General features: G+C 38.2%; 1 protein-coding gene across 1 annotated transcript; it reads right to left on the reverse strand.

Annotated features, from left to right (window-relative positions):
• Positions 1-19,080: 19,080 nt before the first annotated feature.
• On the reverse strand, positions 19,081-110,548 carry IL15 (interleukin 15). Its single transcript, XM_089912421.1, has 8 exons — positions 110,060-110,548; positions 78,058-78,179; positions 39,442-39,540; positions 37,985-38,082; positions 36,571-36,655; positions 31,422-31,466; positions 29,374-29,511; positions 19,081-19,493 (listed from the first exon to the last, which is right to left on the reverse strand). The coding sequence occupies exons 3-8, from the start codon at positions 39,451-39,453 to the stop codon at positions 19,383-19,385; spliced, it is 489 nt and encodes a 162-aa protein (XP_089768547.1). The 5' UTR covers positions 39,454-39,540; positions 78,058-78,179; positions 110,060-110,548; the 3' UTR covers positions 19,081-19,382.
• Positions 110,549-144,179: the final 33,631 nt, after the last annotated feature.

The following is a 144,179-nucleotide window of genomic DNA, read 5'->3' on the forward strand; positions in this document are numbered from 1 at the left end:
CTCTGGGTAGGGCAATGTCCTCTGTGAGTCTTAGTAAATATATGTTGCCTAAATATTTTAGAATTATCCATTGTTTAAGGCATCACAGCAAAATAGAAATTGTCTCCTGGCTTGAAAAGTCTAACATGTTTGAAACACTATAAAATCATGCTCTGTGTGATAATTAATCCATTAGTCACGGTTCTTGTAATGTTCAGACACTTCCCCACTGTACAGCTGCTTTACACTTGCTGGTGAATGATCTTCTCTCATTAAGTATGCTTAGTTCAATTTAAAATTGGGTTCGTATCTGTGAACATGAATTATTTAAATCCCTAAAACCTTTGGGGCAGTGGGAGTACGTTTTATTTGTTTGTTTATTTATTTATTTAAATGAGGTTAAACAACTATTTATTTTTCCTGCTTAAATAACCATCTATTGTGAGTGCTATCAAGCTGTGGTCGACTTTGATAATGGCATAAAGCCTGATACAAAATTAAATGCTAATATGAGACTATTGATATTATGCTTTATTTCTGATGAAGAAAGGTGCCAGTCTTATGATTGAATTTCTTCTCTTATTTTATGTCTCTCTGGATCCAAGCACCACACACCCTCTATACATATAATATAAATGACGCTGCATTTTGGTCATATTACAGAAATCCTATGGACTTTTTTTTTTTTTTTTTTTTTTTTTGCGGTACGCGGGCCTCTCACTGTTGTGGCCTCTCCCGTTGCGGAGCACAGGCTCTGGACGCGCAGGCTCAGTGGCCATGGCTCACGGGCCCAGCCGCTCCCCGGCATGTGGGATCTTCCCGGACCAGGGCATGAACCCGTGTCCCCTGCATCGGCAGGCGGACTCTCAACCGCTGCGCCACCAGGGAAGCCCCTAATTAAATTTTAATAAAACAGAAACATCTGCAAAAGAGACAATTTAGACAGCAAATAAATCAAACCACAGATGGAGCATTTTATTTTCTTCACTTTTTCTTTATTTTTAAATCAAATAATTAACAACTCAAAAAGAGAACATTTCAAAGTTAAGATATTAGTCACATTCAGTAAAGTTTCATGAATGAACTAAAACCTGAATTTGCTAAACTATTACATCTCATGGTTTGCTCTCTTTTTTAGTTTTAAATGTTAGACACAAATCAAAATTGAGTTAAGATACGGTTTCTTAATCTTTCCAATCACTGTGTTATCATTATTTATTTCAATCTATTTAAAGAATATGCATGCAAGCCCAGAGCAGTGAAAACACCAACTGTGTGAAAAAGGCTGAACTCTTTAGAAGTCAGGGTCAACTGAATCCACTAGGGTTGGCGGCCAGCCATGTAACTGAGGTCTTCAAACTAACTTCCATGTAAAATACAATGCTTATTAAAGGATAAGTGGTAAATACGAGCTAATTTGCAGATTACATACATAGTATTAAAAATTATAACCTAATCAATTGTTTAAGACATAGACTTCCAAAAAACAGTTTTCTCAGGGAAGGGTATTCTACCACTGGCACTGTTTAGAATCACTTGCACATCGTGATCATAAAGGCAGGCAGACTTTCAGTTTTATTACTGTTTTTCAGTTCTCTAAAGACAATGCACCCACTTGAGGTCTACACCTCGGGCTTCTATATGTGGTCCTCGGTACACTGCTTGCAAATATTCATTCCTTTGAGCACAGTTTATGTTTGTTGTTGAAGATAAAACAAAGGTGACTAAGAAATGAAATGAATCCTTAGGGACAAGTTGGCTCTGCTGAGAAAAAAGTATGGCCTCCCGGGAAAGCAGGTTCCTTCAAATAGGGAAATTCTAAAGCCCAGTCAGATGCCTTGGAGAGTTATGATCTCATTGTGGCGATAAAGGGTTATACTTTGTCTTATCTTTTCTGGCATAGAACTCAGAAGACCTGTGAGGATAAAGGGTTCTTATGCTTTGCAAACCTACTCAGTCTTACTGAGTAGAAGGGAAAAATTGTAAATGGTCACTGTAGAAGGGAAAGATCCTTTCTATAATGACCATATCACCCATCAAAAACCCAGTCAACTGAAAAGCAGGAAATAGCATCATTGTGACCATTTAAATGAAGTCTGGGGCAGCTGTTAACTTTCTGTTTCCAAGGAGAACCACTTTGGTGATCCCCACACTCTTAACCTGTGAAGCACTGAAAAATCAGGCCCAAGTGACCAGCAAAGACAATAACCACTTAAAAGAGTACTGCCTTATGTCTGCAGTTTGAATTGAGTGCCTCTTTCATAGAAAGTATGATATTTTTCTTATTATGCTGTGGTGTGGATAACAGGTCTGTGGTTTTCACTCTTTAATAAACTCTGGAACACCAAGAGCTTACATTATGTTGAAGAGTGGATTTCTTTTCTGATGAGATGTTTAAAGCAATGCTATTAATAATGCTGCGTATGACAGCTGCCTCTATTCATAAATACAGCACAAACATCTTACTTGTCAAAAGGAGGGGATTTTCTTTTACTATAAAAAGGTAATTAATTCAGGCGGAATAATCTTAATGGCACATTTGTCATCTGGGCAAAGCAAACAAAACACGAGAATAGAATTGTGTGAAGAAAAAATAATCAAAATATGGAATAAAAATATCTGCTTAAACTCTGTTTTGATTTCCTTAACAACAGATAATTTCCCACCCCAAGTATTATGCTCATGATTTTTTGAAAAGAAATCTAAAGACAATAGGGCATAGAAAAAACACAGCTGAATGTGGACAACATTTTCAGCTGATTTCTTGGTTTCTTACATATCAGAAACATAAGCAAATAGGTTCTGCCTCTCTTCATCTATACCCATGAGGGATGGAAACATTTATCAAAAAAAAAAAATATAGATAAAAGTGCTTTGTGAACGTTTAAGAACCATGAAAGTGTAAGAGGATCATTATTACTTGCATCAGCCTCCATGTGCCCTTAAGAGAGCAGAATCCATTGACACACTGTGGGGGGCTTTGACTGTATTAAATCAACTCAGGAATCTGAACCTGGCTGATGACCATGATCTTTAAAACCCTTGTGAAGATGGTACTTGTCACTGTACTGATGTTCTTGTCTCACCTTTAGGATCTTAGTTGTCACTAAGATCCAGAAATGTTGCTTCTTTCTTATCATCTCCTTACAAAAAGTCAGCTTTTATCTCTTCTAAGCCATTGTATAGCCTGATCCCATGAGTCCCTTATTCCGTTAGTGAAATTGTGCTTTTGAAGCTTTCTCTCTCTCCACCTGGTCATGCCTATCTTGCTTCTTTCCACTTCCCGTTTTAACTGTGCCCTGTCGCACTATCATTATATCCTGGTGCTTTCCTCTACCCCATTTTTCTTAATGAGAATGAAGGGCCTCCCTTTTATCAAATAGTTCTCATTAAAGAGTGATTTAGAAAGTCCTTCCCGCTGTTCAAATTTGGACTACAGGTCAGTTCTGACTGTCCTCAGATTCCAATTCTGGACATATATGTTAATCCTCATGACGTTAGCCTCTCAAGTCATAGGTACTGCAAACAGGTTTCTTGTTTTTGACAGTGAACCAATAATTACTTGCTAAAGTTTATTTCTATTAGGTGTTGTAAGGAATTCATTAAATGACTGCAATCATTAGGCCCATGTAAGATGATGTTATTAGAAATAATTTTATTATGCTGGCATTTAGTGGTAAGGAGATGTTGACTACAACTCTTGTCTCAACGGCAGAAGCAATGCCACCTATATTTTTTTATACATGTCAGAATAAGAGTCCCTTTTTTTGGGCGTATAAAGAAAAATCTTTATCAGAGCCTGTGAGACCAGTTGATGCTTACCTTACCAACTTCTTTCAGGGCTTTCTCCAACTTTAGACACTGGCTTTCCTTCTGCTCTTTGAACTTGCTGTCAACCTTCCTGACTGAAGGTTTGTCAGGCTATCTATCTGATTGACTCTTTATAATTCATAGCAGAGCTCAGATATCAACAGTTCTTCTCTTCATGTGCTTGCCTGGTACCCTTCATAGAACTGAAAATACCTGAATAAGCACTCGAGTGATTAATTTGATAATATGACTTTCCTGCTGGAATGTAAACTCCAAGAGGGCTGAGCAGCACTTAGCATAATGTTCACATACAGTAGGTTTTCAACAAATGGGGTTACAATATGATTGATGGAGGGAATTCCCTAATGATAATGATGAGGACAAGCCAGCTGGAGGGTGACCCTAGATTCTCTGATGATAACATTCTGGGAATGTTGACACAGTTTGTAAAACCTAAAGGTATAATTTTCAATTCTGCTTCTGTGTAACAATTTCCTCTTTAATTTTTCTAATAGTTAACTTACTTTGAAATCCAGGATTAAAGAAATAAAATATAGGACAAAATCAGGACTCATTAGTGATTCATTAACTTTTCTTCTATGTTGCCTCAGGTAGATCATACAATTAGGGGACTTTTCAATAAAGCTAAAGTTTACCTTGCATAATAAATTATTCAGTGAAGATGAACTTTAGTCATCAGACACATTCAGAAGCATTGAACCAAATCTCTATGGAAATGGGATTTCTTCTGGGCAAAGTATTTATACATGACATGCATACGTTAACCATGACTCACATATGAATGCAGAAAGCTTACACTAAGCCTGATATAACACAGATGAAAGAGAAAAAATGCATTCTCAGTATTTGTGTGGGTGGGAGGAGGAGAGGGATCAACCACATTCCTTGATTTGTATATCATATGTCAGTATGAACTTAGGGAACATTGACTTTGATGGATAGAAACAGTAACACATCAAAACATATAAGGCGCCTCTCACAACAACAGCAACAGCAGCAAAATAAAATAATCTCAATGATTCTCTGTTCTAAGATAAAGAATGAGAGTCTATAAAACTAGGCTTGTGATTGGGTTTTAAAATCTCTGGGCTCACAAATTATGTATTGGTTCTCTTGTATTTCCATGTCCTCTGCCCTCTAGTCCTTTCTGCTTATTGCCAGGGAGAGTGTACAAATAATAGTCTCTCATACATCTTCTTCTTTATCTGAAATTAAGAAAAGGTAAGAATATAATTCATCAGTATAACTTTGGGCTATAAACCTGATTTTTATTAGGTTTGCTTTTACTATTTGAGGTCTTAGGTCTATGAATTTGTGCTTTCTTTATTATACGTAATATAAGACAAATACCTTCAGCATTTAGGGCAGGTGAGACATAAACACAGCATACCAGTCTAGGCAAATAACACTGAGCTGGTTAATTAAGAACAGTTCAAGATGGGAAAATTTTGAAACGCAAATGAAAGACTAATTTGTTAAGAATACAAGCATAAAAAATAAAATTTAGATTGTTTTGTGTGATTACTTTTTTTCTTAAGTTAGCTAAGAATGCTTTAAGAAGTTGCACATCTATGCCTTGAGTTTCTTAAGATCAACTGAAGTTATCCATATTAAGTAACTAATGTGGGAGGAATTCTGAGCATTGGAAAATACCAAATTTTAAACCCACTCTGTGCTTATATAACCAGAATAGATTACCAGTCACTATAAATGGTTCTTGGTAATGTGATAATATTGGTTATGTAAGGTGATAATTATGGTTATTGATAATGTGACAATATTGGTTATATAATGTGATAATTACGGTTCTTGGTAATGTGACAGCCATTATGGTTTTCCTTCCTCCATCCCAACAAGCACTGCTTGGAGGCTAACTGTTGTCTAAGGACTGGATTGGAAACTTCCAGTTAAAAATGGTGCATTTTTCATTAGCGTATAGTAATGCAAGAGATTTCTGTGCATTAATTTGGTATCTTGCTACTTCACCAGTGGCCCTGCTCTGTCAGGAAACTTGGGGTGTTGGTTGGCTTGAGTTAAGACAACAAATGAAGAGCTTTACTAGCTTTAGAGCTGCTTCTCCCACTGCGTCCTGGCAAGGAATCGAATTCATGGTCCTTCAGCCTGTCCTACCAGGGAACCTAACCAGCGCATATAGGAAGGTGAAGAGCCCTTTCAGTAGCCTATGTACAGTGGCACTTGAACAGACAGCACAGCTGTTGGCTCTCCCCATCTGCAGAGCAAAGCTAGTGGCCTCACCTGACTAGGTAGTTCAGTGCACATTTTGGCCTGATTTGGGTCCCTAAACAATGAGCTATACATGCCCTGGGTCCCATCCTGCTGCCCTACCTGGGCAGTGAAGCTAATTCATAGCCCCATCAATTATTGAAAATCGTACCCATTCCTGACCTTCTAGTAAGACTGACCAGAGAATTCAGGCGACTGCAGAGTCCATCCTACAGCCTCACCTGGGTAGGAAACCAGTGAGTCGTCCTATCCAACTGTTCTCAGCCAGTGGCACCTCCCATCAAGCCCCATCCTCAAAGCTCAGTTGCCTTGCCCCAAAATAGACCATAATAACAGGTCCCACTTGCTTAAGGACATTACCAGCAGACACACCCAGAAACCCAAACTGAGATGAGTGGTGAAGCACTGTCTCTGCCAAAGCAACCTGTACAATCTGGAAAAGGAGTCAGATTACTCAAATGCACAGATGCTAAATTAAGGAATCAAAGACCATGAAAAATCAGGTAAATATGACACCTCCGAAGGAAACCACTGAAGCTCCAATAAAGCCTAAAGAAATGAAGATCTATGAACTATCAGACAAAGAATTCAGAATAATCCACTTAAGGACGTTTAGAGACAGGCAAATAAATGAAAGCAGGAAAACGGTGCAGGAACAAAACATTTCTCGTTTACACAAGGAAATAGTGATGGGTGGGAGGATGGGAGGGAGGTCCAAGGGGGAGGGATATATGTATACTTATAGCTGATTCACTTCATTGTACAGCAGAAACTAACACAACATTGAAAAGCAATTTTACTCCAATAAAAAAAAAAATACAGACCGAAATCCTAAGTTGAAAAATATAAAAACTAAATTGTGGGTTCAATATTATTATGTAACAACCTAAAGGGGAAAAGACTTTGAAAAGAACAGATACATGTATAACTGAATCAATGAATTCAGTAAAGTTGCAGGGTACAAAATTAACAAATGAAAAGCACTGTTGTGCTTTAAGAAATTCTTGACTCTCAGAAGTAAAATAATTAATAGTTGAGAGAAATAAGATTATAATATTTAGTTTGGTTGAAACAGAGAAGCACATTTGGCAAACATTTACTGGAATTCAAAGAAGATGGATAAAAATCAATTTTGCCTATTGTCTACATTGCTGTTTCATTCTCCAGTTGCCAACACAGCATAAATTGGTACCAGAAATAGAATTTGGATATATCATTAACTATAACAATAAGTATGAAACAGCTTGATGAACGCTAGCATAAGAAAAAATTCAGAGGGAGCTTCAAGATGGCGGAGGAGTAAGACGTGGAGATCACCTTCCTTCCCACAAATACATCAGAAATACATATACATGTGGAACAACTCCTACAGCACACCTACTGAATGCTGGCAGAAGACCTCAGACCTCCCAAAAGGCAAGAAACTCCCCCACGTACCTGGTAGGGCAACAGAAAAAAGAATAAACAGAGACAAAAGAATAGGGATGGGACCTGCACCTCTGAGAGGGAGCTGTGAAGGAGGAAAAGTTTCCACACACTAGGAAGCCCCTTCACTGGTGGAGACGGGGGGTGGCAGTGGGGGAAGCTTCACAGCCAAGGAGGAGAGCGCAGCAAGAGGAGTGCAGAGGGCAAAGCGGAGAGATTCCCACACGAAGTATCGGTGCCAACCAGCACTCACCAGCCTAAGTGGCTTGTCTGCTCACCGGCTGGGGCAGGTGCGGGCTGGGAGCTGAGGCTCTGGCTTCGGAGGTCAGATCCCATGGAGAGGACGGGGTTGGCTGTGTGAACACAGCCTGAAGGTGGCTAGTGTGCCACAGCTGGCCGGGAAGGAGTCCTGGAAAAAGTCTGGAGCTGCCAAAGAGGCACCAGACTTTTTCTTGCCTCCTTGTTTCCTGGTGCACCAGGAGAGGGAATTAAGAGCTCCGCTTCAAGTAGCTCCAGAGACAGGCGCAAGCCGTGGTATCAGCGTGGACAACAGATACGGGCATGAGATGCTAAGGCTGCTGCTGCAGCCACCAAGAAGCCTGTGTGCAAGCACAGGTCACTATCCCACCTCCCCTCCCCGGAGCCTGTGCAGCCTGCCACTGCCAGGGTCCCATGATCCAGGGACAACTTCCCCGGGAGAACGCACGGCACGCCTCAGGCTGTTACAACGTTATGCTGGCCTCTGCTGATGCAGGCTCCCCCACGTTCCAGATCCCTCCCTCCCCCCGGCTTGAGTGAGCCAGAGCCCCCGAATCAGCTGCTCCTTTAACCCCGTCCTGTCTGAGCGAAGAACAGACGCCCTCAGGCGACTTACACGCAGAGGCGGGGCCAAATCCAAAGCTAAACCCCAGGAACTGTGCGAACAAAAAAGAGAAAGGGAAATCTCTAAATGCAGCCTCAGGAGCAGTGGATTAAATCTGCACAATCAACCTGAGGTACCCTGCATCTATGGAATACTTGAAGACACAATGAATCACCCTAAATTGAGGAGGAGGACTTTGGGGGCGATATATATGTATTTTTCCCTTTTTCTCTTTTTGTGACTGTGTTGTGCATGCTTCTGTGTGTGATTTTGTCTGTATAGCTTTGCTTTAACATTTGTCCAAGGGTTGTCTGCCCATTATTTTTTCCTTTTTTTTTTTTTTAGTATAGTTTTTAGTGCTTGTTATCATTGGTGGATTTGTTTTTTGGTTTGGTTGCTCTCTACTTTCTTTTGTTCTTCTTTTCATTTTTTTAAATTACATTTCAAAAATTTTTTAATAATTATTTTTTATTTTAATAACATTTAATTTAATTTAACTTTATCTTCTTCTTTCTTTTTTCCCCTTTTATTCTGAGCCACGTGTATGACAGGCTCTTGGTGCTCCAGCCAGGCATCAGGGCTGTGCCTCTAAGGTGGGAGAGCCAAGTTCAGGACACTGGTCCACAAGAGACCTCCCAGCTCCACATAATAACACACAGTGAAAATCTCCCAGAGATGTCCATCTCAATGCCAAGATCCAGCTCCACTCAACGACCAGCAAGCTACAGTGCTGGACACCCTATACCAAACAACTAGCAAGACAGGAACACAACACCACCCATTAGCAAAGAGGCTGCCTAAAATCATAATACAGTGACAGACACCCCAAAACACACCAGACATGGACCTACCCACCAGAAAGACAAGATCCAGCCTCATCCACCATAATACAGGCACTAGTCTCCTCCACCAGGAAGCCTACACAACCCACTGAACCAACCTTAGCCACTAGGGACAGACACCAAAAACAATGGGAACTACGAACCTGAAGCCTGCAAAAAGGAGACCCCAAACACAGTAAATTAAGCAAAATGAGAAGACAGAGAAGCACACAGCAGATGAAGGAGCAAGGTAAAAACCCACCAGACCAAACAAATAAAGAGGAAATAGGCAGTCTACCTGAAAAAGAATTCAGAGTAATGAGAGTAAAGATGATCCAAAATCTTGGAAATAGAATGGAGAAAATACAAGAAATGTTTAACAAGGACCTAGAAGAACTAAGGAGCAAACAATGATGAATAACACAATACATGAAATTAAAAATTCTCTAGAAGGGATCCATAGCAGAATAACAGAGGCAGAAGAACGGATAAGTGACCTGGAAGATAAAATAATGGAAATAATTACTGCAGAGCAGAATAAAGAAAAAAGAATGAAAAGAATTGAGGACAGTCTCAGAGACAGCTGGGACAACATTAACTGCACCAACATTCGATTTATAGGGGTCCCAGAAGAAGAAGAGAAAAAGAAAGTGACTGAGAAAATATTTAAAGAGATTATAGTTGAAAACTTCCCTAATATGGGAAAGGAAATAGTTAATCAAGTCCAGGAAGCACAGAGAGTCCCATACAGGAAACATCCAAGGAGAAACACGCCAAGACACATATTAATCAAATGATCAAAAACTAAATACAAAGAAAAAATATTAAAAGCAGCCAGGGAAAAACAACAAATAACACACAAGGGAATCCCTATAAGGTTAACAGCTGATCTTTCAACAGAAACTCTGAAAGCCAGAAGGGAGTGGCAGGACATATTTAAAGTGATGAAGGGGAAAAAATCTACAACCAAGATTACTCTACCAAGCAAGGAACTCATTCAGGTTTCACAGAGAAATTAAAACCTTTACAGACAAGCAAAAGCTAAGGGAATTCAGCACCATCAAAACAGCTTTACAACAAATGCTAAAGGAACTTCTCTAGGCAGGAAACACAAGAGAAGGAAAAGACCTACAATAACAAACCCAAAACAATTAAGAAAATGGTAATAGGAACATAGATGTAGATAATTACCTTAAATGTATATGGATTAAATACTCGAAGCGAAAGACATAGACTGGCTGAATGGATACAAAAGTAAGATCCGTATATATGTTGTCTACTAGAGACCCACTTCAAACCTATGGACACACACAGACTGAAAGTGAGGGGATGGAAAAAGACATTTCATGCAAATGGAAATCAAAAGAAAGCTGGAGTAGCAATTCTCATATCAGACAAAATAGACTTTAAAACAAAGACTATTACAAGAGACAGAAAAGGACACTACATAATGCTCAAGAGATCAATCCAAGAAGAAGACATAACAATTGTAAATATTTATGCACCTAACATAGAAGCACCTCAATATATAATGCAAAAACTAACGGCCATAAAAGGGGAAATGGACACAATCATAGTAGGGGACTTTAACACCCCACTTTCACCATTGGACAGATCATCCAAAATGAAAATAAATAAGGAAACACGAGCTTTAAATGATACATTAAACAAGATGGACTTAATTGATATTTATAGGACATTCCATCCAAAAACAGCAGAATACACTTTCTTGGGACATTGCTCATGGAACATTCTCCAGGATAGATCATATCTTGGGTCACAAATCAAGCTTTCGTAAATTTAAGAAAATGGAAATCGTATCAAGTTTCTTTTCCGACCACAATGCTATGAGACTAGATATCAATTTCAGAATAAAATCTGTAAAAAAATACAAACATATGGAGGCTAAACAATACACCACCTAATCACTGAAGAAATCAAAGAGGAAATCAAAAAATACCTAGAAAAAAATGACAATGAAAACACAAAGACCCGAAACCTATGGGATGCAGCAAAAGCAGTTCTAAGAGGGAAGTTTATAGCAATACAATCCTACCTTAAGAAATAAGAAACATCTCAAATAAACAACCTAACCTTACACTTAAGCAATCAGAGAAAGAAGAACAAAAAACCCCAAAGTTATCAGAAGGAAAGAAATCATAAAAATACGATCAGAAATAAATGAAAAAGAAATGAAGGAAACAATAGCAAAGATCAATAAAACTAAAAGCTGGTTCTTTGAGAAGATAAACAAAATTGACATACCTTTAGCCAGACTCATTAAGAAAAAAAGCGAGAAGACTCAAATCAATAGAATTAGAAATGAAAAAGGAGAAGTATCAACTGACACTCCAGAAATACAAAGGATCATGAGAGATTACTACAAGCAACTATATGCCAGTAAACTGGATAATCTGGAACAAATGGACAAATTCTTAGAAAAGCACAACGTTCCGAGACTAATCCAGGAAGAAATAGAATATATAAACAGACCAATCACAAGCATTGTAATTGAAACTGTGATTAAAAATCTTCCAAAAAACAAAACCTCAGGACCAGATGGCTTTACAGGTGAATTCTATCAAACATTTAGAGAAGAGCTAACACCTATACTTCTCAAACTCTTCAAAAATATAGCAGAGGGAGGAACACTCCCAAACACATCCTATGGAGCCACCATCACCCTGATACCAAAACCAGACAAAGATGTCACAAAGAAAGAAACTACAGGCCAATATCCCTGATGAACATAGATGCAAAAATCCTCAACCAGATACTAGCAAACAGAATCCAACACACATTAAAAGGATCATACACCATGATCGAGTGGGGTTTATCCCAGGAATGCAAGGATTCTTCAATATACGCAAATCAATCAACGTGATACACCATATTAACAAATTGAAGGAGAAAAACCATATGATCATCTCAATAGATGCAGAGAAAGCTTTAGACAAAATTCAACACCCTTTTATGATAATAACGCTCCAGAAAGTAGTCATAGAGGGAACTTTCCTCAACATAATAAAGGCCATATATGACAAATCCACAGCCAACATCATCCTCAATGGTGAATAACTGAACCCATTTCCACTAAGATCAGAGACAAGGTTGCCCACTCTCACCACTATTATTCAACATAGTTTTGGAAGTTTTTGCCACAGCAATCAGAGAAAAAAAAGAAATAAAGGAATCCAAATGGAAAAGAAGAAGTAAAACTCACTGTTTGCAGAAGACATGATACTATACATAGAGAATCCTAAAGATGCTACCAGAAAACTACTAGAGCTAATAAATGAATTTGGTATAGTAGCAGGATACAAAATTAATGCACAGAAATCTCTTGCATTCCTATACACTAATGATGAAAAATCTGAAAGTGAAATTAAGAAAACACTCCCATTTACCATTGCAACAAAAAGAATAAAATATCTAGTAATAAATCCACCTAAGGAGACAAAAGACCTGTATGCAGAAAATTATAAGACACTGATGAAAGTAATTAAAGATGACACCAACAGATGGAGAGATATACTGTGTTCTTGGATTGGAAGAATCAACATTGTGAAAATGACTATACTACCCAAAGCAATCTACAGATTCAATGCAATCCCTATCAAACTACCAATGGCATTTTTCACAGAACTAGAACAAAAAAATTCACAATTTGTATGGAAACACAAAAGACCCCAAATAGCAAAAGCAATCTAGAGAAAGAAAAACGGAGCTGGAGGAATCAGGCTCCCTGACATCAGACTATACTACAAAGCTACTTTAATCAAGACAGTATGATACTGGCACAAAAACAGAAATATAGATCAATGGATCAGGATAGAAAGCCCAGAGATAAACCCACACACCTATGGCAGCTTATCTTTGATAAAGGAGGCAAGAATATACAGTGGAGAAAAGGCAACCTCTTCAATAAGTGGTGCTGGGAAAACTGGACAGGTACATGTAAAAGAATGAAATTAGAACACTCCCTAACATCATACACAAAAATAAACTCAAAATGGATTAAAGACCTAAATGTAAGGCCAGACACTATCAAACTCTTAGAGGAAAACATAGGAAGAACATTCTATGACATAAATCACAGCAAGGTCCTTTTTGACCCACCTCCTAGAGAAATGGAAATAAAAACAAAAATAAACAAATGGGACCTAATGAAACTTAAAAGCTTTTGCACAGCAAAGGAAACCATAAACAAGATGAAAAGACAACCCTCAGAATGGGAGAAAATATTGACAAATGAAGCAACTGACAAAGGATTAATCTCCAAAATTTACAAGCAGCTCATGCAGCTGAATATCAAAAAACAAACAACCCAATCCAGAAATGGGCAGAAGACGTAAATAGACGTCTCTCCAAAGAAGATATACAGATTGCCAACAAACACATGAAGGAATGCTCAACATCATTAATCATTAGAAGAATTCAAATCAAAACTACAATGAGATACCATCTCACACCTATCAGAATGGCCATCATCAAAAACTCTGCAAACAATAAATGCTGGAGAGGGTGTGGAGAAAAGGGAACCCTCTTGCACTGTTGGTGGGAGTGTAAATTGATACAGCCACTATGGAGAACAGTATGGAGGTTCCTTAAAAAACTAAAAATAGAACTACCATATGACCCAGCAATCCCACTATGGGGCATATACTCTGAGAAAAACAAAATTCAAAAAGAGTCATGTATCACAATGTTCATTGCAGCTCTATTTACAATAGCCAGGACATGGAAGCAACCTAAGTGTCCATCAACAGATGAATGGATAAAAAAGATGTGGCACATATATACAATGGAATATTACTCAGCCATAAAAAGAAATGAAATTGAGTTATTTGTAGTGAGGTGGATGGACCTAGAGTCTGTCATACAGAGTGAGGTAAGTCAGAAAGAGAAAAACAAATACCGTATGCTAACACATATATATGGAATCTAGACAACAACAACAAATGGTCATGTAAAACCTAGGAGCAAGACAGGAATAAAGACGCAGACCTACTAGACAATGGACTTGAGGATATGGAGAGGGGAAAGTGTAAGGTGGCACAAAGTGAGAGAGTGGCATGGACATATATACACTACCAAATGTAAAATAGATAGCTAGTGGGAAGCAATCACATAGCACAGGGAGATCAGCTCAGTGCTTTGTGACCACCTAGAGGGGTGGGATAGGGAGGATGGGAGGGAGGTAGATGCAAGAGGGAAGAGATATGGGGATATATGTACATGTATAACTGATTCACTTTGTTATAAAGCAGAAACTAACACACTGTTGTAAACCAGTTATACTCCAATAAAGATATTAAAAAAAATGAAAAAATTCAAATAAAAAGTCATCTCATACATGTCATTTCTTGCAGGAGCTTAATATAATTTAATAAATCATATAATAAGTTTCTACAAAAGACACAAGCTCACCCTTCCTTATTTTCAATGGTAATTTTTGAAGAGAAAACATTAGTTTAATATCATAAAAATGGTTTTTCACATATTTTTGGTACCATTTCTCTTCATGTTCATATCTAAATTCTACTTAATTTTAATTTTAGGATAGTAGTTTATATCTGAATTGAAAATTTTTCTTTTTCTGTATGTAGAGAATTCTTTTAAAACTGTTTGGGAAATATAACCAATCCAATTTATTAAGCTGAACAGCATACATTGAACTTAGACTTAATAAGTCAGTAGCATTTCTATATACTAAATTTCTGAAAAAGTAATAAGGAAATCAGTCTCATTTACAATAGCAGCAAAAACAGTAAAACACTTAGGAATAAATTCAACTAAAGAGGTTAAAGTACTCTATATACTATTAGATATTGATGAAAGAAAATGAAGTAAAAACAAATAATGGAAAAGTATCCCATATTCATGGATTGGAAGAATAAATATTGTTAAAATGTCAATACTACCAAAAGCCATCTACAGATTCAATACAATCCCTATCAAGATTTCAATGGCCTTTTTTACAGAGGTGGAAAAAGCACTCCTGAAATTTATATAGAACCACAAAATACCCCAAACAGCCAATGAAATACAGAGAAAGAAGAACAAATAAGGTGGCAAGCTAAACTATAAAGCTATAGTAATCAAAATAGTATAGTACTGACATAACACCAAGCATATATAGCCAACTAATATTTGACAAGGGAGCTGAGAATACTTAATGGAGAAAAGAAGTTCTTTTCAATAAATTGTGCTGGGATAGCTGGATACTCACATGTAAAAGAATGAAACTGGACCCATATCTTAACACCACACACAAAAATTAAATAAAATGAATTAAGGACTTAAATGTAAGATCTGAAATCATGAAACTTCTAGAAGGAAACATAGTAATAAAAATCCTTTACATGGGTCTTGATAATGGTTTTTTGGACATGACATCTAATGCACAAGCAACAAAAATCAAAAATAAATAAGTGGGACTACATCAAACTAAAAAACATCTGCACAGCAAAAGAATCCACAAACAAACTGAAAAGGCAACCTATAGAATGGGAAAAAATATTTGCAAACTATATATCTGAAACAGGGTGGATATCCAAAATAAAGAAAGAACTCATACAACTCAATTTAAAAAAATTTAATAAATGTTCAATGGACCTGATAAACATTTCTCCAAAGAAGATGTACAAAGCCAACGGATACATGGAAAGATGCTCAACATCACTAACCGTCAGGGATACGCAAATCAAAACCATGAGAAGTTATCCCACACCTATTAGAATGACTAGTGTCAAAAAGACAACAAATATCAAGTGCTAGTGAGGATATGGAGAAAAGGGGACCCTGTGCACAGATGATGGGATTGTAAGACGGTGCAGCCACTATGGAGAACACTATGGAAGCTCCTCAAAAAATTAAAAATAGAACTACCATATATATGATCCAACAATTCTGCTTCTGGGAATATATACAAAGGAAACAAAAAAACAAAAAAAACCAAAAAAACAAAAAAACAAAAAAAAAATATATACAAAGGAAACAAAAACTTGTAAATATATCTGTACCCCTAGGTTCACAGAAGTATTATTTACAACAGCCAAGATATGGAAACAACCTAAGTGTTCATCTATGGATTAATGGATAAAGAAGTTGAGGCATATATATGTATGTGTATATATATATACATACACACACACACACACACACAATGTATCCCATGGAATATTATTTAGCCATAAAAAATGAAGATATTTCACCACTTGTGACCACATGGATGGAACCTAAAGGCATTATGCTAAGTGAAATAAGTCAGAGAAAGACAAATACTGTATGATCTCACTTTTATGTGAAATATTAAAAACAACCCATTTTAAAAAAAGAGAGGAAGATGGTCAAAAGGTACAAACTTCTAGTGACGAGATAAATAAGTGCTAGGGATGTAATGTACAACATGATGACTCTAGCTAACACTGACCTATGATTTATAGGAAAGTTGTTTAGAGAGTAAATTCCTTTTTTTTTTTTTTGCGGTATGCTGGCTTCTCACTGTTGTGGCCTCTCCCGTTGCGGAGCACAGGCTCCAGACACACAAGCTCAGCAGCCATGGCTCACGGGCCCAGCCGCTCCACGGCATGTGGGATCTTCCCGGACCAGGGCAGGAACCCGTGTCCCCTGCATCGGCAGGCGGACCGTCAACCACTGTGCCACCAGGGAAGCCCAATTCTTTTTTTAAAAAAATTAATTAATTAATTAATTTTTGGCTGCATTTGGTCTTCGTTGCTGCGCACGGGCTTTCTCTAGTTGCGGTGAGTGTGGGTGACTTTGTTGCAGTGTGCAGGCTTCTCATTGTGGTGGCTTCTCTTGTTGCAGAGCACAGGCTCTAGGCACGCAGGCTCAGTAGTTGTGGCTCACGGGCTCTACAGCGCAGGCTCAGTAGTTGCGGTGCATGGGCTTAGTTGCTGCGTGGCATGTGGGATTTTCCTGGACCAGGGCTCAAACCCGTGTCCCCTGCGTTGGCAGGCGGATTCTTAACCACTGTACCACCAGGGAAGTCCCAGCGAGTAAATTCTTTAAGTTCTCATCTCAAGGAGAATTTTTTTTTCCTGTTTTCTTTTTTCTTTCTTTTCTTTATATTGTATCTATATGAGAAGATGACGTTAGCCAAGCCTATTTTGTTAATCATTTCACAATATATGTAAATCAAACCTCATGCTCTACATCTTAAACGTATATAGTGATGTATGCCAATTATTTCTCAATACTGTAAAAGACAAAAAACAAACAAACATAAAAGCTTCCAGGTGATTTTGATGCCATTGGTCACACTTTAAAAATACTGACCTAAGTAATATATTTATATGAAAGTAGCCAACAATTGCAATTGCCTTTTTAATAGTCATATCAAACTGTCAACTTACACTGAGTTACTAGTGCATAAAAACCCTAAAATCTTTTTTTGCTGAATCCAGCTGCATCTTCCTTATTCCTTCTCTTGCAGTTCATTATTGTGGCCAAGTACAGAACTCTTTGTATATCCTTGTTTCATCTTGTTACACTGGCACTTCTTTCTAGTCTGAGGCAATTGTAAATTTTTATTCTGTTACATAATTTACATATTCCATAAATTTGATAAGCACCCCTTCTATCTTTATCCAAGTCACAGACCAAAATGTTGTACCACAAGAACCAAAATGTTGTACCACAAGAACTAAAATAAAAGAGTAGAAGCATGATCATGACTGTGGTTTACAAATGCCATCATTCCATCTAGACTATTTTTATCTCAGAGAAATATATTGTCATGTTTTAGACATTATTATTCGCATCTAGAAAGATTAAACTAAAAACAGAATTCCTGTAATGTATTTGGGTTTAATGCACATAGTAAAATTTTCTTGACTTATTACAATAATTTGACCTCTAATTGAATAATTATCAAAAAATCTGTATTTTAACTTTTAAAATTTCTGCTTAGTACCTTCTGATACGATAAACAAAACAATTGCATTATCAAAAATTCCATTTCAAATGAAATTTAATAAACTGGTACAATCCCAATGGCTGCCAAATACTATTTGTCTGGACTGAGATCAGGGAATGAACTGAGAGCAAACACAGGACTCTTTGGAAGTGAAATGGAATACAGATTTCTCTAAAACTATCTTGAAAGAAAATTTTAAGCATACATTGACTAAAAGAATGAGATACGTGAACCTGGATGGGGCACTGGACTCCAAAAGAATGTTTCAATAGAGAAATGGTTTGTACTGTGAAATGGAAAGAAATCCAGTTCTTAGGAGATCAATTCCTGCCATTTAGTCTCTCAGTAAAGACTGCCAGAAGTGAACCGGGGGAAAGAAATTTGTGATGAAATGAGAATATTTCATTTCAGTCAGTTCCATTTGAAAAGAGTTTGAAAATTTTAGACAGTATACTAAAAAATAATAGAAACAATTATTTTATGCCAGATCATGTTGACTTTAACTCATCAGCAGTTTTTTATTATACAAACATGGCAAATACAATGTGGAAAAATAAAATACCTGTACTTGGGGAAGCATGAAATATAAACACCGGTGCAATCATTAGTTTTTGATACACAGTCCCACCTATCAGTGAAGGTTTATTATCGCCATCCCCACCTGAGATGGACTGGTGCACATTCCATGCCGGGTACTTGCAAATTCTCTCTCTCATAACAAGCGCTTTATATATCAATAACAATACTGGTCTCACATCTAGTTCCTCCTTTCTCGTTGGTAGTCAATTCTCCCTCCAAGTGCTACACCTAAAGGAGAAGTAAAGGAAGGCTGGTAGTCAATTTCCACATTGGTTGGTGCATCCTCTTTACCTACAGCAGTGGTGCCCAGCCCCAGTGGTTGTTAAATAATTTGACTATCACCCTTGAACCAAACACCCTCTATTTTCTTATGACATAAAATACCAGTGCAATTTCAAAAGATAAAATATATACACAATTTTATTCAACATTTTACATTATGCTACAAATATGTACAATCTCAATAATAAATTAAAAATAAATGAATAAAATAAGTCCTTCGTTCATAGACACCATGGTACTCAATGCCATTGTTCGGCCTTCATTTCTGTGAGTTCATCCGATCAAAGATCCTGATCATCCTCTTGCCAGAAGAATTTATTTTGGCAGCATATTTGAAATGCTGAGTGTTTCGTTGTTGCCTCTAAGCAGTGGGGAGATGTTTGTTAATAACAGAAATGCTGAAAAGGATTAGCTGCAATCAAGAAGGGTTGATGAACATTTGCACAATATGTACAAAACTCTTCAAAAATTCTTTAATATTTTTTTCCTCCAGCTCCTCACATTCTTTGCATCCCGATTCAGTTTTATACTGCAAATAAAAAGAAAGGATTAGATTGGAAAGTCTAAAATATGCCTTTCCTGCAAATATCATATCATTTGAACCATATGGTGAAGTCTTGAGACATAAATTTGTTGGTAGATTAATTATCATATTAGGAAGAACTATGGGTGATTTGATAAGGGCTGATTTTTCCTAGAGTGAATTAAGGACAATGAAAAAAAAATTGAAAAAAAAATAATCTATTGAGTCATGAACTTCTGTTTAGAGTCCTTCAATAGTTTCTGGTCATCTATACCAGCATGAAGTCCATGCTTCACTGCATAGCATGCAGGCTCTCCTTGAGCGGTTCCTTACCTATTTCTTTCACGTTTTCCACAGCTCAAAGATATGCCCTAGGAACACTGGGCTCATGCCTTTAGCTCCCATACATACATCAGGCTATTAGGTGCCTCGCTGTCTTTGCGTTTCTCTCTGCCTGTTCCACACTTCTATTTTAGCTACTACCACTCACACTTAAGATCTTTCAGGCGCTGTTTTCCATTAGGAAGGCTTTTCTGAACCTGGGAGCTCCTGGGGCTGCACTAAATGTCCCTTCTCTACATTCTCAGAACCTCTTGTTTAGACTCTGTCTTATATCACTTCATGTATTATATTGATATTATGGAGCTTTATGCTTCTCATACCACTATTCTCTAGGCTTTTCCAGGAAGGCAAGGCTATGTATTTTTGCTCCCCTAGCATTTAGCATAGGGCCTGGCACATAATATTCACCCAATTATTATTGGTTGAATTCAACTATTTCGATGAATACCACAAATTATAGTAATTTAAACAGTTTCAGAGAGACCTTCAAGATGGCGGAGGAGTAAGATGTGGAGATCACCTTCCTCCCCACAAATACATCAGAAATACGTCTACATGTGGAACAGCTCCTACAGAACACCTACTGAATGCTGGCAGAAGACCTCAGACTTCACAAAAGGCAAGAAACTCCCCACGTACCTGGGTAGGGCAAAAGAAAAAACAGAGACAAAAGAATAGGGATGGGACCTGCACCTCTGGGAAGGAGCTCTGAAGGAGGAAAAGTTTCCAAACACTAGGAAGTCCCTTACTGGCGGAAATGGGGGGAGGCAGGGGGGAAGCATCGGAGCCAAGGAGGAGAGCACAGCAAAAGAGGTGCAGAGGGCAAAGTGGAGAGATTCCCGCACAGAGGATCGGTGCTGACCAGCACTCACCAGCCCGAGAGGCTTGTCTGCTCACCTGCCGGGGTGGGTGGGGGCTGGGAGCTGAGGCTCCAGCATCGGAGGTCAGACCCCAGGGAGAGGACTGGGGTTGGCTGCGTGAACACAGCCTGAAGGGGGCTAGTGCACCACAGCTAACTGGGAGGGAGTCCAGGAAAATGTCTGGAACTGCCTAAGAGGCAAGAGACCATTGTTTTGGGGTGCACGAGGAGAGGGGATTCAGAGCACTGCCTAAACAAGCTCCAGAGATGGGTGCAAGCCGTGGCTATCAGTGCAGACACCAGAGACAGGCATGAGACGTTAAGGCTGCTACTGCAGCCACCAAGAAGCCTGTGTGCAAGCACAGGTCACTATCCACACCTCCCTTCCCGGGAGCCTGTGCAGTCCGCCACCGCCAGGGTCCCGTCATCCAGGGACAACTTCCCCGGGAGAACACATGGCCCACCTCAGGCTGTTACAACGTTACACTGGCCTCTGCCACTGCAGGCTCGCCCCGCATTCCGTACCCCTCCCTCCCTTCGGCCTGAGTGAGCCAGAGCCCACTAATCAGCGGCTCCTTTAACCCCACCCTGTCTGAGCAAAGAGCTGACACCCTCAGGTGACCTACAGGAAGGGGCGGGGCCAAATCCAAAGCTGAACCCCGGGAGCTGTGAGAACAAAGAAGAGAAAGGGAAATCTCTCCCAGCAGCCTCAGGAGCAGCGGATTAAACCTCCACATTCACCTTGATGTACCTGCATCTCTGGAATACCTGAATAGACAATGAATCATCCCAAAATTGAGGTGGTGGACGTTGGGCAACTGTAGACTTGTGGTTTGCTTTCTGCATCTAATTTGTTTCTAGTTTTACATTTATCTTAGTTTAGTATTTAGAGTTTATTATCATTGGTAGATTTATTTATTGATTTGGTTGCTCTCTTCCTTCTTTTTAATATATATATATATATATTTTTCGTTTTTCTCTTTTTGTGAGTGTGTATGTGTATGTTTCTTTGTGTGATTTTGTCTGTATACTTTTGCTTTTACCATATGTCCTAGGGTTCTGTCTCTCCATTTTCTTTTGGTTTTGGGGTTTTTTTAGTATAGTTTTTAGTGCTTGTTATCATTGGTGGATTTGTTTTTTGGTTTGGAGCCACTCTTCTTTCTTTCTTTCTTTTTTAAATTAGTTTTCAACTTTTTTATTTAAATTTTTTAAAATAACTTTTTAGTTTATTTTACTTTTTCTTTCTTTCTTTCTTTTTTTCTCCCTCTCCTTCTGAGCCATGTGGCTGACAGGGTTTTCATGCTCCAGCCAGGTGTCAGGCCTGTGCCTCTGAGGTGGGAGGGACGAGTTCAGGACACTGGTCCACCAAAGACCTCCTAGCTCCATGTAATATCAAACAGCGAAAGCTCTCTAAGAGATCTCCATCTCAACAATAAGACCCAACTCCACTCAATGACCGCAAACTACAGTGCTGGACACCCTATGCCAAACAAGTAGCAAGACAGGAACACAAACTGACCCATTAGCAGAGAGACTGCCTAAAATAATAATAAGGTCACAGACACCCCAAAACACACCACCAGGTGATGTCCCACCCACCAGAAAGACAAGATTCAGCCTCATCCACCAGAACACAGGCATCAGTCCCCTCCACCGGGAAGCCTACAAAAACCACTGAATCAACCTTATGCACTGGGAGCAGACACCAAAAACAATGGGAACTACAAACCTGGAGCCTGTAAAAAAGAGACCATAAACACAGTAAGTTAAGCAAAATGAGAAGAAAGAGAAACACACAGCAGATGAAGGAGCAAGATAAAAACCCACCAGACCAAACAAATGAAGAGGAAAGAAGCAGTCTACCTGAAAAATAATTTAGAGTAATGATAGTAAAGATGATCCAAAATCTTGGAAATAGAATGGAGAAAATACAAGAAATGTTTAACAAGGACCTAGAAGAACTAAAGAGCAAACAATGATGAACAACACAATAAATGAAATTAAAAATTCTCTAGAAGGAATCAATAGCAGAATAGCTGAGGCAGAAGAATAGATAAGTGACCTGGAAGATAAAATAGTGAAAATAACTACCACAGAGCAGACTAAAGAAAAAAGAATGAAAAGAATTGAGGACAGTGTCAGAGACCTCTGGAACAGCATAAAATGCATCAACATTTGAATTACAGGGGTCCCAGAAGAAGAAGAGAAAAAGACAGGGAAAAATATTTGAAGAGATTATAGTTGAAAACTTCCCTAATATGGGAAAGGAAATAGTTAATCAAGTCCAAGAAGCACAGAGAGTCCCATACAGGATAAATCGAAGGAGAAACATGCCAAGACACATATTAATCAAACTTTCAAAAATTAAATACAAAGAAAAAATATTAAAAGCAGCAAGGGAAAAACAGCAAATAACATACAAGGGAATCCCCATAGGTTCACAGCTGATGTTTCAGCAGAAACTCTGCAAGCTAGGAGGGAGTGGAAGGACATATATAAAGTGATGAAAGGGAAAAATTTATAACCAAGATTAATCTATGAAGCAAGGATCTCATTCAGATTCGATGGAGAAATTAAAACCTTTAGAGAGAAGCAAAAGCTAAGAGGATTCAGCACCACCAAACCAGCTTTACAACAAATGCTAAAAGAACCTCTCTAGGCAGGAAACACAAAAGAAGGAAAAGACCTACAATAACAAACCCGAAACAATTAAGAAAATGGTAATAGGAACACAGATATCGATAACTACCTTAAATGTAAATGGATTAAATGCTCCATCCAAAAAACACAGACTGGCTGAATGAATACAAAAGCAAGACCCATATATAGGTTGTCTATAAGAGACCCACTTCAGACCTAGGGACACATACAGACTGAAAGTGAGGGGATGGAAAAAGATATTCCATGCAAATGGAAATCAAAAGAAAGAGAGAGTAGCAATTCTCATATCAGACAAAATAGACTTTAAAATAAAATTATTACAAAAGACAAAGAAGGACACTACATAATGATGAAGGGATCAATCCAAGAAGAATATATGACAATTGTAAATATTTATGCACCCAACACAGGAGCACCTCAATACATAAGGCAAATGCTAACAGCCATAAAAGGGGAAACCGACAGTAACACAATCATAGTAGGGGACGTTAACACCCCACTTTCACTAATGGACAGATTATCCAAAATGAAAATAAATAAGGAAACACAAGCTTTAAATGATACATTAAACAAGATGGACTTAATTGATATTTATAGGACATTCCATCCAAAAACAGCAGAATACACTTTCTTCTCAAGTGCTCATGGAATATTCTCCAGGATAGATCATATCTTGGGTCATAAATCAAGCCTTGGTAAATTTAAGAAAATGGAAATCGTATCAAGTATCTTTTCCAACCACAGCACTGTGAGACTTGATGTCAACTACAGGAAAAAAACTGTAAAAAATACAAACAAATGCAGGCTAAACAATACACTACTAAATAACCAAAAGATCACTGTAGAACTCAATGAGGAAATCAAAAAATACCTAGAAACAAATGACAATGAAAACACAATGGCTGAAAACTGATGGGATGCAGCAAAAGCAGCTCTAAGAGGGAGGTTTATAGCAATACAATCCTACCCCAAAGAACAAGAAAAATCTCAAGTAAACAACCTAACCTTACACCTAAAGCAATTAGAAAGAAGAACAAAAAAACCCAAAGTTAGCAGAAGGAAAGAAATCATAAAGATCAAATCAGAAATAAATGATAAAGAAATGAAGGAAACAATAGCAAAGATCAATAAAACTAAAAGCTGGTTCTTTGAGAAGATAAACAAAATTGATAAATCATTAGCCTGACTCATCAAGAAAGAAAGGGATAAGACTCAAACCAATAGAATTAGAAATGAAAAAGGAGAAGTAACAGCTGACACTGCAGAAATACGAAGGGTCATGAGAGATTACTACTAGCAACTATGTGCCAACAAAATGGACAAGGTGGAAGAAATTGACAAATTCTTAGAAAAGCACAACCTTCTGAGACTGAATCAGTAAGAAATAGAAAACATAAACAGATCAATCCCAAGCACTGAAATTGAAACTATAATTAAAAATCTTCCAACAAACAAAAGCTCAGGACCAGATGGCTTCATAGGCGAATTCTGTCAAACATTTAGAGAAGAGCTAACACCTATCCATCTCAAACTCCTCCAAAATATAGCAGAGGGAGGAACACTCCCAAACTCATTCTACGAGGCCACCATCACTCTGATACCAAAACCAGACAAAGATGTCACAAAGAAAGAAAACTACAGGCTAATATCACTGATGAACATAGATGCAAAAATCCTCAACCAGATACTAGCAAACAGATTCCAACAGCACATTAAAAGGATCATACACCATGATCAACTGGGGTTTATCCCAGGAATGCAAGCATTCTTCAACAAACGCAAATCAATCAATGTGATAAACCATAACAAATTGAAGGAGAAAAACCATATGATCATCCCAATAGATGCAGAAAAAGCTTTCGACAAAATTCAGCACCCATTTATGATAAAAATCCTCCATAAAGTAGGAATAGAGCAAAGTTACCTCAACATAATAAAGGCCATATATGACAAACCCACAGCCAACATTGTTCTTAATGGTGAAAAACTGAAACCACTTCCTCTAAGATCAGGAACAAGACAAGGCTCTCCACTCTCACCACTATTATTCAACATAGTTTTGGAAGTTTTAGCCACAGCAATCAGAGTAGAAAAAGAAATAAAAGGAATCCAAATAAGAAAAGAAGAAGTAAAGCTGTCACTGTTTGCAGATGGCATGATACTATACATAGAGAATCCTAAAGATGCTACCAGAAAACTACTAGAGCTAATCAATGAATCTGGTAAAGTAGCAGGATACAAAATTAATGCACAGAAATCTCTTGCATTCCTATACAGTAATGGTGAAAAATCTGAAAGAGAAATTAAGGAAACACGCCCATTTACCATTGAAACAGAAAGAATAAAACACCTAGTAATAAACCTACCTAAGGAGACAAAAGACCTGTACCCAGAAAACTATGAGGAAAGAAATTAAACATGATACAAACAGATGGAGAGATATACCATGTCCTTGTACTGGAAGAATCAACATTGATAAAATGACTATATTACCCAAAGCAATCTACAGATTCAATGCCATCCCTCTCAAACTACCAATGGCATTTTTCACAGAACTACAACAAAAATTTCCCAATTTATTTGGAAACACAAAAGATCCCGAATAGCCAAAGCAATCTAGAGAAAGAATAACAGAGCTGGAGGAATCAGGCTCCTGGACTTCAGACTATACTACAAAGCTACAGTAATCAAGACAGTATGGTACTTGCACAAAAACAGAAATATAGATCAATGGAACAGGATAGAAAGCCCAGAGATAAACCCACACACATATGGTCACCCTATTTTTCATAAAGGAGGCAAGAATATACAAATGGAGAAAAGACATTATCTTCAATAAGTGGTGCTGGGAAAACTGGACAGCTAGAGGAAAGCATAGGCATAATACTCTATGACATAAATCACAGCAAGATCCTTTTTGACCCACCTCCTAGAGAAATGCAAATAAAAACAAAAATAAACAAACGGGATCTAATGAAACTTAAAAGCTTTTGCACAGCAAAGAAAACCATAAACAAGATGAAAAGACAACCTTCAGAATGGGAAAAATATTTGCAGATGAAACAACTGACAAAGGATTTATCTCCAAAATTTACAAGCAGCTGATGCTGTTCAATATCAAAAAGACAATCAATCCAATCCAAAAATGGACAGAAGGCCTAAATAGATATTTCTCCAAAGAAAATGTACAGATTGGCAACAAACACATGAAAGGATGCTCAGTATCACTAATCATTAGAGAAATGCAAACCAAAACTGCAATGAGGTGTCACCTCACACCAGTCATTATGGCCATCATCAAAAAATCTACAAACAATAAATGCTGGAGAGGGTGTGGCGAAACGGAACCCTCTTGCACTGTTGGTGGGGATTTAAACAGCCGCTATGGAGAACAGTATGGAAGTTCCTTAAAGAACAGAACTACCATATGACCCAGCAATCCCACTACTGGGCATATACCCTGAGAAAGCCATAATTCAAAAGGAGTCATGTACTACAATGTTCATTGCAGCTCTATTTACAATAGCCGGGACATGGAAGCAACCTAAGTGTCCATCGACAGATGAATGGATAAAGAAGATGTGGCACTCATATACAATGCAATATTACTCAGCCATAAAAAGAAACGAAACAGAGTTATTTGCAGCGAGGTAGATGGACCTAGAGTCTGTCATACAGAGTGAAGTAAGTCAGAAAGAGAAAAACAAATACCATATGCTAACACATATACATGGAATCTAAAAAAAAAAAAAATGGTTCTGAAGAACCTAGGGGCAGGGCAGGAATAAAGACACAGATGTAGAGAATGGACTTGAGGACACGTGGCATGGGAAGGGTAAGCTGGGATGAAGTGAGAGAGTGGCCAAATGTAAAATAGATAGCTGTGGGAAGCAGCTGCATAGCACAGGGAGATCAGCTCGGTACTTTGTGACCACCTAGAGGGGTGGGATAGGGAGAATGGGAGGGAGATGCAAGAGGGAGGGGATACGGAGATATATGTTTATGTATAGCTGATTCACTTTGTTATAAAGCAGAAACTAACACACCATTGTAAAGCAATTATACTCCAATAAAGATGTTGAAAAAAATAAGAAATAAAAATAATAAACATTTTCATGAATAACTAGAATATTGCAAATGTAACAATTAAAGTTAAACTTTTCAGGGATCATCTGAACCATGAAAGCTGTACCAGCAAAATTCAAAATTCGATTTTCCACCCATTAAGCATTTAAAATTCAGATTCACCAGTGTTTATCAAGCACATACTCTATGCTAGGCGCTTTCGTATTCCATATAATGCTGTCCTATATGATCCTGAAAATAATTATGTCAGATAGAAAGGTAGAGATATTAAATGACTCATCTCATTTGACATAATCAATGAAATGCTCTGCGTTTAGGTCTTCTGACTGTGCAGTCCAGCCACACTATGTCATGATGAGAGTGACTATAAAAATGCACATTGAAGTGTTCCCCATTGACACTGCTGTGAGTTATCTGTTGCATGGGTCAGTCTTTCGACCAATAACAGAGAGATAACATATCACAGGAGTATTTTAAACATTAATATATTCATTTCAGAAATAGATCGAGAATCTAGTACATGCCAAGCATTGTTCTGGGAGTTGGGATATAGCACGAAAACAAACAAACAAAAAACCCTGCCCCTCTGAAGCTGCCATTCTAGTAGGAAGAAACAGACAATATCCATCAAGTAAGATATGTAGTATATAAGATAGAGGGACATACAGAGAAGGGGGTGGGGCGTGCTGAGGTGGGGGAGTGGCTGTGGTTATAAAGAGGTAACATCACTGACACAGTGACACTGAAGCACCTGGCACTTTTAGGGAAAATCCAAGGTGTCCAGCCACACTAGCTCGGGGCGTCTGCTCTTCCAGTTGCCTCTGCATGAACATACTTTCCCCGGCATCCTTAAAGCTCTTTCCCTCTCACGTCTTTGCCAAATGTCAGCTGAGTAGGTAAACCTTCTCTAGATTAGATTCCCAGTCGCCTTACCTGCCTCTTTTTTTTTTCCCTTCCACTTAATAAACACCTGACTTATTATTCATTTGCTTATTGATTGATTTCTGTATGCGTCTTCCTTCCGTAAGAGCAGGAACTATGTGTGTTCTTTCACTTCTGTTATCTTGAGGGCCTACAATGGGGCCCAAAAAGTATTTGTGAAACGAACAAATTATGATTGTACTTTTTTGGTTTATAAAACTTTTTCTAATCACTTTGCTTTGGCCACTAGTGTTTTGCCCTGAAAGCTATAATCCTTTGTAGGGCCTTTGCATAGCCAGTGTCCCAGGGGGTCCCTGCTATTTGCTCTCCTGGAGGCCTATATTGCTCCTGTTGCCTGTGATGGCCCAAATTATACTCCAATTATTAATATTTTTATTATTAACCTTTTGCAGCATTTATTCTTTGAGTAGATAAGAAGGGAGACTCTAAACTGCTCAGGGACTCCTGGCTCCCCATTTTACTAGCTGTGTGAATTGGAGGAAGAGATTCAAGCCCCCAGAGCCCCAATTCCTTCAACCTTAAACAGAAATAGTGATAACTATCTCACAGATTGATTGCGAGAATTCAACGAATTACCATCTAACCCTTGAAGAACAGTATCTGGCACACAGTAATAACCCAAGTAAATGTGGATTACTACTGTGGATGCTCATCAATTATGTAATTAGACTAATGTCTATCCACTGCACCAAGTGATCAACACCTTGAGGTCAGTGACCTGACTGTCTGGTTCACCCTTGTCATTCCAGCACTAAAGCACACGGCCTAGAGCACGCAGTCAATGTTTGTTGAATGAATAAATCAATAAACAGTTTAGGAGTGTGTGCACGCTAGCGATGGTGCTGCTTCTAGATGCCACTTCACTGGAATTAACTCACTTTCCCAAGTGCCCCTTCAGAGGGTCTCCTTGTCCATGACATCCCATCCAGCTAATGATTTCTCCCAATCAAGCCAAGAGCATCTGATGTAGCTCTGCATAACTATTGGATAACTCACCTCAATGGAAGATAAACTGCTGTTTGCTAGGATGATAAGGTTTTCTACTGTATCGTTAATGTCTGAATTTCTGGACTCATGCAAAATCACATGTAACTCCAGGAGAAAGCATTTCATCGCTGTTACTTTGCAAGTGGGCTAAAAGAGATACAAAGAACCATTTTGAAAAAGAAAAAGAAAGAATTATTTCCCCATTATTCAGTTTCACACAGATGTAATTTTGATTTTTTAGAAAGTCAATCCAGCTATTTTATAAAGAAACACAATACCCCTAAAAAGTTTTACACAGGAAGCAGCTTGATTTTTTTCTTCTCTTTTGGCTTTGATATCAAAACCAAAACAAACTGAGAACAAAACAGGAAGGATGGTGATACTGTATAGAAGAAAGAACATAAAGCTAGAAAACGTGGAAATAATAGGCCACTTTTTCCTCACTAAGCACATTTCCTCTGTGTAAAGGACAGATAATACTGACCTGAGACTCTCAGAACATTAATAGAGATGGTGCATATGGAAGAATTTCTTAGAATCAGATCGTATTGTTAACATTTTAAACAGTGGTGGCTGCTAATCATACTATTCCTGCAAGTTCCAAAGTTCCAGAGGCAGACGTGATTCCAAGAAATTTCTTAGAAAAATCAAAGCAGGTGTATGGTCTATTCACAGGCTGGCCATATCAGAAAGGTACCTTTCAGGTCCCACAAAAATACATTTCCCAAGAGGATTACTTTAACAAAAACTTAAACTTCAAACAAAAGAAGCATTTAATGAGCATGTGGGAATTTGACCACGACGTGTCTGATTTCCTGTTCTCAATGTCATGCACAGTGCCTGGGACTCTGCAGGCACTTAACAGGTGCTTACGGAAGGAAGGAAGCAAGGAAGGAAGAAGGAAGGATGACAGCCATGTGCCTGGGACTAGCAATGTTCCTTATTCCCCCACAGCAGCTTCTCTGGATTGAAAGGGTAATAAATGCTGTCACCATGTCGATAATAAACTAAATAATAAATAAAATAAATAATAAAACTGAGGTTCAGAAATATTTAGTGTCTTCCAAGGTAACAAAGCTTGGAAGTGGCTGAGTCAGGGTTTAAATCTAAATTTCAATCTCAACTACTTTCGACAACCCACGGGTTGCGAGGTTATTGTCTTACAAAAAAAGCAATCTCAGGATTCGGAGTGCTGGTGGTTAGCTGACTGCTTTCTACTTTGAAGAAAATGCAAAGAAAAGTGGAAAACATGCTGGAGCCAAAAGAGGGAAGCAATTTCTAGCATGGCAGCACTATCTAAGTGAATGATGGGTATCTGTTCTTTCCAGTTTCTGGCTGTGGCTTCTTTCCAATGCTTAGAAAGTCTTGATAGTGCAAAACCTTCTATTGCAGAGAAATTCTACTTAAGGAATAATAGAGAGAGGGCTCACTGTTCTGAATGCACACAACACAGTTTGTTTTTCACGAAGTGAAGATTTCAGGGATTTGTTTCTTGGTTTTTTGTAGCCAATTCAGAGGGAAAGGAATAGCAACTCAACTGAAATCCTATATGACTAAGGCAACGTCAGCAGCATATTAATGAAACAAGTTCGAGATCAGTTTTGAATTCTGATAGACTTTGTGGGTTGTGTTTGGTTTTTTTCTCACATGGAGAGTAACCAGTCAGAATCCCTTTTTGACAACGGTAGAGATTCAGGCAAAATGTAGAGCATGAATGTATTTAAACAATTTGTAAAAAATATGATGAAAAGTGATAATATGCTACAGCACTGGAAACAACTGATATATTGGATACTTTTAAATTGCCTGAGTTAACTCGATTCTTGTATTTAACTGCATCATGATTTAATTGCATCACAGAAATATATACTATATTTTGTTTGACATTGATGGGAAAAGTTTATGTTTTGATTTGGCAATGATGCTACAATGAAAACAGCATCTATGTAAAAGTTAGATTTTAAAACTATACACAGTCCAGTAAACTTATGAAAATATACTTCTTAGACCTTTGAAAATTGGAAAATATAGCAATATTAAAAACAAGCTATACTCACATGAGCATTGCTTTCAGTATATAAAGTAGCATCCATATGTATAGACTGAAATGGAAACAAAATTCGGTAATATGAAAAACTATTCCCGCTTTAGATATAATGAGAACAACCTACTGAAAACACTAAAACTTTTCAGTGAAATTCTTTATTTTGAGATAATCTTAGATTCATATGAAGTTGTAAGAGAAAATACAGGCAAATCCTGTGTGCGCCTTCACCGTTTCCTCCAGTGTTGAGGTCCTGCATAACACAGTACAATAGCACAACCAGGAAACTGACATGGATGCAATCCACCCACTTTGTTCAGATTTCACCAGTTTTATGTGCACTAGTGTGTGTGTGCGTGTGTGTGTAGTTCCATGCCATTTTATCAGAGGTGTAAATTCACGTAACCACTATCACAGTTAAGATACAGAATCCTCCTGCTACTGTTGTATAGCCACAATCAACTTCCTCCAGATATGCTCCTCCCACCTCCTACCATCCATCGAATCCCCAGCAACCACTTCTCTGCTCTCCATTCCTATGATATCATTTCAAGAATGTTATATAAATGGAATCATACAGCATATAACCCTCTGAAATAGGCTTATTGAAAAACTTAATAGACTTTATTTTTTAAGCAGTCGTAGGTTTACAGAACATGAGCAGGAAGTACAGAAAGTTCCCATATGGCCCCTTGGCCCCCTCCCAAGTTTCCCCTATTATTAACATCTCACATTAGCGTGGTACATTTATTACAGTTGATGAGTCAATATTGATACATTTTCAACTAAAGTCCATAGATTCCATCAGGGTTCACTCTTGGTGGTGCACACCTATAGTTCTTGACAAATGTATAATGACATGCGTTGATCATTACAGTATCATACAAAATAGTTCCGCTGCCCTAAAAATCACCTGTGCCCCACTTTTTTATCCTTCCCTTTCCCTTATCCCCTGTTGTATTGTATCCAACCTTTTCCAGAGTGTCATATAGTTGGAGTCATATAGTATCATATCATATAGTATGTAGCCTGTTTTGATTGGCTTCTTTCATTAGCAATATGCTCTTAAGGTTCCTCCATTCCTTTTCATGGCTAAACAGCTTATTTCTTTTTATCACTGAGTAATATTCCATTGTATGGACGAACTACAGTTTGTTTACCCCACTGGCTTTTTTTCACACAGCATAATACTCTGGAGATCCACACAACTTGCTGTATCAGTAATTTGTTCCTTATTACTGCTCACTATTATTGTTCGATATAATGTACCGAAGCTTAACTGTTGACCTGTTGAAGGACATTTGGGTTCTTTCCAGTTTTTAGCTATCATAAATAAAGTTCTATTAACATTCATATGCATGTTTTTGTGTGAATGCAAGTTTTCATGTCTCTGATATAAATGTTTGAGTGTAACTGTTGGATCATATGGCAAATGCGTGTTTTGTTTTATAAGAAACAGCCAAACTATTTTAGAGTGGCTGTACAATTTTACATTCTCACCAGCAATATATAAATGATCCAGTTTCTCCACATCCTTGCCAGCATTTGGTATTATCAATATTTTTAATTTTAGATATTCATATAGGTGACATGTCATTGAGGCTTTAATTTGCATTCCCTAAATAAAATACAGCCATTTATTGGTACTTTCTCTCCAAAAGAGACTTAGGGTGATTTATGATTTCTTCCTTTCTAATATTCATACTTATTATTTATTTTTCTTGCCTTAGCCTTTTATTTCTTTTTTTCTTGCCTTGCCAACTGAGCTAAAGTTTCAATACTATGTTGAATAAGAGTGGTAAGAAAAGGCATCCTTGCCTTGTTCCCAATTTTAGGGGAAAAGCAGTCAGTCCCCATTAAGTCTAATGTCGGCTCTAGGTTTTCTGTACATGCTCTGTAACAAACTGAAGGAGCTTCTCTTTTATTCCTTGTTTGCTGAGAAATGTTTATCATGTTTATCATTGAAGAGGTGCTGCAGTTTTAAAATGTCTTTTCTGCATCAATTGATATGATCATATGATTTCCTACTTTAGTCTACTCATATAGTGGATTACATTGATTGATTTTCGAATGCTGAACAGGTCTTGCGTTTGTTACATTTTGGTAGTTTGTGGTTTTTGAGGAAATTGTCCATTTCCTCCAAATTATCAAATTTACGAGAATAAAGTTGTTCATAGTTTTTCTTTCGTATCCTTTTAATGGTTGTAGGTTCTGTAGTAAGACCCCAATTTCAGTCCTGATACTAATGGTATGTGTCATCTCTTTTATCTTTGTCAGGCTTTCTAAAGGTTTATCGACTTTATTGATTTATTTTCCCAAAGTAAAGAGCTTTATGTTTTGTTGATTTTTGTCTAATTGTTTTCCTGATTTCAATTTCCTTCCTTCCTTCCTTCCTTCCTTTTTATTCCTTCCTTCCTTCTGCATGTGTTGGGCTTATTTTGCTCTTTTCCCAGTTTCTTGAGACAGTAACTTAGATTTGGTAAACTGAGATCTTTCCTCTTTTCTAAGGTAATCATTTAGTTTTATCAATTTCCCACTAAGTAAAGCTTTAGCTAAATCCCACAAAACTTCCTATGTTGCATATTTGTCTCCATTCAGTTCTATATTTTTAAATATCCTTTGAGACCTGCTCTTTGACCCATGGAATGTTTATAAGTGTCTCATTTAATTTCCAAGTGTTTGGAGATTTTCCGGTTGTATTTATGTAATTGACTTCTACTTGATTGCACTGTGGTTGGGTAACATATTCTGCATGATTTCAGTTCTGATAAATGTGCTAAAGTTTGTTTTATGGCCCAGGGTATGTTCAGTCTTGGTGAGTGTTGCCTGAAAAAAACGTTTATTCACTGTTGTTGGATGAAGTATTTTTCTATGGAAATGAGATATTGTTGGTTGACTGTGTCATCCAGTTCTTCTATATCCTGTCTGATTTTCTGTCTAGTAGTTCTATTTGTCACTGAGGAGGTACTAAAGTCAACTATTAATATATTTATGGATTCATCTGCTTCACCTGTCGGTTCTATTATTAGTTTTTGCTTCTTACATTTTGAGGCTCTGCTGTTTGGTAGGTACACATTTAAGATCATTATGTTTTCCTGGTGGGCTCATCTTTTACCATGATGTAATGTCTCTCGTGACTCTAGTAACTTTATTTGCTGTGAAGTCTACATTATCTGATCTGAATATAGCCACTTCTGATTTTTAAAATTACTGTGTGAATTATTATGTGCATGTGCCTCAGTTTCCTAGAGCTGCTGTAGCAAGGTATCACAAAGTAAGTGTCTTCAAACAACAATTCATTCACTTACAGTTCAAAGCCAAGGAGTCAATTGGGCCTGTTCCCTCTGAAGGCTCTAGAGAACTGTCCTTCCTTATGGCTCCCAAACCCTTTGCAGCTCCAGGGGATCCTTGGCCTTCCTTGGCTAGTAGCTGTATCATTCCAATCTCCTTTGGCTTGTAGCTGCCTCGGTTTTCATACGGCCTTCTTCCCTGTGTCTATGTATCCTGTCCTCTTCTTATAAGGACACTAGTCATTAGATTTGGGACCACCCCACTCAACTATAACCTCACCTTAACTAATTATATTTGCAAAGACCCCATTTCCAAATAAGGATACATTCTGAGGTTCTAGGTGGACATGAATTTTGGAGGGACATTATTCAACCCACTACAGCATGGGTTTCTCTTCTTTTAATTTCAACCTACTTATGTCATTATATATATATATATATATAATATATATACATATTATATATGTATATATTTGTGTATATATTATGTATACATATTATATATGTATATATTTGTATATATATTATATATACACATTATATGTGTATGTTTGTATACATATTATATATGTATATATTATATATACATATTATATATGTGTGTATATAATATATACATATTATATATGCATATATTATATACACACATATATAATATGTATATATATTTGTATATACATGTATATTTGAAGTGAATTCCTTGTAGACAGCATAAAGTTGGTTTGTCTTTTGTTATCAATTTGGCCAATCTCTGTCTTTTATTTGTATTCTTTTTCTCCTCTCCTTCTAGGATGAGAATGCTAGGAATGCTGGATCTTTTACTGTCCCAAAGATCCCTGAGGCTTTATTTGCTTTGTTTTCAGTGTATTTTGTTTCTATTATCCTATCCTCAAGTTGACTGTCTTTCCTCTGTCATATTCATTCTGCTAATGAGCCTCTCCAGTTTGTTTCATATTCCACTTGTTGTATTTCTTAGTTCTGTAATTTCCATTTGGTGCATTTTACATATTGTATCTCTTTGCTAAGACTTTCTGGTTTTGTTTTTTTTTTTTCAGTTGTTTCAAGGATATTCATAATTGCTTGCTGGCACATCTTCATGATACCTGTTTTAAAATCCTTGGCAAACAATTCCAACATCTAATCCATCTCAGTTTCAGAGTCTGTTTCCGAGTCTCTTCTCATTCAAGTTGTGATTTTTCCTGCTTCTTGGTATGAAAAGTGATTTTTCAATTGTATTCTGGTATTTGGGCTATTATGTCAGGAGACCCTGGTCCAATTTGAATCTTCTGTTTTAACATGCAGCCACCCTGTGTAGGCTTAGCATAGAGGTTCTGACCTATGTTTGCATGCTGTGATTCCAATGATGGTTCAGTTTTCAGACTCTTTGTGGTGCTAATTTGAAAGGTTTGGTACACCTGCTGACCTGGGACTCTCACTGGTCCCTGTTGTATCGCCCACACTATAGTACAGCCCATATTTCTCCCCTCTACAGGTTCTGCCAGGTCAGCTGGTGTCTCCAGGTGGGAGAAGCATTCTCTAGCCCATGGAATAGACAGCCCTTCCCTGAGTCAGGCCATTCCCCCCACAAGGGCCCCAAAGCCGCCTGGTTTCTTGGGTAGGAAAAGGGAGTCTCTCTGGCGGGTGGTGACGGAGAGCTCTTCATGCTGGGCCACTCATAAACTGAGTTTTAAAGATAATTAGGGTCTGAAAATTCTAAATAAAGGAGTTCATTTGAGGTGCTACGAGGCTCACCAATTCTACAGAAACATTTTTGTTTCAAGTGAGGTTTCACTAAGATTGACAGCAAAACACAAGGAATAACATACTGCATAGCAATTATACCAGATATTTTATGGAAAAATGAGTACTCACTTGAATAAGATCTTCAATTCTTTTCAAATCACTTATTACATGCTGCCAGTTTGCTTCTGTTTTAGGAAGACCTGCACCGATACAACTGAAAGCAAAACCAAACAGCAAAGCATTTTGAATGAACATAATATTGTCTTGATGAATACTATAGGCAAAAGAGCAATCAAGACTTTTTTTAATCCAACAAGTGAAAAGATGAGTGCCATCCTTGCCTTTGTGTATTCGACAGCCTTGCAGATGAATATAAAAACTGAACATATAGTACAACTTGATGCTTTAGGCTAGCCTGATGACCAACCTGCATTAAAGAAAAGCCTAATTTGAAGGGATGACTTATAAATAACCTGGTGCAATTTATCACAATGAAATAAAAGCAGTGCATGATGTGTGGCAGTGCTCAGTAATGTTTTTGAATGAATTATTACTTTTCTTTAAGTAGAGGTCCCATCAGACTTTTATGTCTAATAAATGGGTAAAATTCTTAAAATAAGCAATCATCTTTCTCATGTAATGATCTTGACAGTAAATATTCTTTACAATAGGTTAAACATGCCCCTTGCATGCTCCTTGTAGCAGCTTTCTCCATAAATGTTATGGACTTGAGCCTAATCTAGTCATAAAGCTAGATCATATAGCTTACTTATTGTTTATAAAACAGTAACTTAGTATCAGGACAAAAGACACACACATTGACCAAGTAACTGTAGAATAATTCTTAGAGCTTCAGGAAAAATAGTCTCTCCTTGATGGATCCTGTACAGAAGCATGAGAGCCAATACTATTTTTTTTCTTTTGAGAGGAGGATTTACCTGCACAAATCTATGGTTCCCCACAGCATGAAGGCATTATAGAGTAAAACTGAACTGAGAGATTACATAACTATAGGTTGGGTGAGTGCCGTGTATTAGTTACATCTAACAGAGAAGAAAAAAGTTAATAGGCATGGAAAAATATGAAAGTTTATTAGGAAGAAAAACAAAAGGCCTCAATAAAGAAAGAAATGTTTTAAACTGAGCTAACTAACATAAGGCTCAAATGATAGGAGAAGTCAGTGCCAGGGACAGATAAAAAAGTAATGTGGGTGAGCCCTCAATATCTAATTTTTTTTTACTGGTGTGAAAATCACACAGGATATTAATAAAGAGTGTACTTCCAATTTTAGTTAGATACCAAGAAGTCCAATTTATTTGCAGGATATAATACTCATTTGGAATATTACAAGAATATAGAAATGCTCTGTAGGCTGTTTACCAAACCTCCTCTGAATCTCCCATAATCTGTCCTCTGTCATGCCCCAAATACTGAGTACCTAAGGATTTCAGCAAACTGAACATAAACCAATTTAATAGAGAAGATATTGAAGAACAATGATCATGGTTATTAACATGATGATTATGCTGAAAGATAAAATTACCCCAAAATGAAGACATGAATGCCAGCCTCAGTTAAAAAATGACTGTTCAGAAGTAAACACAAGTAGCACTGGATGGAAGTACTTCTCAAATATGGTTTCTGAAAAATATAATCATAGACAAAGTGGTTAAATTTTTTAGTTAAAATGTTTTAGTTAAAAATTTTTTAGTTAAAAAGGAAGAAAATTGGGTCATTTGTAGAGACGTGGATGGGTCTAGAGACTGTCATAAGAGTGAAGTAAGTCAGAAAGAGAAAAGCAAATATCGTATATTAACGCATATATGTGGAATCTAGAAAAATGGTACAGATGAACGGTTTGCAGGGCAGAAATAGAGACACAAATGTAGAGAACAAATGTATGGACACCAAGGGGGGAAGGTGGCGGGGGGTGGTGGTGGTGGTGTGATGAACTGGGAGATTGGGATTGACATATATACACTAATATGTATAAAGTGGATAACTAATAATAACCTGCTGTATAAAAAATTAATAAAATTGAAAAAAATGAGATTTAAAATAATTTTAAAATTATCATATTTTTAGGTTCCAAAATGTAAATATATCAAGATTTCAGAATTCCTTATCAGAATTAATGAAATTAGAATTTACTTTTTTTGCTTTCCTCCCTACCTTCAGCTCTGTCTCTTATGTGCAAAATTCTTCAATACATATTTTTCCAGATGCATTTCAATGACAATAATTTAAAGAAAATATACATATTTACTAATTTACATATATGCTAATATTACTGCTTAATTTGTTTCTATTATCCTTAACCTCCTTTTCATCCTTCTTTCCTAATATGTCCAACATATTTCATACAACACAAATTAGTAACATGAATTACTAATATAGGTGTACTAGTTATAATATTAATTTCATGTGATGATGAAATTAAAAATTAATATCATTTGGAGAAAAATTGGATAGAAATGGAACCAACCAAAGATACTCTATACCACCCTGAGAGTCAATATATAATCATTTTTCTGGGTGATTTAGGAAAATCACTTATCTTAGAACTTCTCAGAGTTTCAATACCTCTGCCTGCCTCTTTAACATTGTCAAAACCTTTACAGTTTCAGACAGCAGTGTTGACTTAACCACTTAACCTCTAAGAATATGTGCTTCATGTAGTCTACACTGAAGGGATGAATAACACCCAGACCTGTTAAAGACTATACAACTTACTGAGTACACAGACACTTAAAGAACAAAACAGGGTGAGATAAGCGAAATAATACATTTACAACAACATGAAGGGCACATCAGGGTGTTAACAGACTTTAAAAACCTGTTTTACTTATTTTCAAAACAACAACAATCCATATGTGAACGTACCTCTGTGACTTCCCAAAATATTTAGAGACGAGCCATATAACTTATTATGAAGTATCTGAGATACAAGTGACCTTTTAAAGAAAAGTCCATATACTATCTTTATCTAATTTTTCTTACCAAAATTCTCATTACTCAATGCCAGAGTAAATCCTTAAGTATTGAAGAAGAGCTGGCTAAGGCATTGGGTTTCCAGCAGCCATCCATCCAGAATACTTCCTACAACACAACCCAGAGTAAAGATGATCCATTAAAAACACAAGTGGACAAATGGGGGGAAAGGAAGGGAAGAGAATTAATATTTACTGAGCACCTACTTTTCCACGGGCACTCTATCAGTCACTTGATATGTGTATCACATTTAGTCCTCAGAACAATCCTGTGGTGTCGGGTTAGCAGCATTTGAGTGAGCTGCCCAGGTCCCACAGCAAGTACAAGACTGCCAGGATGTGAGACCAGGTCTGTCTGATTACAGAGCCCAAGGCCTTTGCACTATATTATGTTCCTGAATTGGTGACATTCCAAAACCATATTAATGAAAAGCAGAAGCAGCCAAATATCTTATGTATATAAGCTACTGACTGTTAATGTAATTTATAACAGAAGTAGCTACTTCTACAGACGTGGAATAGACGTCTTCAGTCTTTAAATCACCGTTAATTGAAACATCATTTGAGAATTTCATAAGTAACAAAATTTGTTTTCTTTAATTCAAAGTGGCGAAGAATGTGAAGATTACACATTCCCATATTCAATTCCATTTTATTAAGGAAAGATTTTAAACCAAAATATATAAAATATAAACAATTATTTTTGCCATCCTTCTAAAATAGTATATATTTGTTGACCTCCCCTTCAAAAATCAAAATCCACCACATCTCTTGACATAAACTTTCACTGAAAAATTAAGTTCTGTAGACTAAAATTATGTTATTTTTCAGATGTTTTTAAAATATAAAAATGATTATAATATATGATGTATAACTCTTTAAAAGAAAAACTAGGATTTAGCTAGGTATTAAAGATACTGTAAGAATATATCCAATAAAAATGCCCTTTTTTCCACAACTAAATATTAAGTCTAATCCTCCTGTTACATACAATCTAAACCATCCATTAATCAGTTTAATTAAAGCAACCTCTCTTTGTTACTGTCATAATCATTCTCTTTGTCTATGTTATCTCAGTACTCCAAATTTTTTGCTAAACTTTAAAATTATCTTTGTAATTTCACCCAAAGTCTCTTAAATTCCCTACCTCCTTTTTAGTTGCAGGATCCCCCCACTCCACATTGTTCAAAAAACAAGATTTACTGACTTGGGACCAAGCAGTACAAAGGGTGATATAATTGATAACAGGCCTCATGAAGCTGCTTGTGTAAACAATGAAGATTTCAATCCTGGGCTTTTACATCAGTGAGTCTCCACACGCGCAGGATGTTAAAATCTTATCAATGAGACTTTCTCTGCCCTGTCCAACTACAATTAGTCAAGGACAACTAAGAGCTTTAGCAGAATGCTCCATGCCAAGCATGGTGGAATTAGTAGGAAATGGCCTCAAAGACTTCTAACAAATAACAATAATGGAAACCAGTGTTAACTGAAAGGAAATTTTTACAGCTTTGATTGTTATTTGGCAAAAAAACTGACGTGGTTTTCTGGGCTGACAGCAAAGACTGATTTTTCATAACAGCTTTGGAAGCTTTCAACCTTCTACACTTACTGTATGTAGTTCTGTGGATCAAAAACTTTACTAGGAATGTGTGTGTGTAATCCATGTGCGTGAAGAAGGCCTGAAAAGGTAAAATACTCTATAACTTTCTCTTTGACCAGGACTCAATGTTAACATTTAATATAATATCATTAATGATGGCAATATTAATTAGAATAAGTATTATTTACCGAGTGCTTTTAGTTTTACAAAATCATCTCACATACGTTACCACGTTCCATCCTGGCCATATCTTTATGTGAGAGATATTACTCTTATTTTACAGTGAAGAAATTGAGATTCTGAGACATTAAGTGACTTGCTTCAGGTAAATGTCATACGTGTCGCTATCAGAATTCTGCCTCAAAATCCAGGTTGCACAGGCGGAGGAGAGATGCAAGAATATTACAAACTCTATGGTTGAGAAGTGGAGGCCCCTTACTATAGGAAACATCTGACCCATCCCGTGTGAATCATAAAAAGCCACTGCTCTCTGATAGTTTAAAAGCAGGTCTTTCACCTGTGGTTGCCAAGGGGAAGGGCAGCTAGGGGAGGGATGGAGTGGGAGTTTGGGGTTAGTAGATGCAAAATATTATACATAGAATGGATAAACAACAAGGTCTTACTGTAGAGCACAGGGAACTATATTCAATATCCTGAGATAAACCATAATGGAAAGGAATATAAAAAAGAATGTATATATAAATATATATATATATATATAAAACTGAGTTACTTTGCTGTGCAGCAGAAATTAACATGATGTTGTAAATTAACTATACTTTAATTTAAAAGAAACAGGTGTTTCAAACTGTTCTGACATGAAACAGAACTTGAGTCCTTTCACATACATCATCTCATTTGACTCCCACAAAATACCTGTTAGAGACAAGTGGCTGAAACCAGGTTAATTACTTTCTGAGAAGTGTAGGAATGAAATAAATTGTCCACTTCCTTTTATGTCATATTTTTGAAGAATTATGGAAGCAGTGTTTAACCCTGCCATACAATTTGCATATGGTCATGAAAGGCCCTCACCATCAGCATCTTTGGTTTTGTCCTTCATTCACCTGGTACCTAGATCCAGGAATAAAAAAGACCAAATCCCAACCCTACCCTCAAGGAGCTCTCAGAGTTTAAGCAGGACTTTTTTGACTCCTGTGACTGGGTCTCACTGCAGGGTACCCACTGATCTTGTGGCAGTACTGTTATCTTAGCCTGATGTCACTGCCCAAGAGTAAGACACCATGAAGAGAGGATAATCCACACAGTGGGGTGGCAGCTTTAATTCTGGAATGACTTGTGAAAATAAATGCAAACGTTATATTCTATACCAATAGTAGAGTTTTTCCCAGTGAGGAAATACAATCTAGCACACCACTGTTTTGTTTTATTTATTCTGTTTAATTATTTACTTGCCTAGTCACACATTTAAAATAAACTTAAATAGACTTAGCAAGGAAAGAAGAGATATAAGTATTGGTTTATTTGGTAAACATATGTATCTAATCACTCAAAAAAACTAAAATTGAGGGCAAGTCAAGGTTGATTGCTTATGTGGAGTATAAAGAATGTAAGATAGCATGGCCGTCCTTGATCCAATATATTTATTGAGTACTCACTATGTGCTAAGCATTTCTGTATGACCTTGGAGTACATCAGCGAATGTAGGAGACAAAGAGCCTTGGTTTCCGGGAGAAAGACAGACCATATATAGTATACGTAAATAAATTGATTATATACGTCATTAGAAAGTGGTTAAATGATATAGGAAAAAGCAAACAGAATAAAGTAAAAAGGATGAGCTTGCAACTTTAAGAAGGGTAGTCAGGGCAGGGTTCAGGGAAGATGAAATTAGATCAAAGACTTAAAAGCAGAGAGGGCATGAGCTTCAAGGACATCTGAACGAAGAACATTCGAAGCAGAGGATACAGCTGGAGCAAAGCCCCAAAGGCAGCTGCACACCTATGAGTCTGAGGATCAGAAAAGACACCAGTGGAGTGAGCGAGGCAGAGAGCAGTCTGAGGCGAGGTCAGAAAGGTAGGGGATGGGGATAAGGTCAGGCCCTTGCAGGCGCTGTTAAGAATCTGAAGTGAGAAACCACTGCAGCATTTTGAGCAGATAATTGATGTCATCTGAGTGACCTTTGTAAGAATCCTTCTTGGCTCCTGTGTAAGGATAGGATGTGGGCGTGGGCAAGTATGGAAGCAGGGAATCATGCGGCTCTAAGAATTTAAGTGAGAGATGGTGATGTTGAACAAGGCGGGTGGCAGTGGAGAGGGTCATATGGTTAGAATCCGCAAACACTTTTATGACAGAACCAAAAGGATTTCCTGACGGACTGGTTGTGAGCGGAACGAGAAAGAATTACTCAAGTCTTTTACCCTGAGCACCTGAGAAATGGAGCTGCCATCAGCTGAAACAGGGCAGGCTATGAGTGGAGGAGATATTTTGAAGGGAGGGGGCCGATCAAGAGTTTTAGTGTTGGATATGTTGAGCTTGAGAGGTCCACTAGATACACACACGGAAATGTCAAATAGGCAGTAGGAGACGTAAATCTTGAGTTGAGGAAAGTGGCTGGGCCTGAAATAGGTACGGAATTCATGACACTCGTTGGGATGACCAAGAGAAAGTTAGAGAAAAGGCTAAAAAAAGGACCAAAGACTGAGCCAGGGTAATTAGTCAGGGAGAAAAAAAAAAGAGTCATAAAGTAAAACAGACAAGTGAGAAAAGGAGAAATGAAGAGAGTGTGATGTTCTAGAAATCAAGCGAGAAAAGTATATCCAGGGAAAGGAAATGATGATCATGTCAGAAGCGCTGATGGGTCAGGGAAGACACAGACTGAACGCTGACCAGTGGGCTTAGCAACGTGGAGGTGATGACTCTGAAAAGATCACTTAGAGGGCAGTAATAGAGGCAGAAGCCTACCTGAAATGGGTAGCAGAGAACGTGAGAGGAAAGGATTGTAAATTGCTAGTGCCGGACAATGTCTCGAAGAATACCACTCCAAAAGGTGATAATAGATGGTAGAAAGTGAGGGAAATAACAGCACACTTGTGTGCTGAGGGAAAAACTGAAGATGTAAGAGAGAAGAACGATTGCCAGAGTGATGCTCTTGAATAGGCAAGCTGAGGATGATACCTGTGATACTGTGATTTATAGTAAAATATATATTTGGTCTTTGTCCTCATTTCTGGCCCATAGCTCCCAAAACCCTAGGAATTTCCTAGTGACATGAGCGATCAAGAGTCTTTGAGAGTTGGGGCTTCCCTGGTGGCGCAGTGGTGGAGAGTCCGCCTGCCGGTGCAGGGGACACGGGTTCGTGCCCCGGTCCGGGAGGATCCCACATGCCGCGGAGCGGCTGGGCCCGTGAGCCACGGCCACTGAGCCTGCGCGTCCGGAGCCTGTGCTCCGCAACGGGAGAGGCCGCAACGGTGAGAGGCCCGCGTACCGCCAAAAAAAAAAAAAAAAAAGAGTCTTTGAGAGTGATGAAAGTCTTTTATTATGATAATAAGGTAACTTTTGGACTCCACCCAAGGATGTGGGCTGGTTGTTGGGAAAACCAACTGTGTGATTAGAGGGTTGGAACTTTCAGTCCTATTTCTGTCCCCCACCTTGGGAGCGGAGAGGGGAACTGGAGATTGAGTTCAATCACCAATGATCAATGATTTAATCAATCATGCCTATGTAATGAAACCTCCATAAAAACCAAAAGTTCAGGATTCAGAGAGTTTCCGGGTTTGGGGACCACGTGGAGGTGTTGGGAGAGTGGCACACTTGGAGAAGGCATGGAGCTCATGGTGCCCTTCCCCCATACCTTGCCCTATGCAGCTCTTCCATCTGCCTATTCCTGAGTTATATCCTTTAATAATAAACCAGTAAACTGAGGGTCTTGGGAAGGTCTGATTTATAGCCAGTTGGTCAGAAGCATAGATAACAACCTGGACTTTCGATAGGCAACTGAAGGCAGGTGGTGGGAGGCTGGTGGGGTGGGAGGGCAGTCTGGAGGACTGAGCCCTCAACCTGTGGAATCTGACTCTTTATCTGGGGAAAAAGTGTCTGAACTGAGTTGAATTCTTGGACGCCCTGCTGGTATCTGAGAACTGCTTGTTGGTAGTAGGGCAAATCCACCCTCCTCGCATTGAAATTGAGTGCTCGAGTATTTCGTACACAAGGGAGGTGAAAAATCGTCATCTATTATCTCGGCAAGGAAGGCTGAGTGTAAGGAAGGCTGAGATGTATGGGCTGAGCGGGAGGTAGATGTGATGGTGAAGGTTCTCAACATTGCTTTGATTTTCTCAATTAGGACAAAAAGTCATCAGCAGAGTGAGACTGGGGAGGTGTTGTGGGTTGAGGACAGGAGAATATATGAAACAGCTATCAAGGTATGGAGGACAGTGAATTTGTTGCAGGAAGGGGGACCCCTTCCAAGGCCCGAGAGTGGACTCTTTTCTAACACTCGGAAATGAATTGTGCGAGGAGACACACATGCTGACAAAGTAAGAGACTTTATTGGGAAAGGGCGCCCGGGCGGAGAGCAGCAGGGTAAGGGAACCTAAGAGAACTTCTCTGCCACATGGCTTGCAGTCTCGGGTTTTATGGTGATGGAATTAGTTTCCAGGTTGTCTCTGGCCAATCATTCTGACTCAGGGTCCTTCCTGGTAGTGTGCATTTCTCAGCCAGATGGATTCCAGTGAGAAGGATTCTGGGAGGTTGGTAGGACATATGGACTGGCTGTTAAGTATTTTATAAGAGCCTAGCCTATTGGTCATGAATGGTCAGAAAGTAAAATTAGTACGCTCATGTGTGTTTTCTACAGCCACATTACTACATACAAAGAATAGCTAGGCCTGGGATAGGTAGAGAACTGGATTTAATAACAGTTGTGTATGCCAAGCAAGTACAACCAAGAGAAAGGCAAGGGATTTTAGAGTATATGTAAGGGAGTGTAAGGGAGATATGTCTAGGTAACAGAGGTTTCTTTTTTTAATTATAGGGCTTCATAGAGGAAGTGTTATTGGAATCATACCTTGAAGAATGGATAGATTTTAGATATGAGTAAAAGGAAAGAAACAACATTCTAGATGGAGGAAAGAGCCTGAACAAGAACATATACAAACAAGGGTTGTGTATATTTAGAGAAAAGAGTCATTTGATAACAGCGTGAAAGTAGTGGTAGGTAACATGGACAAAACTGTCACCATTGTATAAAGCAGGAATTGGTAAACATTCTCCATAAGGGGCCAGATAGTAAATGTCAGGCTTTGTAAATCTTGTAGTCTCTGTTACAACTACTTAACTCTGCGATTATAATGTGAAAACAGCCATAGACAAGGCATGAATGGATGGGTATGGCTATATTCCAATAGAACTTTACTTATCAAAATAGACCGTTGGTGGATTTGACCCATAAGCCAGCCTCTGACACCTAAGGTTCCAATCGCCGAGCCTTGTATAATTAAGGTGCACTACCCTCCTGGCACATCGGTATATGGTTACCAACCAGGAAGCTTAATAGAGGTTTAGTGTCCTGAGTTTTTGCTCTGATTTTATTAAGTAGATAATTGATTAAACGATTGGCCACACTCAGTGCCTCCTTGTCTGGACTGTGGTTTCCATGTGAGGGGTACACACTTGGGAACATGCCAGACACCCCACTAGACCGTGGGAAAGAACATCAGAACATCGAGTTATATCTATATCGATTTTTCATTTGTTTGGTAGGTTTTACGGTGTACAGAAGACATTAGTGTAGAAGTACATGCATAGACATATAATGGGGTGATACGTTCGGACATTTTTAACGATAAGAATTGTGCTCTAGGGGGCTTCCCTGGTGGCACAGTGGTTGGGAGTCCACCTGCCAATGCAGGGGATGCGGGTTCGTGCCCTAGTCTGGGAGGATCCCACATGCCGTGGAGTGGCTGGGCCCGTGACCCATGGGCGCTGAGCCTGCGCGTCCAGAGCCTGTGCTCCGCAACGGGAGAGGCCACGGCAGTGAGAGGCCCGCGTACAGGAAAAAAAAAAGAATTGTGCTCTAAATCAGACGGAGAGCGTTGTTTTAGAGACTGAGGAGGTAACGTCTCTCCGGGCTAAAATCCTACATTCGGTTCCTTCTAACAGACTGTGATATATTACCCTCTCTTGACAGATTTACCCCAATACGCATTTGTTTTGTTTTGTTTTGTTTTAATGAGGCCCTCAGGCCTTGGGAATAATATCACACTTTGTATTGATCTCTTAGTGTTCAATGTTAATTATCTAACATTTAGTAATCAGTCCCAATTTGAGTATAGTTGAGAAAGTGATATCTTTTTTTTTTTTTTTTGAGAAAGTGATATCTTTAATGTCTTAAATTGTCCTGTCATTAAGTGTACTGGCATTCTTTCACTAGTTGCTTTCAAACTGTTTTCAATTGACACCCATAAGAAATTTCCAAATAAGAAATTTCATTAAACACAATCTGTGTTCAATATTAAGGCTAAAAAAATCCAATATGAACTATGTTACCATGGGTTACTACTGAGATTTTTAAAAACTACTTCATATAAAAATATGATTTGATGTTGGTATTTAATTCTCTCGTAAGACCAAACAACATGTTATTAGGGCCTATAAATCTCAACAGTTTATAGAAACAACAAAAATAAATGATTAAGATGTAAACTCATGCTAAGATTATTATTTTATTTGGTGAACATGCAACACATTCATGATAATTAATTGCACAAATCAAGAGAAAAGATCAATACAGGAAAAAATAACCCTAGATATATCATAATTTTAAGCCAAAAAATAAAATAAAATAAGGCAAAGAAAACTTAAGCAATCTAACAGAAGGCAGTGGTAGGCATAAAAGGAGAAAATTAAACAAAGAAATCACAGTAAAAAGTTCATATATAAAAAGTAATGGAGCAGAAGTAAACCTAAACATACAAGTACAGTCACCCACACATGAAAAGATGTGATAAAAACTACATCTGCTTACTAAAAGACACTTACATTGGGTTTAAAGACATAGAGACAGAAAGATAGACAGATAAAATTTTAAATATGCTATTTATAAGAAATGGAACAAAAATAAAATGCTACCAAAAGCTTGAAAACAAAAAGTACAAAGATATGCTAAGCAAATATGAGTATAGTAATAAATAATAATACCAGAAAATTAGAATTCAAGAGAGGAGTTCGATGAGAATTCTAAGCAATAATGCACATGGATAAACGTTACAACCTACCAAAGGATACAGCAACCATGAACCTTTATGCTTCTAATAATATAGCTTAAAATTACGTAGGGGAAAATCTAATAGAAAAGCAAGGAGTTATTAAAAAATATTAAACACTGTTCAGAAATTTAAACATAAACAAAAATGAGTAGGGCTACGGTCTGTGTATGCAAGTTAGCTGGCTCTCAGAAAACAACAAGAACAACATTAACAACAACACTGCCTTGTAGCATTTGCCAATTTCGGTTGTGTAACACCCCACCCTACGGATTTCAAGCCACAGTGTTTTAACAGCTGTTTCACAAAATTCCTGCATATTTAACCACTGGCTCTCACAAGACAATCAGAACTGTCTCCAGCACACCACTGCCTATGGTAAATTCTAGAACACAATGAGCAATGTTTTATGTAGTATATACGTATATTAGGTTAACTATAGTTAGATGAAAACATCCTACCTTACAGAAATAGCACATAGAAAATAAACACATAAAACATTCATCAAAGGTTGTTTATGACATAGACCTAAAATGTTATGTGCTAAATCTAAAGTAACATCTCAAAAAAATTACAAAACTCTGAAATCACACCTGCCACATTTTGTAATCACAAATCAATAATATCAATAATATTGGATGACTGGGACTTCCCTGGTGGTCCAGTGGTAAAGAATCCGCCTTACAATGCAGGGGACGTGGGTTCTATCCCTGGTTGGGAAAGTAAGATCCCACATGGCATGGGGCAACTAAGCCCGTGCACCACAACTACTGAGCTTGTGCGCCTCAACTAGAGCCTGCGTGCCGCAAGCTACAGAGCCCATGGGCTCTGGAACCCGCATGCCACAACTACAGAGCCCACGCACCCTGGAGCCTGCGTGCCACAGCTAGAGAAGAGAAAACCTGCACGCCACAACGAGAGAGAAGCCTGCGTGCTGCAATGAAAGATCCCACATGCCTCAACAAAGATCCCGCGTGCCACAACTAAGACCCGACGCAGCCAAAAATAAATGAAATAAATAAATAAATAAATAATCTTAAAAAAAAATACTGGATGATTGAATTGATAATATTGAATTAAAATATCAATAATATTGAATTAAAAATCAATAATAAAAAATAGAAAAATTTAAAAATCTATCCACTTGTAAATTATCCTTTTAAATAATGCTGGTATAAAAGAGAAAATCAATTTGAAAATAACACTTCATTAAAAAAAGTATTATGGCAAAAGCATAACACAGAGAATTGTACAGACTTTCATAGAAAATAATTAGTTTGAAATATTTTATTATGCATTAATCTCAAGAATCCATAAAAATAATTTTAAAAAGAGAGTTAAGTGTTACTAAAGATAAAAACAGAAGTTAATAAAGTAGAAAATGGTAGTTAGTAAAACCAAGAGATGGATCTTTGAATAACAAATCTGGTCAAAACTAAAAAGGAAAGAAAGTGTCAAATTATAAACATATATATTAAAATGCAAAAGAGGCCATTATTAGTATAATTTTTATAAATTATATGTTCATGCAAATCAATTTGAACATTGACTTTCTAAGAAATATAAAAATGGACTCACAAAGATAAGGAAAACTTAAAGATTAGTCAAAATATATGTAATAAAAAGAGTCTGATTTCTTTATGAAGGTTTTGCCAAACATTCAAGGAATTTACAAATCCTTAAGGTAATATAGGATTATTCTAATTCATGGGCACCAAAATCTGATATCAAAACTATGTAATGATATCCCAGGGAAGAAAATTATATAGCCATCTCTTATATGAACATAGATGCTAAAAACCAAAATAAAATATTAACAAAATTCACCAAGCAGAGTGTTAACAGAATAAAATTAAATAGGCAGGTTTATTCTTGAAAAGATGGTCAACATCAGGAAGTTTATTAGTGTATGGACTACATTAACAGCTTAAAAGAGAAAAGTCATACAGTTGCCTTTGGAGATGGAGAAATATTTGACAAAATTCAGCATAAATTCTTAAAACAAACAAACAAAAAATCGACACATTCTCCAACTGATAAAGAGTGTCTAGTACAAACGTGCAAGATTCCTATCTGGGGTCATTTTCACTAAGTACAGGCACAGAATGAGGAGACGCACACTTAGGGCTGCCAGTCAGCACTGATGTGGTCACGCTGTATGGGTCCTAATCCTGACACTCATTTACTCTCTAGGTGATTCCAAAACATGCATATACATTAGTTATTTTTTCCACCCCCCAAATCAGCAAAATGAAGATGATCATAGAACATACCTCCTATGATTACTGTGAAGGTTATGGTAAAGATTAAATTTTATATTGTGCACGAGGCATGGTAAGGACTCACAACATCATCTTTTAATATTACATGGGCATCCCATCAACAATCCTTGAGAAAAATATGGCAGTTGTCATTATTATCAGCCTCATTTCACAAATGAAGAGAGAGTAAAACTCAGAGAAGTTAAGTAATTTGCCCAATGTTACACGTGATAAGAAGGAACATGACTGGAGTTTAGTCCTGCTTCTTTCATTCACTAATTCATCAAATATTTATTGAGCCCTTACTATGTGTCAGTCATTCTTCTAAGGACACAGCAGTGAAAACAAAACAAAACAAAACAGGAAGTTAGGAGACAAGGAGCAATGATAAAGCATGACTGTTAGTGAACTCAATTACCGCGGAGAACAATAAATATAGTACTTGTTAAGTTAACCTCTTTTGTACAAAGGATGGGCAAGAAAGACCTCACCAATAAGGTGACATTAAATGGAAGCAGAGATATGGGGATATATGTATATGTATAACTGATTCACTTTGTTATAAAGCAGAAACTAACACACCATTGTAAAGCAATTATACTCCAATAAACATGTTAAAATAAATAAATAAATAAATAAATGGAAGCAGAGACCTAAAGGAAGAGAATAAGAAAATGGTGAGGAAACAGTTTTCCAGGGAGAGGCAACAAGGAATACAAAGACCTTGTGGGAGAAGCATGCTGGGAACAGCAAGGAGGCTCTAATTCAGCCAGAAATTCAGGAGGCGAGGTGAGAGGAGAATAGGGGACAGTGGCAGGAGGTATGCCATCAGGTAAGGACTTAGGCTTTCACTGGAAAACCCATCTGGAGCATGTTGAGCACAGAGAGTGTGTAAACTGACTTTGATATATTTTTTTTTGTGGGGGATCTTAGTTCCCCAACCAGGGATTGAACCCGTGCCCCCTGCAATGGAAGCTTGGAGTCTTAACCACTGGACCACCAGGGAAGTCCCATGGCTTCAATTTTTAAAGCCACGCTCTGGCTACCATATTGAGAAAGACTGCATGGGCAAGTGTGGGTGTAGGGAGATGAGTGGGAAGTTGCTACAATAATCCAGGATAATGGTAATGGAGATGGAGAAAAGTGTATGTTTTGAAGATACAGGATTTTCTGATGAATTGGATGCTAGGTATGAAAGAAAGAGAAGTGTCAAGGATGACGTTGAAGGTTCTGGCCCGAAATGGGGAGAGCCGGGTTACTGTTTATTAAAATGAGGGAGACTGGGAGAGGAGATGATCTGAGGAAAACGTCAGGAGTTCAGTTTTGAAAAGATTAAATGTTATGATTATTAGATATCCAATTTTATCAAGATGTTGAGAAGAGAGCTGAATTTCAAGATAGAGATCCTAGAAATAATTATGGGAATGTTGATAATATACCAAATGAGCAATGAGGAAGTAAATGCAAAGGGAACCAGAGACCTATTGTCTTCACTATCCAGCTCTGTTCACCAGACATGTATTGAGCATCTTCTGTGTGCCTGGCACTAGAGTTACAAAGGTGAATAAGCAGTCCCTGTCCTAGAAGAAATTATAGAAACGCACACATACTCTCATTATAATACTGTAAATGCTAAACCAGTTTGGGTACCACAGATTTGTAGGTAGAGAAAGCATCCTAGAGGAGAGGTAGACAAAAATTGATTACCTTAGAGGATAATTAAAGTTAGCCAATCTAAGAAAGGAGAAAAGGGCTTTCCAGGCAGAGGGAAAATAATGGGCGAAGGTACGGAGGCATGAAACACTATGAAGCATTCAGGTAGACTCCAGGCACTTCAATTTTATCAGCCCATCAAGTTGGAGAAAGGGAGTGAAAGTAGTATGGTCAATGATAAATGGGTTGTCATGGAGAGCCTTGCCTGACAGGAGAATTTGCTGTTCACTGTGCTCACGAATGCAATGCACAATCAAATTTGCATTTGATTTAGATCATCTTGATCACCCTGCAGAGAATATATATAAAGGAAGCAAGACTGAAGGTAGGAAAACAAATCAAACATTATTATAGTACATAGTTCACATAAGGCTCTACACTGAAGAAGTAGTAACAGGAATTGATAAGTAGTAATAGTATTAGTTATTGGAGTAATATTTTCCAGCAAAATTGGCAGGTCTTGTTGGCCGTCTGGGTATGTAGAGTGGGGCGGGGTGAAGAGGGGGAAGAGTCTAGAATGACTCACAGGTTTGGGGTTTCGAATAACAGGGTAGTGGGGCCACTAATTGAGCCTGGACACAAGACAGGGCTGATCTGTGGGGAAGATGACTCACCCAGTGTTTGACATGTTAAGTTTGGGAGGCTGGTGGGATATCAAAGAAAATTGACAGATGAATATGCAAATTAGAAGCTCAAGACATGGCATCGCTGAAGATATAATGTATGGGCTTAAAACCGTAAGTTGAGACAACATCAAGCTAGGAGAGCATGTAAAGAGAAAACTGCAGTGAGAAAAGGGAAGAACAACAATCTTTAACCTTTCTTCAGATAATGGCTTCGGTGAAAGTCTTCTAATTGCTTGGGGTTATTGGTCACAGCTAACATGATCATACAGCAAGCAATTACAGCCCCCTCGTGGACTCAGCACAATTTCCTTGAATGTACAAAACACATTTTTTCAATTTGCACATTTCTGAAATAGGGTCGCATCTTATAAATGATCTCTATCCTCATCTCCGGAAAAGCTATTAGTAAAAAGATTGTGCTTCTTAAAGAAAATGATGGTGTTTCAAGGTAAGTTCTCTGGGAAGGAGACCCTGAGACAGATTTATACGCAGGAGGTATATTGGGAAGTGTCTTCAAGGTCACTCCCTTTGGGGGAAGGAAGGAGAAGTAAGGCCATTCATTATGCAGTCACTCTCGGGGCTCTGTGGAGCTCTGAAGCTGGGATGGCCCTTGTTGTTGTCCAAGTTGGAGAAAAGAGGGCCTTGGTAACACTCCGCTCCCTGCAAAGAACTCTGGATGCACACTGCCCTGGGAGTGGGTGTGACCTTGGACAAGGAGAGGTTCTCCCAGAGAGGACTGTCAGATGAAGACCCTAGCAAGTAGCACTCCAAGCCGTCGGAGTAGCAAATTCATCATTCCTGAAGGAGAATATGGCCATAGCATGCCACCTACTGCACATGACATTTACGAATGAAGGAAATACAGCACTTTTATCTCAATGTGATTTGATCTTAATATGGTCATGAAGTAGTAAACGTAAATATTCCCTGGAACAACCCATTTCAAAACCTGTTTTAGTAAAAGCTTAGGTCATCTGGAATCCTACCCTGTTTGGCATAAAGTGGAGAAGGAGAACTACTCTGGAAAATTTTAAAAATTATATAAGATCAAAAAAGGCATTCACTGCAAACTTCCCAAGGATTTACTGAAAAATTATTTGACAATGAAAGACCAAATAATAATGGTTAAGTGCTAGCATACTGAGCACTGAGAATGAGTCAGGTTTACCATGAAATTAGTGGTGCTTAAGCTCTAATGCTTCTATCCTACATTGCCTTTAGTGAGGAAGTAACAGCCGCAGCCCTGTAGTGGGGGCATGGAGGGTGGCCCCTGCCTGGTAATCACGTTCTACCTTCTAGATGTCATCCTGGGTTTGCAGCAGGTCCTATCAGCAGGCAGGCTGCCAGCACTCCCCTCAATCTATCTGGACTCCAATGACAATCTAACCCCAGCAGACCTCGTGGAGAATCTGGACCTTATCTGTTACTCTAAGGACATGAATACCAAGCCCGATGCCTTGATGCTTCAAGGCCACTATGTCTCAGGCTCTCAGCTACTTTACATAGACACTTTATTTAGATATGTGCTGATGAGCGTTTTCCCTCCTCTCACAGTTGGATCTGCCCATAAGGGTGGGAATGGGGAGTCAAGAGGAACAGTGAGGACGTGGCCAGGCTGGACCAACTGCAGAGGCACTGGCCCATCTGAGGTCAGGTCAAGTGAAACCCCAAAGCCGGACTTCTCTGAGGCTTCCCTCCAAACGAGAGGGACTGCCTGAGCATGGAGCCCTGAAGGAAGTTAGAAAAGTGGTACTTCCGGTAATGTGTTCTGAAGGTAAATGAATACTTCCTAAACCATCAATAATTAAAAACAAATTTCAATCTACTTTGCTAGAGAAATGAATAATTTTTCCTTCTATTCTCTCCATCGAAAATATTAAAACTCATTACCATATGAAAGAGGAAATCTGAGTGTATGCAGACAAAAACCCAGCTTAGAATATTGTTGTTCTTCTGTGGCTCTTGTTCGTTAGTTGGGAGCTTGTTTTATACAAACTGAAAACATGAGCTCTTTAACCTTTTTTTTTAATGATCAGTGACACCTTTAACATCTAAAAGCTATGCACTATCTCCTCAGGAAAATGCACATAAACACATATCCAAAAATTTAGATGAAATCTTCTGAAGTTAAAACATTAAATCCTCTAGAGGTCTCAGGATCCCTTTCTTCTAGATTGTTGGCTCCATAAAATGATTTTTTTTACTGCATATCCGTAACACATACAGAAAATACATTTGTTTATCTCCTATAGTGCCTAACATTGCAATAAACATGATAGAAGTTTAATAAATGTTCACTGATTTGAATTACCCAAGAACTAGGTAGTAGCCAACAGGAGACACAGAACCATCCTCATAATTTTTTGCCTGGTCATGTCTTACACTATTTCATGCTTTCCTTTTTTAAAAAAAAGACATAATTATTACCATTGTGGGTTCAGTTTTATAGTGGAGGTAAAATAAACATTAAACAACAAACTCAGTATAACTACTTGGATATGACTATACGTGCAATAAAAATGCACGTTTAGGAGAGGAGAGCACCTGTAACATAGAGAGTACTCAATAAATATTTGTGGAGTGATTGTGAATACATGAATAAATGAATAATAAATAAGAATGGATAAAGGCTGCTGCAAATGGAGAAGACTTTTGGATGACATGGCAATTGAGATTAGTTCTGAAGAGTGAATATAACTGAAATAGGAAGAAGGAGGCTATTCCAGCTAATATAGACCCAGCATAAATTATACCATCCAAGGATGAGAAAACTTAAGAGGAGCCACCAACTGGAAAGTATTGAAGGAAGTCACAGAAAATGCATTTAAATAGGCAGTTTGGAGCTGCACTGCATTTAACCTTCAAAGTCAAGGTAAAGAATCAGATATTTTTTCTGGGAGGTGGAATACAACTTTAGAGAGTGATGTTACCTAACAATGTCCTTGACAGGAATTAGTTAGTAATTAAATCCATAACTGAAGAGAAACAAATCACACATCATTTTTTAACATCAGCTAGTATGACACTCAGCCAGTTGTTTACCTATTAGATAAAACGTTACCCTAACCTGAGAGACAGGCCTTTGACTTTAACAAATGAGTTTTTGTTTCCTGGTCATCAACAGACATTCTTTTTTTTTTTTTTTTTAACATTTTTATTGGAGTATAATTGCTTTACAATGGTGGGTTAGTTTCTGCTTTATAACAAAGTGAATCAGTTATACATATACATATATCCTCATATCTCTTCCTTCTTGCGTCTCCCTCCCTCCTACCCTCCCTATCCCACCCATCTAGCTGGTCGCAAAGCACTGAGCTGATCTCCCTGTGCTATGTGACTGCTTCCCACTAGCTATCTATTTTACATTTGGTAGTGTGTATATGTCCATATATACACTACCACTCTCTCACTTTGTCCCAGCTTACCCTTTCCCCTCCCCATGTCCTCAAGTCCATTCTCTAGTAGGTCTGCATACTTATTCCCATCTTGCCCCTAGGTTCTTCATGACCATTTTTTTTTTTTTTTTTAGATTTCATATATATGCGTTAGCATACAGTATTTGTTTTTCTCTTTCTGACTTACTTCACTCTATATGACAGACTCTAGGTCCACCTCACTACAAATAACTCAATTTCGTTTTTTTATGGCTGAGTAATATTCCATTGTATATATGTGCCACATCTTCTTTATCCATTCTTCTATCGATGGACACTTAGGTTGCTTCCATGTCCTGGCTATTGTAAATAGAGCTGCAATGAACATTGTGGCACAAGACTCTTTTTGAATTATGGTTTTCTCAGGGTATATGCCCAGTAGTGGGATTGCTGGGTCATATGGTAGTTCTATTTTGAGTTTTTTAAGGAGCCTCCATACTGTTCTCCATAGTGGCTATATCAATTTACATTCCTACCAACAGTGCAAGAGGGTTCCCTTTTCTCCACAGCCTCTCCAGCATTTATTGTTTGTAGATTTTTGATGATGGCCATTCTGACTGATGTGAGGTGATACCTCATTACAGTTTTAATTTGCATTTCTCTAATTATTACTGATGTTGAGCATCCTTTCATGTGTTTGTTGGCAATCTGTATATCTTCTTTGGAGAAATGTCTATTTAGGTCTTCTGTCCACTTTTGGATTGGGTTGGCTGTTTTTTTGATATTGAGCTATATGAGCTGCTTGTAAATTTTGGAGCTTCATCCTTTGTCAGTTGCTTCATTTGCAAATATTTTCTCCCATTCTGAGGGTTGTCTTTTCGTAACAGACATTCTTTTTACAGGAAAGGAGAGACTGTTGATTCTTCAAGAGTGAGAATTTGTAGTTGATTGCATGCTGCACCCACATGTTAATTATTAGATGGTTAAGCAGAGGAATGGGTCATAATTAGTTGAAATCCCAGCATAAAATTTCCCAGCCTCCCCAGAACATATGCCCAATAAGAGCTTCCATCTGGCTTGTGGCCATTTTGTTACTGTTGCTTCCTTAATATATACATATATATATATATATACACACACACACATATATATATATTTATATATATTATATATATCGTAATATATATATATAATTTGCTTTATCTAATATTCATGGTATTTCTGTATTTTCAGTGGCCTACTAAAGCTGGTCTTTACTCAGTCTCTCTACAAATCTGTTCACAGTATGTTTGGGTTATAGCCCCTTTAGAATTCTAACTATTGATAAAAGTGAAAAGTGAGCAATGCTTTTTTTTCCAGAAAATTTGTACCACCCCCCTCCAGCCTAAAGCCTATTCTTCCCCTTCAGTATCACCTTCTCCACCTGCAAACAACTATTATTCCAATGACTGAATGTGAAAGTCAACTTGGGAATATTGTCCTAAGATATAGATAAGATAAGAGTAAGCCAGAAGTTATGAAACAATTTGTGCCAGGTTCCCACACTGTTTCTATTACATCACAGTGTCTCTCACCATTCCCTAACTGTCCAGGGAACTTCCCAATGTTGGCTTTCCATTGCGGGTGTGTTTGTGTGTGTGTATGTGTATGTGTGTGAGCACACACACACACTAGCACACACGCATCTTTGCCATTGCACAGAATGTGATAAAATCTCTGCTCTTATAGAGCTTAGATTTTTTTTTAGTGTGACTATACATTGTGGAAGTGTGCTGTAGACATGCAGAGATAAATAGTGCTGACTTTTCTTGGTGGGGTGGACTGCACCACGTGGCATGCGGGGATCTTAGTTCCCCGACCAGGGATAGAACCTGTGCCTCCTGCAATGGAAGTGGGGAGTCTTAACCACCGGACCACCCGGGAAGTCCCAGCACTGACTTTCTGAAAGAAAATTCTAGCTAGTATCTTTTACCTTAAATAGTTTTGATCAAAAGTTTGATGGGGCTTCCCTGGTGGCACAGTGGTTGAGAATGTGCCTGCCAATGCAGGGGGCACGGGTTCGAGCCCTGGTCTGGGAAGATCCCACATGCTGCGGAGCAACTAGGCCCGTGAGCCACAACTACTGAGCCTGCGCGTCTGGAGCCTGTGCTCCTCAACAAGAGAGGCCACGATAGTGAGAGGCCCGCGCAACACGATGAAGACTGGCCCCCGCTCGCCACAACTAAAGAAAGCCCTCGCACAGAAACGAAGACCCAACACAGCCAAAAATAAATAAATAAAAATAAACAAACACATCTAATAAATTAATAGAATTATTAAGCATCATTAATTAAGGATTAAAATTTTAAAAACAAAAAAATGTTTGATGGGGAAAAATTTGTAACTAGATAAAATTAAAATTTTTGTGGCATTCAATTATCAATATTTTCCAAGGTTAGACTTGACAGAGAAAATTCAGAGTCATTATTAAGTAAAGTTTTTCTAGTTGTTCACATTTTCTTATGGATCTGAATTTAAGAAGAAGGTATTCATAAGGAGAACAAAGCTAGATATTACTGTTAGTCACTCATATAGAAAGATAATATCTATATTACTGAACTTGTCTTTGTTGAACTTGTCTTTGTTGTTAACATTAACAAGTGTTCAGAAAAAACTTATAGTATGGCAAAAACTATTTCTGAAGGAAGAAAAGTACACTAAAAGAACAGAGTCTTACATTAATAATCCCTAGAGTATACCCATTCAAATGTATCAAATATATCTAATGTTGACTCTTTTTTTTTTTTTTTGCGGTACGCGGGCCTCTCCTGTTGCGGAGCACAGGCTCCGGATGTGCAGGCTCAGTGGCTATAGCTCACAGGCCCAACCGCTCCGCAGCATGTGGGATCCTCCCAGACTGGGGCAAGAACCTGTATCCCCTGCATCGGCAGGCGGACTCTCAACCACTGCGCCACCAGGGAAGCCCTAATGTTGACTCTTAATTAACAAATTTGAACAACTGTCTAGAAAAATCACTCTTCAGCAGAAATTACTTCAACATGAGCTATAAATTTGTGAATTCAATTGAAATACACAATCTATATGATGCCAAAAGAAAATAATGATTCTTGGCCTCAGAAACAACAAAATGGATCACTTAATATTGGGGAGTTATATAAAGCCAATGGAGAGAATAAGCTCTCTGATCTAACAATCTCATATCAAGCAATTAATGACTAAACTTAAGCACCTGAAGAGTCTGTGGGTTATTATCTGAAAAGAAGGAAAGCCCCATAATAGGGTAAAAGGCCATGCAGAGTAATAGCCTTTGGAAAAAAAAATGTTTTCTCAGTTTCCAGCAGAAGTACATAAAACTTAAATTATACGGGAATGAAAAATATGTTAAGAATCTTGTTATTTCACTTTGATTCCTTCGGGCACCCATTATCGTGCTAGAACTGAATATTTACATCAGATAAACACCATTAGCAGAAAAGAAGATGAAAGAAAAAGATGAAAGAAAATTCTTTTCCCACTTAATTCTTTTCAACATCTGGGCTATCATGTGTCATTAAGGCACAAGGAAATAGACTGTCTGGACTGCCACCTACCCTTTATATTTTTAAAGGAAAAGTCAAGAAATATCTGTATTCTTTAGATTCCCTTTGGATGCTGGGAAACCTGTTTCCAGGCAAAGCAAAAGATTACTATGACTTTTATTACCCTTTTAAAAAACAATCTTCTTCTTTTTACTTGGGTTAATTAGACATGCCAACTCATAAGAAAATAAAGGAAGGAAAGGTATCGTGTTTCACAGTGCATCTCACGTAAGAGTTCAGAGTAAGAGTCAAAAGGTGTCCTGGGGAAAGAAGGAAAATGTACAATGATGGAACCAGGCGCTCTCTCAGGCTCTACTTAATTAAGGAAAAACAGGAACGCTTATAGTCACAGAATTACAGGGAGAATATGGGTGTGCACTGGCTAAGCTGAGTATCAGAGATGTCAGCCAGTAAGGATACAAAGCCAGGTGACATAACCACAAAATGTAAGTGGAGAATGAGAACTTTTAATAAGGGAAAACTGGTGTTAAATTATGCTCATTTCAAGGCTTCCCTGGTGGCGCAGTGGTTGGGAGTCCGCCTGCCGATGCAGGGCACACGGGTTCGTGCCCCGGTCCGGGAGGATCCCACATGCCGCGAAGCGGCTGGGCCCGTGAGCCATGGCCGCTGAGCCTGCGCGTCCGGAGCCTGTGCTCCGCAACGGGAGAGGCCGCAACAGTGAGAGGCCCGCGTACCGCAAAAAAACCCACAAAATTATGCTCATTTCAATTTTTAAAAATCTCCCCAAAATGTTCAATTAATACTCATGAGGATTCCCTGGCGTGAAACACTTCTTAGGAGATATGCCTAGAGTAATAAAAGAGGTGAATTACTGAACATAAATGATGTTTGGTCCTTGAAAATGCAAATAGCCAAGGCAAACACCCCAAAAGCTTGGTTCCAATGTACAGCAAGGATGAGCTGAACGAGACTATTGAGCCCCGAAGAAAGGCTGGTGGGACATATGTTCTGTAGGAAGAAAGCAGTAAGATGAAGGATGCATCCAAATACACTGGGCAAACACGGCTCTGAGTTAAAACTAACTCTCAGGTTCTGAGCTTTTTAATAGCACACAGGGCAGCAACTCATAAAGACAATTTATGATCAACTTTTACAGGACTTTCCTTTATAGCCAAGATATAAAGCCATCTCCATGCAGGAAGCTTTACGACAAAACTTTCCATCAAGTGTTCGACAGAAACAGAACCATCTGACAAGTCTCCGATAGTCAAACAACAACAACAAAAAATAAAAGCAGCGACACAATATTCATTCAGTAGAGTGAAGCACATAAAACACAGGAGATAGCTCACTTCTGGACACGGTATTGGTGGCATTAGGCTTCCTGCCTCTAACACATGTAGTCACACGCTCCCTCCAGCTACAAGAAAATATTGTTATCCAGCCAGAAAAGCAACACATTGACTTGCAAAGCACGTGGACTTGGTAGTTTTCCTATCAGAATCCTACAGCTTCATGCAGCCATGCACTGACAGAATGGCAGTGTAAAAAGAAAATAAAACCAAAAGAAAAAGAGATAAACAGCTGCTTCCCCTTGCACTAAGGCATCACTGCAAACATATAGTAGTAAAGGTTCTTGCCTAGTGAAAACTCTTTTTGTTCCCTACATACTGAACGGCAGCATGAATAGTTTTGTTCTGTTTGGATTGCTATTTTCCAAACTTTATTACCAGAAAAATCATTCCCTAGGTGCATGTAGCTCATAATATCCTCCCTTCTAGGAAGAGAAGTTATAGCTCAGAGCCCATTTCTAGTTTAACCGTTCACTTAATTTTTTTTTTAAAGTTTAAAACATCCTATGGATGCTTTGACTTGTCACAACTGGACCATCAATTTGGGGGAGAACCCATCAGGATGACAACACTGGTGTCTCATACAACATATTTCACAAAGAGAAGCAAAAACAACTTTGCTAAGACAATGTGTAAGAACCACTCTGGCCGTGGTCTGCTATCATGATGCCTGTGTTTTAATATTTTGGTAATTTCTCTTAGATAGCAGAAATATGAACGTCTCATCAAAGTAAAAACAATCATGTCTAGATCGTGACCAAATAACAATCAAAATAGAAGAGATTTCTGGTTAAATGAGAGAAAAAGCAAAAAAAGAAAGAGAAAACGAAACACTTGAGAAGAACAGAGTGTGCAAAATTGGAAGCCAAGAAAGAGTTTCATTGTGTGAAGAAAGAAAAACAATCCTGTAACTCGATTAGGTATGGCAAGCCCCACGCACATTCCAATCAATTTTATTATACTAGTCACATACATTCATCTGTAATTTTTTTCATATGTTTTTAGAGATCTAACAAACAAATTTCTAGGTAGTAAAACCAAAATAAATTAAAAATCTCTAGCAACTTGGAAACTGGTCAAAGTATGTCACACGTGTTTAAAAGAAAAAAAATTTTGGAACTACTCATTTTATAGTTGGGGACAATGAGGTTCAGAGACATCTAGTGACTTGTTCCTAATTACTTAATCATTGAGTATACCAGGGTTGGACTCTGTTTCACTCATAAACTACATTGTTTGTAATACAGCTGAGCTGGTTATAGTCTGTGAGGCTCTATCTGACATATAAATCATGGGGGGGGGCGGGAAACAGATTCTCTCATTGTCTTAATGGGGGAAAAAAAGAAGATTCAAAAGCTATCAACATGGGTCTTCCCTGGTGGCGCAGTGGTTGAGAGTCCGCCTGCCGATGCAGGGGACACGGGTTCGTGCCCCGGTCCCGGAAGATCCCACGTGCCGCGGAGCGGCTGGGCCCGTGAGCCATGGCCACTGAGCCTGTGCGTCTGGAACCTGTGCTCCACAACGGGAGAGGCCATAACAGTGAGAGGCCCGCGTACCACAAAAAAAAACAAAAGCTGTCAACAAAGGACTCAATAGTTCTCTCAGAAAAAGTTACACTCAACATCCCTAGGGGTATATACCATATATTTGCTTAAGTTATTTAAAATCACCAAAATAACACTATCTGGCATGTGTGTGTGTGTGTGTGTGTGTGTGTGTGTGTATGTACCAGATCAAATATTCTACTTCATAAAATTCCATGTGGTTTCTAGTTAATGGTAGCTTGGTATGCTTGAGAATGGGATTTTTCTTAATTGACTTTATGTTTTTTGCAGTTCCCTTTGCACATTGCTATAGGAATTATAGTCACTCAAGTCAATTACCTCTGAAAAGAGTATGAATACAGGAGAAAAACTACAATTTCACTCAAATTTCGCAAAGAAACTGAAATGAGCTTGACACTTAGATAACCAAGTCTTTAAAGTATGTTCATAAGATAAGCAGAGGGGAGACAAGGTACAGGCAGAAAGCAAAGCTTGAAATAAAATAGGGTGGACTAAATCGATGTTAAGTGCAAATCACAGAAATATGTAGAGCATAACAAAACATAATTTATGTGATTCTTGACCATCTGGATCTCCTATTTTACAGGACCAGCGTACATGTAAAGCTTGCACTGGCACCCTCTAATGCAGTACTTTTCACAGCAGTATGTAGTACCAACACAGTCTGGCTATGTAGCAATAAGGCTCGTTTCCATAATGTCCGTGTATAAAATCAGGCCCTCTGATGAATGTGGTATAGGGACAAAGTTCTGTAGTTCAGCCAAACCCAGGCCTGAGCTCCAACTCAGTCAGTTACCATTTTGAGAAATAGGGCATGGCAAGCAAAATTATACGCCTCACCCCACCCCCCAAAATCCCACCTTAAATGCACAGATAATGAGATATCACCACTGTGGATATGTGATGTTATACGGCACAGCTGACCTTAACAGGGAGATTATATTGGGGGTTGGGGGAGGCGGGGAGGATGACTAATCTAGTCATGTGAGCCCTTAAAATCAGAGAACTTTTTCTGGCTGGTGGCACAAAGGGAAGCCAAAGAGACTCAAGTCATGAGAAGGACTACACATGCCTTTGCTGGTCTCCCACAATTAAGGGAGCCATGTAAGAAGGAATACTGGTAGCTTCTAGGAGTGGTGTGTAGCCCCTGCTGACAACTAGCAAGGAAACAAGGACCTCACTCGTACAACCACAAGGAACTGAATTACGCTCACAATGAATTATGCTGAATTATGCTCGGCAATGGATTTTTTCCAGAGCCTCCACATAAAAGCCCAGCTTGGCAAACACCTTGATTTCTACCTTGTGAGACCCTGAGTTATAATAGCCAGTAAAGCTTGTCTGGACTTCTGATCTACATAACTGTGATATAATTAGTGGGCATTATTTTAAGCCACTAAGTTTGTAATGACTTGTTACACAGCATAGAAAACTAATACATAGGGCAATTTATTTAACTTCCAAAGCTTGTAAAAAACAAAGATGATAATATAAATCATAAGAAGTTGTAATGAGGAGTAAAGAGATGATGCATGCAATGTGCCTAGCACAGTATTTAGCGTACGCAGTAAGAATTTAAGGTGCAATCACTCTACTTTTGAATACTTTATTTTATGAAACTTCAAAGATATCTGACACATTTTGTAAGTCAGCCTTTCTGAAATCCTCTGCAAAATTATTTGGATATTACTTCTGCCTAGGTCCCCTACACCTTGAACAGACTTCACAGGTCTGTGAAATTAAAATTAAGTTTCATATGAGATCGCATAATAAAATAATCAGATGATTCACAAAATATATTTGAAAATCATTTTGGTTAATTTGTGTTTTCATCTTATACGTGCTCCATGTCAGCTGAGCATGAAAAATAATAATAATTAAAAAACCAAACTAGATATCCTTAAACAGGATTAGAATGCTGATAAATAAAAGTCAGAAGTGCTCTAGGTTGTAGTTCTCTATTACAATAAAGAACAGCTGAAGAATTACCTAAACCTGTGCAAATCTAATATCAACTTCAGCAAAACTCTCCAAATGTTAGGATCCAAACAGGAAAGATTAAGTACTTTGTGAATGTTCAATTTGCTTACATTGTTTGGTCAAAATAATGCATAGCTATGAAAGTGGAAATGTGGATTGAGAGAAAAGGGCAGAAAATTAATTATGTTGAAATATTAGTAATGGGATAAGAAACTAGAGTACTTTGAAAGAGGATAAACCATATAATAAAATTGAAAAGAGAGTGAATCTATGAGACTGCTGTCAGGATGACAGCAAAATATTTTATATACATGATCTAAATGGACTTGAGTTAAGAAAAGGTCATTACATAATGATAAAGGGGTCAATCCAACAAGAGGATACAACATTTGTAAATATTTATGCACCCAACATAGGAGCACCTAAATATATAAAGCGAATATTAATATACCTAAGGGGAGAAAAGGAAAGAAATACAGTAAAGGTAGAGAACTTTAACACCCCAATTATATCAATGGATAGATCATCCAGACAGAAAATCGATATGGAAACACTTGACTTAAACGACATGTTAGGTCAGCCATCTGACCTAACAGACATATATAAAACATTCTATCCAAAAGCAGCAGAATATTTAAAAGCCCGAAGATACGAAATTGTATTGCATTTTCAAGAAAATGAAAGACTGTCCCTATAACGAGAGACTATAATCGACATATATAATTGCCTATAAACTGGAATATTTTTACTTTGCTATCACTGCTTTTATGTGTTTTTTTTTTTTTTAAACTGGGCAGCACCAAACCAGAAATGGTTAGGAGCGCTCCTGCTCTTACATACTGAGTCTTTTGTTCAATCTGTATCCTGTTAATACTTTTCAGAAAAATTATTGCCACTTCCAAATGTTTGAAATCCTTGTTTTTAGCAAAATGGAGAAATTTGTTTCTGTTTTGCCATACATACCCTCAAGATGAGGTATATAAATTATAAAGTCACTGAGACTACAAAACAACAAAGATAGATGAATGCAATAAAATAATATTTTGTTATGTCATTTAAAAAGTAAGGAGACTGGGGCTTCCCTGGTGGCGCAGTGGTTGAGAGTCCGCCTGACGACGCAGGGGACATGGGTTCGTGCCCCGGTCCGGGAGGATCCCACATGCCGGGGAGCGGCTGGGCCCGTGAGCCATGGCCGCTGAGCCTGCACGTCCGGAGCCTGTGCTCCGCAACGGGAGAGGCCACAACAGTGAGAGGCCCGCGTACCGCAAAAAAAAAAAAAAAAAAAAGTAAGGAGACTAACCAGTTAGAAATGACATTGAAACTACTAAATTAAACAAAAAAATAAAACAAAATTGCTCCCCATCACCACTCTGTGCTCTCTAAGCCTCGGCTATGCACTGAAATAAAAGAAAAATTGAATTAAAATATTTTTATCTTTTCGTCATGAAGGAATAAAAGTGATAGCTAGTAATAGGCAAGATTTACCTCCATTGCTGAACCACTGAAGATCAACTAATGAGACTTCAAAACTCTCCAATTAGTAGATTTTTTCCTCACAGATACAGACAGAACCTTTACTCATAATGCATCAGTTAGAAGATGCTGCAATATTTCCTTTATCTTACTTCATATTATTATTTGCTAGTAATGATCACTGAAATACAAAAAAGAAAATGCAACTGCCAGCCATTGTATAAAGACTTACATTTTACCAAATGTGAAATGAAAACTCACCACGTTGCAAAGATGGCCACAACAATCCCTCCATCCCTGTGCCCTTGTACAGTATGACATCACCACTCCTTCCATAGAAAGGCGAAGTCTATTTTCCCTCCCATTAACCTGGGCTGGCCCTGTCCCAATAACTTGCTGTGACTGAGAGGATGTGACAAAAATAAAATGCAACTTCCAAGGCTAGGTTGTGAGAGGCCTTGCCTCCCTGTTTCCTCCATCTTTTGAATGCTTCTGCTGTCTTGAAAGAAAATCCAGCTAGACTGCTAAATGAAAAAACTACAGAGAGAAAAACTCAGACTACAGCCAGCCCCAAGGTCCCAGACATGTAAGTAAGGTATCTTGAATAAGCCCAGACAAGACCAGCAGAGAAACTGACCAGTCAACAAACAGAATCATGAGAAATAATAAAGCACTGTGGCTTTAAGTCAATACAGTTTGGACGGTTTGTTACCCAGCAATACATAACTGATTGACCATATATAAATTTCTAAATCACAAGATTTAGAAAATATGAGTTAGTATTCTCTTGCCAATATATCCCTCAGTCTATAATATGAAATCATCTAACTTTCTATAGCACCTTGCAGTACTTTTCACAACCTCATTTTTTCCCTAACCGTAACTTTATGAGCTAGTTATTACTATTATCCAGACTTACAGAGAAGAAAAAATCACCTAGCTAATAACTGCCCACAGAACTGTGAGTATCCTCATTAGTCTGTGAGCTACTTGAGCGGGGAGATGTCTTACGCATCTTTGTATCTTAAGCGCATGCAAGATGACAAACAGAAAGTCAATTTTGAAAAGGCTGGATGGATGGATGGATGGATGGGTGGGTGGATGGATGGATAAATGGATGGACGAATCAACCTGTTGTTTCCTCTATTATTTTAAATATTTAAGAAAACTGATATACATGTAGCCCACCCCCATGCCCAGCCCCTCCAAAGTCTTTCTTTTCGATGCTAGTTGTTTTGGCTACTTTTCACTTAAGTTAGTACATAGGTAGTTTATATTCCTGGTTGTCTTCTTTTAAGTAAAACCTAATTCATCAATGTTTTTCTCAAAATTTAGTACCTAAATTTTAGTACCTAAAACTAAACACAATATTGAATTTAAAACTACTTTCTGTAATCTGAACTCTGCAACTATAAGAAAGTAATACTCTTCGTAGATATCAAAAGTTTATCTGAAATAAGGTATCATCTTAAAAAAACAAATAAAATAATGTCTTGGTTCTAATGGGGAAAGATTAAATCTCTCTAGAAATCTGTTGTAAGAAGTAAAATGCCTCGGCTAAACTTAAGATCAATAAAATTCAGTCAGGAAAATATAATTACTCTCCAATGATCTACTGGAATTGAGGGAAATAAATGGACTCATTAATTTTAGCTAGTTTAAGAGGCTTCTTTAAATTATGCCATTGATTTTGGTTAATTTAGATAGAATTAAAGAACGCAAGTTGTTTTACTAAATTCTTCCTATAATGCATTTATTTAGGTCAGTTTTAAAAGAATATAACACTCTCTAATCCCATAGTTAAAACATAAATAATCCCTATTCCTTGATGCCAAGTGCAGTTGGCTACACTGTTTTGTGCTGTTTTGTTCTATCATTTATCATGATGCTCTCATAAAAAAAAAAGTAGCACTTTTTGTTTCTGTGACACCCAGTAAGTGAAACTTTATTTGCATTAATTTCCTTAGAATTATGAAATTAGGAATTTTCAGAAACTATTATGCTAAATTCTAACCAATATTTTTAAAAACATATCTATATTAATTTTATTGAAATTACTTTTGTATTTAGTCGCTAGAAGTCCTTAGAAAGTAACTTTACAGGGCTCACAAGAAGTAGGACATGATTTTATAAAATCTTTTTCTGGGAGAAAAACTTTTAATTTAAATATTTATGTCATTTTATTTTCATCATACAATTTGATTTTAATTAGAATACTACATATAGTATCCATATTCAGCAATGACTTTTCAAAACATATATATGTTAAAGATTAAGAATTCTAGATCTCTAGCCCAGATATCTCTGCCATGGTTCTGTTCTTTGACAATAAATTCTAGCAGGGGTTTGCAAACTGTGGCTTGATGGGGCAAATCAGGTCACAGCTTTTGTTCTACATTTTTACTTAAAAAAGTTAAAATTCGTAAAAGGAGAAACTTTTGGAAGAATATGTAACAGAGACCATATCTAGCCCACAAAGACTAAAATATTTACTATCTGACCTTTTACACGAATAAGTTTGCCCATCCCCGATCAATGGATATTTCCACCTGAGTAGCCTATCACTATCTCAAACTTAATTAATCTAAAATCAAAGTTTTTCTGCCCAGACAACACCCTCTTCTAACTCTCCATTTCTCTTAAATTCAACTGAATTAAACCATGACCCTTGGGTCAGAAATAACCATGGCCAGAGTCTCTGTCTGAGCCCTGATAACCATTTCTATGCTTTTCTGTGTCACCACTGCCATTTGCCACAATTTAATCTAGGTTGGCATCACCTTAAGGCTGAATTCCTATAACTACAATCTCTATTTCACTCTTTGATTCTGTCTGTGCTCCTCATGGGTTAATTTAAAACAACAACTTTATTCTCATCATAAATCACTTAAATTTTATCCAGTTTTCCTATTGCTTACTATTGTATGTCTAAATTATATGGCATTTTCAAAGTCCCACTTCATCAGGCACATGCATTTCCAACTTTATTTTCCATTTAAATGGTTGCCAATAAGAAGTTACTTATCTCCCTGCAGCTAGACCCATCACTTTATTGTATTCTACTTACGTTCTACATCTTCAAATATATAAAAGAAGGATATTTTTACTATTACTAATAATCATAATAAAAGAATAATTACTAACAAATATCAAGCACTGACTACTTAGTTACTGTGCTGAGCTATTTACATAGTATTAACCAATTTTTTGTTACAACAACTTTATAAGGAAGGGACTGCTATTATCATCATTCTAAATATGAGAAATCTGAGGAACAAAGATTCTTGGGCCAAAGTGGCAACACCAGGGCAGGAAACGAGGCAGCCTGGCTTGTTTCTGTGTTTTTAGCACTGTACTATACTCTTGTCAGAATTAAACCAGTGTGACCTCCTGTTTGGAAAATTCCTACTGCCTGGCTTTCCTGAGGCTCCTTGAAAATGAAGGTTGGTCTACAGTTTCTTCTACAGTAGACAGTGAAAACACTACCTGTCTATGAAGGGTAGGCAACAGGTTGCCCTCAGGATCAGAAAGATGTGATGTAAGTAAATGTTTCAGCCAGGAGGGTAGGAAAGCTAAGAGAAACAGGTAGAAGAAGACAGGTGTGCAACAAATTCTCCATTGAGGGGTCGGTGCCCATGGTGGAATGAGTTGAGAGTGCGTTTGGTGGCAAGGCTTAGTCCTGTGCCCCAACTTTGGAATTCCTGATGGATACCGACAAGAAGGGTAGTCCCACTCCACAGGCAGCCAAATGTGGGAGAAAAATAAAGGTGAGGATTAATTAGGCAGAGAGAAGGATTGACTTAACACACCCAAGGCTCCTCACTGGAAGGAACCCAGAAGTTTCTGCCCAAATCCACAAGAGAACATAGAGGATGGCTAAGGAGAGCCAGACCTGCACGGGAGAGGTAGTGGTGAGGTGGCATAAAGGAAGATGATCCAAGTACAGCAGAGATAGCTTAAAAGCATGGCCTGGATAGGTAGACTGAGGCTCAGAGGATCTGCAGTATCTATTTTTCAAAATGTCCTCCACTCTAAAGAAAATACCTCTTAACAAGGATGTGCATATATTTTTCTGGCACATGTAGCACTAAGCATTATCTCTATTACAAAATCAGTCATTTAACAAGTTTTAATAAAACCACAAAGTGGTTTAATATGTATTAAAAGGTATATATCCTTTCTGTATACTTTTTTAATGCACAAATTATAGTCCTGTAGCATGAGCTTTACATAACAGTGACAGAGAAAGCTCAATTGTCCCATAAAAATGTGAACAATGTAAGGTTAGGTTTCCACAGAAAATTAAAATACACTACTGTGTCAGAAAATTAAAATTAAGATAAGATAGAGGATTAAATAAGTAAGCTTACTAATGGTAGGTGACGGTAATGAGGTCCATGTTTATATGCATCATGACTAGCCCTCAGTATATATGTGCGTATGACTAACCAATCAAAGTATTTTGACAACTTTTTGAATATTATGCACATTAGGACACCAAGACAAAAATAAACACGCTCCACATTATCACCTACTATGAGAACTAAAAAAAAAATTTTTTTAATTAGTATTTAACTCAACTCCACTCTTCCTTCCTGAGTAAACAGAGCCTTGAAAAGCAGAAGACAAACTTGTTCCTTAATCATGCTGACTGGACGAAGCAAATACATTTTTCTTTGAAGGTGCATGACATACTGAGAGTGGCACCCTGAAAAAAAAATAGGGTGTGAATTAAACCAGCGGTGCTCCAACACCAGCTGTCTCCATTTTACAAATGACGGAACTTAGAGCATCAGTAGCTAGCCTGAGTTAAATACAGTGTTCCTAAGTGGTAGAGCTGGGCTTCAAATTCCAGACAGCCCAATCTCTCTTTTTTTTTTTTTTTTTTTTTTTTGCGGTACGTGGGCCTCTCACTGTTGTGGCCTCTCCCGTTGCGGAGCACAGGCTCCGGACGTGCAGGCTCAGCGGCCATGGCTCACGGGCCCAGCCGCTCCGCGGCATGTGGGATCTTCCCAGACCCGGGGCACGAACCCATGTCCCCTGCATCGGCAGGCAGACTCTCAACCACTGCGCCACTAGGGAATCCCCCAGCCCAATCTCTTAAACGCTGCACCAACAGTGCTTCACAATGCATTTCACAAAATTCAGGATCCATTCTCGAAAAAAAAAAATTCTTAATAAAAGGAACAGAATAATTATTTCTTAACATAATCAAATCTTCTTTAAACTAATACCAACTTCAAACCTACCAATAAATCACTGTAAGTGTCCCCGTTGTATTCAGGAGAAAGAATAAGATACCCTGGTGGCTTTTCTTTGGAACTTTCTGGAATTTCTGATTAATAACATAAAGCAGAAAAATAAGAAACTCTAGTTATAACCATTCAAAATGATAAGACGATTACTTATAAACTGTACAACTGCTTAACAAAACTAATAACCAGTAATTTTCATATTCATCATTCTATATCTTAGCAATATGTAAAGGAAATTATCTAACTCACTTAGGAATAAATATGATAAGGAATATACTAGAGCTATATGAAAATCAATAAAACTAAATTAAAAAGCAAAAAAAGACAAATAATTTGAGAAGTAGACTTTATTTCTTGATAGAAACACTGTGTATTACAGAGATATCATTTTTTCCAAATTATTTCATAAGAAATGAAATTGGAGGTGAAATTGACATTACGATCTTTAAGTTTGTCTGGGAAAATCCACTGGTGAAAATAGAATAATTTTGAAATAGAAAAGTAATAAAGAGGAACTAGAGCTAGTGGATGTTAAAATTTATCACAAAATGAAAATAAGTTTCTCACTGAAATACTGATAGCTGACTCAATGAAATATCGTAACACTGAATCTTAAAGCAGCAGGTGAGGGAAGAGTTATTATTTAACAAAGTTTCTATGAAGCCATTGATTAGCGATTTAGGAGAAAAATTGTATTCTCATCTCACCATATGACAAATTCATATGGTGAAAAAAAGACATCTGAAAAAAAATATAAGTAAGAATCTGATTTCTGGATAGGCTTTAAAGCAATTTTTTTAAAAAAAAATTAACAAAATAAATTGACAAATTTGACAAAATAAAAATTAATACGTTCTATAAGTTAAAGTATAATAAAATGATAGGGTGAACAGAGTGAAAAAAATGAAATAAATATGTTAAAATGTACTTGTTCCTTATATATGAAAGGATTATAAAATTTAGTTAAGAAAAACAAAAATATATCTAAATATAAATAACAAATAATTTCAGTGAAAATGCAAACAACAGATGAACACTTTAAGGAATCCAATACCTACAGTAATCAAGAAAGCAAATGAAATTCATTTCTCACTTTTCAAATTTGGGAAAAAATTACATTTTATTGACTTTTGGGGGTGATCTCTATGTATACAGATGTCAAATTATAACATTGTACAGCTGAAACATATAATTAAAAAATAGTTTATTATATATTTTTGTAAAGGTAATGTATTTACATGGTTAAAAAACAATAGGAAAAGGTATTCATTTAGAAATTGTACCCTGATTCTTGTCCCTGTTAACCTATTTTTCCCTTCACCTCCTCTCTTGATTTAGGCAACCATTTTTAGTTATTGCGAATGCTTGAAAGTTTCCTTATGAAATGCAAGCAAATCTAGAAATATATACTTATATTCCCACATTCCTTAAATAAAATTAAATAACAACTAGCATTTTACATGAGGTTAAATATTTTTTATGAATCAAAATACTATTTGTATTTTCTTATGCAAGCTGTTCATTCATCTTTGCCCACTGTCCTGTTGCTTTGTATTTCTCCACACTCCCACAATTCCTAAAATATATTTAGAGAGAAAACTCCTGGTGATTTGAGAGGCAGATATTTTTTCCCTGCTTATTATTCTCCTTTAGAATTTCCCCAGAGTTTTTGTTTTGGTTTGGTTTGGTTTTTGCCAGCAAAAGGATTTTTTTTTTTATGAGTCAGATTTATCTTTTTATCTTTCTCTTTCTCCTTTAGATGGTGGAATTGAGTAATAGAAAAATTTCAGCTAGATTCTTTTGGATTTTCTAAGTATTAAGTCATTTACAAATAACAGTTTTACTTCCACCTTTCTAAGTTTCATAGCTCAAATTTCTTTCTCTCATCTGGCTTTGTTAACTAACAACACTGGTACAGCATCACCAGCAGGGGTGAGAGGTGGACACACTTACCTTGTTTGTACTTTGAGCAGAAGTAGCAGAAGTGCCTCTAGCGTTTGGTCATTATTTACAATGCTATCACTGGGCTGAGTTTGCGCGTGTGTATGTGTGAACACACGGTCTGTCGGTCTGCCATGCTTATAAAATGTTTAACTCTTTCTTTATTGAGCTGTCTCTCTTTTTTGAAACGTCCAGAATGGCTGTTGAATTTTGTCAAATGAGTAGAAATTAACATGTGATTTTTTTTCCCTTAGATCAACTATTATGAGGAATTATTTTAATAGAATTCATAATCTTTCATCCCTGGAATGAACCCTACTTCATCATGATATATAACCCCTCTAATGAGCTGCTGCTAATAATTTTCTGAAGAGTTTTTCATTGATATTCTTAAATAAAACTGGGAATAGTTTTCTTCTTGTGAAATTCTGACCAAGTTTAGGTGCCAATGATAGTCTCCCTTCATTAAAACAGTTTGAGTTTGTATTCCTCTGGAAGGGTTTAAATCACACTGAAATAATCTCTTCTTGAAAAAAAAATCATTGGATAGGATGTAACTTGCAAATGATGCATACTGTAACATCTAGGTAACTAATCTTGAGTTGTAATCTTGAGTTACAATTTTAAAAGATACATGTAATATTTAAGGTAACAAATACAAAGAGTAAAACACTATTAATTAATGAATTAGTAGAGGAAACAGCGATAGTAAAAAGTCGATTCATCCGAATTAAGGCAAGAAAGGAAGAACAAAACTACGTAAAGAGATGGGTCAAATGGAAACAAAGAGTAGACTGGTAGATATAAACACAGCTATATGAGTAATTATATTAAATGAAAATGGATTAAATGCTCTATGTAAAAGACCAAGATTGCCAGATTAAATTAAAAACAAAAATGTAAAACCTGTGGTTTTAGAAGGCACACTTGTAACATAAGGGCAAAGACAGGCTGAAAGTAAATGGAAGGACCAAAAAGCAAGTCATTACAGTTAAAGGACTAAAATTATTCAGTGTTTATTATCTGAAAGAATTCTGGCTGTAAAATCAATACCAAAAAAATAATTCTTAATTTATTTTCTCAATTCTCAATTGTGTGAAATTCTCAATTGTCTGAAAAAAAACGATACACTTTTTGAATAACTCAGGAATCAGAGAAGAAATTCCAATGGAATTCAGGCAAACAATAAAGATATGAAATCATCATTAGGCACAGAAAAAGGATTCTATTAAATAGAGCAATTCCGGGAAGCAAGAGAAGGTAAAAATGGGAAAGCAGCAGGAAAGGGGTGAAGCCCATAGAAGAACGTGTCGTGGGGCTTGCTGTTCCTACGTGCACAGAGCTACAGAAGAGTCACACCCAGACAGAGGAAGGGGTGAGAATGTGTTACTAATTCCTGCATCCCGTTGGTCAAAGATTAGCCAGACAGCCCGTTTACTTGTCCACATTTCCATGTCAGGAGGAAACCCCGGGCAGGAAACTCAGGATATGAGCAAGTGCACCCACCCCACCTGTCAGGATGTACCTTGTGGAGTCCATCAGAGATTACAAGAAGCTGCTACGCACCAGTTCTGACCTCTTCCAGCTTTGTCACTGGAAGCTACCACTGAGGGACACAGCCCCTTCCTACCAATGCATTTCCCTCCTTTTTGAAAGATGTGCTTTCTGAGATCTTCCACCCATGGGCACAAAGAATTTTTCTCCATTTCTCCCAGCAATGAATCCCTATTCAACCTCAGTCCCCACTCAGAACTGGGCTCTTTCCTTCTTGTTGGTGATTGTTGACAGCTGTCATCACTGGGCCCCCTCCATACTTCCATTCCTCTCTGTCCCTCCAGTGGAACTTCCTGTGCAAATTCTCTAGCCTCAGTTGCTTTTGCCTATACTCCACATGGTTTGGACTTTAGAGCTTTTCACTATCTCTGAGTTTTGCTTTAGACTTAGTTTGTGGGTCTTTCCACAATCCCATTCTACATGATTTCCGAGAGAATTACATTTGGTCCAATCCCCTGCTCATTATGGAACCAGGAAGGATTGTTTTGTCCATCGCCAGATGAATGAATAAAGAAGATGTGGCACATATATACAATGGAATATTACTCAGCCATAAAAAGAAATGAAATTGAGTTATTTGTAGTGAGATGGATGGACCTAGAGACTGTCATACAGAGTGCAGTAAGTCAGAAAGAGAAAAACAAATACCGTATGCTAACACACATATATGGAATCTAAAAATATGGTTCTGAAGAACCTAGGGGCAGGACAGGAATAAAGACACAGAGGTAGAGAATGGACTTGAGGACACAGGGAGGGGGAAGGGTAAGCTGGGACGAAGTGAGAGAGTGGCATGGACATATATACACTACCAAATGTAAAATAGATAGCTAGTGGGAAGCAGCTGCATAGCACAGGGAGACCAGCTCGGTGCTTTGTGCCCACCTAGAGGGGTGGGATAGGGAGGGTGGGAGGGAGACTCAAGAGGAAGGAGATATGGGAATATATGTTTATGCAGAGTTGATTCACTTTATTATACAGCAGAAACTAACACACCATTGTAAAGCAATTATACTCCAATAAAGATGTTAAAAAAAAAAAGCTGTTAATGTCAGCACTGATGAGGATGAAATGTCACCAAGACTCACAAAGGGATGACAAAGATATAAATTTGTACATATTTTCTGGAGTATGTCTTGAGCACCATTAAAATACTTATAACTTTAAACATTTTAATTCTCCTCCTAGAAAATTTTCCTAATAAAATTTTCAGAAATCTGGTCAGGGATTTATTCAAAAATATATTTACTGAAGTATTATTTTAATAACCACAAATTAATGAGATTATAATCAGTTGTGATATATTTTAAATTGGAGTATTATATACACATTAAAAATAATATTAACTTATGTAATATCACAGGGAAATGTCACAGTTTATTGTTAAATAGACAAAAGTACAAGGCAAATTTTCAATAATTTTTATATCAACCATGTAGAAAAAATAGCCCTGGAAAGAATCATGTAATAAGCTGCCTCTTAGTTGTTGCATTACCGGCGATGTTTTTCCCTCTTTACACTTTTCTATAGTTTTCATCATACTAGAGTGAGCACGTTACTTTGATAATCAGAAAGATAATAAGAAATAAAACAAAAAAATAAAAATAAAATCTTGAGACCCTTCCTCACACCAGATAAGAACAGCTATCACTGGCCTCCACAAATAACCACAACATAATATGATTATTTAAGTGCCCAAAAGGAAGCTTCGGTTTTTAAGTACCACAAAGGAAGCTGCTCTGAATTTTTATTAAGAATCCCTAAACTCAAGAAACAACCTACTCAAAAACTAGGAATCAAGGAGAATTCTGAAAAAGAGAAAGCACTTTTTTATGACTTCAAAACAACTCAGGGGAGATTCCTGTTTAATTTCTTGCATATTTCAAGTATGATTTCACTTAAAGAAAATTCCCCTGGCTTTTGCCCCAGAATTGATCATAATGGATTTTTTTAAAATAATATGTTTATTTATTTTCACAAACAGTGACAAGACAATTTAGAGCTATGTTGCTATTACAAAAATGTCCCAGTTCTACTCCTCAACATCCAAAATGCCCTCCTGCTTCTTCTTTGAGCCATCAGTGGTAGCAATACATAAAATGTGTTTAACCCTAAGACTGTCAGTAAGTTATTTCTCGAGTTTAGGGGATTCCCTATAAAAAATCTAGGAAACAGAGCAATTTCAAAGAAGCACATGAAGTTAGAGGATATGTTTTACTTTGTAGGCAATTATGAGCAGAGGACATTTTCTTCACACTTTTTCTTCCAGTTTATATTTACTTCATTATTTTCTGATGCCAGAAATGATTGCACAAGAGAGGAATTACCTGTTTCCTCTTAGGATTCTTATAAAGAGTTTCACTTTTCATAAACCCCTGTATTTACTCTACTGCTTATCCTGATCTATACAAATGATTCAGAAATTTTTCTAAAGGAGTTAAATATTATAACTGAAAGTAAAAATTAAATGCATGTGTTCACTTTATCAAGAAGTCAGTTCCTTTGATTTCCATTTCTGCAGCTTTATTTTGTTTAGTTCTTGAGACTGTACTTGATTTTACATCATTCTCAAACATTTTTCAAAAGTTTCAAATAGTCATTCAAGAACTCTAATCTACATTATTCTCTAATTTCCTTACACTTGTAAAATCATTCAGAAATTTGATAGTTGCATTACATTTATTATTTAATTTTAAGCACCCCAGTTCCTTTAAAATTAACTTAATAATAGAAAAAAGTGAGATGCAGAATGTCTTCATCTAATACGCCAAGGGTTGGCAAACTACGACCCACAGGCCAAACTTCACCGGCCATTTGTTTTTGTAAATAAAGTTTTGCTGGGACAAATCCATGCCCATCCATGTCTACAGCAATAAGGGCAGAGTTTAGTAGTTGCAACAGATATCATTTGGCTGGCAAAGCCTGTCTGGACTTTTTCAGAAAAAATTTGCCCACCTCTGTTATGTGCAGTGTTCTCTGTCCTCAGAAAATGTTTTCAACATTCTATAACAAATGGCATTTTGTTTTTTAACTAAGATGCTCATTTTTTAAAATTCCGGATATATATATAACATCCCCGGTTTGCCAGATCTTCATTATTACTAATTATACATTATTACATAAACGGGTCTATACTGTATGATGTAATTCTTAAAAGCTTTACTTACATGACCTCCTGTACATTTGCTATCTTCTAACACTGACTTCTTTGTTTCCTGTGACGTCACCAACATAGCACGTGATGGGACATTGTTTTAAAGAACCACATGACCATATGCAGGAATGGATTCTGTAGGAATCAAAGGTAGGATACAAAGATTAAAAATTATGTATTGAATAATCTTAACTTCCTTGAATTTATGATTACTTCTGCATCTGATGATGCTAGAAAAGACAGGAAGGCTCATATGGAGAAAGCTTCAGAAGTCAATAGAAACTTTTTTAAATTAAGTTTTCCTAAAATCTTCAGTCTTCCTCAGAATTTAACTCACATCCATGTTGACTATAGCTGCTTCATTTGGGAAAAGAAAGTATCATATATCATTTAAAATAAAGATTTTTTTACTCTTTCCCTGGAACTGGTGACCAGAACCAAATGTTGGGGATCAAGAAGCATTAAGTTTCCCACATTCTAAAAAGAATTTTGTAGCTAGGTCCAGCAAACTGCTCCAGGGAGAACTCAGAGGTAGGCAAACCTTTACTATTTCTACTACCTCCAAACCATCAACTCCACCCCAAGACCCCATTCCCAGTCCATATACGGAAGACTAAAATACCAGTATGGGAAGGGAAAGGAAATGATTGGAATCACCAGCGAGGAACATGATGGAAAATGCTATGGGATTATACACAAGAGACTGTGCTATAAACTGAATTGTGTCTCCCCAAAATTCTTATGTTGAAGCCCTAACCCCCATTGTGATGGTATTTGGAGACGGGGCTTTGGGAGGTAATTAGGTTTAAATGAGGTTATAAGGGTGGAGCCCTCATGATGGGATTAGTGCCTTTATGATAAGTGACATCAGAGAGCTTGCTTCCTTCCTCTGTCTCTCCACCACATGAGGACACAGTGAAAAGGCAGCCATCTGCAAGCCAGGAAGGGAGTCCTCACCAAAGAACTCAATCATCTGGCATCTTGATCTTGTACCTTCCAGCCTCCAGAAGTCCAGGTGTGCTATTTTGTTATGGCAGCCTGAGCTGAATAATACAGACTGGCATCGCATCCCCTGACTAGACATCATATTAGCTCATGAGATGGTTGATTTGTTCTTAAACCTACATGACTAAAGAAAAAAATAATGAAGAAAAGTATCAAATTTTGTTTCCAGGGTTTGATCCAGCAAAACTGTGTGAGTTTCCCATGGATCAAGACTGGCCTCCTTGCAAGGGGACTCAAAATCAGAGCTGGTGGGCTGTACCACCAGGGGAAACTGATGAGAGGGTAGGAAGAGGTTAAGCCTAATCACCTACAGAGGGCTGGTGTGGAGGCCACTACAGGTGTGTGGAAGAACTCACACACATGGCCCACAGGAGAGCCCAACTTTGGAACCTCCTACACAGAAGCTTTCAATGATTCATTCTTGTTATCCAGGAAGAGAAGCAACAACCAACAGAGGACAGCCTAGTTCAGTCAGGAGCCATTTGGCCCGTCTGCCCTATGCCACCCTCTCAGTCCCCAACTTCCTGCAGTTAAAATCAGAAGGAGGTTAGAAAGCATGAAGACGTAGACCACACCCTCTTCCCCCAATGGTCCCACAGGCCCAACTTGAGCTGAGGGAATATATGGAGATGAGACTGGAATTTTAAATGGACTAGACAATTCAATAATTGGAAGTGACCAAAATGCTATAGGATCTGACACTTTTGCAAACGGATAATTACAAATGGATTATGAGGGAAGTCGTTCCAGAAACATTGAAGAGTTAGCATAAATAGGTCTTTGATACCACCTGTTACAGAGGAAAAGGGAAGAGGCAATGATTGTTCAGAAAAGAGTAACTCATTTTGGATCAATTTAAGGCAAACTGCTATTCCATCATTTCTCCACTCTCCAGCAATGACTTTTCTAGTTTATTCCCTTTCAAACTCTCTTTTTAACAATCTCTCACCTCATTCATTACTATTATATAATAATGAGAAGAATAATAAGAATCCTTATGAAACTTTTTGTTGAAGGAAAAAAAGATTAAGGTTTTTGAGAAAAATGTCTATTCAATTTAAAAGTTGATCTTAGACACAGCCATCAATCTTAGCTTTTTGTTTTTCTTTTTTTGCTTTCTTCTCTGCATCATGTTCATATAACAGCCAACTCCTTAGTCCTGGTTTTACTTCCCACTTCTATTATCTCATAAGAACTTTTTCTTTGAGATTTTTCTTGGATATTTTTCCATCCTCTCTACAAACCTTCATCAACTCTATCAGGCACACCTAAGAGAGACCTCTTCCTTGGACATTTTTCCTCTTCAACAAAGAAATAAGCTTCCTCGATAGCCCCACAACTGATGAATTCTGCAGGAGGCATGAGTATGAAATTAGCAAATACCCTGAAAGGCACAGGATGGGCACTTAGACCCATCTGATTCTCAAATGGAAAGACCCTGAGAACTGCTATGGCTTTTTGGCTACACCTGTTTACCCTGAGCTTCAAAAAGGAGGATGAATACCAACACCTAAGTCTGTGGTTTAAAGCTAGATGGACTCCTGCCTTCCATACCCTATGTAGTTTAATCTTTCAATTATTAGCAATAAGGGTTAATGTTTCTAGGAAGATAGCAGGCTAGCTTCTTCAGGAAACACCTAACAAGGGGTAACCAAAATATTTAAAAAACAAAAAACTTCAATTCAGCTCTGCTGCCATTTTGCCCTAATAATCTGCCTCAAGTTAAGTGACATATTCTTGAAAGCGCTATAACCATGCTCGTTCTCCATCACTGCACAGCCATGATAACAGATTAAGGCTGACCTAATCAGATTGTTGGCCTCTATGTGGCCAACCACATATTTGGGAAAATTTGTCTATCTTGGACTTTAATTAGTACATATTAAATGGAATTAGAAGCAAAGAATGTTAGATACTCCAAAGAATGCCCAGCCAGGCATCCATATTTCATAGAGGGAAAAAAAAAAAAAAAGGTCCCAAAGAGACCAAATGCCTTTCTCTGACCAGCAAGGGTATCTAAGAATTGATATACATTTTCATAAAAGATGCAAAGATGCTATTCAGAGTTGTAGTGAACACTGAGGCACTCATTACCCCAGCTGAGAGCTCAGAGCTGAGCCTCTCTGCAGTAATGCCCTCAGTGGAAGACAGCTGCCCAGCACAAGGTCACAACCCCTCCCTGGGGGCCTGTCCTCCTTCCCTGGAGTTGGAATATCCCTGAAGGGTCATCACAGCTTCACAGCACTCCCCATGGGACTGACTGGCTGAGGCTTCTGCTACAACTGCATCCCAGTTCAACTTCTCCCTCTACACACTTACTTCCATTCCCCCTCATTTCCATCAAGTGTTGTTCCTGAGAACATGCCCCATTGAGTCTCATGCATGTACATTTCTATCTCAGAGTCGGCTTCCCAGGGTACCCAACCTACAAAAAGAGTATATGCTGTTTCTTGAGAAAATGTATGGTTGAGAAACACTTGGATTAATCTGACATAGATTATGGCGGGACCCCCTTTAATTTGACAATGTGCCCTGTGAACTTCCAATGAACACACAGAGTCACCGGAAGTTATTTAGCCTCAGAAGCCACTTTTTACATTGAACATCTTCTGAGACTTGTGTTATGTGAAATATGTTCTGGGAAACATGAATGCAGTTCACTCTAGCTCACATGAGAATATAATTGTTAAAGTTACTCATGTCAGTATTTTCTGTAATGGCAAAAGAATGGAAATAACAATGGAGGAATGATAAAGAATAAAAAACAATAGAGGAAACAAAAATAACAATAGAGGAATGTTTAAATTATGATATGTCTATTTAATGAAATATTATGCATCCATAGAAAGAAAATGAGAAATTCTCTAAGTACTAGAATGAAAAAGTATCCAAGGTATATTTTTCAAGTCCAAACAGCAAGGTTAGGCAGTAGTATATAAGTGTTTTTAAAAAGGGGAAGGATTAAATATATGTGTACATTTTCTTGTGTGTGCACAAAATATTTGTAAAGACACACACTAGAAAATGATAGCGCTAGTTGTTTCTACAGGAGGAAATTAAAAGCACTTTGACCTTTGAATTTTAAACGATAGAAATGGATGACCTCTTCAAAAAATTAACATATTAAAAATTAAAAGCAAAACACTGTAAAGTAATAAATAGCGGACATTTAAATATTTTGTCTAATCATATATGAAGAAACTCTGGAAAAAAATGTATAACATCCTCTACAAAGTTACTTAGACTGTGAACTCCTTCAAGATGGGAACCATATCTTATTCATTTATTCATAAGGGCTGAAGCCTAGCAGAGTGCCTGAACCAGAGGAGCCAATCATTTGTTTGCTTTTTAATTGAATCCTATTGCTTCTAAACAGCAATAGATTTAAAACAGCCCTTCCTCCCTTCCTTCCTCCCTCCCTCCCTCCTTCCTTCCTTCCCTCCTTTCCTTCTAAAAAGAATTTTTTTTTTTTTTTTGGTACGCGGGCCTCTCACTGTTGCGGCCTCTCCCGCTGCGGAGCACAGGCTCCGGACGCGCAGGCCCAGAGGCCATGGCTCACGGGCCCAGCCGCTCCGCGGCACGCGGGATCCTCCCGGACCGGGGCACGAACCCGCGTCCCCTGCACCGGCAGGCGGACTCCCAACCACTGCGCCACCAGGGAAGCCCCTAAAAAGAATATTTTTTTAAAATGTGGGATCCAGGGAAGCTCTAGAAATGGAGAAAGAACGGCACATTCTCTTAACGTATTTTCCTGGTTTGGTTTTCCCCTTATTAGCCTATACCCAGAAACATTTAAAAAGTATCTGAAGCTGTGCTGTCCAATGCAATAGCCACTAGCCATATGTGGCTGTTTTAAAATAAACGTAAATTAATTAAAATAACATAAAACTAGAAATTGACATCCTCAGTTGAGCCGGCCACATTTCAAGCGCCCAAAAGTCACACGTGGTTAGTGGCTACCACACTGGACACAGCAGACAGAGAACATTTTCATCACTGCAGAAACTTCTGGATAGCACTGACCTAGGTATAGTACAGAAATTGGTTTCAGACATATCTGGGTTGAATTCCAACTTAGACACTTACTAACGGTAAGGTTTAGGGAAAGTTAGTCTCTCAGAGCCTCAGTTTCCTCATCTATAGAATAGGGAAAATAAGAATACTGGGTCATTGTGAGGTTCACGTGAGCTCCTTCATGCAGACTACATAGGACACAGTGAACACGTAAAATGTTACCTCTCAGCCATCATCACTACTGTGAATGTAACACCTCACCAAGAACCAGCCATCTCATTCCTCACAATCAGGCTCTTCCACCCCTCCCACAGGACTGAAAAGAGACAAAGTGGTCTTTAACATCCTCACAGTCTAGTTCAGTGTTATTCAAGTGCCAGTTTACAATGAAGAAAGCCTGCACTGAGAATTCCCTAGTGGTCCAGGCGTTAGCACTCCTTTCTCACTGCCGGGGCCCCAGGTTCAATCCCGCAAGCTGTGCAATGCGGCCAAAATAAATAAATAAATAAATAAATTTTAAGAGAGAGAAAAAAGCTTGCTCTAATTCCTTCTTCAGAAAAGTCTTACTAGGAAAAAAGAAATGTCGGATGAACTAGTCAGATGAACTAAACATGTGCTAGTGATGTGGTGAATTTACATTCTGGGGCAAGCTCTTTATTGGGTCAAATTCTGGGAACAAACATTTTCATATGTTAGATTGCAGTGGTCTAGTTGGGGACACATAAACCCCTTGATAGGATTTTAAAATTCTCACAGAGAAGTCTGTTAAACTTTTCCATGAGTAGGGCAAAATCTAAGACAACAGAATTGAAGGGGAAAAGACAGTTGGGTCAGTCCAGGTGAGGTTTTTATAGTGAGTATACTTGAGCTCAGTTTTGAAGAACAGAAAAATCATGATGAGGAAAGAAAGAGAAGTGGAGAAGAATAACAAAGGAATAATACCCAGAGAAAGGAAAGAGAAAGATGGGAGAGAAGACTTGTAGCTTTAGCCTTTCAAGAACAAAGCAATATTTTCCTTGTATCCCATAAGCCAAGACATTCCCTTGTTAACTTATGGCTTCCGAAAGAGAAAACCAGATAGACTTGAATTTAGTAGTGGCCAGCTTGGGTCTTTTTAGTCCTACCATGCAGTATCTTCATATAACTGGAATATGAAATATATATAATTTTTAACTCTAAAATTATACATGGAAAGCTGTTTTGGTGACTTTCTGACCCTTCAAATATTTGCAGTTAAAGATAAATGAGCCCCAAACCAAAACGTTCCTAAGTATGTGTCTAAAAATGAATGTTCTGCTTTTGCCTTCTTCAGGTATTTATATAAAAAGATCTATATACAAATTATTCTTCATCATAAAAATAAGCCAATCATTACTAAACAGTTTTCCAGTTCTGCCACTATAGATAATTGTTTAACGATTAAAGTGTATGTTGCGATTTATAACCGCCATAACGGCACCAATCTCTACATGATTGCTTGGTGCTGCCACGGAACACATACCTCATCTGTTGTAGCATGAAATGCGCCATATGACAATTTATAATGATGCACAATTTCTTATTACCTACTGATAATAACCTATCAGTGAAAACAACAGCTTAATTATATAGCACATCTCCTGCTGGCAAATAACTGGATTCAAACATCTCTCTCGCTTCTCACCAATCCCTAACAGAAGCAAAGAGGTATGATTACCACAATCCTCAGAAACAACACTTACAATTAAGTAAAAATAAAAAAAATTTTTAAAAGCTAAGGCAAAGCTGCTCTTTTATTTATTAAATACAGATGTACTTTAGCCCAATAATTGCTCAGTACCCGGTTTCCAGTTCACTAGAGCTGGTTACCACTCTCCTATTGTTTCATTTTTCTTGCTGATTTGGCCTCTGGTATTTCCCATTCCAGATATTTGGCTCTTTATGAAATGGATCAAATGATTTACCCTGAACTTTGAAACCCTGAATCAACACCGTGGCCACAGATTTGCTATAGTAATCCCAAATGTCTTGTTTCTATGGCATTGCTGGTGGGCTTCTTCCTGACAAGCAGACTAAACTTCTCAAGCCTACAGAGCAAAGCAGTAGTGCTTACAAAACTCCTAGGAAGCTGGCTGTCTCTATTAATAAAGTTTATTTAAAATCTGGCAGAGGGACTTCCCTGGCGGTCCAGTGGTTAAGACTCCGGGCTTCTACTGCAGGAGGCCCAGGTTTGATCCCTGGTGGGGGAACTAAGATCTCACATGCCGCGCGCGGTGTGGACAAAAACATAAAATAAAATAAAATAAATTTAAAATCATGTAATTGTGTCTCCTTTATTAAAAAAAACTGACAGAGTGCTTACACTCCTGAGTTCTAGTGTGGACCATGTGGCTGCTGGCCTTCTTTTCCCTGGACTGGATGGTAGAACTTGTCTACCTTTTCAGCACTGCTGGTTCTTTCTTCTCCACCAGGGCTGTGTCCTTACCTGGGACACAGCTAACAGAATAGCTACCCCCAGATGGGGAGGCTTAATCAGTTTTAGTTCTTTACCTTTTCTTTCATTGGTCTCCTTAAATATTCTTATTTAAATACTAGTTACTAAAACTACCACTATGAATAGATTGCCATTCCTTTATTCTTTCTAATCTTTGCTTTCCATTTTTCTCTGCTTTCTACTTCTTCCATGCTCCTCAGCTTTTGTGCCAAGAAAACGGGCTGTATAGACATCATCAAATATTTAGTGTGCCTCTACGGGATTGAAATACTCAAATTATTTCTATGGGATTACATATTTTTTATAGTCTTTTTAAGATTCTGACCCTTTTTGCTAGGTGTACTTGTACAGGATGCCCAAGATGACAGTATTTTTGTAAAGCGTTAGATTTCTTTTGAGGGCTTTTTTGTTTGTTTTCAGAGGGGGTTATGAAGAGGTAAATGTGGGTAGCTGCTTCTTGCACCAGAGCCATCCCTAAATAACAGAGGCTGCACTATTAACTTAAATGACCAAATTACTCACAAGAAGATACTTTGACAAACATGGAATGAGAACAAAGGGAACTGTAAAGTCTTGAAGAATATATCTACAACATAAAAAACTATCACCAGGGAAATCCCTGGTGGTCCAGTGGTTAGGACTCTGCGCTTCCACTGCAGGGCCATGGGTATGATCCCTGGTCCGGGAACTAAGATCCCGGAAGCCATGTATGGCCCGGCCAAAAAAAAGAAAGAAAATTATCTCCATTAGGCTACAGGACATAGCCTTCTAAACAATTAGCATTAAATGTGTCACTACCATGTGCTGGGACCACACATTAATCTTTATAGAAATAGAATCTGTCTCTTTGGACTCGTGTAAACAATGGCGGTGGTCACCATCTTTTCTTTTACTAGACTCCATGCACACTACCGTCTTTGCCTTCTATTCATCATTAGAACATTATGATGTTCATGTAATACTGAGATTGAAGGCTCCTTGATGAAATCTGGAGCCTCTCTAACCTTATCAAAACCATGGAATGGACTGGAAGCGTACAGACTACAGCCCTGGTCTTGGTTCTGTCTGTAGACAGCTATGTGACCAGAGCAAGGGAGTTCATGTTTCTTAACCTTCGTTTCTTTATCTTTAAAATAGGGAGGTGTAATTGGATGGCGTCTAAAGTCCCTTCCAGTGCCTAAGTACACCTTAATAAAGGTCACAGGTCAGTTACCAGCAATTTGTCAAATTCATCCATGTTATATTAATCCTCAATACCATCTGATTTGAACCTGAAGGAATTCCTCTGGTCTAAACATCTTAATTTTCCAGAAGAGAAAAAGAAGTGAAGAGAAACTGAATGTCTTGTCCAGTGTTACACAAATAGGTAAAACTGGGGTCTACCAAGTGTCTTGGATGCCCAGTTTAACCCTTCACCAGCAGTTCATTCAGCTAATAGGGCGCACAAGGCACGTGCCCTGCGCTGTGCTGCTTCGACATATTCGCTTCAATTACAAAACAGGTCTACTCATCCCTAAAATCTAGGGTTACAGTACGCTCGGGGCTTTCAACCCCATATGTACTGATGATAGCTAAAGGGAAGTATTGGTAGATTTTGAATCGTTTTAATTTCACACCTTAGATCTAACAATCCTGCACCAGCAGCACCACTGGCAAAATGTTGCTCCAATGCCACTTACTTCACTCCACTTATTTCCAAATAACTACTTTCTGAGTCAGAACAACTCAGGTAAACATGCCACCCATAACTTCTCTGAATAAACTCTGCTTCATTCTAACTCATTGTCACCCAATTAACAGCTTTCTACCTTTGAGGAATGGGGAAGATGGAAATTTCACTATCTCCTTTACAATGTGGCTACGACACCACACTCTGGCTTTTATACTGGGACCTCTGGGATCTTGATCCAACGTGGCTTCATGATAATAATGGCAAATATTATTACATATTTACACATTTACTGTTTCTTGAATAAATCGGTTGGGAGGAAGGAGAATGATTCATCTTAGGCAGTTCCTAGTTAGACTAAGAATCAACAAGGGCAGCTGGCTCCCTCTTTGGAAATCTGCCTGATGGATTCTGGAGAAATCAGATGGTTTTTAGAATGCCAAGGCATGCTCAGGAACTAATTCCACATCTGTGAAAATCCCTTGAGAAAGAGAAGGAAATTGGATCTCGTTTTGGCAGCCCAAAGCTAGACAGAGTTGGGGACCAGAAGTGGAGGATGAGATGAGGAAGGAGGTTCTAGTTGCTGTACCCTGTTCCCTCCCTCATCTTCCCTAAAAGATAGGATTAGAAGATGCCTGCTTCACTTGACTGACACTTGCTGGCTGGGCCTGGATTGTGGGGCACTCAGAAAACTGTCAACATAATTGCATAAGCCCATACCCTGAGTCCAAGTAATTGCTCTTTCCATCACTACCACCAGACAGTGGGGCACCAACAGCAAGAGACTGGGAAGGATCCTTTGGAAACAAGGTATCAGAAGAGTGGAGAGTTGTGGAGCTGTTAAATACAGAGGCAACAGTAAAGGGTCTTCAACCTGAAGGGTGCCCCAACCAACACATTTGGAGAACCACAGTTACAGCCAAGGGCTTTGTCTTTTGGCTGATAATACTAGGCTAACAATGATCTCAACTGAAGAAAGATAAACTTACAGGGAAGAATATATAGTGGGAACTCCATAAAAGAGTGACAAAGACTGGAAAAAAAGTAAGCCAGATGGGGAAAGCCTACTGGAACAGGTAAGAATTTAAACCAGAATTTAAAAAAATAGTAAATTCCCTGTAGAACAGTAAGAAGTATTTTGGAAACATGAATCAGGAGGAAGAAATGATGAAGAAATAACTGGGTATAATAAATATTTTAAAAATAAGTGATAAAGTAAGGAATTAAGTAAATAGCTTCAATGCCGGAATGAATACTGCTGGACAGTGAAAGAATGCGCTACACAGTTAGATCAGGCACTGTCCTCAAAGGCTTCAGGGACGAACGACTAGAAGGGGAAAATGAAGGAAGACTCAAATGACATAGAGGATGAAAGCAGAAATTTCAACTTCTATCCACTTGTGGTCTGGCAAAAAAAGGGGGGAGGGCATAAATGAGAAAATAATCATCAGAATTTTTCTAAAATTGCAAATATAAGATCTCAAAATAAAGAAGACAATAGAGTGGCAAAGAACATAAATTAAAAACAAACCCAGACTCAGTCGGGAATATTTTAGTGGCATTCAAGAACAGTCAAGCCAAGCAGAAACTTCAGAAATATTCATTAGCATGAAACTGGACAAAGTTCAGACAGACATCAGGTCCTTGAAAGAAACAACAGATGCAAGAAGACAATGGAGCAGAGACCCTACAATGTTGAAGAAAAATAACCTTGTACCTAGAATTAAAATATCCAGGGAAACCATTATTTAAATGTGCAGACAAAATTAATATAGCCACAGGCATATGATATCTCTGAAGAATTCACCCTTCATTGATCCTGTTTGAAATAATTTTTGGAGGAAGCAGAAAGATATAGGAAGCAAAGATAAGTAAAGAACTTAGAGTCTACTACTGTTTAAATAAGCAAAACAAATAAAGCACTTAGAATACTGCTTAGTAGTAAGTACTCAGTGAAAATGAGCTGTTACTCTTATCTCTGTCTTCAGTACTCTCTTAAATAGTTGCATAGAAACCAATATCCTCATCGTTTCTCAAGACGAAAGAAAATGCTGTTTAAAGTTCTATGTTAAGGGGAAGGTCTTCAACATGGTGGAGTAAGACATGGAGATCACCTTCCTCCCCACAAATACATCAGAAATACATCTACATGTGGAACAACTCCTACAGAACACCTACTGAATGCTGGCAGAAGACCCCAAACTTCCCAAAAGGCAAGAAACTCCCCATGTACTTGGGTAGGGCAAAAGAAAAAAGAAGAAACAGAAACAAAAGAATAGGGACGGGACCTGCACCTCGGGGAGGGAGCTGTGAAGGAGGAAAAGTTTCCACACACTAGGAAGCCCCTTCACTGGCAGAGACAGGAGGTGGCCGGGGGGAAGCTTCGGAGCCACGGAGGAGAGCGCAGCAACAGGGGTGCAGAGGGCAATGCAGAGAGATTCCCGCACAGAGGATCGGTGTCGACCAGCACTCACCAGCCTGAGAGCCTTGTCTGCTCACCCGCCGGGGGGGGGGTTGGGAGCTGAGGCTCCGGCTCCGTAGTTCAAATCCCAGGGAGAGAGTTGGGGTTGGCTGCGTGACCACAGCCTGAAGGGGGGTAGTGCAACACAGCTAGCCAGGAGGGAGACTGGGAAGAAGTCTGCACCTGCCTAAGAGTTAAGAGACCATTGTTTTGGGGTGCATGAGGAGAGGGAATTCAGAGCACAGACTACACGAGCTCCAGAGAAGGGCGCAGGCCGTGGCTATCAGCGCGGACACCAGAGACGGGCTTGAAACACTAAGGCTGCTGCTGCCGCCACCAAGAAGCCTGTGTGCGAGCACAGGTCACTATCCACACCCCCCTGCAGGGGAGCCTGTGTAGCCCGCCACTGCCAGGGTCCCGTGATCCAGGGACAACTGCCCCAGGGGAACACACAACGTGCCTCAGGTTGGTGCAATGTCACGCCAGCCTCTGCCACTGCAGGCTCACCCCACATTCTGTACCCCTCCCTCCCCCCGGCCTGAATAAGCCAGAGCCCCCTAATCAGCGGCTCCTTTAACCCCGTCCTGTCTGGGTGAAGAACAGACGCCCTCAGGCGACCTACACACAGAGGCAGGGCCAAATCTAAAGCTGAACCCCGGGAGCTGTGCGAACCAAGAAGAGAAAGGGAAATCTCTCCATGCAGCCTCAAGAGCAGTGGATTAAATCTCCACAATCAACCTGATGTACCCTGCATCTGTGGAATACCTGAATAGACAACGAGTCATCCCAAAACTGAGGCAGTGGACTTTGGGAGCAACTGTAGACTTGGGGTTTGCTGTATGAGACTGACAAATTTCTGAATTTTATGTTTATCTTAGTATAGTTTTGAGCATTTGTTATCATTGGTGGATTTGTTTATTAGTTTGGTTCTGCCCTTTTTTAAAATTACTTAAACATTTTTTTATTTTAATAATTTTTTTATTTTAATAACTTTATTTAATTTATTAATTTGTTAATTAATTTATCCCTTTTCTTCAGAACCATGTGGCTGACAGGGTATTGGTGCTCTGGCTGGGTGTCAGGCCTGAGCCTCTGAGGTGGGAGAGCTGAGTTCAGGACATTGGAACAAGAGAGAACACCCGGCCCCACGTAATATCAATCAGTGAGAGATCTCCCAGAGATCTCCATCAATGCAAAGACCCAGCTCCAATCAACGACCATCAAGCTCCAGTGCTGGACACCCTATGCCAAACAACTAGCAAGACAGGAACACAACCCCACCCATTAGCAGAGAGACTGCCTAAAATCATAATAACTTCATAGACACCCCAAAACACACCACCAGACGTGGTCTTATACACCAGAAAGACAAGAACCAGCCACATCCACCAGAACACAGGCACCAGTCCCCTCCACCAGGAAGCCTACACAACCCACTAAATCAACCTTACCCACTGGGTGCAGACACCAAAAACAATGAGAATTAGAAAACAGCAGCCTGCAAAAAGGAGACCCCAAACACAGTAAGTTAAACAAAATGAGAAGACAGAGAAATACACAACAGATGAAGGAGCAAGGTAAAAACCCACCAGACCAAACAAATGAAGAGGAAATAGGTAGTCTACCTGAAAAAGAATTCAGAGTAATGATAGTAAAGATGAACCAAAACCTTGGAAATAGAATGGAGAAAATAAAAGAAATATTTAACCATGACCTAGAAGAACTAAACAGCAAACAAACAATGATGAACACAATAAATGAAATTAAAAATCCTCTAGAAGGGACCCATAGCAGAATAACTGAGGCAGAAGAACGGATAAATGACCTGGAAGATAAAATACTAGAAATAACTGCTGCAGAACAGAATAAAGAAAAAAGAATGAAAAGAATTGAGGAGAGCCTCAGAGACCTCTGTGACAGCATTGAATGCATCAACATTCAAATTACAGGGGTAACAGAAGAGGAAGAGAGAAAGAAATGGACTGAGAAAATATTTGAAGAGATTATACGTGAAAACTTCCCTAATGTGTGAAACGAAATAGTCAATCAAGTCCAGGAAATGCAGAGAGTCCCATACAGGATAAATCCAAGGAGAAACATGCCAACACACATATTAATCAAACTGTCAAAAATTAAATACAAAGAAAAAATATTAAAAGCAGCAAGGGAAAAGCAACAGATAACACACAACAGGAATCCCCATAAGGTTAACAGCTGATCTTTCAGCAGAAACTCTCCAATCCAGAAGGGATTGGCAGGACATATTTAAAGTGATGAAAGAGAAAAACCTACAACCAAGATTACTCTACCCAGCAAGGATCTCATTCATATTTGAGAGAGAAATTAAAACCTTTACAGACAAGAAAATGTTAAGAGAATTCAGCACCACCAAACCAGCTTTGCAACAAATGCTAAAGGAACTTCCCTAGGTGGGAAAAAAAAGAGAAGGAAAGGACCTACAAAAACAAACCCAAAACAATTAAGAAAATGGTCATAAGAACATACATACAGATAATTACCAACAACGTAAATGGATTAAATGCTCCAACCAAAAGACACAGACTGGCTGAATGGACGTAAAAACAAGACCCATATATGTGCTGTATACAAAGACCCACTTCAGACCTAGGGACACATACAGACTGAAAGTGAGGGGATAGAGAAAGATATTCCATGCAAATGGAAATCAAAAGAAAGCTGGAGTAGCAATTCTCATATCAGACAAAATAGACTTTAAAACAAAGACCATGACAAGAGACAAAGAAGGACAGTACATAATGATCAAGGAATCAATCCAAGAAGAAGATATAACAATTGTAAATATTTATGCACCCCATATAGGAGAACCTCAATACATAAGGCAAATGCTAACAGCCGTAAAAGGGGAAATCGACAGTAACACAATAATAGTCGGAGAATTTAACACCCCACTTTCACCAATGGACAGATCATCAAAAATGAAAATCAATAAGGAAACACGAGCTTTAAATGACACATTAAACAAGATGGACTTAATTGATATTTACAGGACAATCCATCCAAAAACAACAGGATACACTTTCTTCTCAAGTGCTCATGGAACATTCTCCAGGAGAGATCATATCTTGGGTCACAAATCAAGCCTTGGTAAATTTAAGAAAATTGAAATCGGGGGCTTCCCTGGTGGCGCAGTGGTTGAGAATCTGCCTGCCAATGCAGGGGACACGGGTTCAAGCCCCGGTCTGGGAAGATCCCACATGCTGTGGAGCAACTAGGCCCGTGAGCCACAACTACTGAGCCTGCGCATCTGGAGCCTATGCTCCGCAACAAGAGAGGCCATGAGAGTGAGAGGCCTGTGCACTGCAATGAAGAGTGGCCCCCACTCGCCGCAACTAGAGACAGCCCTCGCACAGAAACGAAGACCCAACACACCCAAAAATAAATAAATAAATAAATAGGAAAAAAAAGCAAAAAACTTCTTCCTTTTAAAAAAATTGAAACCATAGCAAGTTTCTTTTCCTACCACAATGCTATGAGACTGCGTATCAATTACAGGAAAAAGACTATAAAAATACAAACATATGGGGCTTCCCTGGTGGCACAGTAGTTGAGAGTCCGCCTCCCGATGCAGGGGACACGGGTTTGTGCCCCGGTCCAGGAAGATCCCACATGACACAGAGCGGCTAGGCCCGTGAGCCATGCCCACTGAGCCTGCGCGTCCAGAGCCTCTGCTCTGCAATGGGAGAGGCCACAACAGTGAGAGGCCCGCGTACTGCAAAAAAAAAAAAAATACAAACATATCGAGGCTAAACAATACACTACTAAATAACCAAGAGATCACTGAAGAAATCAATGAGGAAATCAAAAAATACCTTGAAACAAATGACAATCAAAACAAGATGACCCAAAACCTATGGGATGAAGCAGAAGCAGTTCTAAGAGGGAAGTTTATACCAATACAATCCTACCACAAGAAACAAGAAACATCTCAAATAAACAACCCAACCTTACACCTAAAGCAATTAGAGAAAGAAGAACAAAAAACCCCAAAAGTTAGCAGAAGGAAAGAAATCATAAAGTTCAGATCAGAAATAAATGAAAAAGAAATGAAGGAAACAATAGCAAAGATCAATAAAACTAAAAGCTGGTTCTTTGAGAAAATAAACAAAACTGATAAACCATTAGCCAGAATCATCGAGGAAAAAAAGGGAAAAGACTCAAATCGACAGAATTAGAAATGAAAAAGGAGAAGTAACAACTGACACTGCAGATATACAAAGGATCATGAGAGATTATGACAAGCAACTATATGCCAATAAAATGGACCACCCGGAAAAAATGGACAAATTCTTAGAAAAGCACAACCTTCAGAGACTGAACCAGGAAGAAAAAGAAAATATAAACAGACCAATCACAAGCACTGAAATTGAAACTGTGACTAAAAATCTTCCAACAAACAAAAGCCCAGGACCAGATGGCTTCACAGAGGTGAATTCTATCAAACATTTAGAGAAGAGCGAACACCTATCCTTCTCAAACTCTTCCAAAATATAGCAGAGGGAGGAACACTCCCAAACTCATTCTACGAGGTCACCATCACCCTGATACCAAAAACAGACAAAGATGTCACAAAAAAAGAAAATTAAAGGCCAATATCACTGATGAACATAGATGCAAAAATCCTCAACAAAACAGTAGCAAACACAATGCAACAGCACATTAAAAGGATCATACACCATGATCAAGTGGGGTTTATCCCAGGAATGCAAGGATTTTTGAATATATGCAAATCAATCAATGTGATACACCATATTAACAAACTGAAGGATAAAAACCATATGATAATCTCCATAGATGCAGGAAAAGCTTTAGACAAAATTCAACACCCATTTATGATAAAAACTCTCCAGAAAGTGGGCACAGAGGGAACCCACCTCAACATAACAAAGGCCATATACGACAACCCCACAGTCAACACTGTTCTCAATGGTTAAAAAACCACTTCCACTAAGATCAGGAACAAGACAAGGTTGACCATTCTCACCACTATTATTCAACATAGTTTTGGAAGTTTTAGCCACAGCAATCAAGAAGCAAAAGAAATAAAAGGCATCCAAATCAGAAAAGAAGAAGTAAAGCTTTCACTGTTTGCAGATGACATGATACTATACACAGAGAATCCTAAAGATGCTACCAGAAAACTATGAGAGCTAATCAATGAATCTGGTAAAGTAGCAGGATACAAAATTAATGCACAGAAATCTCTTGCATTCCTATACACTAATGATAAAAAATCTGAGAGAGAAATTAAGGAAACACTCCCATTTACCACTGCAACTAAAAGAGTAAACTACCTAGGAATAAACCTACCTAAGGAGACAAGAGACCTGTATGCAGAAAGCTATAAGATGCTGATGAAAGAAATTAAAGATGATACAAATAGATGGAGAAATATACCATGTTCTTGGATTGGAAGAATCAGCATTGTGAAAATGACTCTACCACCCAAAGCAATCTACAAGATTCAATGCAATCCGTATCAAACTACCACTGGCATCTTTCACAGAACTAGAACCAAAAATTGCATAATTTGTATGGAAACACAAAGGACCCCGAATAGCCAAAGTAATCTTGAGAAAGAAAAAGGAGCTGGAGGAATCAGGCTCCCTGACTTCAGACTATACTACAAAGCTACAGTAATCAAGACAGTATGGTACTGGCACAAAAACAGAAATATAGATCAATGGAACAGTATAGAAAGCCCAAAGATAAACCCACGCACATATGGTCAACTTATCTTTGATAAAGGAGGCAAGAATATACAGTGGAGAAAAGACAGCCTCTTCAATAAGTGGTGCTGGGAAAACTGGACAGCTACATGTAAAAGAAGGAAATTAGAACACTCCCTAACACCATACACAAAAATAAACTCAAAATGGATTAAAGACCTAAATGTGAGGCCAGATACTATCAAACTCTCAGAGGAAAACATAGGCAGAATACTGTATGACATAAATCACAGCAAGATCCTTTTTGACCCACCTCCTAGAGAAATGGAAATAAAAACAAAAATAAACAAATGGGACCTAATGAAACTTAAAAGCTTTTGCACAGCAATGGAAACCATAAACAAGGCCAAAAGACAACCCTCAGAATGGGAGAAAATATTTGCAAATGAAGCAACTGACAGAAGATTAATCTCCAAAATATACAAGCAGCTCATGCAGCTAAATATCAAAAAAAACAAGCAGCCCAATCCAAAAATGGGCAGAAGACCTAAATAGACATTTCTCCAAAGAAGATATACAGATTGCCAACAAACACATGAAAGGATGCTTAACATCACTAATTATTAGAGAAATGCAAATCAGAACTACAACGAGGTATCATTTCACATCAGTCAGAATGGCCATCATCAAAAATCTACAAACAATAAATGCTGGAGACGGTGTGCAGAAAAGGGAGCCCTCTTGCACTGTTGGTGGCAATGTAAATTGATACAGCCACTATGGAGAACAGTGGAGTTTCCTTAAAAAACTAAAAAAAGAACTACCATATGACCCAGCAATCCTACTACTGGGCATATACCCTGAGAAAACCATAATTCAAAAAGAGTCATGTACCACAATGTTCATTGCAGCACTACTTACAATAGCCAGGACATGGAAGGAACCTAAGTGTCCATCAGCAGATGAATGGATAAAGAAGCTGTGGCACATATATACAATGGCATATTACTCAGCCAAAAAACGAAATGAAATTGAGTTATTTGTAGTGGGGTGGATGGACTTAGAGTCTGTCATACAGAGTGAAGTAAGTCACAAAGAAAAAAACAAATACCATATGCTAACATATATGTATGGAATCTAAAAAAAAAAAGGTTCTGAAGAACCTAGGGGCAGGACAGGAATAAAGAGGCATATGCAGACATAGAGAATGGACTTGAGGACATGGGGAGGGGGAGGGGTAAGCTGGGACGAAGTGAGAGAGTGGCATTGACATATATACATTACCAAATGTGAAATAGCTAGTGTGAAGCAGCCACATAACACAGGGAGATCAGCTCCGTGCTTTGTGACCACCTAGAGGGGTGGGATAGGGAAGGTGGGAGGGAGACACAAGAGGGAGGGTATATGGGGATAATATGTATACTTGTAGCTGATTCACTTTGTTATACAGCAGAAACTAACACAACGTTGTAAAGCAATTATATCCCAATAAAGATGCTTAAAAAAAAAAAAAAAGAAATAGAGGGATTGGGTTTCTCAGTCCGAAGTGAATCATGTTTGCAAGTGATGGTGAAATTAAATGAGTGACTGAAAATGTACGAACTCTAGATAGCGGCAAATGAAGTGATACTTAATGGAGCATGGTTGCAGAGGAGATGAGAAAGTTTGGAATTAAAAGCACATGTGTTGGACGTATACACACTACTATATATATAATAGATAACTAATAATGACCTACTGTAGAGCACTGGGAAGTCTTCTCAATACTCTGTAATGACCTATATGGGAAAAGAATCTAAAAAAGTTGGATATATGTATATGTATATCCGATTCACTCTGCTGTACAGCAGGAACTAACAAAACACTGTAAATCAACTATACTCCAATAAAAACTTTTTTAAAAAAAGAAAAAGTTCTATGTTAAGTATGATGTTTACCAGAGATTTTTTAGTAGGAATCATTCATTCATTCATTTATTCATGCATTTATTTGGATGATCCCATCTAATCTTATCAAGCTCTTATATAAGAGCTTGATAATAACTTTTTCTGCATGCCTTAAGATCATATTGATAGATTTTCTAATATTGGGCCATCCAAACAAGCTTTAACTGAACTCTGTTTGATTGTGGTGTCTTCCTGCTGTGCTGAGTACTTTACTATTGTGTTATGTTAGCTAACATTTTATTTAGTGTTGAAAAATGCTATTCATTTTTTGTTACTCTTCTGCCTGCCTGGCCATCTTGCTGAACTCGCTTACTAGTCTTCGTAGTTTGTTAATATTCACAGCTTTCATTTATAAACAATGGTACTTTTTATCTCCTCCCTTTTAATCTTCATGCCTCTTATTAGTTTTTCCAGTGAGGCAGCACCCGCTAGGTGAAGAGTGCAGGCTCTGCAGAGAGACCTGGGTTCAAACTCTAACTCCACCTCACTGTGGAGCCTGGCCAAGGCACGTAAACTCTTGCTGCTTCAGTTTCGTCCCCTGAAAAGTGGCGAGGAAAACATCTCACAGAGCTTGGGAGGGTTACACAGGTGAAAGTGCTTGGCACGTGGCTGACAATAAATGCTAACCACAGTCCTTCTTCTGTATCCACCCGCTTCAAGGACCCTAACGGATACCAGCATCTGCAGATGCTCAAGTCCCTTATATGAAATGATACAGTATTTGCATATGACCTACACTCGTCCTCCGATATACTCTGAACCATCTATAGTTTACTTACAATACCTAACACAGTGTAAACGTTATGTAAATAGTTGCCAGTGAGTAGCAAATTCAAGTTTTGCTTTATGGAACCTTCTAGAATTTTTTTTCCCCCGAATATTTTCAATCTGCAGTCCGTTGATCCCGAGGATGCAGAGCCCGTGGATACGGTGGGCCAACTGTATTGAAATATTTACTAAATGAAATTAAGAATGGGAGATACCTAACCCAATCTTGGAGGCTTAGGGGAAATACTCCCAGAGAAAACAATGTCAGAATAACACCTCTGGATCAGGTAAGCGAGTCAGGAGGAAGAGTGAGGAAAAGACATTAGATGAAATAGTCCCAATGAGGGACGTGCACGTCCGTACGTTTAGCGATGAAAGAAAGCATGGTCTCGTTAGAGCATGGACAGTTGTATACTGGGTACCTCAGCTCTTCGTGCACAGATATTCATTGGTCCACTAGATAATAAGTCTCTAAAAGGAATCATGTTTGGTGCTTGTTTTTACCCCTCACAGCACCTGGCAGAGAGCCATGTACAGAGGAAGCGCTCACTAAATCAAACATCTGCCATCGACTGGGAGCGCTTCCGGTCTGTCGTTAGCCTGCCTGATTCACAACCATCGCTAGAAGCCAACGCTTTGTGAACTGCAGAAGCTGAGGAATGTGCCTTAGAGGTCAAAGTGCAGAAGAGAAATACCTCAATATCAAATCTATAACCCCATGTCTGAGGTTTGAGAAGTCCTGCACGAAGCAATGAGAAGGATCTTGCTTTCTAGGCGTAGAGTCGAAAGATATGAAATATAGATTTTTTTTTTTAAATTTGACATTTGGAATTACTGCAAATTTTAAAGTGACAATGTTGTTATGACTGCATATTTGTTCTCTTGGATTCTCAGGGAAAAAGGCACCAAATAAATTAAATATTAACAATACTACAGTTTTTACAAAATTCCTCTCATCTTTTTTGTACTTTCGAATTTTTTTTTTCAAAATACTTAGCAAATACTGTTGAAGTAGGAAGACGAAAGGATTTCTATTTGAAGGAATTTAGAAAATAGGGTGTGGCTTGCTTCTACTTCCTTTCTTTAATTGAAGCATTTACTTTGCAATTTATAAAATTATTCTTTCAAATAATAAAACTGGCAAAAAAAAAAACTATTAAACAACCTATTTCTTTTCTCAGTTCTAAAAACCTCATATTAATCTAAGAAGCTCATCTGTATCATCTAAAAATGAGTGTAAGGATTCTATCTGTAGCCTGGCCCAAATCAGACTCTCAGGAAGTTCTATTTCCCTTCCTGATACTGACAATAAAGCATATGCTGGGACATTCCAACAGTTATGTGATCACTAGTGACTTATTTCCAGTCAAACTCCTTTTCTCAGAACCTGATATTACTTGACCCCTCAGCAATATGTGATAGATTACTGACAACAAAAATAACATTATTAAAGCTCTACTGTGTACCAAGCAAGTGCTTGGCACACAAGGACACAGTGTTTCCCAAACTTCAGCCCCTCCAACTCCATCACAATTCTTGTCATCCTTTGTACCACCTGTATCATTTACTTGAGGAGAGAGGCAATGTGAGCACGAGTCAATATAGAAAATACTGCAGGTACTTAGAGAAGTATCCATCAGTGGGGGCAGAACAGAGGAGAGGCGTGATCAATATTTCCAGGTGGCTAGAGAGGAGGTAAAGTTGAGGTTTTGCCGAGAGAACTTCATGGAGCAAGGGACACATAGAGAGAACACATGGGTGGTTGGTTGCCAGAGGTGGGGGGCAAAATGCATGCAGGGGGTCAAAAGGTACAAACTTGTAGTTATAATACAAATAAGTCATGGGGATGTAATGTACAGCATGATGACTCTGGGTAACAGTACTACAGTGCACACCTGAAAGTTGCTAAGAGAATAAATCTTAAAAGTTCTCAGCATAAGAAAAAAATTATAACTATCTATGGTGACACACGTTAACTAAACTTACGGTGGTGATCATTTTGTCCTATACACAAGTGTTGGATCATTATGTTGTACACCTGAAACTCACATGACGTTATATGTCAATTATACCTCAATTAAAAAAAGAAAAGAAAAGATGTGGGTGTAAGAATAGGCATATGGCAAATATAAAATCCATCATGAGAGGAGCAGACAGAGTGCGTAGGACAGGCAAGCAAAGGCTAGAAAGTGTGAAAAGCCTAACGTTCTCTTTAGAAGACCTGGAAACTGGCCAACGCTTTCCTGAAGACATTGCCTGAACGTTTCCTCTTCCAGAGTGTGCAGCTCAGTAACAGACACTCTGGTCTTCGTATGACCCCAAACCTTCTTTACATACTTTTGCCTCCTGGGGAAACATTCCGACAGTCAATGGCTTCAGTCAATAATTCTTGACTATTAACCCATAAACTAAAATCTCTTGTACTAATAGCTCACGCGATCTTCAGTGCAGTACTTCTAATGACTTGCAGGACATTTTCGGCTTTACGTTCCACTGTTATCTCAATCTTGAGCTTTCCACAGTGAAGCTCATCCATTTCCCTGCCTCACCCCCATGTTTTAGCTAGGACCCATATCAGTTCCTGCAATGTCTACTTTTTCTCACTCCCACTCAGTCTTCAGGATCCTCCCTGTACTCTGCACCTCTCACTGAATGAAGGCCCGTCAAGAGCTTAGAAGAGTGCCTGGCCCATACTAGGCACTCAAAATTATTTTAAATCAATTCAACGAATAAATAAAATGTATAAACAAATTAGATCTTCTTTGAAATAGCTCTTCTTTTATTCCCCATTACTTTTAACATATTCTACCCTCTAGCATCCACTCAGCAAATATTTATTGAGAGTCTATCATTTGCCAGGCACTGACATGATGGGGATATAGCAATGAATGAAATAAAACTACATGCTCTCCTGTAGCTCATGTGCAAATGGGGACAGGTGAGAATTGACAAACAAATCATTAAATAAAACATATATAAGTCCATTGCTCCTTATCTGAAAATCTTAAATCAAAAGGGCTCTAAGAACTGAACGTTTTGCTTAATTTACTGGTTAACAAAACATGAACCGGCATAAGACTACTTATAATCTGTATTTATTTCACTTTTGAGGAGGTACCTGGATAAGCTTACTATATACCGTAGTTGTCACACAGTATATAGCAAAGGCATTATGTCACTCTCTTAGTCTGCTCTGCTAGGGCTGCTGTAACAGAATACCAGAGAGTGGGTGACTCACACATCAGAAATTTATCTTCTCACATTCTGGAGGCTGGAAGTACAAGAGCAAAGTGCTGGAAGGGTCGGTAACGACTTTCTTCCTAGTCTGCAGACAGCCACCTTCTCACTATGTCTGCACATGGCCTTTCCTCTGTACGTGTCAACTCCTGGAGTCTCTTCCTCTTCTAATAAAGACAGCAGTCCTACTGGATTAGGGCTCCACTCTTATGACCTCGTATACCTGAGTTACCTCCTGAGAGTCCCGTCTCCAAATACAGTCACACTGGGGGTTGAGCTTCAATATACGGATTTGGTGGGGAGAGGGAGAGACACAACTCAGTCTATAAAAATGACCTGTCCAAAAACTGAAAAAAATCTTAATTCCAAACACATCCGACCCTAAGAGTTTTGGACAGGGTAGTGTTATGAACCCAGCAGTATGGCAGGTAGTTGTGGGCGTCTGGAGGAGAGTTTGAGCCGAGAATGCTGGTGGGAATGCAACATGAAGTACACCAGTCAGGGAAAGCCTCCCTGCAAAGGGGGTATTTGAGCCAGGCCCCCCAAGAAGTAAGGGGCTGGGCCACATCTGAGAGAAAACAGTCTAAGCAGGGGGAACAGCAAGTTCAAAGACACGGAGACAAGAACAGAGCAGTATGGGTGATGAATAGAAAGGCTGTCGGTGTGACTGAAGCCCTGAGCTAAGGGAGGAAGAGCAGATGAGGCAGCAGAGGTACGAATCACCGAGGGCCTTACTGACCACTGTAATGGAATTTGGCTTTTATTGAAGTAAAATGAGATGGCAATAGAGGGTTGTGAATAGAGGAGTGGCGTAACTGGATCAATGCTTTAGCAGGATCACAACGTGTGACAGATAATCTTCAAGATGGTGGCCACCAATCAATGCCTTCTTTCCATGAACAAGCATAACATACTACCCAGCAAGAGGTTGAGTCTACGTCCTCTCCTCTTGAATCTGAGATGGCCTCCTGCCTTGCTTTTCGCAATAAAATGAGACAAATGTGACAGTCTGGGAATTCCAGGCCCAGGCCTTCAGAGCATCTGCAGTTCCTGCTTCCCTTTTATAGAAGCTGGATACTATGTAAGGAGTCTAACAACCCTGAGACCACCATGTGAGTAATCCCAATATAGCCATGTGGAAAAGCCAAGTGGAGAAGCATGAAGGAACCCAGCCAACAGCCAGGACTGAGGCCCCATACATGACCCAATTTCTTAAACAATCTCAGACAGTCCTTTGGAGTCATACCAGCTGAGACCACAGACATTCTGGCATAGAGACAAGTCATTGCCACTGGGTCCTGTCCAAACTTCTAATCTTGGAACTTTAAACAAATAAAATCACTTTTATTTTACACTACTAAATTTGGGGGGTGGTTATTTACATAGCAATTAGTAATTGACAATGAAATTGATATAAGATCAGGTGATAGGTAGACACCTGGGGAGTAGGTAGCAAGGACACTCACTGTTAGTGAGGCTAGAAAGGCAGTGATGAAATTATTATTAGAGGCTGGAGAGAGGGCAACTCATGTTGCACAGTTGCCTGCAATAATATGGAAGAAAGAAAACGTATCTAATAAACTTGCGGACCTGGCTAAGAAAATTTCTGAATGTGATAATTGGCTTCATTTTACAGCCTAGGATTAATTGCAGGAAGAGAAAGAGGAACGTTCAAGCTGAATTTAGAAGAAATCATTCAACCCAGGACTTGCTAGGTTGAAAAACTAAACTTACTGTCATTCTTGTCTCTCGAGACAACACAAGATTCTCAAAGAAAGAAGTAGTCTTAGGGTAAAGATCAAATCCAGGGTCTATTAGTACAATGTACTCTCAGGTTAAAGATCAAATCAAGTATGTGGCTGGAAGACGCCTCATTAAGATCTAGAATGGATTTAAAGTGGCACCTCATAGACCCTATCAGTGAGACAAAGGTGTTTCTAAAGACCTTGAAGGCTTTTCCTACAGCATTCTGACTCACGGCCGAAGTAAACCGAAGTCTGTCTCAAGAGTTTTCTGGGTATGTCTTTTCCAATGGAGTGAACCTCAATAAAGTTTACAGGAAGCCCCCAAGGTTTATAAGAAAATGGTACCCTCCCCACCACCAAAAAAAAGCACCACCAGCGAAACAAAAAAGAAGGACACACAAAAAAGTCTCTAGATCCCTTACTCACCATGAGCAGGAAGCACTCTGCTCAACTGCTATAGCAAGAGCTATTTCTTATGGAAAAGGAAGAATCAAAGGAGGAGCCTTTAACTTCACAGCCAGCCCAGCTGAGGTTCCAGATGCACAAATGAAGAAACCTTCTTGGGTGTTTCATCACCAGCAGCCTTAGAGGAACTGACCAGTTGCATGTAGCCCAGACTGCAGCATCATGACAAATAACAAATTTTTGGTTTTTAAGCCACTGCATTCTGGAGTGGTTTTTGTTTGTTTGTTTTGTGGTTTTGTTTGTCGGTTTAATGCAGATAAGTAAGAACAGATAACTGAAATCTTCTTGGGGTGGGGGTGGGGGGAAGGACAAGTAGAGCAACAGAGAGACCACCTCTTGCCACTATACCATGAGACATGATTAACGGTGGCCTGGGCCCATGTGGCAGCAGTGAAGATGGTAAGCAGGTCAGATGTGCGATCTATCTTGGAGGCACAGCTGAATGATTTAGCAGATTAAATGTGGGGTGTGAGAAAACAAGAAGTAAGGACAGCTCCACGGCTAACTGATTGGTTATCTATGCAGCTACAAGAATGGATCTGCCAGCGAGTGAGATGAAGAAGACAGTGGGAGAAGCAGTTTTGGGGGTTAAGTCAGGAATCCAGTGAGTACTAGATATCCAGTCAGAGATGGTGAAGAGGCTTCTATGTATGAGTCTGGAGTTCAGAGAAAAGTCATGACTCCAGACATGCATTTATGAATCACCACTTGGGAAGGTGTCAAAAGCCATGAGACTGAGATCACCAAGGGATTGAGCACAGCCAGAGAAAAGGTCACGAACTGAGCCCACAGATGCCTACATTTAGAGGTTAAGAAAGTAAGGAACTGGCAAAAGAGACTGCAATAGGTGCTGGTAAGGAAAAAGGACAATAAGGAGAGGGGATGGCTTGGAAGCCAAACGAAGAACTTTCTAGTTCTGCTGACAGGACACCTAGGAAGAGAACCCAGCACTAATCACTGGATTTAACATGGGTTCTTGGTGCCTTTGACAAGTGCATTTTTCATACAATAGTGGGGATGACAGCCTGGCTGGGTCAAGAGAGGATGAGAAGAGAGACCCTGGAGACAGAATAGAGTTGACTTTGAAAGTTGTCCTATAAAATGGGGACAGAAGAACCAGGTGGTAGCTGGAGAGAAACATGAGGTCAACAGAGACTTTTTGTTTTTTGTTTCTAATGGGAGAAATTATAGCATGCCTGCATGGTAATGGGAAAGACTTGTTAGGCAGAGAAGAAAATTGATGATGAATTAAAAAAAAAAAGAAAAATTACTAGAACTGTGTCCTTGAGCAGATAATAGGAATGAGACTACATCCCTGAATGAGTGCAATAGATTTCTGGCTGGCTTCCTCAGCTCCAATTTGTTCTTTTCTTCAATAAATCCTAGCCCAGACTGATTTTCCTAAGATAGTGTGTTTATTATAATGTTCCAGCGATGTGTTTTGCTATGTTACTTAGGTTTCCTACCTGCTTTTGCATGCCTCTGCTTAGCTGTCAAAGTGTCCAGTGATCACTGAGGTCAATACAAGTCAACTATGTGTCCAGCCCCTGGCTGGGGACACGGGACACACTGTCCTGTCTTTATTCAAAACGTAAGTGTAGAGACAGGCGCATAAGAAGATAAATTTACAGAGAGAAAAGCTATTATAAGGGAATGTAGACAGCACCAAATAAATTCGTATCAGGGAGAGAATAATTCTGCCTGGGCAGCAAAAGTTAGAGACGGTGGGCTTTGTGAGTAGGACATTCGAAGACTGACAAGGAGTGACAAGGAATACAGCAAGTGTGTCTAGAGCACAGAGCAGGTATGACTGGAGATGAGGGGGCAAAGGCTGTCCAAGCCCGACTGGAACCTACTCCTCACTCCTTTCAGTGGGAAGCATCTATTGTAGCCACACTCCCTTCTTTACTGCCCCCCCCCGCCACCCCAGGTGTGAACACACATACTTTCTTTTAAGCACAGTGAACCATGGCAGTCCAGAAACCATGGGCAGGGGATGGGGATGAGGCTGAACTAGATCAGAGCTCTTCGAAGTGAGGGACGGGCACTCCTGGGGAACCCCCATGACTTTCCAAGGTCTGTATGACCACAGGGAGCTGTAAAGAAATGAATTTCCAGACCCACTACTTCCTTGGGTGCCCCTTTGTGTAAGTGATATACCTGAAATGTGCCTGAGGCAAAGCAGATTTCTAGCAAGTTCTCTTTTCCCCCCGCTTCCTCTTTCATAATGATGCTTCTCCCATTTTACGAAAGAAAGGTGGACCTCTCCCCCATCCAGAATCCTACCATGCGCCTTGCCTGTCCAAGGTGCCAAATACAGGGCCAAGTGGAAAAACTGATATTAGAGATACCTTCTTTAGTCAAAGCAGTGATATCCACACTACCCACCTCTACACTGATATCATTTCCAATGTAGTTTAGTTTTACGCTAATAAGTGCTTATCAAAAGTGAATGCGGGGTGCTTCCGTGGTGGCACAATGGTTAAGAATCCGCCTTCCAATGCAGGAGACACGGGTTCGATCCCTGGTCCAGGAAGGTCCCACATGCCACGGAGCAACTAAGCCCGTGCGCCACAACTACTGAGCCCGTGTGCCACACCTACTGAAGCCCACGCACCTAGAGCCCGTGCTCCGCAACAAGAGAAGCCACCGTAATGAGAAGCCCTTGCACCACAATGAAGAGTAGCCCCTGCTCGCCGCAACTACAGAAAGCCCGCACGCAGCAACGAAGACCCAACGCAGCCAAAAAAAAAAAGATAAAGAAAAGTGAATGGTATATTTTGGTTAATTGTGTACTAATAATATTTAAAATAATATAATGAATAATTTTAACAATATAGTTATTTATTTTAGAAAATGAAATCTCACTGTATATGCTTATTTTTGGTGCTGAGGAGTAAGGAGAGCAAAAAAGTTGGGAAAATATATTGTAAAATATCTAACTAAGATGTTCAATTAAAAAATATTATTTGAAAATGTTGGCAGTCAGGGCTAACAGTTTGCCAAGGGTACAGCTAACCCTTGAACAACAGCAGGGTCAGGGGCGCCAACACTGCGCTCAGTGGAAAATCCGCTGTAATTTTCAGCAGGCCCTGGGTACCGCAGTCCTTCCGTATCCGTGGTTCTGCATCACAGATTCAACCAACCACGGATCCTGTAACACCATAGCATTTACGGTCAAAAAAAAGCCTTGTATAAGTGGACCTCGCAGTTCAAACTCCTGTTGTTCCAGGGTCAACATAGTTCCTGTCCCAAATTTTTATCCAAAGGCATATAAGCAGGAGGCCCAGTAAGGAGACTTCAGTGATACAGCGATCACTGACTATATCACTGGGCTCGTGTGTCATGACCTTAGAGTCTCCCCACCCCCAACCTTACAGCCCTAATATTTTCCTCTTCTGGGATCATTTTCGGTTTCAATTCCTTTACTTGACAAAATACTTTCTGTCACTCTCCTTCAGCCTCTGGAAAAGAAACAACTTAGAATATGATCACCTACTATAGGCATTGACTTTTTTTGCTCCTTCTCATGTGGTCTATATATAGTCCTCTGCTTCTAAAAATGACCTGCCAGGCACCACTAGATTTGCAGCAGGATAAAACACTGGAAGATATGTGTGTATACATACTCTGCCTCCAGATAGAAATTGTGTACAAATACTATCGTTGAAATGAACTGAGATCAAAGAGCCTCTTATTTCCTATTTCTGATTCCGGCACTGAATAACTTTTTTTAGAAAAAGTGTAACATTCCCTGACATATAGCAAGTTAATAAATAATCATAAATAAATATGAAATTGATTATAGTTAGTTAGTAACATTACCATTAAATAGGAGTAAACACTATGAGCAAAACCTATGAGCAAAACATACTATGAGCAAAAACATGAGCAAAACATACTATGAGCAAAAGTATGTTCTCTCAACTTTCCTATGGAATTTTTCCATCCAATCCATAAAATAGGATAGCAGCCAACAACACATAAGCAATGCTCGGCCTCAACAGTCTCATGAAGTAATCTGTAATCCCTGGGTAAATAAATCAAAGCGCTAATACCGAGTTAAAGACAGAAGTTGGCTTCTTGCCAACCCTCAGACCATAAAATTTTCTGAAAAGGGGACTTCCCAAATAGTTGACTACACCACTTCCACTGTGATATGTGACTCTTCTGATCACTCCCTGAATCCCAGCCTTTTACTTGGATGGATGGATATATAGGTAGATAGAAAGATAGATAGAAAGACAGATAGATAGATAGATAGATACAGACATATCGATCAATCCACATTTGCCTATTTGCCAAGCTCTACCAGCAAAAACTATGTACACTGGACAAATGTTTTCATTCAGGAACCATAAAAAAAATTTTCTCCAAGGAACCAAACACATATAGACACTCATGTGAATATCATTTGCTCATAAAGATAATCTTTAAATATATAGTTAATAAGGTCAATTATACAAGTACCATATAAGCATTAATTTTAAATGAATGTTCCATCATTATATCACTCCGCATTACAATGAAATAGTGGTTGATTGCCACTGTCAAACTGTGGGAACTACTTCTATGGAAATAATATCACCCTTCATAAATATTGGTGCTCTTAAATCTGTCTGGGTTCAAACCCCAGCTCTACCACTTTCTCACTCTGTGACTTTGGGAAAGTTATTTAATTACTACTCTATTTTCCAATTTCTTCAGTTATAAAATACAGTCCCTACACCACATAAGTTTATTATGATATTTTTTAAAAAATAAACACGTACTTGGAACAACATCCAGTACATAATAAGAATTCAACAAGTGTTAGCTATGATTCATATTATTTCCCATAGTTCAAGCTGTGGACCTAAAACAGTACTCTCTGTATTATCATTAACTAACCTTCAAAAGAATAGTTACATAATGAATACAGCTAAACAGTAAACTCTAAGCAAGATAGGAAGAAAGGGCAGTTTTCTAAGTTTTAAAATGCTTTAAAAACTGTTAGGGTTCGAGACTCATTTAAAAAGCTCATTAGAGTTATGGCTATTTTCCTCAGAAAAAATCCCCTTTACACAACATTTCAGAGCTTCATTCACCGCCTTCCTGAAATCCACCCAGAGCCAGCAAACCTGAGATGGAGAACCTTCTAGGATTTAAAATTCTTCAATTATCAAACTCTATTTCAATAAACTTTAGACCACTGCTTTCTCCCATCCTTCAAAGAAGTTTATAAACATGTATTGCGTTGACAAACATTATGTCCTGTGATACGGCTGTTGACATTTACATATTAATTTCATGGATTTAAACGGAAAGCATCAAATTGTTTTTCTTAAACCCACTGGTAACCTGTAGGAAAATCCTACTTCCAGAAATTGTAGCTTCAAATCAGGTTCTGGAGTTCCCACTCCAAACTAGCAAAGAACAGTGAACCCCAAAGTATGGGAACACTCTGCCTACCAGAAGTCCAGCGGCCAACCTAACCCCTCTGTCACCCTGTCATAGAGGAGATGATACTGCTGGAAAGGCTGTTCTGAGTCTGACCAAAACTTTGACAGGAGAAAACAGAGGAAGAAATACAAGGGTGTGCCATTAAAACACAACCAGAACAAACCTTCAGAACTTTGTAAACGTCTGAACTTCATTAAGTAAAACTTTACATTTTTTCATCACTTTTTAAATCTAAAATGGCTATTGCTTTGTCTTCAGTCCTTTCCTTTCTATATCCTTGTGTTCTTCCCTTTGTATCTCCTCCCTCTGCCTATCATGCCCACCACACTGCTCTTTAATAAAAATGAGAGTTTAATGTATATTGTACCCTGATGCTTTCCATAGAACGTCCACCTCTGCACAGCAGGGTGCTGTAACCACCTAGATCTGACCTGTTTATTCAATCAAGTCAAAGAAGCCTCTAGAAGCCCACTGACAAGATAAGAATGCCTATCAGTTACAAGGAGATACCATTACCAGTGTCATAACATTAGACTGTAGCTTTTAAAAACATAATGGAGATAGCTAGTGACAACCATTTCACTTCCAGTTTCTAAACTTCTGACTCACCCTGTTTAAGAATGTGTTATAAGCAACACTGAAGAATTAATCGTGCCTTACATATACTTCGAAGATAACAAAGTTTTAAATGCATAGAAATTCAAGTTAAATTCAATATCTTATAAGCTAAGTTCAAATACATTGTATACGCTTGCAAGAGTCTCAATAACACCTGATAAAATTAACTGGATTTTCATTTAAAGCCACTTTGAATAAGGATTTCACGGCAGTACAAGTCTCCTGCATTTCTTCCAAGTTTCTAGCACTGATTTTCTGGAAATAACATAAACGGAGGCCTGATTGTCAAACGGTAACCATTCCTGTAGATTCCTCTCCCAAGGAAGGTTAAGCGTCCTGATCAAAGCAGAGGAGGGTAATTTGACTGACAAAGATAGAGTCAGACGTGCGGGGCTCACACTCAAGTTGGCACCAGCCGGCGGGGAGTTTGGGAGGGGGCAGGGAAGAAGCGGGAGCTGCGGTACCTTTCTTGAACTTTCTGAGCTCGATGAGGTGCAGAACTCAGCGCTCTGTGCCGCCGGACCTCGCTGCCGCCGGACCTCGCTTTCTCCGAACCCCGCAGCTGGGCTGGGCTGGCCAGGCGCGCGTCCCTCGCCCTCCGCCTGCCGGCGCGGAGTCGGCGGAGCCGAGCGGGGACCCGCTAGTGGACGAGCAATCTGTGCTCGGCTGGAAGCGGAGGATGGCGAGGAGAGCCCGCGACGGCAATAAAGGGTCAGAAGGTGAAATACCTCCGCGCGGAGCGCCACCGAAAACCGAAGTCGCGGTCAAGCGTTCCCCAGAAGAGGGCGGGGCGGCCCGGCCGGTAGCCCGTTGTGGGGAGACGCGTGCGTCCGGCCAGAGCTGGGAGGAGTCCGAGGCGAAGGCTTTCGGGGAGAGTTCCCTCGCCCTTTCAGCCACCAGCACCTCCCTTCCCAAAGCGGAGAAGCCAAGCTCTGTACCTCCATCGAGTCCGGGCTACAGAGTCGGGGGCGGCGGGCAGCGCGGCGGGGCGGGCGCGGTCGTCCGGCTCCCTTCCCGGGCGTCGGGCCTCTGCGGCCGAGAATGAATCATCTGGGGTTCCCCCGGACGCCTGGAACCCAGGGAGTCCCAACTCCCAACGAAAAGAAAAGTGAAAGAGAAAAGAGGAGAGACGAATATAAACACCCCCAGCGGAGGCTGAGGGAGGGGAGGGTGGCGGCAGCCCTTGGCCGACTGCCCCAGGTGGCCTGGCTCCCCGCCCCCAGGGAAGTGGCCGCTGCTGCCGAGCCCGGGATCTCAGAACCTGCAGGGCCAGAGGGAGGAGGTCTAGGAGCGCCGGCCCCGCCTCGCAGGGACGCTGGCCCGGGACTTGGCCTATCCCTCCTCCGGCACCTGCAGGGAAGGCGCGAGGAGGTGGCCCGGAGTCCACCTGCCGCATCCACGGGCGCCGGGCATGGCACGCCAGGCTGCCCGGGCTGAGACTGAGACCTGGGAGCAGCGCGTTACCAAGTTGGCCAGAGGAAAGGGAAAAATGCGTTGGATCGGACGGATTGGGCGGCTACTCCAGACCTTGACCCTCTCCACGGCCTAGAAGAAGGAAGGCCCTTAAGTCCTGCTAGAGAAAACGTGGGAAGAAGACACCTGGGCGACTACTTTGTCCAAGGTAGTTGGCACGGAGGGTGAATGAACATGAACGAATGTGCCTATCTGTGGACCACTTTCCCAGCCTAGGGCGTCGTCCAGTGTAAAACATTACAATGGGACCACGTGAAATGTTGTTATTGTAGGATTTTACAGTTAAAAGAAGGAACTGAGTTCTTTGAGGCTAAGTGATCCTTGTGCCTCAGAGCCTGCAGAAATGGTTTCAGTTTTTGGAAGCACTTTGGAGAACCTTGCACACGTGTGAATCACTGAAATTCCCTAACGGAAGGCTGCTTGCCCAAATTTTTCAGAGTCATGTCACGGAAATAATAAGGCTCCCTGGAGCTTGGTAAAACATTTAACTAACTTTTCTTTGTATTACGTACATGTTAAAATAAAATTTAAAAATATTTGAAGAGATTTAAATATTAAATGTACATAAAGTTCCACATAAAATCATTTTGCATTTTTATGAAAAAGCTGAGCTCTAGATAGTCAAGATCAATAAAATGAGATGAAAATGTAAAAACTTTTTTACAGCCATTCAAATCTTCACCATAGTTGGAAATTATATTTAAAGAAATGAAGCAATCATTCCTTTCTGTGCAAGACAATGTAATGTTGAATTTTCTTGTGATAATGCCAATGATTTCAAATTCAATCAGACTTTTTCATAGCAATACACTGAAGCTCTGATTTGCAGAATGAGGATGCATCCTGAGTGAGATTGGGCTTGCAGCTGGAATGGATTCTGTTGCAACAGATGTAGCAGCCCCAAAGGTAAACTATGTGTATATGTGAATATCGAAATTAATGATGGAGAACTGGATCTGTGTCTGCACGTCCACTTGAACTGGTCCAGTCCTTCTTGGCTCCCACAAGATGAGCTCCCATACCTCCTTCAGCCCCATTACAGATGCTGCGTGTTCTGCAGCTGGTGGCTGAAGTAGTTGTCCAGATAGTAAGGCCCACCCGTCATTGGCCTCACTTAGCACCAACTAGCAGAGGCAAATATCACTGCCGCCAGAGGTCACATCATTACCTCCCAGATCCTGCTGCACTTGGGCTGCCTAAGAGCACTAGAAAAAGCTGTTCTTAGCTGGGGCTCACTAGCCTGGGGGCTCCAGCTGTCCCTGGGGCTGAGAAACATCAGTGTCTGACAGCACACTTTTAACACGTGGCCACCATGAATTTTCTGAGCTATTGGAGAAGTTTTCACAACGCTATGAAACTGATGGGAATTTTCTTCATAGAGCCGAGCTTTAAAGTACAATCTGAAGACATAAGAAGAATAAAATTGGTTTACAGATATTGATCAAGCTTCTAATATATGTAAGTTCTGGAACAAGATGGGCTGAATGATATATAAAGCATTTAGTCAGATTGGGGAGATAAAATAACATAAATGACAAGAAAGTGAAATTGAAACTGCTGATGGCCATAAGAGAGACTTTGCTCAACTACTTGCCTCCCAAGTATGTAAGTCAAATTTGTTTTCGCAATTACCCCCCAAAAAAGTATTTTTGAATTAGTTATACGAATGCCTGCAATTTATTGAGGTTGGGTATTCAGCATAATATTACTGTTGCACTGCCTCAAACAGAGAAATCTAATGTATGCCACTTGTATTTTCAGTTGCCACAGGCTGTTTGACAAGATATTGAAAATTGCTCACACCAATGAACAAGTAAATTCCACTGTATAAATTAAAAACAAAGACCAAGATTGATGAAATAATTTGAAACTGCCTAAGGGTAACTAATAAAATTACCATGTGGAAAGAAGTAAAAATTAACTAAACCTCACAGAAGTGACCATAATAATTTTTCTTTGAATTAAAAAAATGAACAATAAAATCATAGTTGAATAAATTTTTAATATCTGATTTTTCATTCCAAAGACAATGTTAGCCAATTGGCTAGTTGTCTTTAAAATAAATGTTTTCTTTGGAAACTATGTGGAAGTAGTTGAAAGTTAGCTCATCTGACTTAGTGTTCAAAGTCCATGACTGTGACCTTATTTATAGTTCTCCTAAGGAACAAATCACAGGCCAAGAACAAGCTGATCTTCTGGTCTTTGCAAAACATAGCCTGGGACCCCTGAATTTGCCATTTTGGTTAAAGCCTTACCTCAGTGTTGCTCCTCCCCTCTGTCTTTTTGGTGGTCCTAACAATAGAGGAATACTCTTCCTCTTACAGATTACTTGAGTTTTCAAGAGCTTCTTAAGTTACTGCTTTCTCAGAGGTGCAGCAATACTAGCTACTACTTCTGTAGTTCCTACAGGGTGTGCCCAGGTGCCCACTAAGACAAATATTAGCTCACTAAATCCTCACAACAATGCTATGATGTATGAACAACTATTATCTCCATATTACTGATGGAGAAACTAAGACCCAGAGAAATTTCCCAACTTGCCTGCAATTCACATGCAATTAAGTGGCCCCACCGCAAGGCTCTGACCTCAGGCACTCTAGCTTGAGTCCTCACCCCTGTACTCTGCTACCTCTAAATTGACAACCACCCTCCACAGCTTCTAAAACAAAGAATTCCTGAGAAAAGAAGCCTTTGACTCTTAGGCTCCCTTCACCTAAATGTTGGGACAAATACCATATTCATTAACTGGAAGATACAAAGTTGTTAACGTGTCAATTCTCCAGATTCCAGGCAATCCCAGCAGGCTTTCTTATACAACTTGATGAGCAGATTCGAACACTGATATGCAAATACAGAGGACCTAGAAGAGGCAAAACACTTTTGAAAAAGTGCAGTGTTGGAGGATCTATACTACCAGATATCAACACTTAATATAGACTTATGAAGACCAAAGCAGTGTAGTAATGGCGTAAAGATAGACAAATCAAAGGAACAGAATAAAGAGTACAGAAAACGTTTACACATGCATGGCCAATTCGTTTTGACAATTATGCCAAGGTAAGAGAGTGAAAGGATAATCTTTTCGACCAGTGATATAGGAACAACTAAGCTTTTTAGTGGAAAAAAATATTTTTATTTCCCTAACAAACATCATTCATAAAAGTTAACACAAATGGTTCATAGATCAAAGTGTAAAAGTTAAAAATATAAACCTTCCAGAGGAAAGCATAGGAGAAAATGCTTTGCAATATTGAGGTAGGTAAAGATTTCTTAGCACACAAAAAGTACTAACTATGAAAGAAAAAAAGTGAAATAATTGGATTTCACCAAATTATAAACTGTTTTTCTCTCTTTAAGGTCCAAAATGACTACCAATATACTAAAAGTTCTAGAGAATCCTGCAATAAAATATCCTGTTTAATATTGTTTGGCTTATTTCTCAAATTTATTGGTCAAAGAACCATTTTGCAGTAGAATACCAGTTAATCTTTAACAGAACTTGTATTCCAGAAAACGCACTTGCAAAGTGCTATTGAAGACACATTACTTTCTTCTGGAATAAACTCCATTAATTGAGGGACAGGAGCCATAACAGCCAAATAATTATTTTTGCCATGGAATATGCTCTGTGTTTGATTCACTAACATTTTAGTACGATGCTTTTAATGTTTGGGAGTTATAAACATTGCTCTATGGCAATAAACATTATTTTTAAATGATGTTTTATGAAATAATTGTACAACTTAATTAAATATTCACCTACTAAGAGTCATTTACAACTTGACTTATTTTTTATTAAAATTTAACAGTCCTCATATAAAATATTACTGGAGAATCTGAAATGTAAACTTAAGTCTCACTCACTCTGGTTAAAAGAGTCTAAAAAACGTTATTGTCAGGAGTGGCTTTAGTCATACAAAATCTTACAAAGGGAATTTCCTGGTAGTCCACTGGTGAGGACTCCACACTTTCACCACGGGGGGCCTGGGTTCAATCCCTGGTCTGGGAACTAAGATCCCACAAGCCGTGTGTGGCCAAAAAAACAAAACAAAACAAAAAAAACTTGGGCAGAGAGAAACTAGATGATTCAAACCTTGTGATATATGCAATAACGGCAGAGCTCAAAACAGATACCTGAAGGGGATTAGAATTTGCCACCCCAAAATATGCCTCTTTGGCATAAAGATTATCTTGAGAAGGTTATTTATAAGAAACAGCACACATAGGAAAAGCTCTGAAAACCAAGTAGCTATCCCTTTATAAGAGAAATACACATTTATAAGGGAAATCTCAATTTTAAGGGTGTCTTTTCTCTGTACCAGGAAGTGGAGGAGGACCAATTCTCTAGAAACTCTTAACAGTGGAGAAGGCAGGGACTTAAATCTGTGTAACCATCATACCCTTGTTAAATCTGTATAACCATCACACCCTTGTTTATTGTGATTTTCCTGGTGACTGCCCATAACTGGCCTTCCCCCCTACAACACCTGCCTCATCATTCTTTTGTCTTTAGCTGGAAATGATATTTAAGGTGGTGGCTGGGCAATTTCAGAGAGTTATTCAGTTTTCTTGGGCATCTCCCATGTATACAGGAGGTATACATATTACTAAACTTCTGCCCTTAAAAAGTAAAGACAGAAGAAGAAAAAAGAACTACAGTCCTGCAGCCTGTGGAACAAAAACCACATTCACAGAAAGATAGACAAGATGAAAAGACAGAGACCTATGTACCAGATGAAGGAACAAAATAAAACCCCAGAAAAACAACTAAATGAAGTGGAGATAGGAAACCTTCCAGAAAAAGAATTCAGAATAATGAGAGTGAAGATGATCCAGGACCTTGGAAAAAGAATGGAGGCAAAGATCGAGAAGATGCAAGAAATGTTTAACAAAGACCTAGAAGAATTAAAGAACAAACAAACAGAGATGAACAACACAATAACTGAATGAAAAATACACTAGAACGAATCAGTAGCAGAATAACTGAGGCAGAAGAACAGAAAAGTGACATGGAAGACAGAATGGTGGAATTCACTGCTGCGGAAGAGAATAAAGAAAAAAGAATGAAAAGAGATGAAGACAGCCTAAGAGACCTCTGGGACAACATTAAACGCAAAAACATTTGCATTATAGGGGTCCCAGAAGGAGAAGAGAGAGAGAAAGGACCCGAGAAAATATTTGAAGAGATTATAGTCAAAAGCTTCCCTAACATGGGAAAGGAAATAGCCACCCAACTCCAGGAAGTGCAGAGTCCCACACAGGATAAACCCAAGGAGAAACATGCCAAGACACATAGTAATCAAATTGGCAAAAATTAAAGACAAAAATTATTGAAAGCAGCAAGGGAAAAATGACAACATACAAGAGAACTCCCATAAGGATAACAGCTGATTTCTCAGCAGAAACTCTACAAGCCAGAAGGGAGTGGCATGATATACTTAAAGTGATGAAAGGGAAGAACGTACAACCAAGATTACTCTATCCAGCAAGGACCTCATTCAGATTTGATGGAGAAATCAAAAGCTTTACAGACAAGAAAAAGCTAAGAGAATTCAGCACCACCAAACCAGTTCTACAGCAAATGCTAAAGGAACTTCTCTAAGTGGGAAGCACAAGAGAAGAAAAAGACCCACATAAAAACCCCACAAAACAATTAAGAAAATGGTAATAGGAACATACATATCAATAATTACCTTAAACATGAATGGATTAAATGCTCCAACCAAAAGACACAGGCTTGCTGAATGGATACAAAAACAAGATCCATATATATGCTGTCTACAACAGACCCACTTCAGACCTAAGGACACATTCAGACTGAAAGTGAGGGGATGGAAAAGGATATTCCATGCAAATGGAAATCAAAAGAAAGCTGGAGTAGCAATACTCATGTCAGATAAAATAGATTTTAGAATAAAGAATGTTACAAGAGACAAAGAAGGACACTACATAATGATCAAGGGATCAATCCAAGAAGAAGATATAACAATTATAAATATATATGCACCCAACATAGGAGCACCTCAATACATAAGGCAACTGCTGACAGCTATAAAAGAGGAAATCAACAGTAACAAAATAATAGTGGGGGACTTTAACACCTCACTTACAACAATGGACAGATCATCCAAACAGAAAATTAATAAGGAAACACAAGCTTTAAATGACACAATAGACCAGATAGATTTAATAGATATTTATAGGACATTCCATCCAAAAACAGCAGATTACACTTTCTTCTCAAGTGTGCATGGAACATTCTCCAGGATAGATCACATCTTGGGTCACAAATCAAGCCTCAGTAAATTTAAGAAAATTGAAATCATATCAAGCATCTTTTATGACCACAACGCTATGAGATTAGAAATCAATTACAGGGCAAAAAATGTAAAAAACACAAACATATGCAGGCTAAACAGTACGTTAATAAATAACCAAGAGATCACTGAAGAAATCAAAGAGGAAATCAGCAAATACCTAGAGACAAATGATAATGAAAACACGACAATACAATACCTATGGGTTGCAGCAAAAGCATTTCTAAGAGGGAAGTTTATAGCTATACAAGCCTAGCTCAAGAAACAAGAAAAATCTCAAATAAACAATCTAACCTTACATCTAAAGGAAATAGAGAGAGAGGAACAAACAAAACCCAAAGTTAGCAGAAGGAAAATAATCATAAAGATCAGCGCAGAAATAAATGAAATAGAAACAAAGAAAACAATAGCAAAGATCAATAAAACTAAAAGCTGGTTCTTTGAGCAGATAAACAATATTGATAAACTATTAGCCAGACACATCAAGAAAAACAGGGAGAGGATTCAAATCAATAAAATTAGAAATGAAAAAGGAGAAGTTACAACAGACACTGCAGAAATACAAAGCATCCTAAGAGACTACTACAAGTAACACTATGCCAATAAAATGGACAACCTGGAAGAAATGGACAAATTCTTAGAAAGGTATAACCTTCCAAGACTGAACCAGGAAGAAATAGAGAATATGAACAGACCAATCACAAGTAATGAAATTGAAACTGTGATTAAAAATCTTCCAACAAACAAAAGTGCAGGACCAGATGGCTTCCCAGGTGAATTCTATCAAACATTTAGAGAAGAGCTAACACCCATCCTTCTCAAACTCTTCCAAAAAATTGCAGAGGAAGGAACACTCCCAAACTCATTCTATGAGGCCACCATCACCCTGATACCAAAACCAGACAAAGATACTGCAAAAAAAGAAAATTACAGACCAATATCACTGATGAATATAGATGCAAAAATCCTCAACAAAACACTAGCAAACAGAATCCAACCACACATTAAAAGGATCACACACCATGATCAAGTGGGGTTTATCTCAGGGATGCAAGGGTTCTTCAATATAGGCAAATCAATCAATGTGATACACCATATTAACAAATTGAAAAATAAAAACCATATGAGCATCTCAAAAGATGCAGAAAAAGCATTTGACAAAATTCACCATCCATTTATGATAAAAACTCTCCAGAAAGTGGGCATAGAGGGAAACTACCTCAACATAATAATGGCCATATACGACAAACCCACAGGAAACATCATTCTCAATGGTGAAAAACTGAAAGCATTTCCTCTAAGATCAGGAACAATACAAGGATATCCACTGTCACCACTATTATTCAACATAGTTTTGGAAATTCTAGCCACGGCAATTGGAGAGGAAAAAGAAATAAAAGGAATACAAGTTGGAAAAGAAGAAGTAAAACTGTCACTGTTTGCAGATGACATGATACTATACATAGAGAATCCTAAAGATGCCACCAGAAAACTACTGGAGCTAATGAATGAATTTGGTAAAGTTTCAGGATATAAAATTAATGCACAGAAATCTCTTGCATTCCTATACAGTAATGATGAAAAATCTGAAAGAGAAATTAAGGAAACACTCCCATTTACGATTGCAACAAAAAGAATAGTATACCTAGGAATAAACAAAAGACAAAAGACCTGTATGCAGAAAAGACAAAATGACCTGTACGCAGAAAACTATAAGACAAAAGACCTCTATGCAGAAAACTATAAGACACTGTTGAAAGAAATTAAAGATGATACCAACAGATGGAGAGATATACCATGTTCTTGAATTGGAAGAATCAATATTGTGAAAATGACTCTACTACCCAAAGCAATCTACAGATTCAATGCAATCCCTCTGATATTCCCAATGGCAGTTTTTAAAGAACTAGAACAAAACATCTTAAAATTTGTATGGGGACACAAAGACTTGAATAGCCAAAGCAGTCTTGAGGGGAAAAAAATGGAGCTGGAGGGGTCAGACTCCCTGACTTCAGGCTATACTACAAAGCTATAGTAATTAAGACAATATGGTACTGGCACAAAAACAGAAATATAGATCAATGGAACAGAATAGAAAGCCCAGAGATAAACCCACACACCTATGGTCAACTCATCTATGACAAAGGAGGCAAAGATATACAATGGAGAAAAGACAGGCTCTTCAATAAGTGGTGCTGTGAAAACTGGACAGCTACATGTAAAAGAATGAAATTAGTACACTCCCTAACACCATACACAAAAATAAACTCAAAATGGATTAGAGACCTAAATGTAAGACTGGACACTATAAAACTCTTAGAGGAAAACATAGGAAGAAAACTCTGACATAAATCACAGCAAGATCTTTTTTGATCCACCTCCTAGAGTAATGGAAATAAAAACAAAAATTAACAAATGGGACCTAATGAAACTTGAAAGCTTTTGCAAAGCAAAGGAAACTACAAACAAAACAAAAAGACAACCCTCAGAATGGGAGAAGATATTTGCAAACGAATCAACGGACAAAGGATTATCTCCAAAATATATAAACAGCTCATGCAGCTTGATACTAAAAAAGCAAACAACCCAATCCAAAAATGGGCAGAAGACCTAAATAGACATTTCTCCAAAGAAGACATACAGATGGCCAACAAACACATGAAAAGCTGCTCAACATCACTAATCATTAGAGAAATGCAAATCAAAACTACAATGAGGTATCATCTCACACCAGTTAGAATGGGCATCATTAGAAAATCTACAAACAAATGCTGGAGAGGGTGTGGAGAAAAGGGAACCCTCTTGCACTGTTGGTGGGAATATAAATTGATACAGCCACTATGGAGAACTTAAAAAGCTCCATAGTGGAGTTTCCTTAAAAACTAAGGGAAACTTTATGTATGGAGGTTCCTTAAAAAACTAAAAATAGAATTACCATATGACCCAGCAATCCCACTACTGGGCATATACCCAGAGAAAACTGTAATTCAAAAAGGCACATGCACCCCAGTGTTCATTGCAGCACTATTTACAATAGCCAGGTCATGGAAGCAACGTAAATGCCAATTGACAGATGAATGGATAAAGAAGAAGTGGTACATATACACAATGGAATATTACTCAGCCATAAAAAGGAACAAAACTGGGTCATTTGTGGAGACGTGGATGAATCTAGAGACTGTTATACAGAGTGAAGTGAGTCAGAAAGAGAAAAACAAATATAGTATATTAACGCATACATGTGGAACCAAAAAAATGGTACAGATGAACAGGTTTGCAAGGCAGAAATTGAGACACAGATGTAGAGAACAAACATATGGACACCAAGGAGGGAAAGCAGTGGCAGGTGGGGGTGGTGGTGGGATGAATTGGGAGTTTGGGATTGACATATATACACTGATGGGTATAAAACAGATGGCTAATAAGAACCTGCTGTATAAAAAATAAATAAAATTAAATTTTTAAAAAAGTGTTCTGGAAAACCAAAAAAAAATACTGTGGTAAAATATACATAAAATAAAATAAATCAATAAATAAAAATAAAAAGGACTTCCCTGGCAGACCAGTGGTTAAGACTCCATGCTTCCACTTCTGGGGGTATGGGAAAAAAATTAAAACTTCCATTAAAAAAAAATAATAATAATAATACACTTCTGCTTCCTCCCCGCCCTCCTGTTCTTTAGCTGTCTTTCATGACACGTGGGTTTCAGCCAAGAACCTAGAAGGGCAGAGGGAAAATTTTTTTTCCTCCCCTGCATGCCTTAAGAAGTGATAAGGCTATCGCTAAAATTTCTCACCTGTAGATCTTAAATCAAAAGAGACAGTAATGATTACATTCCAAAATATCCCCAAGAAAGACTCATTAAAAACCGGGACTGGTCCAGTGTAAGAAATAATTGTTGATAAACACTGTATTAATTAAACAAATCACAGAAGTAAACCCTCTCATGTAGTTGAAATAGGAAAGTAAAATTTCAGTAGGTGTAATATAATACCTATTTGGACTCTTGTCCAATGTAGCACACAGAAAATGTGCTATATTTCAAGAATGCATGTCGTTGTTTAATACTGAGTGCAGAAACTCACAAAAACACTGAATTTGTCATTTCCTTGAAAAATGGCTTTCAAAAAGGAAGGTTTGGCGCTTTTGTTCTTTTTGAAACATGAATAAGAAATGAAGTTCTAGTGCAGGCAAAGGAAAATCTTATGTTTGCAAAATCGACTTTTATGCTCAAACACAGTGAAAATAGAAGTGTTGGAAAGAGCTATGCATGGTATTTGAAGGTACTTTCATCTCTACATGAATAAATAATTATGGTATGTAAATTGTGTTAGAAGTCTTGCTGCTTCATTTGCTTGTTTCACCCCGAAGATACAAATCTTCCCTTTAAGATCTACATTTGTTTGCATTTATAACTAAGTTTAGTTCGGGAAATCTAAGATCTGAGGATTCAAAATCAGGTTTGACAGACCTAAAACTAATGTTATCAAATCATTCTTTCACTATCATTTATTTATCACTAACTCTACACTCAGAATCTACTACATGCCACAGATTATACAGATATAGTATAAGGAATAGTTCCTCCGTTCCAAAGGGAAAATAGATGACATAATTGCTACCATTGAGAAGTTTACAATGTGTTGTGGTTAATTTTTGTAGATTAACAAAACTGCAAATAGTGGCTTGCAGGTAACCCTATCTGTTCAAATTTTCTATCACAATTACGTTGAGGTAATACCACAGTGTCATTTTAATTGACTAGCTTTTTTACCCTATGATTCTTTAATGGGAATTTTCATGCCAGATGTGTGCTAATTCTTGTGCACTCAAAAAGTGAGAGAGAAGGAAACCTGGAATTAAAGGCTTGAAGTCTGATCTATTTAAGCAAGTACCATTAGTCGTACAAATTTATCTCACAGATGTACATTCACTGAGATTAGATACTGTGACGTCAGCATGATATAATGTGGAAAATATTAAATTGGTAAGCACTCTAGTGTGAGCCTAGTTTTAATCCGTCTGGCCAAAGTGGGCACTTTATTCATTTAGAAACTGAAAATCTGAGATAAAGTTATCTAGGATCACACAGAATTAAGTGGTGAATCCAATATTTGAACCCATCTCTATTAGCAAAGCCTCACCTTCTCTAACACATCGCAAGCCAGTTGAGAATCGGCCCATAAATGGTTAACAATTGCTATGTTGCTCACGACCTACCCTATGGTACGTACACCCTTGCAGCTTAATATGCACCATTTTTAATCCTAAAACTAAACTCCAATTTACATACGGTGAAACAGGGGTTCAAAGAGATTAAGTAATGCGCCAAAGGACATATAGCTGAAGAAATACATAAAATGCCATTTCCTTAATTCCACCTATGTTTCAATAATACACATTTACATATTCTTTCTTGGAGACTGAATCCAAAACAACCATAGGGGGAAAAGAAAACTAGCCAATTAAAGTGATCTTGTGATATTACTTCAAAGTAACTGAAATGAACATTTTTTTCTGGGAACCTATGGAGCTTTCAGCTTTGTCGCAGCCATCTGATTTTTTGTGTGGTCTGAATTCAATAGTCTTTAATATGTGGAGGAAAAAAACCTCACACCCGCACCTAAAGTTTCAATGAAAAAGTCTCAAAATGAGCAATAAAACACTGATTTTTATTGGGTAATGTTTTGAATTAATATAGAGGAAACATGATAAAGTGCTATTTTGACTTGCAAAGGAAAAGAAAATACCAAACACCAATTTTACATATGGGACAGCAATCAGAGCTGAACCTTAAGGTAATTGCCTATAAAGTCAGATACTAACTCCTTATGTCCTTATTTTAAAAAGCCTCCCACTAACTGATCTACTGAGTTTCATTTCCCTTTATAATCTTGTATAGTTATATTTACCCTAAAGAACACATCGTTTTGCTGTTTCCTACTCCTGTCCCTTCAGGTGTGCTTCTCTAGCTCCTTTTCTGGTTAATATTTGACACATTAAAACAAACCCTCTCTCAAAGCCTGTCTCAAGAGAGTTCCCATTCAAGGAGCTTTCCATATAAACTTCAAGTCACATTAAATAATTCCTTTGCACTTGAGCACACTTGTTTGTGGACTGCATGTGTTTGTTCTCAAAACAATTTGGGAACACTTAGATGGTGGTGTCGGCTTTGCGATGGCTAACCTCCCCCAAATCAGATAAATAAATGTCTTAGAGCTAGGACAGACTGAAGAGGACACAGGGTGTTGTTTGTTTGCCTTTTTAATAATCCCTACCTTGTGGTGCTAGTTTTAGGATTAGAGATGAGTGGCTACCATGTGCCTGGCAGCAAGTATGCACTAGGGAACATGGGCTTTTGGAGAGAGAGAGAGGGAGGGATGGAGAGAGAGAGAGAGAGAGAGAGAGAGAGATCTGGGTTCAAATACCAGATTCACCATTTAATTTCTGTATGATCCTGGGCAAGTCCATTTTTATCTGCAGTTTCCACATTTACAAAATGATGACAAGCATATCGTACTTTCCAAGTTTTGTGAGAATTAACTTCAGATAATTTACATGATAAAGTTTTCATTGGCGTCAACAAGTTGAGGTCAGGCTGTCCCTAGGAGAGGCCAGCTGTTTAGTTGTCAGGAGGCCCACCATACTAAATTCAGGAAATTTAATACGGCCCAGGCTTTTGTTATGTAATTTGATGTTTAATAGCTTTTGGATCTTAGGATCATATAATATCACGTGCCCTGCTTCTCAATAGCTCAATCAAATAACCATGCTATCTTATCAAGACACTTTTCCCTGGAGAGTGCATGAACAGACAGCACCAACAGGCCCTCCCTTCTCTCTGCTTCTGTCACCCAGCAACCTTCCCTCGTTCACCCTTTATTCCTTTCTGATGGTATGATTTGAATCAAGTATAGTTCTGGTCTGGGAAGTGATTCATTCTTCTCTCTCTCCTCTCCTCCCTTCCCTTCCCCTCCCCATTTCTCTGCTTCTCTCTCTCCTCTCTCCACCCCAATCCTATCTCCCATTTGAACTGAATACAGAAATACATAATACATACATACATAATACTTAAAGAAGGACATAAAAATCACCTGTAATCTTAGCATTGAAAGCTAACAAATGGGACTTCCCTGGTGGTCCAGTGGTTAAGACTGGACCTTCCACGGCAGGGGGCACGGGTTCAATCTCTGGCTGGGGATCCTGCAAGCTGCGTGGCGTGGTCAAAAAAAAAAGCTAATAAATGTTAAGTTTAGCACCAGTCTTTTCTTCTGTAGTGATCACAATGTATATAGAGGGTCTTTTAAATTTTTATTTCCAAATTATATTTTTCAGAATATAAAAATAATATATACATTTTGCAGCTAACATGTTAACATTCTATGCCATTTGTCATCTTTCAGAATCCAAATTTAATGAATGTATAGTTGACCATTTTAATTAAACATTCTTCTTTAGTTGGACAATTAGAAATATTACAATTTTGCAATACTAGACTATTAACATCGTAATCATCTTTAAACATACATATTTTGCACATATCTAGCTATTTTTAGGATAAAATTCTAGTAGTTAACAATCACAAGTCTCTTAGTTTAAATTACTAATTTTTTTTCAGAAATGTCCCTCCCCATGAGCACACATGGCCTATGACGGCCCATTTCCCTGCACCATGCAAATATTAAGAAACACAAAACATTCCAATTAGTTGAATTAGAAGGGAGAAGTGTTTTTTCTTTTTGTGCAATTAGTAATCCTACCATCTGTATATAATCATAAATCTGTACGCTTTCCAAAAATGTATTTCTTAACACTTAATACTTATTGAACTGGCTACAATTACAGAATAATTTAAAATAGATCTGGGCACCTTGCTTCTTGTTTTTATTGGAACGATTTTAGCATTTTAACCTTAAATGTAATTAGGCTGTTGGTTAGTTAGAAAAATATTCATTATATAAAAGAAGTAAGTACATTCTCATTTAATAAATCATTTTATTAGACTTTTTAAGGTTGTTAAATGCCTTTAGGGTACAACTGAGATTACCCTGTAATTGAATTTCTGTGGTTTATATAAATGATATGTTACAATGCATTTTCTCCTTTGACATATTTAAATAACATGTTATATATATTCTAAGATAAAACTATGCATGTGGCTTTTATTCTTTTGCAATTCTGATGAATTCAATAGCTGTTGATTTGATTTTAGAGATACGCATTCACACTCAGATTATATTGGTGTCCTTACTCATTTTCTCCCTTGACCTGTAGGATATATTTGTATTCATATATATTTAATTTTTCTATGCTGTATTATTTGGAATATAAAGTTTTAATACTATTTTAGCCCACTGATTTTTTTACTGAAGTATAATTGATTTACAATGTTGTGTTAATTTCTGCTGTACAGCAAAGTGATTCAGTTATATATACATTTTTTTTATATTCTTTTCCATTATGGTTTATCACAGGATATTGAATATAGTTCCCTGTGCTATACAGAAGGACCTTCTGTTGTTTTTCCATTCTATTTATAATAGTTTGCATCTGCTAATCCCAAACTCCATACCCCATCCCTCCCCCATCTCCCCTCCCCCTTGGCAACCACAGGTCTGTTCTCTATGTTTTAGCCTCACTGATATTTTATCTGTTATGAATTTTAAAATGCCTCTTCTCAAAGTAAGTTAACCTGAATTTTAAGTTTCTTAATAATACTGGAAAATATAAACGATTCAAACATTTGAATGAGAAAAACCCGGGTTCAAATTCCAAGCATGTGATTTTTAGCACGCAGCTTCTTTGAAGCCCAATCTCCTCTTCTGTGACTGGGGAGATAAGGATAAACTAAGATGTTAGCATCCAGGAAGGGATCTGACATGTGCCTGTTAGCCCAGGGCCTAGGAGAGGAGGAGCCCAACAAGCCTGCTTTCCTACTGTCTGCTTTCCTCCTCAGCACTATCTACACTTTTTCAGTTGTATCCTTGTTCTGTTTTTCATGTTTATTGGCCTTTCATCCCCTCCTTCCCCTTAGTTTATCTCTTATTCTAAGAGAACTTTGAGATTTTCCTTCTGCACACAGATGCAATTTTCTGCAGCAGTGTTTTAGCAGGGCCCGTTCTCTTATTTCTATTGGATTAGTCACCTTTCCATGCACCTCCCTTTTATTCCCAGCATCTTATTTTCACACAGCATGCAGTTATCTCCTCCTCAGCCTGTTCCTTACATACACCTGATACCCATATTTCTTAGGGACGACAACTAGACAACTACTTGAATCTTTTTTGCGGAAGCCAAACAGCTGTCTAAAAGTTTCTTTTGCTTCCTGTCATACATCATTTTTCCAGAGATGTGATTTCCCTGGATTTTCAGGATAATATGTTCCTCTTTCTCTTATGCTACTATATTTCTTTTTCCTAGAGGGACCATATGGGGTTTTTCATCAATTTTTAACACTATGAAACACTTGGTACATAAAAGGATATATGTAACATATATATTTATACTATAGAGTAAGTAACAATATAATGAAATAGGATGTTACTGGGATTGTTGAAGCTTCCTGGAAACCCTCTCGGATTACCTCCCTTCGTGCCCCAGTTTTAAAAACATCTAAGACCTTTTCTCTAGCATCTTTTCCATTCTTGAAGGCTACCCGTCAGATGTTATTTCAGGGAGAATCTGTTGTGGTAAAGCGCTCACTATAGGAAAGTGTCTTTAATTTGGCTTCCTTTGAAAGGTATCTTCGCTGCATATGATGCTAGGTTGAAAGAAGCTTTCAGCATTTTGAAGATGTTATTCTAGTGGCTTCTGGCTCCTGTTGAGAAGTCAAATATTAATCTAGTTACCATTCCTTTGTTCATAATCCATCTCTTCTCTCTGCTTTTCTAAAGATCTGCTATTTTATTTGGTGCTCTGCAGTTTTTCTAATTTTGTACCTACATGTGATAATTTATTCTATTTGGGGTTTGTCAGTGTTCCTCAGAATGAGTTCATTAGTACTCATGAAATTCTTAGCCATTATCCATTTAAATATTGCTTTTGTTTAATCTAGTATTTTTCCAGAACTTTGATTAGATATATGTTGGACTAGTTCATTCTATCTTCCATGTCTCTTAATCTCTCTTTTGTACTTTTCCATCACTTTGTCCCTGTGTGTACCAGTTATATGATTTCTTAACTTATATCTTCTGGCTTCATTAATTCTCTTCTTAAAGTGTTATTCTGTAAACTTAGCTTTAATTTCACTGACTGTATTTTTGATTTCTAAGTGTTCAATTTTGCTTTTTTTCAGGTATGCCTGCTCATCTTTGATAGATGCAGAGTCATGCCATTATTTTTGCTTCTGTGTTGTCCCATGGTAGAAGTGGGGAGAGAAGGAGGGAAAAAAATCTCCCTTTAGAGGACAATTCAGAAAGCAGAGGTAGAGGAAAATGCACAGAAAATATGTAAATTCTTCAAGATTTTAGAAAGAGCTAGATTCCTCCTGGGATACTGTTGCTTTTCCTTTGGGTGTGCAGTTGTTTTCTTTTTCTGGGCTCTCATTCCAATGATCTCATGCCAAGAATATTAGTTTATTCCGGTCCATTACTATTGTTTTCCACTTTCCTGTGTTTAACTGTGAAGATTGCTTTCATTCAATCCTACAAGTGTCTTCTGTCTCCTCTATTTGAGGTGATCCCTTCACTATAATTGCACAGTCCCTGCCCCACCAGGATGAACAGAAGCTGCTACTGGGCTGCTGACTGGCTCTGGTCCAGCACTTTGTTGTCTCCCTTTAGATCCTATGAAGTTCACAGAGTTCACAGGAACAGTTCTGCTCAATGAATAGCATGTGCTTGAGGCCTGTAGTAAATATATATCTCACAGCCACGAAGATAACCAAACATAATTAATAACTACTCTTTCAGTCAGATCTGAAACTTATCTAGCAGTTATGATTTGACTGAAAGACTTTTTTAAGTTACTATTTAAACTCTTAGCTCTTCAACCAGAGCACAACTACCACAAATTATTTGCAAACTGATAAAAATGAGAAAAGCCAGTATAACAAGTTTTCTCTTTTACCCCTGAATATGTATCTGTAATATTGATGTAGTTTGATTCTTTCTCTCTCTCTCTCTCTCTCTCTCCCTTTCTCTCCCTCCCTCATTCCCTGCCTCTCCAGGTTCTTCTCTGCTTTCAGAAAGGAAGATAAAAAATGCTTTAGCTTTCAAGAATTTTTCAGAATTTCCTTGAACTTGTAATGTTGCTTGAAACCAATGACCTTATAGGAAGATCTTAACATTGGCAGTGTGTTCACCATTGTTCAGGCTGAAAGAAATGCCTGACTGGCTCTGTTCAGTTCTACCTTGGTCAAGAGTAGAGTTTTCCTTTTCATGCCTGCATTCCCACCTAAGACATTTCTACACCCAGGTTGGTGTAAAAAAGCCTAAGATTGCTGCAAAGTGAGTGGAACCCAGACAAGAGATTACAGGGAGGGTCTGCGCTGATTGACTGCTCCGTGTTGAGTCTCTATCTGATGATACTGTCCTTTGTACCTCTTACCTTTTGGCCAGGTCCTTCCTTTTAGTTCTGTCTGCCTTCTTCCCCCAGCCTCAGTCATATTAGTTTCTACAAGCAAGAATAAAAATACTCTGCCTTAGTTTTCAATATCTATTTTGCTCATATTGAGAAAAAAATTGTTTGACAGGCACAGGGTGGAAAGCTTCAAAAACTGGCAATAAGCTTAACTGGGGAAAAAAAGAAAGATTCAGGAGATTCTATCTTTTATCCTTTATATTGATGAATGAAAAGCTGTATTAAATATGAATTTTATTATTAAATACATTTTTATTATTAAACCATGCAATTAATTTGGTAATATGGATTTTAAAAATTATCAAAAACAAGTCACTAATGCTGTTTATAATTTCTGAGGACCTCGTCATCTTTCAATTCTCTGGACAACCTGAAAAACAGAATAAATATAGTTTGGGGGTTATACTTTCATGAAATAAGTAGAGATTTATGCATACTTAATTTTTAGAAGTTGGTAAGCTCTTAAACAAGATAGAATGTACTCAGAAAAATGATTAATATTTTTTAAGCTAGTTCATAAAGCTTTATCTTTTAATGTCCTAATTACATTTAGTGATATACTTGACATTATAGGCTACTTGATTCGTTTATGAAAAACTCATCATCTTAAAAAAATTTCTTCAGACTCAAATAGTGGTAACAATTCTCATTTTAACACTTACTGACATTTATTGAGTACATACAAGGCATGAAGCATTTGGTTGAGAGCTTTACATGCATTATCTCATTTAATCATCACAATGCTGCAATGAGGTATGTAGAATATTATCTTAATTTTACACTTGAAGAAACTGAGGCTTAGAGAATTCAAATGACTGGCTGGTCCCCAGATAGTAAGTAGTGGATGCAGGATACAAATCCATAGGTGCCTGGCTTCAAATCGCTTACTCTTCTATGTGCTGCATTTCAATATTTTTCATTATGGTGTCTTTAAATCTGCTTGCTTTATAGACAGAATATCATCTTCTTATGTAAGAATCTTCTTCCAACATAGAATTATAGCATTTTACCATTGGAAAAGCCCTGCAAATCATGAGGTCCTGTAGTTCCCATGTTAAGGGCCAGTGTGCCCTGGTCTATTGCAGCAAACTCACAAGATCAAAAGGTTAGTAGGGAGGACCTTCAAAATTTTCGTTGTAAACACATTATCTTCCAAGTACTGTCAGATGCAGTTTGAATTACTAGCTCAAGGCATTTCGGTTTCAACTTTAGATAATGTTAAATTCCTTTGAGCGACAAGATACCTTTTGAAACTGTTGAGTTTCCTGGGTTGAGATGATAAGAAGTACTGCAGTATAACCTACGTGAAACAGGAGAAGAGGGTGGCAGTGTCCAGTCTGGTTTCAAGGTTTGAGAAGTGCAGTGCTCAACACAGTCCAGGAATAACTAATTGTGCTTATTTAAGAATAAAAATTTTGACATTATTTTCTAATGATTTTTATTATTTTTAAAAAATGGATATTAAGTTGTGAGGGTATAAATATTTATTAAATTTTTTGGACCTAGTGACTTAAAAAAGGATTTGTAGGTTACTTCTTTTGGTTCAGGGGGTGACATGGAAAAATTACTGGGACACTAGGAACACCATAACTGAAAAATATTTGGGAACATCTGATCTAGTCCAATATACCATTCAATGCCTGAGGTAGACTCTCTGAACATATTCAGAGACTTATAGATGAGGTAGATCTATAACAAAGAGAGAAATAAACTAAAACATGTAAAACAGAAAATGATGTATTGACTGAAGTACTTCCAAACTGTGATTTTGATTAAAAATTATCAAGCATGACACACATCAAAGACTTCATGGCTTCTTAAATTTACCCTGCCTGTATTTGTTCAACTCAGGACTAGGTCATTTTACTTTTCTGTTCACATCAAGAAAAATCTCTTATTTGTTTTGATCTCCTATTTGGTTCCAAAGCCTGCAACACACAAGTTTTGGGAAATCCATGGAGATGGGAAATACATACAAAAAATATTGTAGGGATTTCCCTGGTGGTCTGGTGGTTAAAAATTCGCCTTCCAGTGCAGGGGACACAGGTTCGATCCCTGGTCAGGGAACTAAGATCCCACATGCTACAGGACAACTAAGCCTGCACACCGCAACTACTGAGCACATGGGCCATAACTAGTGAGCCCACGTGCCGCAACTACAGAGCCCATGTGCTCTGGAGACTGCACGCTGCAATGAGGAGCCTGCACACCCCAGTGGAGGATCCTACATGCTGCAAACGCAGATCCCGCATGCTGCAGCTAAGACTCAATGCAGCCAAAAATAAAAATAAATAAATGTTTTTTTAAAAAAAGAAAAAAATATTGTAAATTTCCTTTTATATGCTAGTTACTAACAGTGTATATTGTTGCTGTCGTTGTTGTGCATGTAGTCTCTAAATACTAAGAGCCTATTAATTCATTCAACAACTTTTTCTTGAGTGCACACCAGAGGAGCATTATATTAAGCTATTGTTAAGTGTTCCATAATGACAGAGTTTTTATTAAGCATGGATGGTAATCATATTGAATCTTGTTCTTTAAAAAAAAACACATTTTAAGTGAATTAAGAAATAAAATTTTATTTTTCTTTACTTAACTCATGGGTCAAGATGTCCTTAACAATTAGATGACTGGTAGTTTACAGATTAAATTAGAATGATATTTTGTTGAATATTTAATAAATGAATGTTTGGCTATAAATATACTCAAACTATAGATAAATATTGAATAACATGTATAAGTCCCATTTAATAAACTTCCTCACCTTTTAACAACCAAATCCCATTTTCTTCCTCAGAAGTTACCCTTGTCCACATTGCGGGGTATATCTTTCCATTATTCTAGGCATTTAAATACACACAGAGTGGTGGGATCATATTATAATATATATAATTCTACGGTCACTTGCTTATTTCTGCTCATTTATAAATTCTGAAGCATTTTATGTATATATATAAATACATATATAACGTATTTATTTTCCCAAGTTTTATTAAGATATAATTGACATAAACATTGTATTAATTTAAGATGCACAATATAATTATTTGATATACATATATATCGTGAAATGATCACCACAATAAATTGTTATTCATCACCTCACATAGTTATAAGTTTATATATATATACATGCACACACACATCTTTTCAATGAATTCAGCATTTTCCATGGTATGGATTTAACATAATTTAGCCAATCTCCTAACTGTGATTCTTTTTATACTGCTTCCAGTTTTTTGATATTACAGTGATGTCTTATACAGCGTTTTCATTCAAATATTCTTGTGCACATACGTGAGTGATTTTGTTGAATATATTCCTAGAAGCAAAGTCCTTTGGGACAAAATATATAAATGCTTTAAATCTTGATAGATATGGCCATATTGCCTTCCAAAGTGGTTATAACTTATCCGTTCTTCTGCCTCAGTTATTCTGCTATTGATTCCTTCTAGTGTAGTTTTTATTTCAGTTATTGTATTGTTCATCTCTGTTTGTTTGTTCTTTAATTCTTCTAGGTCTTTGTTAAACATTTCTTGCATCTTCTTGATCTTTGCCTCCATTCTCCTTCCGAGGTCCTGGATCATCTTCACTATCATTATTCTGAATTCTTTTTCTGGAAGGTTGCCTATCTCCACTTCATTTAGTTATTTTTCTGGGGTTTCATCTGTTCCTTCATCTGGTACATAGCCCTCTGCCTTTTCATCTTGTCTGTCTTTCTGTGAATGTGGTTTTTGTTCCACAGGCTGCAGGATTGTAGTTTTTCTCGCTTCTGCTATCTGCCCTCTGGTGGATGAGGCTATCTCTAATGTCCAATATTATTAACAGAATTAGCCAGATCACACATATTGATACATTTCGCCCCCATTAACAGCATATTTTTTTTTTTTTTTTTTTTTTTTTTGCGGTACACGGGCCTCTCACTGTTGTGGCCTCTCCCGTTGCGGAGCACAGGCTCCGGACGCGCAGGCTCAGCGGCCATGGCTCACGGGCCTAGCTGCTCCGCAGCACGTGGGATCTTCCCGGACAGGGGCATGAACCCGTGTCCCCTGCATCAGCAGGCGGACTCTCAACCACTGTGCCACCAGGGAAGCCCAACAGCGAATTTTTGACAGAACTTTGTTTAAGGATGATGCAACTTGGATTATACCTTTGTGAGGTACTTCTTAAATTTCTAACAGTTTTTCTTTTACTTTAAAGCTAAGATGTTAGCTTTAAATGATTCATGAGCTATAACATGCTGGTAGGTTGTACCTTTATAACAATATATAAGACTGTCACATCAAATGTCTTTTGTCTTACTGGGAATGTTTGTTTCCTGATAGTACCATAAGGAATTCATTTTACTTAGTTATGTTTATCCATTCTTTAGCCATAAAACTTTTGATTTCATATTGCTTTATGGGTACCTCTTAGCAAAGCCCTAATGACTAGAATTTTAACACTTGTTTTTCAGATTTATTTTATGTCACTTAATCTGGAAACTTTTGTCTTTTGAAAGGAACTAGTTGTTATTATTGATATATTTTGACTTATCTATTTTATGCTTTTTATTTACGCATGCTCTATTTTCTTCTTCATTTGTTCCTTTATGTTATATTGTTGGCTTGATTTAGTTTGGTCTGCAAATTTCCATATCACATTTTTATTCATCTACTGCTTATATTTAATTTTTTGTTATTTACTAAGGTATAATTTATATATGTTAGGTACGAAGACCTTGCATGTACAGTTTGATCAGCTTTGAAAATACACTTTTTTTTTTTGAATGCCAGTTTGTCCTTTTCTAAAAAAAATTATATTAGAAAAGGCAAATTCAGACAAGGAAATGTATGGATGACACAAATCTTGACTGTTGAATATGTATTCCTATCAAGATCTCCCTCACCTAAGAAATTTCCCTCTTATCTTATCCCAATCAATCTCTGTCACTCAGACACAAGCACTGTTCTCATTTCTATAACCATAAACTACTTATGCTAACTCCAGAATTTCATGTAAATGGAAGTATACAGCATGTGCTGTTTCACATCTGCCTTATTTTAGTCAGCATATGTGGGAAATTTTTATCCAATTTATTGTGCGTATCAGCAATTCATTCTTTTATTTTGCTAAGTAGTATTCTATTGTACAAAATACCAGAACTTGTTTATCCATTCACCTGTTGTTGGATATTTTGTTCATTTCCAAATGTGTGTTAATAATGAATTAAACTACAATACACATTTTTGTGTAAGTCTTTCTTGCTGGATGTACATGCCAAGAACTAAAAAGAGTCTGGGATTTTACCTTTTTGCAAGCTAAAAAGTTTGCTTGGCACAGTTTCATGGATTCTGGCATAACACTAGAGACTACTGAGTCAAAGACAAAAGACTTGGGACAAGATACTTAATCTCAATGAGCTTTAATTTCACCATCACTAAAATGGTGATAATATCAGCCTCACAGGACTGCTGGTACCAAGAAATGTGATAATGTTGGTGAATGCACCTAGCACAGGGCCAGACTAGTAGATATTCAAAATAAGTTTGTTTTGATCTTTTTTTTTAACCTTTGTATTTATTATTATTATTTATAAACTTCCCACACATGTATCACTCATTTACCTAAATTTTATATTTAAGTACCTCAAGGGGGGAAAATTGTATCTCCTTTGATTTTATACTAATATAGGGCATTGCATGTAGTAATTAATACGGCAGGTTTCTTTTTCTAATTACAAAAATAATATGTGTTCATATGATTTGGAAAGTACCTAGACTGTAAAGAAAAAATTAAAATTGCTCATAATACAACAGCATAGAGAGAGCCATTCATAACTTATTTTGGCATAATTCCTGCTAGTTTTTTCCCCATGTTTGTTTTTAAACATTAGGTTCATGCAATACTTAGAGATTTGTCATCTGCTTTTCACTTAACTTTATACAATGAATATTTTTCATATCAGTATTTTTCAAAAATGTGAATTTTTAAAGCTTCAACTGAATGTTCACACTTTATTTTACCTTCCTTTTGCACATTTGTTTCCAAATTTCCACTATTATAAATAATAATTCATTAAAACATATTGTAGATAAATCTTTGTGCAAATTTCTTATTATTCCCTTAAAATTTTTCATGAGTAGAATTAAAAGATCAAAGAGAAAGCATATTTTTAAGGCTCACCTTTCTCCTCTCTTTAATTAATATGACTTTATGATTTTTACTAATTTATAAAGGACTCATTATGTAAGATTCAAGTATTACAAATATCATTATTCCTTATGGACAGCAGCCATATCACTTTTGTTTATTGCTGTATTCCCCATGTCTCGCACATGATAGTAGCTCAACATATATTTGTGAAATTGAATTAGCTTGAATTACCTTAAAACCCTGGCACGATTGACATTTTGGGCTTGATAACTGTAGGATGTTTAGCAGCATCCCTGGCTTCTAGCTATCTTCTAGCCCTTTCCCAAACTGTGATGACCAAGAATGTTCCCAGTATTGACAAATGTCCCCAGAGGGAAACCGATTACTAATAAGCAGATGGAATCAGTAATCAAAATCCTCCCAACAAACAAAAGTTGGTCTATTCAGATTATCTATTTCCTGAAGATTAAGTCTTAATAGGTTGTATGTTTCTAGGGTTTTATTCATTTCTTCCAGGTTGTCCAACTTGTTGGCACATGATTGTTCATAGTAGTCTATTATGGTCTTTTGTATTTCTGTGGTGTCAGTTGTAATATCTCCTCTTTCATTTCTGATTTTATTTATTTGAGTCCTCTTTTTTCTTGGTTAGTCTAGCTAAAAGGCGTTTTTTGTGTGTCACTTTTGTTTATTTTTTCAAAGAGCCAGCTTTTAGCTTCATTTATCTTATTTATTGTCTTTTCAGTCTCTATTTCATTTATTTCTGCTCTAACCTTTTTTATTTCCTTCCTTCTACTAACATTGGGCTTTATTAGTGCTTTTTCTAGCTCCTTGAGGTATAAGTTTAAGTTGTTTGGGACTTTTCTTGTCTTTTGAGGTAGGCATTTATCGCTATGAACTTCCCTTTTAGAACATTTTTACTCTCCCTGGCATGTTTTATGTTTTTGATGTTACATTCTACATCTTTTTTCTTGTGTATCCCTTAGCCAGTTATTATAATCAGAGTGCCAGTATTTTTATACTTTTGCCTTTTAACCTTCATAATAGCATTATAAGTGATTAATCCACTGCATTTTCTATATATTTACCTTTCCAGTGAAATATATGTTTTCTTTTTACTAATTAGCACTTTTTTTTTAAGCTTAAAATAGTCCCTTTAACTTTTCATGTACAGCCAGTTTACTGGTGATGAACTACTTTAGCTTTTGCTTATCTGGAAAACTATCTCTACTTAAATTCTGCATGATAACATTGCTGGGTAGAATATTCTTGGTTGGAAGTTTTTTCTTCTCTCAGCATTTTGAATATATTGTATTGGACTCCCTTCTGGCCTGCAAAGTTTCTGATGAAAAATCTGCTGATACTCTTATGGGGGTTCCCTTGTACATAACAAATTGTTTTTCTCTTGGTACTTTCAATATTCTCTCCTTGTCTTTAACTCTTGACATTTCGGTTACAATGTGTTTTGGTGTGGATCTCTTTGAGTTCCTCTTGTTTGGAACTCTCTGGGCTCCCTAGGTCTGGATGTCTGTTTCTTTCCCTAGGTTTGGGAAGTTTTCCAGCTATTATATCTTCAAACAAGATTCCTGCCCCTTTCTCTGTCTTTTCTCCTCTAGGACCCCTATAATGGAGATGTTAGTCCATTTGATATTGTCCCATAAGCCCCTTATGCTCTCTTCAATTTTTTCATTCGTTTTTCCTTTCACTACCCTGACAGAATTCAACCACCTTGTGTTTGACTGATCCTTTCTTCTGCTTCATCTAGTCTACTATTGAACCCCTCTAGTGTATTTTTCATTTCAGTTATGTTCTTAAGCTCTGTGTCTTCTATTTAGTGTTTTCTTATATTTTCCATCTCTTTGTTGAAATTTTCACTATGTTCCTCCATTCTTCTCCCACATTTGATGAACATCTTTATAAACATTACTTTGAACTCTTTAGCAGGTAAATTACTTATTTTCATTTCATTAAGATTTTATATTATTCTTTCACTTTGAACATAGTCCTCTGTTTCATCATTTTCCTTAACTCTCTGTGCTAGTTTCTATACAGTAGATGAAACGAGCACCTCTCCAAGTCTTAAAGGAGTGGTCTCATGGAGGAGATGAACCCTGCCCCAGCTCTGTCTTCTTTCAAACTTTTGTGCTTGTCCGAGCAGACTATTATATTTTTAACAGCTCCCAGTAGTTGAGAATGTGCCAAGACCTGTCAGTGTCCCAAAGGGGAGGATCTCAGCACCTAGATTCACATTGTTTGGAAGCCAGACCTGCAGACAGCAGCTTCTAAACGTATGCAAATAAATACAGTCCAGTGAGACTGCAAGTGTAAGTCCCACTGGCCATAAGAGCCATGTTTTCTGGAAGTGTCCCCTGGGCAGCAGTTGCAAAAATTAGAACTCCAAATGAGCATATAAGCTCTTTTGTGGGAGATAGCAGCAGGCAGGAGCGAGGCAGAGGGAGAGAGCCAAGATGGCATCCGCAGCACACATTCCTTGAGAGCAGCTCCATAGTCCACTAGATGTGTGCCAGACCTGAAGCCTGCCCCTCAAACTGAAGCTCCAGGACAAGAAGAGGCCTCCTTCACAGAAAGGCTGTGGGGTGTTCCCCATTCTGTTTTCTGCACAGTGCCCTGGGGGTGGCAGCCTGCCATGAACCATTTTTCTGACTGCCATAGTCCCATGGGACCCAGGAATGCAAGCCACCCCTGGCCACCAGAGTTGGGTGATCAAAGCTCCCCTCCAGGAGATACTCATGCTCTGGAGCATGGCAGAGGGTGACTGTAGACAGCACCCACCCTTCAAGGCCTCTGGAAAGAATAACCATCAGCCTTTAGATGCTTGTTTAATTAGAAGACTGTCCCTCAGGCTGTAGCCATGATAATTAGCTAAAAGGGCTCCCTCACAGAAAGACTGAGCTCCTGGGTCTCTTAACTCTTCCTGTGCCTTGGGGGTCATAGCTGTTTAAGAACTTTTTCTCCATTGGTTTCAGTCCTGTGGGATCTCTAAGTGTAAGCTCCATTGGCTGCCAGAGCTAGGTGATGTAGTCCCTTGGCTGTTGCTACAAACATCAGGGTGCCAGACAAGGGTTTGACCTCCTTTCTGGGTGAGACACTGATCATTACAGTCCCATGGGACCAGGAAGGCAATCACCCCTGGCCTCCAGAGTCAGGCTGTCAAGAGGTTCCCCTGGGCTGCAACCAGGAAGATCAGGACATCAGATACATGTGAAAGGTCCCTTCTGGGAGATACTGGTACCCTGAAGCAGGGGAAAGGGAAATCCCAGTGGTGGCATCCAACAGTCTCCATCCCCAGAGAGTGTTCCAGCATGTTCCTAGATGTGTATGTTAAATTAGATGCCTGCCCATCAGGGCAACACTTTAATATAAGCACCTAAGTCTCCTTGACTTTAAGTCTGGGCACATAATTTCCTTATGGGTCTCAATGAGCCATTCAGTCAGCAAACTATGTACTGACTCTGTTTTATTCCCAGAACTAAGGGATGGAATGCAAAGATGAACTGGACGTGAACACATTTTCTCAAGGGATTCATGCTCTAGTGGACCTAGAAAAATTACAATATAGTATGGTATTAATAATAATGAAGCTGACAAAACCCTGAGAGGAACTAAAGTCAAACATGGTGAAAGAAGTGAAGTATGTCTTCCATATGCAAAAAGGAATTGTAAAATTATTATTTTTTTACATTTTTGAAAAAGTATTTATTTACCTTTCACTATGAGCCAGGCATTGTGGAACTGGTGATACAGCGAGGGACAAAACATTTCCCTCATGAATTTTATGGAGTAGAGAAGACGGCTATTAACAACAGAATCACACATATTAATACATAATTACAAGTAGTGGTAAGTTTTGAAAGAAAAATATTTTTCTATACATTGTATAGAAAATATATGGTAGGGTATACAGGACACAATTGAGATTGGAGGAGAAGACAGTTAAACCAAAAATTTAAGGATAAGTAGAGTTAGCAGGAAAAGAGTACATTGAGGCATTCCCAGAAAAAAGAACAGCTTGAACAAACACACAATGTGGAAAAGAAGTTGGCATATTTACATGGGTACCAAGGGGATGTCAGATGAGATAATATACACTAAAGCACTTTGTAAGCCATAAAGCACACAGTTATGTTAATCATAATTGGCAAAACAATTCACAAGGATAATTATATATTTATATGTTGCTCTACAACTTATATATTGATCTCATGAATAATACATTATTTGATCCCCAACATGACTCAAGAAGCACTAAGATATGAACATGCTGTCCATTAGTTTTTCCTCTGAAATTTCTACAGAGAAAATTTGATCATCTCTGTTATGTATAATTTCTTGTTTATTCTAGAAAAATGGAAGGAAAAATGACTTCTCTTTCTCATTAAACATGTAAAAGCACTCACCAAGTTCTATTGATTATAGTACAAAAATACTATTCAAATCTGTCCACGCTAATCTATTTCCACCTATATTATTATCTGAATTTGAGCTGATAATCTCACCCCTGGACTTCAGGAGCCCCTTCTCACACTCTCTCAGTCCTAGCCAGCATCATTAGTCTACGTGGTCATGCAAGTTATAGCTCTGAAACAAATTTGATTATAGTACTTTCTTGTTTAAAAATCTACAGATTAAAGAGCACAACTGTGTTTGTTGATGCTCTTTATACATACAACTCCTAACACATCATACATCAGAGAAGCACTCTAGGTACTTATCGTACAAGTAAATGAGATGAGGGGAAAGGAGTTGAGGCTCTAGATTAGAGATGGATGAGGACACGTATACATAATGCATTAGCCAGAGGATAAGTTATATACTCAGGACATTTGTCTTTGGATATTCAAATCTGATCTTGGTAGTTATTTTCAAAAAAACCAAACTGCATATTTATTTTTTACATTTTGTCTCTTTTAAATGGCAAAGCAACATCTTAGAACATCTGCCTGATGATAATCAAGAGGTATTTTCCTCATTGAATCATCAAATTCGTACATGTAACCTTTGTTGATAATAAAACACTTTTTCTTTCCCTATGCTCATCTCAGGAACACAGGAGATAATTCTCCAACACTTTCCCGTGCCTTCTTAAACATCTTAATCCCATTCAGGATTCATGTGACTAAATGTAACATCCATTAGCTTTACAAAGATCTTCCAAGCATTTTAGACCAAACTTTATACCAATAGCTATCTGCCTTCGCGTTGAGATTGTTTCCAGAATATGAAGTGGATTTGGCTATGGTTGGGGACAGACACCTGCCTTTTTCCACATTGGTACATTTATTTGACTTCCTAGAAAGAACCACAGGAACCAAAGGACCTAATTCCATATATTCTGTTCTTCATTGTTCACGGAAATGTGGACCAACATCCGCTGATGCCAAAGAGATATCTAATACCATCACCAATTTTCTTCTGAAAAGGTTTAGTAAGGAGGCAAGGAAGATTGAAATAGAAAGAGTGGAACTTCTCACTAGGCCTAGAGAAATTTAGTTCCATCCCTACCAATGAGCTTTAGGAAGCATTGCTCCTAGGGCAAGATGAAGCAGAGATCTGAAAGCTTTCAAAGTCGTTGTCACTGCCTAGATCCAAGGAACAGATGGTAATAGTAGAAACTTTTCTGACTTAAAGCTCTGTTGAAACCGTCATCTAGCTTGTAGACAGACCAGATAAACTTCTTCCATATTTTGGACATGTAAAGCAAGATTCCTGACAATAATGGAGATAGCCATGCCATAAAATCCACATTTTCTAGTAGCTTGGCTTTTAGGTAGTTATATGTCTTGTCAAGGATCTGAAAGAAAGACTGTTATTCTTTGCTTTTAGAGCTTTGTCAAGCAATAACGGATCAAACAATGTCTTTTGAAACTCTTGACAGCTCAAGATGGACAGTTAAAAAAAGTCTTACTGTTATGTATTTCCTATCAATATCTTTTATACCATTTTACCTCTCCTTACAAATTTAACTATGATTTGCCATAGACTGAACTGTAACCTGGGAACACAGCTGTATTCTGTAGATCCATATATCATCAACTATCTCACATAACAGCATGTCTGGACTCGGGGCAATTTTGTTGATATATGAGACAGAATGGAACACAGCTTATTCTTTCACTGTTATATTGACTTTGTCATATGACAGCAGCAAGAACACATTTTTAAAAATTTTTTTATTTTCTTAAACAGCCAGGTCTTGGAAAGTACAAAAAGAGGAAAACTGTAGTAATTTTCATGACTATAGTATCACTTTAATATGCCAATAGGGAGAGATTATAATTATGGGAATAGTTGTATTGTTTGACTGTTAAAGATTGTACTTTAAATAATCAATCATTTATTGCGTTGTTACAAAAATATTTAAGTTGGGACTTCCCTGGCGGTCCAGTGGTTGAGATTTCGTGCTCCCAACACAGGGGGCACAGGTTCAATCCCTGTTCGGGGAACTAAGATCCTGCATGCTGCATGCACGGCCAAAACAAAATTTTAAGTTAAGGGTGATGATTATAAGAAAGCAACCACTAGAGATTTAAGAAAATTAATATATAAAGCTTCATAAGCAGTCTGAGGTTGAAGGACAGACACATTGAGTATTCAGTATGTTTTAAGTGTTTGATATGCATTGCTTCATTCTGTTTTCCCAATAACCCTGTGAAATAAGGTCTGTTATTGTCCCATCCATATTCCCTTCTACTTACTGTTTCAGTGCACACTGTCCAACTTCCAATCCCCAGCAACTGTATTTCTTTAACCAGTACTCAAGGGCTTTCTCCGGCTGCTGAAACCCACAGTACTAGCTTGTGTGACAGGCTAGCAGGCAGGAATTAACTCTCCGTGGAGCAGCCTTCTGCCAAAGACTGACAAGAGTTGATATCTTGCCCCCCATGACCATAGCCCCCGACCTTATAAGGTAACTGCACTGATTCCCAAAATTTCCCCAGTGAGCTTCAGCTCCAAGGCTCACATGCTAACTGCCCCCAAACACACATTTTGTTGGCCACCTTCTCTTCCCTGTCTCACTTTTACTCATTCTTACTTTTTTTCCCCCTCTACTTTTCAAATAAAGTTCTTGCACTGAAATTCCTGTCTCAAAGTCAGCTGCTGGGAAAACTCAAGGTAAGACATTTCCCTTTTATAGAAGGAGAAACTGAGGTTCAGAAAAGTTAACTCACTTCCCTGGTTTCACACAGCTATTCCCAGGATGTAGGCCCAAGAGATTGTCTTAAAGTCCCAGCACTTAATTATTAGATACACAACATCCATTTAGTAAAGTCAAAAGTTCTCAACTTCAACAATATACTCATAAGCACTCACTTTTTAGTTTATCAGAGTTTTATTAAACTCTATCCACTCAGGCAACTCATTTCTGAATAAAATTGAGAAACATCATTAGGAAGACAAATATAGTCAAAATAATCCAAGATCCAAACTGATTTCAAAAACAAAATTTAAAAAGGCTGGACATGTAGGGGTTGGGAGGAGGGGGAACTGGATGAAGGTGGTCAAAAGGTACAAACTTCCAGCTATAAGATAAATAAGTACTAGGGATGTGATGTGCAACATAAGTATAATTAACACTGCTTTATGTTTTAAATGGAGGTTGTTAAGAGAGTAAACCTCAAGAGTGCTGATCACAAAGAAAAAATATTTTTGTTTTTCCTTTTCTTTTATATCTGTATGAGATGATGGATGAGCTAAACTTATTGTGGTCATCAGTTCATGAAATATGTGAGTCAAATCATTATGCTGTTCACTTTAAAGTTATACAGTGCTGTGTGTCAATTATATCTCAATAAAACTGGAAGAAAAAATTTATAGTCTCACTGCTTCAAAAAATTAAGTAAAATAAAAATAAAAAGGCTGGACAAAGCAAGTGACTTGAATTTGACATGCAGGTGATTTTTTTAAAGAGTTAAAACACTGACTTCCCTTGTGGCCCAGTGGTTAAGAATCTGCCTGCCAATGCATGGGACACGGGTTCGAGCCCTGGTCCGGGAAGATCCCACATGCTGCGGAGCAACGAAGCCCGTGTGCCACAACTACTGAGCCTGCACTCTAGAGCCCACGAGCCACAACTACTGCAGCCCATGCTCCTAGAGCCCGTGCTCCACAACAAGAGAAGCCACCACAATGAGAAGCCCGTGTACCACAATGAAGCGTAGGCCCTGCTCGCCACAACTAGAGAAAGCCCATGTGCAGCAACGCAGCCAAAAATAAATAAATAAATAAATCATATATTTAAAAAAAGGAACTCAACCCACTAAAATTTAATAAATAAATAAAAATAAACAATTTTTAAAAATAAAAGAAGAATTAAAACACAGGTCTTGGGACTTCCCTGGTGGTCCGGTGGTTAAGACTCCGTGCTCCCAATGCAGGGGGCCAGGGTTCAATCCCTGGTCAGGGAACTAGATCCTGCATGTCGCAAATAAAAGATCCCACAACTAACACCCGGCACAGCCAAATACATAAATATTTTTTTTAAAAAATAATTAAAAGACAGGTCTTAATGCATGTTCTATCATAACGAACTTCTATTTGAGAAATAAAACATGCCCAGTATAGTTAAGTACCCAACTCACAGCAGGCTCTCAACAAACTTGCTAAGGATTCCTTATCCTTCTCCTCCTGCAGCTTTGGTGCCTCCATTGTAAAGGGAGTGATTTTCTCCTATGCATCAGAATGACTAGAAGCTTTTGAGGACAGATGTCTGAACTCCTCTCCATGAGATCTGGACTCAATATATTTAGAAACATGTATTTTTTATTTGTTTATTTATTTATTTATTTATTTATTTTTGCGGTACGCGGGCCTCTCACCACTGTGCCCTCTCCCATTGCGGAGCACAGGCTCCGGACGCGCAGGCTCAGCAGCCATGGCTCACGGGCCCAGCCGCACATTCAGAATACTTTAGAAATAGAAATCTGTATTTTGGTACAGCACTGAGATGTACTTGCCTTCATCACTGAGAAGGCGATCACTGATAAAGACTCTCTGATTAAACATCAGTCATGCTCCTCTAAGCCCTCTAGACTTCAACCTGGGGCTTCAGCAGCCACCCTT

Source organism: Delphinapterus leucas, chromosome 5 (genome assembly GCF_059928025.1).
Source record: "Delphinapterus leucas isolate spDelLeu-1000000601 "Yukka" chromosome 5, BTC_Dleu_Yukka2, whole genome shotgun sequence".
NCBI classification, from domain to species: domain Eukaryota; kingdom Metazoa; phylum Chordata; class Mammalia; order Artiodactyla; family Monodontidae; genus Delphinapterus; species Delphinapterus leucas.

What these genes read in the sequence shown, in the direction of transcription:
- IL15 (XM_089912421.1), bottom strand. An exon ending in ATTCATGTCTTCATTTTGGG is followed by an intron (nt 36,656 to 37,984) that starts GTAATTTTATCT and finishes TTTTGCTTTCAG; the next exon opens with TTGTATCGGTGCAGGTCTTC. An exon ending in GCAGTTTATCTTCCATTGAG is followed by an intron (nt 19,494 to 29,373) that starts GTGAGTTATCCA and finishes TTTTATTTGCAG; the next exon opens with TATAAAACTGAATCGGGATG.